At 36.8% G+C, this 114,876-nt stretch overlaps 6 protein-coding genes, 1 long non-coding RNA gene, 1 other non-coding gene and 1 pseudogene across 14 annotated transcripts; 5 read left to right on the top strand and 4 right to left on the bottom strand.

The window, feature by feature from the left end:
* The first annotated feature begins 50,291 nt into the window (after nucleotides 1–50,291).
* LOC149401789 (UDP-galactose/UDP-glucose transporter 2-like) lies at nucleotides 50,292–52,958 on the top strand. Its single transcript, XM_089613616.1, has 6 exons — nucleotides 50,292–50,771; nucleotides 51,210–51,238; nucleotides 51,326–51,527; nucleotides 51,597–51,941; nucleotides 52,020–52,127; nucleotides 52,213–52,958. Exons 1-6 carry the CDS (start codon nucleotides 50,640–50,642, stop codon nucleotides 52,459–52,461), a joined length of 1,065 nt encoding a protein of 354 aa, XP_089469742.1. The 5' UTR covers nucleotides 50,292–50,639; the 3' UTR covers nucleotides 52,462–52,958.
* Nucleotides 52,959–53,655: 697 nt separating this feature from the next.
* On the bottom strand, nucleotides 53,656–58,359 carry LOC149401790 (SET domain-containing protein). 2 transcript variants are annotated; one of them, XM_089613709.1, is made up of 16 exons: nucleotides 58,242–58,359; nucleotides 57,996–58,086; nucleotides 57,507–57,681; nucleotides 57,284–57,389; nucleotides 57,010–57,092; nucleotides 56,797–56,823; nucleotides 56,551–56,717; nucleotides 56,317–56,427; nucleotides 55,769–55,849; nucleotides 55,567–55,631; nucleotides 55,305–55,361; nucleotides 55,052–55,123; nucleotides 54,723–54,959; nucleotides 54,536–54,651; nucleotides 54,379–54,450; nucleotides 53,656–54,303 (listed from the first exon to the last, which is right to left on the bottom strand). In XM_089613709.1, exons 1-16 carry the CDS (start codon nucleotides 58,317–58,319, stop codon nucleotides 54,150–54,152), a joined length of 1,692 nt encoding a protein of 563 aa, XP_089469835.1. In that variant the 5' UTR covers nucleotides 58,320–58,359; the 3' UTR covers nucleotides 53,656–54,149. The 2 variants fall into 2 exon arrangements, with proteins under 2 accessions (XP_089469835.1, XP_089469834.1); XM_089613708.1 differs by having other exon boundaries at nucleotides 53,656–54,450.
* An 8,391-nt stretch (nucleotides 58,360–66,750) lies between these two features.
* Nucleotides 66,751–68,956, top strand: LOC149401791 (ubiquitin carboxyl-terminal hydrolase 25-like). Its single transcript, XM_089613489.1, has 5 exons — nucleotides 66,751–67,276; nucleotides 67,373–67,811; nucleotides 67,896–67,971; nucleotides 68,067–68,246; nucleotides 68,345–68,956. Exons 1-5 carry the CDS (start codon nucleotides 66,952–66,954, stop codon nucleotides 68,849–68,851), a joined length of 1,527 nt encoding a protein of 508 aa, XP_089469615.1. The 5' UTR covers nucleotides 66,751–66,951; the 3' UTR covers nucleotides 68,852–68,956.
* A 42-nt stretch (nucleotides 68,957–68,998) lies between these two features.
* Nucleotides 68,999–71,654, top strand: LOC149401792 (uncharacterized). Of its 3 annotated transcripts, none has more exons than XM_089613490.1 (8): nucleotides 68,999–69,217; nucleotides 69,785–69,836; nucleotides 69,965–70,132; nucleotides 70,219–70,324; nucleotides 70,578–70,779; nucleotides 70,877–71,205; nucleotides 71,305–71,432; nucleotides 71,518–71,654. In XM_089613490.1, exons 1-5 carry the CDS (start codon nucleotides 68,999–69,001, stop codon nucleotides 70,639–70,641), a joined length of 609 nt encoding a protein of 202 aa, XP_089469616.1. In that variant the 3' UTR covers nucleotides 70,642–70,779; nucleotides 70,877–71,205; nucleotides 71,305–71,432; nucleotides 71,518–71,654. The 3 variants fall into 3 exon arrangements, with proteins under 3 accessions (XP_089469616.1, XP_089469618.1, XP_089469619.1); XM_089613492.1 differs by having other exon boundaries at nucleotides 70,877–70,933; XM_089613493.1 differs by having other exon boundaries at nucleotides 69,084–69,217; nucleotides 70,092–70,132; nucleotides 70,578–70,655; nucleotides 70,780–71,205.
* A 3,970-nt stretch (nucleotides 71,655–75,624) lies between these two features.
* Nucleotides 75,625–80,690, bottom strand: LOC149401793 (ribonucleoside-diphosphate reductase large subunit-like; annotated as a pseudogene). Its single transcript, XR_016296331.1, has 17 exons — nucleotides 80,366–80,690; nucleotides 79,800–79,862; nucleotides 79,623–79,710; nucleotides 79,209–79,472; nucleotides 78,919–79,132; nucleotides 78,772–78,848; nucleotides 78,509–78,670; nucleotides 78,325–78,417; nucleotides 78,060–78,209; nucleotides 77,880–77,966; nucleotides 77,622–77,786; nucleotides 77,408–77,527; nucleotides 76,985–77,187; nucleotides 76,746–76,895; nucleotides 76,538–76,685; nucleotides 76,350–76,422; nucleotides 75,625–76,237 (listed from the first exon to the last, which is right to left on the bottom strand). The product of XR_016296331.1 is annotated as a ribonucleoside-diphosphate reductase large subunit-like (transcript).
* A 12,539-nt stretch (nucleotides 80,691–93,229) lies between these two features.
* Nucleotides 93,230–96,657, top strand: LOC149401794 (P-loop containing nucleoside triphosphate hydrolases superfamily protein). Its single transcript, XM_089613767.1, has 7 exons — nucleotides 93,230–93,580; nucleotides 94,394–94,518; nucleotides 94,994–95,144; nucleotides 95,245–95,355; nucleotides 95,710–95,848; nucleotides 95,925–96,040; nucleotides 96,244–96,657. The coding sequence occupies exons 1-7, from the start codon at nucleotides 93,320–93,322 to the stop codon at nucleotides 96,418–96,420; spliced, it is 1,080 nt and encodes a 359-aa protein (XP_089469893.1). The 5' UTR covers nucleotides 93,230–93,319; the 3' UTR covers nucleotides 96,421–96,657.
* Nucleotides 96,658–97,098: 441 nt separating this feature from the next.
* TRNAL-AAG (transfer RNA leucine (anticodon AAG)) lies at nucleotides 97,099–97,179 on the top strand. The gene has a single exon. It is a non-coding gene; the product is annotated as a tRNA-Leu (tRNA).
* A 324-nt stretch (nucleotides 97,180–97,503) lies between these two features.
* On the bottom strand, nucleotides 97,504–100,489 carry LOC149401796 (Ubiquitin related modifier 1). Of its 2 annotated transcripts, XM_089612809.1 has the most exons (7): nucleotides 100,355–100,489; nucleotides 100,210–100,280; nucleotides 99,991–100,034; nucleotides 98,832–99,038; nucleotides 98,279–98,354; nucleotides 98,098–98,180; nucleotides 97,504–97,855 (listed from the first exon to the last, which is right to left on the bottom strand). In XM_089612809.1, exons 4-7 carry the CDS (start codon nucleotides 98,852–98,854, stop codon nucleotides 97,738–97,740), a joined length of 300 nt encoding a protein of 99 aa, XP_089468935.1. In that variant the 5' UTR covers nucleotides 98,855–99,038; nucleotides 99,991–100,034; nucleotides 100,210–100,280; nucleotides 100,355–100,489; the 3' UTR covers nucleotides 97,504–97,737. The 2 variants fall into 2 exon arrangements, with proteins under 2 accessions (XP_089468935.1, XP_089468936.1); XM_089612810.1 differs by lacking the exon at nucleotides 99,991–100,034.
* Nucleotides 100,490–107,400: 6,911 nt separating this feature from the next.
* LOC149401797 (uncharacterized) lies at nucleotides 107,401–108,890 on the bottom strand. Of its 2 annotated transcripts, XR_016296405.1 has the most exons (3): nucleotides 108,532–108,890; nucleotides 107,722–107,830; nucleotides 107,401–107,652 (listed from the first exon to the last, which is right to left on the bottom strand). It is a non-coding gene; the product is annotated as an uncharacterized LOC149401797 (long non-coding RNA). The 2 variants fall into 2 exon arrangements; XR_016296404.1 differs by lacking the exon at nucleotides 108,532–108,890 and having other exon boundaries at nucleotides 107,722–108,525.
* Between the last annotated feature and the right edge of the window lie 5,986 nt (nucleotides 108,891–114,876).

Below are 114,876 nucleotides of genomic sequence, written 5' to 3' on the forward strand. Positions count from 1 at the left end.
GGTGAATGGATCTGCCAGGTTGTCCACTGTTGAGATCTTATTCACTTCCACGTCTCCGCGCTGCACGATCGCTCGAATCAAATGGTATTTTCTCTCAATATATTTAGAGCACTTATGGCTTCGAGGTTCCTTTGAGTTAGCGACAGCCCCACTATTATCACAATAAAGGGTCATGGGCTCATCGACGTTTGGAACAACTTCCAAATACTTAAGGAATTTTCTAAGCCATACAGCCTCTTTGGATGCTTCACAAGCAGCCACATATTTTGCTTCCATTGTGGAGTCAGTAATGCAAGATTGCTTAATACTCCTCCACACAACAGCTCCACCATTAAGGATGAACACAGATCCCGAAGTGGATTTCCTGGAATCCTTATCCGCTTGAAAATCGGAGTCGGTATATCCCATCATAGTCAGGTCAGTACCTGAATATGTAAGCATCAAGTTCCTAGTTCTTCGAAGATACTTGAGAACATGCTTAACAGCAATCTAGTGTTCGGGTCCAGGGTTGGATTGATAACGGCTAACTACGCCAACTGCGAAGCAGATATCGGGTCTAGTGCAAAGCATAGCATACATGTGACTTCCTACGGCTGAGGCGCAAGGAATTTTTCTCATGTCCTCAATCTCTTGTGCAATCTTGGGAGACTGGTCCGCTCCTTAGAGAGTGAGACTCCATGCCTAAAGGGTGTTTGGCCCTTCTTGGAGTCTTGCATCGAGAAGCGATCCATCGCCTTATCAATATAAGATGCTTGAGAGAGCGACAGAGTCCGGTTCTTCCTATCTCGAAAGATTTGGATCCCCAGAATGTACGCGGCTTCTCCTAGATCCTTCATATCGAATTGCTTTGCCATCTAGACCTTAACCTCGGATAACTTACCCACATCATTACCTATGAGTAATATACCATCGACATATAGTACCAGAAACACAACTTTACATTCGTGCATTAACTTGTAAACACACGGTTCATCTATTGACTGCTCTTTACAGTTTCATCAAATCTAATATTCCATGACCTAGATGCTTGCTTTAATCCATAAATGGACTTAAGCAACTCACAAACCTTGGTCTCTTGACCTTCTTCCACGAAACCGTCTGGTTGAGCCATAGAAATGCGCTCGTCAAGATTGCCATTCAGGAAGGCCATCTTGACATCCATTTTCCAGATCTCATAGTCGAGAGCTGCAGCTATGGATAGAAGTATGCGGATGGATTTAAGCATCGCGATTGGCGAGAAGGTTTCTTCATAGTAAATCCCTTCTTGTTGGGTATAACCATTAGCCACAAGTCGTGCTTTGAACGTCTCGACGTTCCCATTCGGACCCATTTTCTTCTTGTATATCCACTTACACCCTACGGGTTTAATCCCTTCATGAAGGTCTACGAGTTTCCAGACTTTGTTGACATACATCGAGTGCATTTCAACTTTCATGGCGTCAAGCCAAAGGTTTGATTCAGAACAAGCCATCATTTGGCTATAGGAAACAGGGTCATCCATGTCAGAGACGGCTACGAGAGTGTCTCCATAGGACATGTACCTGTCAGGCTTTAGAGTAGCCCTCTCATTACGTCGAAGTACTACTTGACGAGATTCTGATGAGTTAGGTTGTGTTTCAGTTGGGGTAAGAACAGTTCTTACAGATGAGGTAGAAGCTTCCTCACCCAACTTTTCTTCAAGCACAATTTTGCTTCTAGGTTTTACATCTTTCATGAAGTCATCCTCAAGGAAACGAGCATTCGTGCTAACGAAAGTCTTATCATCCTCGGGACTATAGAATGTGAAACCTTTGGTTTCCTTTGGATATCCAACGAATAGACACAATTCTGACCTACTAGCCAACTTGCTAGTCTTTTGCCTCAGCACGTGTGCAGGGCAACCCCAAATTTTGATGCGGCCAAGATTTACTTTACAGCCAGTCCATCGTTCATAAGGAGTACCAGGAACCATTTTAGACGGAACTTGGTTCAAAATGTAAGCGGCTGTTTCGAGGGCATATCCCTAAAAGGAAAGAGGGAGTGATGAGTAGCTCATCATTGATCTAACCATCTCCATAAGAGTTCAGTTTCTTGTCTCTGACACTCCGTTTTGTTGAGGTGTACCAGGTGCGGTAAGCTGAGAAGCGATACCTTCTTCTTTAAGAAAGTCATCGAACTCTCCAGACATATACTCACCACCTCGATCAGATCGAAGGGTTTTGATCACTTTGCCAGTTTGCTTTTCCACTAAAGCCCTAAAGACCTTAAATACATTAAAGGTCTCGGATTTGTGTTTGAGCAAATAGACAAAACCGTATCTTGAGTAATCATCAGTGAAGGTAATGAAGTATTCGTATCCTCCACGTGCTTGTTGACTGAGCGGACCACATAATCAGAATGTACTAGTTCCAGCAGCTCAGTGGCTCTTCGACCCTTATCAGAGAAAGGTCGCTTGGTCATTTTTCCTTCTATGCAAGATTCACAAGTAGGTAGTGAACTTATTGCAGAGGCTTGGAGTGGACCGTCCCTCACAAGTCTCTTAATCTTGTCTAGACTGATATGACCAAGTCTTAAGTGCCAGAGATATGTTGATTATTAGATCAGAGGATTCAGAAAGTTTGATCTTCTTTGGCTCCCTAACTAGATCATTATTTATTTAGGTGTCTAATAGAGAAGGTCGAGTGGGATAGATGTAGAAAAGAGCATTCTTCATACATGCATCAGTGACAAAAGAATTATCAGGAAACGAAATACGAATTCCATTCTTAATCAACTTTAAACAATAATCTTGCTCAAGAAGACGAGCAACAGATATTAAGTTCTTTCCAAAGGAAGGAACGAAATAAACATTATTCAAGTTTAAAGTGCGGTCTTCAAAAGACAGCGTCACGGATCCCACAGCCTTCGCAGACACCAGGCTCCCATCACCCCATTTAAAACAGAAGTCGTCTTTCTCTAAGCTTTTGGTTTTCTTGAAACCATTCAAGGAACAACAAATATGATTAGTAGCAGCGGAGTCAAGAATCCACGTTGATACATTATCAGCTACTAAGCATGCTTCGGTAATTAGTACAATACTATGTTCCTTTGCTTTGAGATAGGCATGACAGTTCTTCTTATCGGCCATGTGAGGTCTCTTTTTAGATCCAGAGGTGGAGGCTTTGTGCTCAGTAGCATGTGCCTCTCCTTGATTCCTTTTTCTCTTAGTGAGACCTTCAGCAGTGTGAAGCTCCTTCATGAGCTCGGTAACAGTGTACTCTAGCTTGTTCATGGAGTAGTTCAGCTTGAAGGTACCAAAAGATTCGGGGAGAGATTCTAAGATCATATCTATTTTGGTCTCCTCGTCAATCTCAAATCCTAGGATTTCCATCTTATTTAGGTAACTAATGATCAGCATCATATGGTCCTTGATAGGAGTCTCATCCTTCATGCGACAGTTCATAAACTGTTTGACTGCTTGTTGTCTGGCCTGACGCCCTTGCCCTCCAAACATCTCATGGAGATTGTAGAGGATGTCGGCGGCAGTCTCGATGTCACAATGTTGTTGTTGCAACATATTGTTCATTGATGCTAAGATACAACATCTCGCAATCTCATCGGATCGAAGCCAGGTCGCTAAGGCGTCTTTGTCCTCTTTAGTCGAATCATCATTCGTCAGAGGAGGACACGGGGTGGTGAGTACCCATTTGTACTTGTTAACGGTAAGTATTATGTCGATGTTATGTTTCCAATCTACGTAGTTCTTGGTTTCGAGTTTGTTCGAGGAAATGATGGTTGAGAGAATGTGGAGAGACAAATTGCCTAATTAAGTTGAAACAAGTTAATGATTAGTCTTTTGGTTTAGGGTTTAAGTTTGTTTAAGACTTGATAAAATCCAAAGGTGTTATAAACCAAACAATCATTTACTCCCTCAAGAGAAGGCCGCAAAAAACTCCATTTATAAGTAAATGACGCATCATTAATGCTTAGCCAAGATGTCAATACACCAATTTTGACTAGCCACCTTTTAAATTGGTTTGATCACTCATATCTTTTCGCAGAGCCTCAAGGGAGGATTACTAGGGATTAAGCTTAAGTGTGCAACCAACCACTTAGTCCAAAAGGTCAACTTTGATAAAACAATCCCCCAAGAGTAGGCCTTGTCTTCATCGTCTCACTCTTGAATGTAGCTCATTGAGCAATGATCGAAGCAAAAACGCCATAGAGTACTCCCATTGAATAGAGGGCCACAAGAGTGACTCTTAGTCTCATGTTAATTGCTTCTTTCATTATTGTTGGGGATCGTGGGTTACAAACAACAAGTATAACTCTCCCACTTAGTTTTTGGACAACGCACATCGTCTTTATAAGTTCGGAAACAAATTTCCTAGTTATATAGCAATAGAGTGGACTACTAGAAACGAATCCTAGATCTTCATGTTCAAGGAAGAGCAGTGTTAGTGCATAAAGGCACAAGGTACATACTCGGCCATTTTCCTATTTTCTATTCGGGAAAGTGCATGAGGGACGTGTGAACTTCAACTCACTCGAACACTTGAAAGTTTGAGATTACACATATTTATTTTCCGGCTCGTCTACAAGGAGACCTCCCACTCAAATTTTCAAGAGCATATAGATTTTGAACATATGTGATATAGATATAGTTTTGAAAACATTTTGAAAACTTATTTGATTAGGATGACAAAATATTTTCAAGTTTGAAAACGAAAATGGTTTTTCAAAATTCAAACTAGTTTTGTAAAAAAAATTCAATTTCAATTAAACTTTCAAAAATCAAAACATTTTAATCTTTCACATTATGTTTATAATCTTATAAAAAAAATTGGCTCAAGAAAATTTTCTCATTAGAGTTCTATAACTCATGATAGTGGGGCTAAAAATCCGGAATTCTAAAAAACTTGACTTTCGGAACAGCCGCGCACCGCGGAGTAAAATTACCATAACTGGCGGTTTCGATGTCTTTTTGACCTAAAACCAATTTCATTGGAAAGAGGACAAACAGACCTTTAATTTGATTCAAGAATCATTAAATTTTGAATTCTGAGCTGAGAGTTATGCTACTTTTACTGCGGGTTTTCTCATTAAATTTCGAATTCTATTTATGCATTTGGAGTCTGATGGTTATTTACAATTATTAACGATTATTTATAACTATTAACATCTTTTTGGCTTTGTTAATAAAATCTTGTGACTATTTATTAAAAATTTACCAAAGGGACTATATAGAAAAACTTGAGTTTTAATATGGCTATATATTTAGAGAGTCTGGCCCTTAATAAAGTTAACCGTATAATTAATAGTATTAGCTTGAAAATTAACCAACACAAATATGAATATGTGAAGAAAAGTGGGTTTGAGAGAAGATGTATGAAAAGAGATTTGTGTAGAGTTTTTGTAGGGAAAACTGGGGTTCTTGATCATGTATGGTGTAGAAGGGTGAAATATGTGATGGAGAAAATGTGTGTAAGAGGGAATGTTGGGAATGGTGTTTCTTGGGAATGGATTTTTTCATGGATCTTTCTTGGAAATGGTGTTTGAGGTTGAGAGAGAAGGGTGAGGAATGAACTCTCTAGAATTTTTGCGCAGAGAATTTGGGGCCTCCTTCATGTGATAGAATGAAAGGTATTTATAGGAGTTTCAAGGTGTTGCATTGTGGAAAATGTTTGGAGTCTTGAAGGGTTAGGATAAGTTTTGGATTGGGTTGATGAGGTGGTCATGTCTTGGACGTGTGATAGAGAGGCAAGGGAGGGGTCATTGTGTTTTGTTGTGGTTGTGGGGGTGTAGGAGGGTGGTGTAGCATGATGAGGTGGTGTAGGGGTGTAGGACGGTGGTGTGACATGGTGAGGTGATGCGGGAGTGTAGGATGGTGGTGTGGGAGTGTTGTACGACCATGTTGGACGTCGGGGGTGTTGTACGACAAGAGTGAGTGTCATACGACACATTTTGGTGCCGTACAACAAGATTTGAATGTTGGGGGTGTCGTACAGCACGTAGGGGGTGTTGTACGGCCATTTTGGACGTGGTAGGGTGCTGTATGGCAAGGAATGATGTTAGAAGTGTTGTACGGCAATTTTTTTTAGTGGAAATGGCCTAATAAACAATACTACAAAAAAATTGAGGTCTCACGATATAAGACAAATTTTGTCATTTTGTGCCTCATATTAGAAATTCTATTTTTCCTGTACGGCTTTGTCAAGGAAGTGCCCGTACGGCACCGTTATTTTGTCGTACGGCTATTTTGGACCCGGTAGAGTGTCGTACGGCGTGTTATGTGTTGTACGACACATAAAATGACGTCATAATAGCATTTTTTTTATTGGAAACGGCCAAATAAATAGGATAAGCCAAATTTCATCGTTTAAGGCCTTAAATTGGCAGTTTATGTTTTCAAAACTGTCTTTGCGGAGCATTGAGTCGTTGCAAGGTGAGCCAAGGCTGGGCAAGTTACACGGGGAGGCATACAACAAGGATGAGGTGCGTCAAGGTGAGGCGTGTCAAGGGCAAAGCGTGTCGAGGCGTGTCAAGGGCGAGGGCAAGGTGAGTCAAAGCGCGGCATGGCGAGGGCAAAACATGTCGAGGCGTGTCAAGGGTGTTGGCGAGGGCAAGGTGAGTCAAGGGGCGGTATGGCAAGGGCAAGGCAAGTCAAGGCGTGGCACGACAAGGAACATCAAAGGTGTTGGAATTGATCTAGGGTTAAGAAAAAGTTTAACGCTTCGAGCAAGCGGCGAAATTTAAAAAATTTCTTTAAAAGAAGTAAAACGTTTTTACTAACCTAGACAAAGAGCAAGTACATATAATTTAAAACATTAATAATCATTATAAATTTACTAACCTTTGAGAAGCTTGAACGTTGAGAAGCCTTCGGAAGGTTGAAACGTTCGTCTCTCATTGCAGCACGTCTCTCTTCTTTCCTCGGGAACTCGAGCAACCACAAAAGTTTCTATCACTAAAATCACTCGAGAAAGAAAGGAATTAGTGTGTGGGCACTTTTAAACGCGACGACTCGAGAATAAGTCTCAAAGTCGAATAGCTAAAAGTACTAGGTCAAATGTGTACCTAGGTGCCAAAACAAAAACGAAAGAAAACTAGAGAGAGAGAGAGAGAGAGAGAGGGAAGGGGGCGGCCAAGCTAGAGAGAGAAGCTCTCAATCTCTAAAACTTGGGATGAATGAAATGTGAAGAATGATGGCTCTATTTATAGGAGAGGTTTTACCTTCAATAAGGTAGTTTCCTCTTCTATAGAATATCACATATGCATGAGCAAAATTTGCTCTCCTTCCCTTTATTCCACACGGCCAAATAAGGCTTCTAGAAGCCTTGGATTTGTTTCCCCTTTTGCTTCCCCTTTAGCCTTGGCCGAATTCCCTCTTGCCTTGTAGAGGAAATTTGTTTTCTCTTCTTCTTTTGGCAAGCATGTTCATGCATTAATGCACAAAAAACTCTCTCTTTTTTCTCCTTGGGTTGGGCGGCCAAAAAGGCCTTCTAGAAGGTGTTTCTAGATTTTCTTCACCTGTCCATGACAACATAAGAAAAGCCCATTAAGAATTTTCAAGTAAAATTCTATGAAATGAAATTAATCCACAAGGGCCAATGAACTTATCATGGCCGAGTATCAATATTATCAAAAAATTTATCGACATTCATTTCATCTTATGTCAAAAAAGACAAAATTACCCTTTTGACAATTTTCGTAAAACTTGTCTCGTTCTTGTTTTGACTTAGCTTCTAGTTTAACTATTCCTACTCGATGTGATTTGTGATAGTGACCTCATGGATCCAAATAAACAAAGCTTGAGCTAAAATACTTGGACTCAAAAATTCACAAACATTTTCCATGTTTAGCTTAATGTCAACTGACTCCACTAAAGAGTTGACACTGAGAATCTCTCGGTTCAAATGAATTTATTTTCTACTCAAGAATTCAACTAAATTGTTATGAGTGGATCCACCTAATATTATCTATGTTTACCCTTCATGAATATCATCAGCTAGTCAGGATTTACAAAATTACCATTTTACCCTTCTAGCTGTTATTTCCTCAACTCCTTTGTCGCTTGTGAATAAGTTATAAACAATATATTGACGAGGAGCTAACAAGTCACATTCTTTCATCCAAAAGAGTCAAGACTCAATTTGGACAATGGCCAGTTCATTTATTCACATTCCAAGGAACAAAGAATGAGGTGATATACATTGCATTTCAGCAATCTGGTACATGAATTCCATATCTATTAGAACTTCACAAAGTTGCTCATGAAATCTTCACAACTTAGTACTTCACCAATAGGTCATGTTCAGAATCACATAGTGAGTCCGAACTCTGAGTTTCTCAAATGAGAATATGCAAGTTGTGAAATGGCATGTCTCATTTCAGGATTAAGGTAAGCATGATGCAATTCATACGTAGTGACTTCGAGACATAAGAGGTTAAATGGTTTGTTCTTATCTTGTCTCTAGAAGTGCACTGGTCAATTCAGTATCTTCGGAAGATATCTAGAAGAACTATAGAGTCTCCAACTCTCAATGTCCCATAACTAGACATCATTGATTCTCCTAACAATCGTACTGAGATCAATAGTCCTTTGATCCTTAGATTGTGAATATATCGTTTTAAGCAAACCATGAAGAGTTTGTTCATGCAAATCTACATTTGTCTCTTTATGTGTTGTTAGGTTTGTTTATGGACTAAAAGACTAAGGTTTTATCATAAAGCTTCACACAAGGAATAATGAATGAACGTTTCAACTTTTTATTAATAAATAAGCAATTAAAAGCAAGAGTCTTCGTGAGACTTTATTACATCAAATGTACAAAAGTAAAGACTACAACTCTTCTTATGGGCATCATTGACAACAAAAGGCTCATGACAATGCACGACCCACGGCGGTGCACAACAAGGCTCACAGCGATGCATGGCCCATGGCGGTGCATTACAAGGCTCACGGCGATGCACAAGAAGGCTCACGGCGGTGCGTGGTGCATGTCGAGGTGAGTCAAGTGCACGGTGAGGTGAGGGCAAGGCAAGTCAAGACGGGGCATGACGAAGAACATCAAAGACGCATGGCAATGCACGGCCCGCAGCGGTGCACGACAAGACTCGCGGTGATGCACGGCCCATGGCGGTGCACGACAAGGCTCACGGCAATGTACATGAAGGCTCACGACGGGGCGTGGTAAGACTCACGGCATGGCTCATGGTGAGGCATGATTCTGCATGTTGAGACTGGGGTATGAAAAGCTTGAATGAGTCATCTTTCTATCGCTCCTTGATTCTAGCTTTGCCTCGGACTCGTGACTTGAGTCATTTTTTCTTTTCGATGAATCATTTTCTGGTGGCAAAAATGACGCATCAACACCCTCTTTTTTTTTCTTCACTTTTTTTCTAATTTAATATTCTATGAGTCTCGTATATATCAACAAATATGAGTTTGTTTTGACGATTTGTTGACATATTTTTTCTAATTTTTTCTTTACTTTTTTCTAAATTTGTTTTCTTCTCTTAGTCTTGTATAAATCAACAAATATGGGTTTGTTTGACGATTTGTTAATATATATATATATATATATATATATATATATATATATGTCAACAAATGACATATTTGTTGATACATATGTCAACAAATGATATGTCAATAAATAACAACACTGAAAAGATTGTGGATTTATTGGCACATATGTCAATAAATGACACAATTTGTAGACATACATGTTTGTATGTCAACAAATTAATGACACGATTTATTGGCATAATTATCAGCAAGGATAGAAATACTGTTACCGTTACCGTCACTGTTTCAGGGCTCATATTTTGCTGGTATCTGCAAAATACAATTTGAAAGAAAGGGTAAACTGTGCCGTTGAAGTTACTGTTACCGTTGAGGAATACCGTCAAATACCGTACTTACTGAGAAGAATGTAGTGAATAAATATTTCTTAAAAATTCATACATAACATAGGATAAAAATGCAAAAAGTCTATAATAATAGTTCAACAAAAACCCAACACAAACCTAATTAAATAGTTCAATACAAAGTCCAAAATCAAAATAATGATAATATTCATGTTAAAAATCAACTGATTACACATAAATTTTTATATTCTACAACTAGTTTAACAAAAAAACCAAAAAAAACACATTCAAATCTAAACTCTATATTCGAATATAACCAAAAAATTGAAAACAATTGGATACAAACTCCGATTAAGCACAATAATGAAGTTGAAAACTAAGGATTTGAACTAAATCATCAAAAACTAACAATAAATTTCATGAAAAACACTAAATATTATCATATTTTAAGAATTGACGAGATCTGACCACTTACCGGTAAATTTCCGTCGGAATGCAGTGAAAATTTGCCTAAAGACAGCCGAAACGTAGAAGAATTCTCCGAAAAACAACACGAATCGGAAAGTGGAAGGATTTATGTCCGGGTTTTCTCGAAATCCAAGAAAAAAATTTGATTTTGTACATACCGATCGGAATTTCAATCCTTGATTAGAACAAATATATATCCGCAATTGTAATTAAAACACTTGACATATTAGAACAAAAAAAAAAGCAACTTCATTGCAAAACACTATCAGTTCCAATCGATTAAGGCAGATAGGAAAAAAATCAATCAGAGGTAATAACATTAAAATAAAGATGCTAAAACCATGGATAGACAAAGAAAAAGTATAGAGTTTTATTACCATTTATAAAGGAACATAAAGATCCTCACAAGTTCCAAAAATAGAGACAAACATAATCAAATCACCAAACACAAAAACAAAGTACTTAAAAACCCAAACTTGATCTAATTAAGTGCATATTAGAGAAGTCTATGACCATATCTGGTAGCCATGTTTCAAGCAATTCCAGGTATATGTAAACTAAGAGAGCTTGGCTTACAAGAGCAATGAAATGTTATCCGGCGCATGTAAAGTCTTGTCTACGTGAGACGTTGAAGCTGAAATAGAGAATATACCGCATTTCAAACCCGGAACTCGAATTTATAACCGAGCTGGTATTATTAGGAAAATTTCAAGGTAACGAAAATTACCATCCTCAAACCTAGGGATGGCAATTTCGTGTTCGTGTCGTAATCGTGTCGTGTTAATCGTGTTTGCATAAATAATTGCTAGAACCAAATCTGACCATTTATTAATCGTGTTTGAAATCTAGATCCAAATCCGACCGTTTATTTTTTTTACAGATCCATAACCGTTTAAATTAAACCGTTTAATAGTCGTGTTAAATGGGTATTTAATCGTGTTTTAACCGTGTTTAGACATTCGGACTCAATTAAATGCGATATAATAATAAAAAACATATTATTCATAAGATTAGAATTGTCCTTTTTTCTTTTTACACTAACTTCCGATACATCGACACTGAGTCACGTGGCTAACTAATACTTTTGTTTTTCCTTTATTCTTTTCATATTTTTTCACACAAAAAATTTGGCAAAATATCAAAAAAAAAAAAGGGAAAATAATGAAGAGTAAAAGTAAACAAAATAGGTAGTTGAAATTTTAAGGAGAATATGGAGGGAATGTTATGGAGGGATATCAAATCTAAATATTAGTCTAATTATTTATAGTTTCATGGAGAATATGGAGGGAATTTTATGGAGGGATATCAAATCTAAATATTAGTCTAATGTTATGGAGAATATGGAGGAAATATTATGGAGGGAATGTTTTATTTGGATAAAAATTAGATATTGAATTTGAAAGCAAATGGAGGTAATAAGTCATTTTACTATAATTGAAATCAAATAAAATTGAATACGATATGTTATTATGAGACTATAGTTATTGTGATAGTTAAATTTAAATTGTGATTTCTCGATATGAAATGAATTAAATTGAAATCAAATAAAATTGAATATGATACGTTATTATGAGACTATAGTTATTGAGATTGTGAATTGAAATCAAATAAATTGAATATGATACGTTATTGTGAGATGATAGTTATTGTGATTGTGTATTGAATTGAATTAAAATAAAATAAAATAACATTGAATATGATACGTTATTATGAGATGATAGTTATTATGATTGTGAATTGAATTGAATTAAAATCAAATAAAATTGAATATGATATGTTATTATGAGATGATAGTTATTGTGATTGTGAATTGTAATGGTTCGGTATGAATTGAATTGAATTGAAATAAAACAAAATTAAATATGATACGTTATTATGAGACTATAGTTATTGTGACTGTCAATTTTAAATTGTGATTTTTCAATATGAATTGAATTGAAATCCAATCAAATTGAATAAGATAAATTATTATGAGATGATAGTTATTATGATTGTGAATTGAAATTGTTCGATATAAATTGAATTGAGATAAAATAAAATTGAATATGGTACGTTGTTATGAGATAATTGTTATTGTGATGGTCAATTTTAAATTGTTATTTTTCAATATGACTCTAATTGAATTGAAATTCAATAAAATTGAATATGATACATTATTATGAAACTATAGTCATTGTGATTGTGAATTGTGATTGTTCGATATGAATTGAATTAAAACTGAAATAAAATAAAATTGAATTTAATACGTTATTATGATATTATAGTAATTTTGATTGCTCGATATGAATTTTGATTCTTATTGCTCGGGTTAAGTCAATTGGTATACTATAGACTATATATTATCATATGTGAATTGATATTTATACGAATATACTTTATTTTATTATATCATTTTTTCTAATATCAATTTTATGTTTATAATTATAATTTTATGTTTATAGTTATAAATTTATAATTTTACATATATAATATTAATCGTGTTTAAATGGATCGTAATCGTGTTATTACTCGTAATCGTGTTAGTTGGATCATATTCGTGCGGGTCGTAATCGTGTTTCGTGTCGACCATTTAATAATCATGTTAATCGGTTTTTTATCGTGTTACCGTAATCGTGTCGTTTTAAACCATTATTTAATCGTGTTAGCGTGTTCGATCCAATTAAGAACCGACCCATTTATTAAGATCCAAATCCGCTTTAAATCGTGTCGTAACCGTTTCGTGTTTCGTGTCCGGACCAAATTGCCACCCCTACTCAAACCTCGTGTTCATGTGGCTGAGAGTGAACAGCACCGCCACCGCATTCTATCGGGTCAACTCCGATCCTGAATTCGCCCTCCTCCCGACCATGCCGACGATGATCAAGATCGCGTTGGCGTTGAGAACATCTCGATATCATCTTGGTATTGCTTATCTAATTTCAACACCAAAAACTCATTGTTTGTTAACTTCCTTAGCTGATCAAGTAAAAAAAAAATAAATAAATAAATAAGAACGGTTGCATATTCCTTTGAACCTTAATACCTTGAGCTTCCATGGCCAAGATAGTTGAATTTTAAAAATTAAAATAAAAATGAATCGGCTAAGCTATTTTATAGCTTCGATTGTCATACGTCATCTTCCGAGTCAGCTCTTCCTCTTCCTCTGAGGCCGCCAGGGCTAAGGTTTCGAGGTCCACGACCATGTCGGAGGAGAAAGAAGACGGGTTGTGAACGGCTAAGGAGTGTCGGAATTCTCCGCGGAGATCACCACAGACTCTTCCGACGAGGTCGAGTAGAATCTCCGATGGTGGTGATTGTTCGCCCTCCATCCGAGCTCCGTCCCGGTGTGAGAATCACAACAAATTTCACATAGAGAGTGGGAAAATAGACTAGGCCACTTCAAATGTTAACATTGTTATTTAGCCAACGTTTCAAATATAGCCACAAATATGACATGAAAAATGAATTTCTGTTAATTTTTGTTATATTTTAGATATTTGTATACTGCTAATTTTACAAAATTAACAAAACATTGACTATTTATCAAAATTTGAGTTTGTTCATGGCTAATTAGTTACATAACCCTTCTATTATGATGGGAACCATGGTAAGAAGTGGAGAGAAAAAGGGGAAATTAGAGAGAAATAAAAAATTAAAAAAGAGGGTAAAAACGTAATTGCGCCGGTCAAATTAGCATTTTGTTCGAGGATGAGAAATGGTTGATCAAGGGCTATTACATTTGTCCAATTCCCTTTGATTAAAGCTTTTTTATTGGGTTTGTGCTATTCAGGCCCACGTTTAAAGATAATGAACATTATGTTGATCCGGTCCACTATCAATCCTCATGAACTTTGCCTGCTTTTATAGAGCAAATTTGATATGATAGTTGTACATTTGAGACATTCCTTCCTTCTCTGAATTCCATTAATTATAACAGCGTGTTTATGAAATTCAGGACCATTGAATATAAAAGTTGAGTATCCAAAAGTAGATCAGAAGGACTAGCCATATCATATGCGCTGCTGAACTCTTTATTAAAATGTGAAAGTTACTTATTTGTATTGTATCATATATTACGTCAAGGGGCAAGCTAAATACTTGCAGATTTACATTTTTCTTTTTTTTTTTAAATGAGATTTACATTTTTCTTGGTACTATATATATATAGTAAAATGCTGTGTAGGTCTCACATGGCGGGTCAACTAATTTGATGGGACCTCAAACAAAAGTGATACGAGAATCGACTCTCTCCAGTATTAAAAGCTCTCACGAAAGCACGGAAAAGTACAATTAGGGAAATTTTTCTATATTTACAATTTTCTAGAACTAAAACTGCCTGTTCAGTAAATAACAGCAAAGTCTCTTAAGAAAAATTAACAGAAGAAGTTTTATTTTACGTTACTGTTTTATGAGACAATAATTTGTCGGAAACACTAGCAAAACAAAAATCAATTGCAATTGGACGAGTGCCGTACAATTTTCATTGAAAAGTGAAGTAACAATAATTTAAGAAGAAGAAAAAAACTGAAGCGGTTTATACGGTATGAGCAGGAAATATCATTTTCTTGCGTATGAAGTTTGGTCACGTTAAGTTGCCTTGAAAAACACCTAAAGTGATCCATGATTTTATTCCACCATAAATTTCATGAATTGTCAAACTGCATCGAGATAATGATCTCTTTTTACAGTATAAATACAACAAGGCGAAAAAGATTCATTCATTAACAATTTTTTTTTTTTTTTAAATCTCTAAATGTTAGCAGTGATTTTTTGATACATATATTAAAAAAAAAAAAAGTTTATTTTGATTGCAGTTCTCTTATGCCCAGCTTGACACAAATTGGCATTATTGTTGATTGCTCGTTTGTTAATGATAATGATCCAGCTTGAGCCATAGGAAAAAAAAAAATCAGAATACTAATAGTTTCATTATATCATAATAATTTTCCGTGTACTCATACAGTCTATCAGGAGACACTCCTAATAATTAGCTATCTTTGTTTATGCCGAGTGCCCAATATTTTCCAACTGCTAAAAATTTACTAATTATACTTAGTAACATATAGTGTGGCTTTAGAAATTAAACTTCGCTAGTGCTAGTTAGAAAATAGATGAGTAGAAGAAAAAAAATAGTGTTACTTTTATTCAAGAACTTGCTTGCAGATGAAGCGTATGTTTACATAGGTAAAATACATGTGTTGCAATTTATTACAATCGTTGTACTTTTCATGTGATGAAGATCATATCAAGGACCACGTGAGCATTTTAAGGCGGCTCTTTTTCTTTTAGCTATGATTAGAGAGCAAACGTTGCCCAAAACTCTGATTTTTATTTTTATTTTTTTATCTATCTATATTTTAATAATCCTAACAATTTTTGGTATAGTACATTTTAACTCATATATGCTTAATTTACATAATTATATCTAATCATCTCTTTATTTATTTCTATTCCTTTTACATGGTTTTAAAATAATTTTGTAAACTCTCAAATAAATGTGGATATTTTGTAGACTCTCAAATAAATGGGAACTCTCATAAAAATAAAAAATAGATAAACATACATTATATATAACATTTAAACATTATGTATACAAATGATAAAATGAAATATAGATTTGAGAACCAAAATCGGATATACATGAATACCAGATGTTGTTTATCCATATTATATTTTTCATTTTAATCTATCTGAATTATATTATCCTTGACAAATTTTTTTCAAGTTTTATTTATATATTCATATCATATAATTTATTATAAAGAGTTTTTTTTTATAAGAACTAAATTTATATTTTCATTTATTTTGTGTTATTATTGTCTATGACATTGAAAATCATTTTTAGAAATTTAAATTAAATTGATATAATATAATTTTAAGAGTCTGATCATTATTTTTTTCTATAACATAATATAATTATAGATAAATTATAATAATTTAAAATGATATATAAATTATAATAATTATGGGGTTGTTGTGATATTAATGAAGGAATAAGTACTGGAACTTCAAACGTAGAGTTTCATCATTCATAAGTTTTATAATAGAGTGAGAGACAGAGTTGAATATTTAAACTTTCTTCTCTCCTCTTGCTATCGAGATTGTTTTTTCTCCGACCTAAATGACGGAACATTCGACGACCTCGACAGAGAGAACGGATATCGGAATCGCAGGAGCTCCAAGACCTAGGGCATCCATGGAAGATCATTTCTCTCCCTACTACCTTCACCACTCGGATTCATCTGGTGGAAGCCTAGTCTCTCATGTCCTCAATGGAGCGAATTACATGCCGTGGAGCAAGTCAATGTTGATTATTCTTGAGGCCAAGAATAAGCTAGGGTTCATCGACGGAACCATCACGAAGCCATCACCGGACGATCCAGATCTTCTACGACTCTGGAACCGGAACAACAGCACAATCGTCGCTTGGATCATGTATTCCGTGAGCAAAGAGATCGCCACAAGCATTCTCTATGGAGGAACGGCAAGAGAGATATGGAACGATCTCAAAGATCGATTCCAATTGTCCAACGGGCCAAGAATCTTCAATCTTCGCAGGGAATTCGTGAATCTTGCACAAGAAAATCAATCCATCGGCATCTACTTCACAAGGCTCAAGTCTGTGCACGAAGAACTCAGCAACTTCAAGCTGAATGTGTTTGTCCTTGCAACTGCGGAGGAAAGGCGAAATTGTCTGATTATGCTCAATCGGAATACGTGATGCAGTTTCTCATGGGGCTAAAGGACTTACACTCACGCTAGAGGTTAAGTCTTACTCATGGAGCCGATTCCACCTATCACCAAGGTCTATGCGATGTTGTCTCAAGAAGAAACACAAAGATTGGTGAGATTGGACTCGACTCCTTCCAATGATCAAGCGAATTCTCTGGCCATGGCTATTCGTGATGATCCAAAGAAATTCAAAGGCAAAGATCGACCTCTGTGCACGCACTGCAAAATGCTGGGACACATCGTCGACAAATGCTACAAAATTCATGGATATCCTCCGGGCTACAAGAGTTCAAGTCCAAGACTCAAGCGAACACTGTTGAAGGCTCGAGAAACGGAGGAGGTTTCGATAATTCAGCATCCACAGCCTTTTCTTCCAACCTCTCATCGCAACAAATTCACCAGATCATCAATCACCTGCCAAATCAACTCCCATCCTCGAACGTGACCATTCCAACCATCTCCGGTGAAGTCAACATGACTTCATTCCAAACAGGTTTATACGGTTTGGTTAACTCTACTCAGACATCTAATTTTGTTTGTGATTCCTGGATTCTTGACTCGGGTGCTACGCGCCATATTTGCGCTAAGAAATCTTTGTTCATTGAATTGAAATCCTTACACAATTCGACTGTCACTCTTCCTAATCGAACTATTATCCCTGTCAATTATATAGGAGACATAAGACTGAGCATTGATCTTGTTTTGTATAATGTTCTTTACGTTCCTTGTTTCAAATTCAATCTGATCTCTGTTAAGGCTTTGACCAAAGAATCTAATGTAACTGTTTCTTTTTCAAACAATTATTTTTTTATTCAGGATGTCACTCTTTCGAGGACGATTGGCAGGGGTAGAAGTGTGAATGATCTCTACATCCTAAGCAAGAGTGATATCATCAGCAATACCACCTATGTGAATAAAGTTTCTTCTCAGATTTGGCATCAACGACTAGGACATTTATCCTATAAGAGATTAGATTCTCTAATAGATCGGTTAGAATTTACTTCTTCTGATTTAGATAATGATCCGTGTTGTATCTGTCCGCTTGCCAAACAGCATCGTTTACCTTTTACTTCTTCAAATAATTTTTCAAATTCATATTTCGATCTTGTAAATTGTGATGTTTGGGAACCATATAAAACTCCTTCACGTAATGGTCATCGTTTCTTCTTAACGCTTGTTGATGATAAATCTCGCTTTTGTTGGATTTTCCTTATGAAAAATAAATCAGATGTCCATGGCATTATTCCAAGGTTTTGTGCCTTTGTTTCAAAAAAAAATTCTACTACTGTTAAAATGTTTCGTTCAGATAATGCATGTGAATTAACCTTTGCAGATTATTTTGCTAAACAGGGTATTGTTCATCAATATATTCCTGTGTGGAAACTCCACAGCAGAACTCGGTAGTTGAGAGAAAACATCAACATTTACTTAACGTTGCTAGATCTCTTCTCTTTCAATCTAATATTCCTATTTCTTTCTGGACTGATTGTATTCTTACTGCAACCTATTTGATAAATCGTACACCATCTCCTTTGTTATCTCATAAGAGTCCTTATGAGCTCTTATTTGACAAGAAAGTTGATTATGATCACTTGAGGGTGTTTGGCTGTCTTTGCTTTGCCTCCACTCTCAAGGCACACATAACAAAATTCGAGCCACGAGCGAGAAAATGTGTTCTCTTGGGTTACCCAGCAGGGGTAAAGGGCTATAAGTTACTGGGTTTGAAATCAAAAGAAATTTTTTTGTCAAGAGATGTTATTTTTTATGAAAAAGTTTTTCCTTTTCATAACACTAATCTCATTGACATTAAAATCGATCTGTTTGAGACTATCCCTATACCTAGTGTTACCCTTCATGATATTCCTACCCCGGAAACAATTCATGTTGTTGTTTCTGGTACTGAGAAGGATTGTCCTACTACTTCAGCAGCACCTTCTCATGATTCATTGCATCATTTCACTAAAAAAGTCGTTCCTGAGATTTCATCAGCTTTCGATTCAGAACAGCGATCACAAGATGTTACTGTACGAAGGTCAACTAGACGTCATGTAGCTCCTTCCTACCTACAAGATTTCCACTGTAATCTTCTGGAATCAGGTCCACGTTATACTTCTAAACATACACTTGATTCAGTCCTTAATTATGACAGATTATCTGTGTCTTTTAAAGAGTTTGCCTTGTCTGTTTCAGTGAACTCTCCACCTCAATTCTTTCATCATGCTGTCAAGAACCCAGAATGGAGAGCAGCAATGAATGAAGAAATTGAAGCTATGCATCATAATAATACTTGGACAGTGGTTCAGTTACCAGAAAATAAAACGTCTATTGGTTGTCGGTGGGTCTACACCAACAAACTACATTCAGATGGGACGCTAGCACGGCGAAAAGCACGATTGGTAGCCAAGGGCTACACACAAAAAGAGGGAATTGACTTCCTTGACACTTTTTCACCAGTTGCTAAGTTAGTTTCTGTTAAAGTTTTGCTTAGCTTAGCTGCTTCACAAAACTGGTTTTTGTCCCAGCTCGACATAAGTAATGATTTTCTTAATAGTGACCTTTATGAAGAGGTTTATATGGACCTTCCTCTAGGATATAAACCTACGGGGGTGCACAAGGATGCCTCTACACTTGTCTGTAACTTACATAAATCCATATATGGTCTAAAGCAAGCTTCTAGACAATGGAATATGAAATTTACAGAATCAGTCAAGCTAGCAGGTTTTAGTCAATCAAAGTGTGATTACTCCTTGTATACTCGTGGTTCTGGTCCTTGTTTTGTAGTTATTTTGTTATATGTTGATTATATTATCGTAGCAAGTCCAAATGCTGGAATTATTACTGAAGTAAAATCTTTTTTGAGCAGTGTTTTCAAGTTAAAAGACATTGGCGAGCTGAGATATTTCCTTGGATTTGAGATTGCTCGGTCAAAGTCTGGTATTGTTGTCAATCAACGACAATATGCTCTGCAACTTTTAGATGATGTTGATTTTCTTCAATCTAAACTCGTTAGGACTCCCATGAACCCACGCATTTCTTTGTCTATTGAGGATGGGGAGTTATTGGGTGACTCTACTGTTTATAGACGTTTGATTGGAAAATTGTTATACCTAACAATCACTCGTCCTGATATTACTTATGCTGTTAACTCTACGAGTCAATTTGTACAGGCTCCGAGGACTGCACATCTTCAGGCAGTGCATCATCTGCTCCGTTATATCAAATCCAATCCTGGATATGGACTTTTCTATCCATCTATTTCTTCCACACAGATTCGATCATTTTCATATGCTGATTGGGCTACTTGCGATGATACTCGGCGCTCAATAACTGGTTATTGTGTTTTTGTAGGGTAATCATTGGTGGCCTGGAAATCTAAAACACAGTCTACGGTTTCGAGGAGCTCGGCGGAAGCGGAGTATCGATCGTTGGCAGCTGCTATGAGCGAGGTCATTTGGATGAAGCAACTTTTGCAGGATTTTCATATCAGTTCAGGATCAACGTCAGTGATTTACTGTGACAATCAGGCAGCTCTACATATTGCCTCGAATCCGATATTTCACGAGCGTACTAAGCATATTGAAGTTGATCTACATTTTGTACGTGATCATCTTCAAAATGGTTTAGTCAAGCTCTTGCCAATCCGGACGCAGCATCAAATCGCAGATATCTTCACGAAGCCTTTGGCTTCTCCAGCTCTGACTCGTTTGACATCCAAGATGAACTTGAAAAACATCTACAGTTCATCTTGAGGGGGTGTATTAGAGTTTAGACTCTGTTTTATTGAGTCGGTACAAGTTCATTGTGTCGTTTTTTAATTGATACTTGTATATCGGTCGTTTAAGTGTATAAACGACTTGTCTTTGTATGAAGGATTTGAAATCCTCATTCGTTTCAAAAAGAACATTTTTCATTTTCCCTCTGAACTCGATATTGAGTCAGGGATTTCTCTTCATTTTCTCTCAAAGCTCTCCCTTCTCAGATTCAACAATTATTGTTATGCAGTCATTTTTATGTTATAAAAATGACACTTCAAGGGCAAAAACCGACACATCGAAAAGAATCTTCAACAATGATAAACAAATAAAAAAAAACACCACCAAAAAAATCTTCAGCAAGCGTGGTCTTCGGCATGAGTCCATGGAGACTATCGGTTGCTTATCTTGAGCAACCATCGGCGCAGTCCGTAATCAACCTGTCAGCCACAACAAAACCATTGTCGAGAAGAACCTTCGCCGTCATCTTCGGCGACATTGCGCCATTGGCGAGATGAACCTTCGGGGACATATGTTTACACGAGCTTCGACATGCACAACTATCGGCTCCGCGGACCCATCAGCGAACCTCCAAGTTGGAATACCATCGGCTTGCTTATGCCTTCGAAAATTCCAAACTATCGGCAACAAAACACGTGATCATGATCATCGTACATTGACAATATATAAATAAACATATATATAGTACATATAGTCATAGAGATACCAAATATATAATATGTGCATGGATATTTACATATACACATATAAATAAATAAATAAACATATATATATATATATACGTACAGAAAAAAAAACAAAATAAACAAAATAAAAACAAAACTATCGTCCACTCTTTCCTTGGCATTAGCTAAACTATCGGCTAACTAAGAAAAGTCATCGGCCAAAGATTTTATTGGCGGAAATGCCCCCAAGGCACATTCAAACCTCAAAATAAAAAAACTATAAATAGTACCCCTACACTACTCACTCACAAAGTAAATCTTTTTCGACTTAGAAAATCACTACACTTCACTCTCGACTGAAGCTGGTCATATGCGATCCCGCAGTACCCCATTTCCCGTATTATTGGTACTATATGAGAAATGGGAAAAAATCGTACTACGAAATGTGGTACCGAGACTTTTTTCCCAGAACCATCCGGGAAATGAGACAGAATTGGGATCCCTGTTTAGCACTATTTAATACCATATTTTTAAGTTGTATTTTTTAATTGAAAATAGAGGGTTTTTTTTTTTAAATGCATTCATGATTAAAATAAAATGAAAAAATAAATACATAAATAGGGGAATATGAAATCCTAGAACCACGAAATATGATACCGGGAATTTCCGGTACCGTGAAAAATGGTTTCGAGATTTCTCGGTATCATTTTTTACAGTTCCGGGAGTCCCATTTTCCGCAAAATATGGGACGGGACCAGGTGATCCCATTTTCCGAATTCCATATGGTCAACTTTACTCCCGACCCACTATATTGAGATGAGATATTAGTCCCCCTCCACCTTGACTAATGTTGAGTATCGCAGCGCGCGCCAGATGAAACCCCTCCGCGTCCCTCTAGTTCACGTTTCTTGTCTTTTTAGGCGAAGAACACGAAAACCCAAAGATTGTGAAGAACCCAAAGAACACGACGAACTCAGATGACTTGACGAACATGAAGAACGCGAAGAACCCAACGAACACGAAGAACACGACTGACGCGAGGGACTCGTCGAACACGAAGAATGCGAAGAACTCGGCGAACCCGAAGATCGCAAAGAACCTGAAGAACACGACGAGCACGAAGACGAACTAATCAGAGTGACGAGAAATCAGAAACTTCTTCCCTGCGAGGCAAAGACGACAATAAGAGAAGATTTAACCACACTTAACCTACGTGTGGTCATAGGGTCGGGCCCTAGACCGAAGCACAGACGGTTCTAAGTGTTGACCTAAAACCGACGTTAACAATTATATGTATACAAATGATAAAATGAAATATAGATTTGAGAACCAAAATCGGACTTACATGAATACCAGATGTTGTTTGTCCATATTATATTTTTCATTTTAATTTATATGCATTATATTATCCTTGACAATTTTTTTAAAGTTTTATTTATATATTCATGTCATATAATTTATTTTAAAGTGTTTTTTTAAGAGAATAAATTTAGATTTGTTAGCAATAATAGAATAATATTGACGGAAAAATAAAGAAAATTTGCTTGGAATAAAATAAACGTAAATTAATTAATTAAAATACACGAAACCCGCTAAACCTTAAAACCGGAAAAACAAAGAGGAGAAGATGGAAATGAAAGTCGAGGCCCGTTGGACGGTTTCCTTGAAGTTTTTTATCGCCCTCACACGGGTGCTGGAATTCGTGAGCGAAAGCCTCCCATGATATAATGACAACAAAGGCAAGCGTAGCACCACTCGGCTTGACTCTCGGCGAACTGGAACCCAAGCGAAACTATCACCAGACTACAACAAAGGGCAAGACAATTTCGGAGAGGGAGAGAGTTAGATCCTTTCAGTGTGTTTCGAATGAGAACTCAAGCCTCCTTTTATAGAGAAGGAAGACTTCGGTAATAGCTCTAGGCATTGATACTCGACCATTCAACAAGTGTGATTTGATGGCTGTGGTTACAACCATTCAAACCAGCCCCTTCGATTACAAACCGTTTTCACACTCTCATAAGTGCTTGGTAACAAACGTTGCAAAACGTTTCCTTCATTGCATAGTTAATTGCTCGGTTACAACATAAACCGTAGCTTTAATCGTAATCATTAGTGCTCGGTTACAACATAACCGTAGCAAAACCATAAGAAAAAGGAATTTTAGCATTAAAAAAAAGCCCGAGCCCAGCCCGACGGACGGCGACGGCGGCGCGCGTGTGTGGTGGGCTTGTATCCTTGGTCCTCTACTATTATTGAACCCATGTCCAATGTTTGGCTATATAAACTACTTACATAGTAGTTTCTTACACAATGTGGGACTCTCCCATCATATGACATTTTCCATTTCCTATACACATATTAAGTGTATCTTTTGGCACACTTTGAGCATCAATTTCTCATTCAATATTATATTGATTTTGGCGAATAAATATTCTATCATATACCCGTCGCAACGAGTAATAAGAAAATGCTGGAATTAATCAATTCCGATGAGTGGGCCCCACTCAAATCTTAGCCACAAATCAACCATTCAGTTGTAACTAATTACAATATTTCCAATAAGATTTTCATTTATTTTGTGTTATTATTGTCTATGCAGTGAAAATAATTTTTACAAATTTAAATTAAATTGTTATGATAAATATAATTTTAAGGGTGTGGTCATTATTTTTTTCTATAACATAATATAATTATAGATAAATTATAAATATTTAAAATGATATATAAATTATAATAGTTATGGGGCTGTTGTGATATTAATGAAGTGATTTAATATTAAAATATGCTCACTCTATTATTGAATGAATAAGTATTGGAACTTCAAATGTAGAGTTTCATCATTCATAAGTTTTATAAGAGCATCTCCACTGGAGCCGCCAAATCCCAGCTATATAGCGTGGGATGCTCCAGTGGATCTTGATATCTCACGCTATTATAGCGTGGGATGAAAATTTTGAACAGTGCAGCGTTATTTGTAGCGCTGCACTGTTCATTGCTTTATAAGTTTTAAAATTTACCCAAATGCCCAGATTTTATATAATTATTTAATATTTATCCCTAAAATTATTTTTTTAATATAAAATTTATTATTTTGCATAATTTAAAAGACAACAATATTTTGAAATACAACAATGATTTTGCACATTGCAAGAAAATTATAATATTAAAACGATCATAATAAACTAATACCAAACACAATTACATTAGCAATTTGGAAGAAAATCAACAAGAAAACTCAAAAAGACATTAAAAAACACAATACAACAAAATAAAATTACAATAGATAAACTAATATTATGGAAGATTGGTGCCGGATCCCCCGAGACCGGTAAAATATTTAGAATATGAATCAGATTTCGGAGGTGGTGCATGGGATTGTTGTTGTTCAAGCCTCTTTTGCATAATTTTCGCTTGTTCGGCTTGAACATATGCACGAAACTGTGGATCTGGTATTGAACTTAAATCCTGTAACAATATATTATTTTCTTCCTTGATTTCTTTCAATTCCAAGTGGCGTTGCCTGATTGTACTTGTCTTCTTCAATTGCTCAAGAAGTTCTTTATTTCCTTCATCAATACCACTAATTCTAGACATTATTCCATCATCCATTTTTTTTTAATTTGGCTTTCTTCACCCCAATCGCCCGCTCAGGAGGAAATGGATGTCTAGCAGATTCAGGAGTTGGATTTTCTGACTCTTGCGGGCAAGATGATCCTCGAGATGTTTGTCTTGCACTTGAGACTCCATCTTGGAATTTTTCAAAATTCTTAATAATGTTCCACACATGATCAAACTTCTAACGTTTCTTGAATTTTTCATCTTGTGAAAGCAATACTTTAGCTTGATCCATCTGAAAGTTGATAAAACAATGGTTAAGTAAAAATTTAATCGTGAGACAACAATAAACTATAATACTCACAATATCTTCAGTTGAAGCACCGCTTGTGTGTGTATTCTCAATTTGTCGAACATCTAACTTGTAGGTTTCTCAATCACTTGAATACCACTACAAGAAATACCATATTTAGCGACGAAACTATTAGCGACGACTTAATCGTCGCTAATAAATCGTCGCTAATAACCCTTTTAGCGACGATAAAATCGTTGCTAATTCTTTGGTGCGAAAAATATTGAAGTTTGGCGGCAAAGATAATTAGCGACGACTTAATCGTCGCTAATTCTTTTTTGTCGTCGCTAAGTTCGCGGGAAAATAATTAGCGACGATAAATTCGTCGCTAATTATTTCTGAATTCATTTAGCGACGACAATTTCGTCGCTAAAAATGTTGAATTAATTTCGAATTTTAAAGAGGGAAAAATCCCTCCAATTTAATTAAGACGAAAACATTTAGCGACGATAAAATCGTCGCTAAAGATTGTTTTATCGTCGCTATACAATTAGCGACGAAATAATCGTCGCTAAAGGTCATCCAGTTTATGACGAATTTTAAAGAGGGAAAAATCCCTCCCATTAAATTAAAACGAAATGATTTAGCGACGATAAAATCGTCGCTAAACGTATGAAATTTACTAATAGCGACGATTTCATCGTCGCTAAATGTCTGGTTAACGTAAGTTCATTTAGCGACGAACCGAAATCATTTAGCGACGAAAAAATCGTCGGTAAAGTTCTTTAAATACCAGAAACGCGACCCAGCTCCCCATTCGCTCAGAAACCCTAAATTCTACTTTCTCTCTCTACTTTCTCCCTCCTCCGCTGTGAGAAACGACCGCCGTGTGTCGCCGACGCTCCTCCGCCGTGTGCCTCGCCGGTAAGTCTCTCTCCTCACTACTTCTCTCTCTCTCCTCACATCTCTCTCCTAAAGTCCCTCTCTCTCCCATTACAGCTCATCCTCCGCCGCTCCGCCGCCGACGCCGACGCCGCTCCACCACCGACGCCGACGCCGCTCCCCTTCTCTGGCCGCGCGCGCTCTCCCTCTTGATCTTGATCGGTAAGTTTTTTTTTAAAAAAACTATATATATATATATATATATATATATATATATATATTAGTTAGTTAGTTATAGGATTAATATATATTAGTTATAAATTTATGTATATATTAGTTATATAGTTGTATATGATTAATATATATAGGATTATAAACTTTAGTTATAAATTTATTTTAATTAGTTATAGGATTATAAACTTTAGTTATATATTTGTTATAAATTAGTTATAAATGAATTATATAATTTTAGTTATAAATGTTTGTTATATATTTTTTAGTTATAATTTTAGTTATAAATGTATTATATAAGTATAAATTAGTTATAAACTTTAGTTATATATTTGTTATAAATTAGTTACATTTATTTTTCTTATTTTTCGATTAATATATACTAACTAGTTAATTATATCAGTATCGACTGGTCGCTAGGTTCAACACGTTGCGAGCGGAGGCTGAGCACCAAGGAGCGGACGTTGATATTTCCGTTCTAGAGCAGCAGGCGATCCGCGATATTATGGGTTCGCGGACTGATCACTTGACCGGCGTCGGACGTTTGGTGCCACAGGGAGCACGGATGGCGGCTGAAGTCGCCGAAGTCTACGGTTCGGAGGCTGGGACGTCGCAACCAGGATATGTCTCGCAGGAGGTGTTGGCATCGACCCTCGCCGCGTTCGCCGAGACAATACAGAGTCAGGTGCCCGGCCTCAACCTTAGCTCGTTCATGTCCCAATTTATGCAGAGTTCGCAGCAGGCTCCGTCATCCCACAGCCAGCAGACTCCGACGGCCGACGTCCACACTTCGACGCCCGACGTCCGCACTCCGACGGACGGCCAGCAAAGGACTCCCGACGCCAGCCAGCAGACGACGCCCGGCGGACCAAGTCAGTCTACTCCGACGCCGCAGCCTGCAGAACTTCAGCGCCAGCAGAAGAGCGTTTCTCGTCGAGGAGGGGGAAAACGAGTGGCGGGACGACAAAGCAAACGTCGCGACTAGTGGTTTATTAGTTGTTTTGTGTATTTATTATTTACATATTTCTTGATAACCGAAAACGTACGTAACCGGATTTTATATAGTTGTTGATTTGGATAATATAATTTAGTTTTTATATGATTTTTCATTTTAGAATTTCACAACCAAAAAACCGTAAAAAATAAATAATTAACGACGAAAAAAAAAATTTATAATAATAATAATTAGCGACGATAAAATCGTCGCTAAATATCATTCACACAACGTTTTAGCGACGACTTTGTCATCGCTAATTGGCGCGGGAAAAATTCCCGCGTGAATTAGCGACGACAAAATCATCGCTAAAACTCTGTTTCACAACGAAAAAAACTTCTCGTCACAACATCGTCGCTAATTGACGCGGGATTTTTTCCCGCGGTAATTAGCGACGACAAATTCGTCGCTAATTGTCTGTTTCAAAATGAAAAAAAACTTCTGGTCACAACATTTACGGACGATTTTATCGTCGCTAATATCGTCGCTAAATATTTACCGACGATTAAATCGTCGCTAAATATATTTAGGCACGGCGAATTAGCGACGATTTTTATCGTCGCTAATATCGTCGCTAAATACATTTAGCGACGATTTTAGGGTTATTACCGACGAATAAAATCGTCGGTAAATGTTGTAAATGTTGTAGTGTACGACACTGGATTGATCGCGTTGAACGCATCTCTGAATCCGGACTTTTGCCGTTGTTGTAAGCTTCCGCAACACGAGTCCAAAACTGATTAGATGATTGGTATATACCGATGATTGGGTCTTGTGAAATCTCCATGTAAACCCGACAAAGGAGTTTGTCTTCATCTCGAGAGTAATTAGAAGCTTTAGACATTTTTTTTAGTAAAATGAGTGATGTGGTGAAATTACAACTTGTGAAGGCAATATTTATAGCAAGATTCTCACGTTTCTCAACTCGTTCTGAAGCGATTTGACAATTCTCTTACAAGATTCTCACGTTTCTCAACTCGTTCTGAAGCGATTTGACAATTCGCTTACAAGATTCTCACGTTTCTCAACTCGTTCTGACGCGATTTGACAATTCACTTACAAGATTCTCACGTTTCTCAACTCGTTCTGACGCGATTTGACAATTCACTTACTAGATTTCCTCTATCACTAACTGTTTCTCTATAAAAATACCAATTCTATCATGAGTTTTAATCACACACTCATTCTATTCTGAATATAATACACATTCTCTCATTTTATCCCCCCAAATGAATACTAATTCGTCATCATCGTCTTCAAGCTCGGATGACGATTTCATTAATAGTTTGGATGAAGAGAAAGAGGCCATAACTCGTGCTATCATCAATAACAATATCCTGATCACAGAGCTTATCCGTCAACATTCCAACCAAGTAGACGTGGGAGCGGGAGGCTCAGTTCCAGGACGTGCTTTCATCAACCGTGATCGAGTGAGTGCAGACCCTCGACTATTCAATGATTATGTATGATGAAGCCATGTTCCGTCGGAGATATCGGATGTCTCACTCATTATTCCTCCGCATAAAAGATGTTGTTCAAGGTCATGACAACTACTTCGAGCAACGGGTGGATAGTGCCGGCAAACTTGGTTTGTCACCCCTTCAAAAGATAACAGATGCATTTCAGATGTTGGCATACGGTGTTCCAGCAGATGCCACAGACGAGTACGTCAAAATAGGAGAGTCAACGGCGATTGAAAGCATGAAGAAGTTTTGTCGGGCAATCGTTGAGGTATTTTCTGAGCAATATTTAAGATCACCAACAACTAATGATATTGTTAGACTTCTGCATGTTGGTCAACAACGTGGTTTTCCAGGAATGTCACTACAACAAATCTCTGTTGGAATCGATCTAGGGTTTGAGAAAAAGTTTAACGCTTCGTTAAGCGGCGGAAATTTAAAAATTTTCTTTTAAAGTAAAACTAGTTTTTACTAACCTAGACAAGAGCATGTACATGTAAATAAAAACTAATATGAGCTATTAAAGTTACTAACCTTTCTTGAAGCTTGAACCTTGTAGAAGCTTTTGGAAAGTTGCAACGCTCGTCTCCCCTCGCAGCACGTCTCTCTTTCTTTCCTCGGCACCTCGAGCAACCACGAAAGTTTCTATCACTAAATCACTCGAAAAGAAGGAATCAGTGAGTGGGCACTTTTAAACACTACGACTTAAGAACGAGTCTCAAAGTCGCAGAGCTAAAGACTAGGTCGAGTGAGGACCTAGGTGCCAAGACAAGAAAAATCGAAAATAGAAACTAGAAAGAGAGAGAAGAGGGGCGGCCAACAATGTCTAGAGAGAGAGTCTCTCAATCTCTAACTTATGTTGAATGAATAGAATGAGAGGAATGAGGGTCCTATTTATAGGAGAAGGGTTGGCCTTGGAAAGAAGTAGTTTCCTCTTATTTTCCAAGCCTTTATGAGGAAATCTTATTTCCTCTTTTTCCCTTGCTTTGCACGTCCAACATGTGCTTCAATAAGCCTTGGATTTGTTTCCTCATTTAGTTTGTCTCTCTCTTTCCCTTGTGTTGGCCGAACTTATGCTTTCCTCATAGAGGAAATTTGTTTCCTCTTTTTCTTTTGGCAAGTATCTTGATACGTTTATGCACAAAATAATTTCTCTTTCCCTTGGGTATTTGGGCGCCCATTTCACATCTAGAAGGAGCTTCTAGAAGCTTCTTCATTTGTTCATGACAACATGAGAAAGGCCCATTAAGAATTTTCAATAAAATTCTCATGAAATGAAATTAATTCACAAGGCCCAGTTAATCATATTATGGCCGAGTGACATTAAGTCATCAAATGAACTTGTCAAAATTTATTGACATCCATTTCATCCTTATGTCTCAAAAGACAAAAATACCCTTTTAACTATTTTCGTTCTTGTTTTGACTTAGCTTCCAGTTTAACTATTCATATCGATGTGATTCGTGACAGTGACCTCATGGACCCAAATGAACAAAGCTTGAGCTAAACACTTGGACTCAAAAGTTCACAAACCTTTTCCAAGTTTAGCTTAATGCCAACTGACTCCACTAAAGAGCTGACACTCAAAATCTCTCGGTTCAAATGAATTTATTTTCTACTCAAGAATTCGACCTAATTATGATGAGCGGATCCACTGAATATTATCTATGTTTACCCTTCATGAATGTCATCAGCTAGTCGGGATTTACTAAATTACCATTTTACCCTTCTAGCTGTTATTTCCTCAACTCCTTTGTCGCTTGTGAATAAGTTAGAAACAATGTATTGACGAGGAGCTAACAAGTCACATTGTTTCATCCAAAAGAGTCAGGACTCAATTTGGACACTGGCCAGTTCATTTATTCACACTCCAAGGAACAAAGCATGAGGTGACATACATTGCATTTCAGCAATCTTGTACATGAATTCCATATCTATGAGAACTTCACAAAGTTACTCATGACATACTCACAACTTAGTATTTCACCAATAGGCCCTGTTCGGAATGACATAGTGTGTCCGAACTCTGACTTTCTCAAATGAGAATACTAAGGTGTGAAATGGCATGTCTCATTTCAGGATTAAGGTAAGCATGATGCAATTCATACATAGTGACTTCGAGACATAAGAGGTTAAATGGTTTGTTCTTATATTGTCTCTAGAAGTGCACTGGTCAATTCAGTACCTTCGGAAGATACCTAGAAGAACTATAGAGTTCCCAACTCTCAATGCCTCATAACCAGACATCATAGATTCTTCTAACAATCATACTGAGGTCAATAGTCCTTTGACCCTAAGATTGCGAATGTATCGTTTTAAGCAAACTACGAAGAGTTTGTTCATGCAAATCTACATTTGTCTCTTCGTAAGTTGTTTAGTTTGATTATGGACTAAAAGACTATGGTTTTATCATAAAGCTTCAGACAAGGAAGATTGAATGAACGTTTCAACTTTATTAATGAATGAATAGGCAATTACAAGCAAGAGTCTTCGTAAGACTATATGACATCAAATGTACATAGATAGACACTACTACTCTTCTTGTGGGCACCATTGACAACAAACTCCCACTTGACTCAAAGAAGATGTGAGTAGTTCTACATGCCTAATCCCTCTCGAAGTTGGTCGAAGACCAGGTTCGCTAGGGCCTTGGTGAATAGATCTACAAGAGATCTACTTCACCTCCACGTCTCCGCGTTGCGCGATCTCTCGAATCAAATGGTATTTCCTCTCAATATGCTTAGAGCGCTTATGGCTTCTAGGTTCCTTTAAGTTAGCGACAGCCCCACTATTATCACAATAAAGGGTCATGGGCTCGTCGACGTTTGGAACAACTTCCAAGTACTTAAGGAACTTTCTAAGCCATACAGCCTCTTTGGATGCTTCACAAGCAGCCACATATTCTGCTTCAACTGTGGAGTCAGCAATGCAAGATTGCTTAATACTCCTCCACACGACAGCTCCACCATTAAGGATGAACACAGATCCCGAAGTGGATTTCCTGGAATCCTTATCCGCTTGAAAATCGGAGTCGGTATATCCCGTCATAGTCAGGTCAGTACCTGAGTATGTAAGCATCAAGTTCCTAGTTCTTCGAAGATACTTAAGAACATGCTTAACAGCAATCCAGTGCTCGGGTCCAGGGTTGTATTGGAAACGGCTAACTACGCCAACGGCGAAACAGATGTCAGGTCTAGTGCAAAGCATAGCATACATAAGGCTTCCTACGGCAGAGGCGTAAGGAATCTTCCTCATGTCTTCAATCTCTTGTGCAGTCTTGGGAGACTGGTCCTTAGAGAGTGAAACTCCATGCCTAAAGGGTGTTTGACCCCTCTTGCAGTCTTGCATCGAGAAGCGATCCATCACCTTATCAATATAAGATGCTTGAGAGAGCGACAGGGTCCGGTTTTTCCTATCTCGAAAGATTTGGATTCCCAGAATGTACGCGGCTTCTCCTAGATCCTTCATATCGAATTGCTTTGCTAGCCAGACCTTAACCTCAGATAACTTACCCACGTCATTACCAATGAGTAGTATATCATCGACATATAGTACCAGAAACACAACTTTGCCTTCGTGTATTAACTTGTAAACACAAGGCTCATCTATTGACTGTTCAAACCGAAGCTCTTTACAGTTTCATCGAATCTAATATTCCATGACCTAGATGCTTGCTTTAGTCCATAAATGGATTTAAGCAACTCACAAACCTTGGTCTCTTGACCTTTATCCACGAAACCGTCTGGTTGAGCCATGTAAATGCGCTCGTCAAGATTGCCATTCAGAAAGGCTGTCTTGACATCCATTTGCCAGATCTCATAGTCGAGAGCTGCAGCTATGGATAGGAGTATGCAGATGGATTTAAGCATCGCGACTGGCGAGAAGGTTTCTTCATAGTCAATCCCTTCTTGTTGGGTATAACCCTTTGCCACAAGTCGCGCTTTGAACGTCTCGACGTTCCCATCAGGACCCATTTTCTTCTTGTATATCCACTTACACCCTACGGGTTTAATCCCTTCAGGAAGGTCTACAAGTTTCCAGACTTTGTTGACATACATCGAGTGCATTTCAACTTTCATGGCGTCAAGCCAAAGGTTTGATTCAGAACAAGCCATCGCTTGGCTATAGGAAACAGGGTCATCCATGTCGGAGACGGCTACAAGAGAGTCTCCATAAGACATGTACCTGTCAGGCTTTTGAGTAGCCCTCCCACTACGTCTAAGTACTATTTGACGAGATTCTGATGAGTTAGGTTGTGTTTCAGTTGGGGTAAGAACAGTTCTTACAGATGAGGTAGAAGCTTCCTCACCCAACTTTTCTTCAAGCACAATTTTGCTTCTAGGTTTCACATCCTTCATAAAGTCCTCCTCAAGGAAACGAGCATTCGTGCTAACGAAAGTCTTATCGTCCTCGGGACTATAGAAAGTAAAACCTTTGGTTTCCTTCGGATATCCTACAAACAGGCACAATTCTGACCTACTAGCGAACTTGTTAGTCTTTTGCCTCAGCACGTGTGCAGGGCAACCCCAAATTCGGATGCGGCCAAGATTCACTTTACGGCCAGTCCATCGTTCATAAGGAGTACCAGGAACCGTCTTGGACGGAACTTGGTTCAGAATGTAGGCGGCTGTTTCGAGGGCATATCCCCAAAAGGAAAGCGGGAGTGATGAGTAACTCATCATTGATCTAACCATCTCCATAAGAGTTCGGTTTCTTCTCTCTGACACTCCGTTTTGTTGAGGTGTGCCAGGTGCGGTAAGCTGAGAAGCGATACCTTCTTCTTTAAGAAAGTCATCGAACTCTCCAGACATATACTCACCACCTCGATCAGATCGAAGGGTTTTGATCACTTTGCCAGTTTGCTTTTCCACTAAAGCCCTAAAGACCTTAAATACGTTAAAGGTCTCGGATTTGTGTTTAAGCAAATAGACAAACCCATATCTTGAGTAATCATCAGTGAAGGTAACGAAGTATTCGTATCCTCCACGTGCATGTTGGTTGAGCGGACCACATACATCAGAATGTATTAGTTCCAGCAACTCAGTGGCTCTTCGACCCTTATCGGAGAAAGGTCGCTTAGTCATTTTTCCTTCTATACAGGATTCACAAGTAGGCAGTGAGCCTATTGCAGAGGCTTGGAGTGGACCATCCCTCACAAGTCTCTTAATCCTATCTAGACTGATATGACCAAGTCTTAAGTGCCAGAGGTATGTTGATTTTGTTAGATCGGAGGATTCAGAAAGTTTGATCCTCTTTGGCTCCCTAATTAGATCGTTATCTGTTTCGGTGTCTAAAAGAGAAGGTTGAGTGGGATAGATGTAAAAAAGACCATTATTCATACATGCATCAGTGACGAAAGAATTAGAAAAAGAAATACGAATTCCATTCTTTATAAACTTTAAATAATAATCTTGCTCGAAAAGTTGAGCAACAGATACTAGGTTTTTCCCAAAGGAAGGAACATAATACACATTATTCAAATTTAAAGTTCGATCTTCAAAAGATAGCGTCACGGATCCCACAGCCTTCGCAGACACCACGCTCTCATCACCCCTCTTGAAGCAGAAGTCGCCATCCTCTAAGCTTTTGCTTTTCCTAAAACCAGTCAAGGAGCAGCAAATGTGGTTAGTAGCAGCGGAGTCAATAATCCACGATGATACATTATCAGCTACTAAACAGGCTTCAGTAACAAGTACAATACCTTTTGCTTTGGTTTTGAGGTAGGCAAGACAGTTCCTACGCTAGTGACCAGGCTCGTTGCAGTGGTGGCACTTGTCTTTAGACTTGTCCACCTTCGGAGCCTTTGGCGCCTTCTTCTTCGTTTGAACCTTAGGTTGGTTCTTCTTCTCGGCGTTGCGAGGTCTCTTCTTAGATCCAGAGGTGGAGGCAGTAGCATGTACTTCTCCTTGAGCCCTCTTTTTCTTAGTGAGTACCTCAGCGGTTTGAAGTTCCTTCATGAGCTCGGTAACAGTGTACTCTAGCTTGTTCATGGAATAATTCAATTTGAAGGTATCAAAGGTTTCGGGGAGAGTTTCCAAGATCATATCTATTTTAGTCTCCCCATCAATCTCAGATCCAAGAATCTCCATCTCGTTGAGATAGCTAATGATCAGCATCATATGATCTCTAACGGGAGTTCCAGCCTTCATACGACAGTTCATGAATTGTCGGACCGCTTGTTGCCTAGCTTGACGTCCTTGCCCTCCAAACATCTCATGGAGATTGTAGAGCATATCGGTGGCAGTTTCATAATCACGATGTTGTTGTTGCAACACATTGTTCATCGATGCCAAAATGTAGCATCTCGCAATCTCATCGGATCGAAGCCAGGCCGCCAGGACGTCTTTCTCCTCTTGCGTCGAATCATCATTCGTTTGAGGACAGGGGATGGTGAGAACCCATTTGTGCTTGTCGACAGTAAGGACTATGTCGAGGTTACGTTTCCAGTCGACGTAATTGTCGCCTTCGAGTTTATTCGAGGAAAGAATTGTAGAGAGAGGGTTGAGAGACATATTGCCTATAAAAGTTGAAACAAGTTTATGATTAGTCTTTGGTTTAGGATTTAAGTTTCATTAAGACTTTTGTAAAACCCAAAGGTGTTATAAACCAAACGATAATTTACTCCCTCAAGAGAAGGCCGCAAAAAATCTCCATTTATAAGTAAATGACACATCATTAATGCTAAGCCAAGATGTCAATACATCTATTTTGACTAGCCACCTTGTAAATTGGTTTGATCACTCACATCCTTTCGCAGAGCCTCAAGGGAGGATACTAGGGATTGAGCCTAAGCGTGCAACCAACCACTTAGTCCAAAAGATCAGCTTTGAAAAACAATCCCCCAAGGGGAGGCCTTGCCATCATTGCATCACTTTCGGACGTAGCTCATTGAGCAATGATCGAAGCAATAACGCCTTGGAGTACTCACATTTAAGTGAGGGTCGCAAGAGCGGCTCTTAGTCCCACGTTATTGCATCTTTCACTAGTGTTGGGGATCGCGGGTTACAAACAACGAATATAACCCTCCCACTAAGTTTTTGGAGTTGGTTCATCGACTCTTATAAGTTCGGAAACAAATTTCCTAATTAGAGAGCGACAGAGCGGACAACTAGAAGAGAATCCTAGATCGACATGTTCAGAGCAGTATTAGTGCATAAAGGCACAAGGTACATACTCGATCTTTTCCTATTTTCTATTTCGGGAAAGTGCGTGAGGGAAGTGTGAACTTCAACTCACTCGAACACTTGAAAGTTTGAGATTACACATCTTTTTATTTTTCGGCTTGTCTACAAGGAGACCTCCCACTCAAATTTTCAAGAGCATATAGATTTTGAACATATGTGATATAGATATAGTTTTGAAAACATTTTGAAAACTTATTTGATATGGGTGACAAAATATTTTTCAAGTTTGAAAGTGAAAACGGTTTTTCAAAATTCAAACTAGTTTTGTAAAAACTCAATTTCAATTAATCTTTCAAAAATCAAAACTTTTAATCTTTACACATCATGTTTATAATCATATGAAAAACATTTTTTCTCAAGAAAATTTTCTCATTTGAGTTCTATAACTCATGGTAGTGGGGTTTGAAAATCCGGATTTCTAAAAAACTGGAGTTTCAGACAGCCGCGCACCTCGGAGTAAAATCGCCATATCTGGAGGCTCCGATGTCCTTTTGAGCCGAAACCGGTGGCATTGGACAGAGGACAGACAGAGCTTTAATTTGATTCAAGAATCATTAAATTTCGATTTCTGAGCAGAGAGTTATGCCACTTTTAATTCGGGTTTACTCCAGCTCGAAGAAAAAGAAATAAATTAAAACTTGGTCCTACTTAGGTGCGAAAAAGAATCAAGTGTAACGGAACGTTTTAAGATGTTGTTTAAAGCTTTTATTTGTGTTTTATTAGCAAGGTAATAACAAGGCATAAAAGAAATAACAACAAGCATAAAACGATTCAAGTAAAAATAAGAAACTAGCAAGGTAACAAAACTAGTCACAAAATTTTACTCGAAAATTCTCAAACCTTTAAAACACGTTTTTCAATATAAAAAATTAAAAACTTTTAGAACTGATTCTAATGTGTTTTAACATCATCCCAAACTCATAGAAAATCAACATGGTTTTTAATTTAAAGGCATGAGCAATAAATTAAAAAAAAACTAAGATTACAATTCTAACTTGTCACAAAATTAGTAAACTTTCGAAAACGATTTTCAAGCTCATAATTTAAAAACATGTACATGCTAATCTTTGACCATAGCTCTGATACCATTTGTTGGAATCGATCTAGGGTTTGAGAAAAAGTTTAACGCTTCGTTAAGCGGCGGAAATTTAAAAATTTTCTTTTAAAGTAAAACTAGTTTTTACTAACCTAGACAAGAGCATGTACATGTAAATAAAAACTAATATGAGCTATTAAAGTTACTAACCTTTCTTGAAGCTTGAACCTTGTAGAAGCTTTTGGAAAGTTGCAACGCTCGTCTCCCCTCGCAGCACGTCTCTCTTTCTTTCCTCGGCACCTCGAGCAACCACGAAAGTTTCTATCACTAAATCACTCGAAAAGAAGGAATCAGTGAGTGGGCACTTTTAAACACTACGACTTAAGAACGAGTCTCAAAGTCGCAGAGCTAAAGACTAGGTCGAGTGAGGACCTAGGTGCCAAGACAAGAAAAATCGAAAATAGAAACTAGAAAGAGAGAGAAGAGGGGCGGCCAACAATGTCTAGAGAGAGAGTCTCTCAATCTCTAACTTATGTTGAATGAATAGAATGAGAGGAATGAGGGTCCTATTTATAGGAGAAGGGTTGGCCTTGGAAAGAAGTAGTTTCCTCTTATTTTCCAAGCCTTTATGAGGAAATCTTATTTCCTCTTTTTCCCTTGCTTTGCACGTCCAACATGTGCTTCAATAAGCCTTGGATTTGTTTCCTCATTTAGTTTGTCTCTCTCTTTCCCTTGTGTTGGCCGAACTTATGCTTTCCTCATAAAGGAAATTTGTTTCCTCTTTTTCTTTTGGCAAGTATCTTGATACATTTATGCACAAAATAATTTCTCTTTCCCTTGGGTATTTGGGCGCCCATTTCACATCTAGAAGGAGCTTCTAGAAGCTTCTTCATTTGTTCATGACAACATGAGAAAGGCCCATTAAGAATTTTCAATAAAATTTTCATGAAATGAAATTAATTCACAAGGCCCAGTTAATCATATTATGGCCGAGTGACATTAAGTCATCAAATGAACTTGTCAAAATTTATTGACATCCATTTCATCCTTATGTCTCAAAAGACAAAAATACCCTTTTAACTATTTTCGTTCTTGTTTTGACTTAGCTTCCAGTTTAACTATTCCTATCGATGTGATTCGTGACAGTGACCTCATGGACCCAAATGAACAAAGCTTGAGCTAAACACTTGGACTCAAAAGTTCACAAACCTTTTCCAAGTTTAGCTTAATGCCAACTGACTCCACTAAAGAGCTGACACTCAAAATCTCTCGGTTCAAATGAATTTATTTTCTACTCAAGAATTCGACCTAATTATGATGAGCGGATCCACTGAATATTATCTATGTTTACCCTTCATGAATGTCATCAGCTAGTCGGGATTTACTAAATTACCATTTTACCCTTCTAGCTGTTATTTCCTCAACTCCTTTGTCGCTTGTGAATAAGTTAGAAACAATGTATTGACGAGGAGCTAACAAGTCACATTGTTTCATCCAAAAGAGTCAGGACTCAATTTGGACACTAGCCAGTTCATTTATTCACACTCCAAGGAACAAAGCATGAGGTGACATACATTGCATTTCAACAATCTTGTACATGAATTCCATATCTATGAGAACTTCACAAAGTTACTCATGATATACTCACAACTTAGTATTTCACCAATAGGCCCTGTTCGGAATGACATAGTGAGTCCGAACTCTGACTTTCTCAAATGAGAATACTAAGGTGTGAAATGGCATGTCTCATTTCAGGATTAAGGTAAGCATGATGCAATTCATACATAGTGACTTCGAGACATAAGAGGTTAAATGGTTTGTTCTTATATTGTCTCTAGAAGTGCACTGGTCAATTCAGTACCTTCGGAAGATACCTAGAAGAACTATAGAGTTCCCAACTCTCAATGCCTCATAACCAGACATCATAGATTCTTCTAACAATCATACTGAGGTCAATAGTCCTTTGACCCTAAGATTGCGAATGTATCGTTTTAAGCAAACTACGAAGAGTTTGTTCATGCAAATCTACATTTGTCTCTTCGTAAGTTGTTTAGTTTGTTTATGGACTAAAAGACTATGGTTTTATCATAAAGCTTCAGACAAGGAAGATTGAATGAACGTTTCAACTTTATTAATGAATGAATAGGCAATTACAAGCAAGAGTCTTCGTAAGACTATATGACATCAAATGTACATAGATAGACACTACTACTCTTCTTGTGGGCACCATTGACAACAATCTCACCATTACCGACGATTTTTTTCATCGCTAATAACCCCATAATCGTCGTTAAATCTATTTAGCGACGATTTTAGCGACGATTTTTATCGTCGCTAAATGTCCGTGCCTAAATATATTTAGCGACGAAATAATCGTCGCTAAATATTTACCGACGACATTAGCGACGATAAAGTCGTCCCTAAATGTATAAACGAATTTTTTATTTTTATTTAGTGAAATATATTTAGCGACGATTTTATCGTCGCTAATTATTAAATTGTTTTTTTTTTTTGTTTTTGAAATTATTAATTTTTTCATCATTAATTATTAATTTTTTTAATTTTTTTTTCGTTTTTGAGAAACCTAGAAAACACTAAAACCGAGAATTTAAACGTTAAATTAAAGCTGAGGTTTAAATCCCAAAACTCATAAACGAGTCTAAATCACAAAACCATAGTCATGCCAGCTTACAACGAGCGAAGTAATTTTCATCAAACAACTCAAATCCATTATCAGATCATACTATCCCAAATCAAATTTTCCAATTCTGAAACTCGAACAAAAGAAAACGGAATCAAAGATTCCTTGCCTTAACGTGGTCTCCGACGTTCTTCTTTACAATCCTCTGGTCGCTTTTCTTCTTCTCTTCCTCTAAGTCACGCCGCCGAGGCCTTGACGAACAACCATTACCAAAACTGAAATAAGATTCAGTACATAACAAAATATTCTGAATCCTCAGTTCAATTAAGGAAATACCAAATTAACATCATCTCAAGCTAACCACCACGGAAACATCAACGTTCACAAACTCACAGCCAAACGCCAAAAATTTTAAGGGCAGTGTAGCGAAATAGTCAAAATGAAACTATGAAATTTGTTTTTAGCCTATGTTTCACAACTTTTAGGGAAATAGTCAACAGACTTATGTGGCAATAATTAAGGTCTGATTTACCTTTATTTATTAATAAATTCGTCACTTTCTCTCTCTTATTTTTTTCCTACATTTTTTTTACATAAAAACTTCAAAAAACCATATCTATCTCATATGAACTCGAAATTGAGTGATTCCAAATCCTACGGATTCGTGACGCCGAGATCTTCAAAAATAGATCCATTGTGTTTGATGAAAAATCATGTTTAATACCATAGATGTAGAAAAATCACGTTACTACCTTAAATATGGAAATAACTGGAAATTTTTGAAATTATCAAAAAAAATAAATGGAAACGTAACTATGATGCATTGAACATAATTTTTCATCAAACACAATGGGTCTATTTTTGAAGATCTCGACGCCACGAATTTGTAGGATCTGAAATCACTCAATTTTGAGTTCGTATGAGAAAGATACGTATTTTTGAAGTTTTGATGCCAAAAAAATTATTTGAAAAAAATAGGAAAGATAAAGTGACGAATTTGTTAATAAATAAGGGCAAATCAGACCTTAATTATTGTCACATAAGCCATTTGGCTATATCCCTAAAAATTGTCAAACATAGGCTAGATCTAAAATCGCATGTTTAAAGTGGCCTAGTTACTTACAAATCTCAATTTTTAAACCAAACCCGTCAAAAATATGAAAAACCATACCAAACTCGTCCAAAAATCCATAACAATTACAAATTTAATCATAAACCAACCCAAGAATCACTAATACACGTCCGGGACTAAAACCCCCAAATAAAAAATCCACATAAACCCTAACTTGTTGTAAATTCGGCCAAAATCTCAAGAAAAACTCCAAACAATGTTCTTAATCCATGAATCCGAGGAACAACATCACAATCCATAAATATTTATACTAAATCATGTAAATATAACTAATTCCTTTATATTTATAACTAATATATATATATATATATAAACTTACCGTGCAGGCGGAGGAAGAGCCGGACCAAGAGGACGAGGACGAGGACGGCGTCGGCGGCGGAGCGGCGGAGGAACGGCGGAGACGCTGCAGGCAGGAGAGAGAGAAAAGTGACGAGAGAGAGATGTGAAGAGAGAGAGAAGTGAGGAGAGAGAGACTAACCGGGGAGGACGATGACAGCGTCGGCGGCACACGGCGGAGGACGGCACACGGCGGACGGCGAGAGAGGAAGAAATGGGCGAGAATTCGGCGGAGGAGAGAGGGAAAATCAGATTTAGGTCGCGAAATGAAATGGGGGAAACTAATACGCGACCTGGTATTTAAACACATTTACCGACGATAAAATCCTCACTAAATGGTTAACTTTCGTAGCTAAATGAACTTACATTTTCAGTTCATAACCAGGCATTTAGCGACGATTAAATCGTCCCTAATAGTTTTCCTACATATTTAGCGACGATTTAATCGTCGCTAAATCATTTCATTTTAATTAAATTGGAAGGATTTTTCCCTCTTCAAAATTCGTCAAAATTTAAAATGATTTAGCGACGATAATATCGTCGCTAAATATGTAGGAAAACTATTAGGGACGATTTAATCGTCGCTAATATCATCGCTAAATCATTTTGTTTTAATTAAATTGGAGGGATTTTTCCCTCTTTAAAATTCGTAAAAATTCTAAATTAATTCGAAATTATTAGCGACGATAATATCGTCGCTAAATGAATTCAAAACAATTTAGCGACGATATTATCGTCGCTAAATCATTTCCCGCGAACTTAGCGACGACAAAAAATAATTAGCGACGAAATTATCGTCGCTAATTATCTTTGCCGCCAAACTTTAAAAGTTTTGGCACCAAATAATTAGCGACGATAATTTCGTCGCTAAAAGCATGATTAGCGACGATATATTAGCGACGAATAAGTCGTCGCTAATAGTTTCGTAGCTAAATGTCATATTTCTTGTAGTGTGTTAGGAAGTTTAGATTGTATGCATTGGAAGTGGAAAAATTGTCCCACTAGATGGGCCGGACAATACACGGGTCGCAGTGGAAAGCCTACTATTATACTTGAAGTTGTAGCAGATTATGATATTTGGATATGGCATGCTTATTTTGGCATGCCAGGGAGCAACAACGATATCAATGTGCTAGATTCTTCCCATTTATTTTCCAATCTCACTCAAGGTATCGCTCCTCCTGCTCATTATGTCATACAAGGAACAGAGTATCATATGGGTTACTATTTGGCTGATAGTATATATCCAAAATGGTCATCCATCGTGCAAACTATCCGAGAGCCGCGTGGCCACACAAAAAAAATTATTTTGCTATGAAGCAAGAAGCGTGCAGAAAAGACGTAGAACGTGCCTTCGGGGTTCTCCAACAACGATTTGAAATTGTTGCGGGACCGACAAGATTTTGGAGAAAAGACGTCTTACAATATATCATGACTGCATGTATAATTATGAATAACATGATAATTGAATATGAACGAGATCTTAGTGCTCCAATAGGAGTTGCGAGAGAAACACCACCAGCGAATGTTGAAATGGTGGTGGATGATGGCACACGATTTGAGCAATTTGTTACTCGTTATAGACAAATAAAAGATAAAGATGCACACATCGCACTTCGGAATGCATTGATTGAGCACTTGTGGGAAGAGTATTCTAATTCCGAATCATAACTGTTTGTGTTAAAATTACTTTTATTTGTTGTCTTCTAGTTTGTTTTACTTTATTTTAATTGAGTTGTGTTGTATTTATTTTATTTTAATTATGTTGTGTTGTATTTTATTTTTCAAAAAATTGGCTACTTAAACCACCTAAACTATAAGAATTGTAAATTAGTCAACGTTTAGTAAATACTTTGTAAATAGCCAACTTGCATACGTGGCAGCCTATTAACTACCTTTTTTATATGTTTGGCTGGATTAAATAAGTCTTTTATTAATCTGTTAATAAGTTAACTTGACTATTTACAATAAATTAACGAAATGTGTGTTATATCTCAATTCACTATAACCGTGTGACTATATAACTTAATAACCCTTTATTTTTTGTATTGTAATTTTTATTAAATAAAATTTTATTTTATTTAATGTGTATTTATATTTATAATTATAATTAATTTATAGAGTAATATTTTACTCATTATCATAATGCTTCCAAGTTATCTAATTAGTAATAATAATAATAAAAATATAGGGGTAGAAGTATAAATAAGAGATAAAAGGGGATAAAAATAGAGTGAAAAATAGAGTGAGAAATAGAGTTCGGTTGGAGAGAAATCACTGTTTACTGAAAAATAGAGTGAGAAATAGAGTGATCGGTTGGAGATGGCCTAATAGAGTAAGTGATAGAGTTGCATATTTGTCCACTCTTATTCTATTATAGAATGGATAGGTAGTATGTTGATTTATGATTATTGCAATGCGGTGTTGAAGATATCATTGACTTATCCTAATAATGTATAACTCACATCGAGATTTTTGGTTTCTTATCCCTCATCCCACTAACCGTAGTTGTTTGCGTGGATGATCATTGTTTTTAATACTTGATTTATATACGAAAAATAGGGTATATATCTCAAGTATTTTAATGAAATGTTGTAACGGCTATATGTTAATTATAACTCATAATTTTATCATTTATTAGTCATTTTTCCATTTTCCTAATTATTAAGAAATAATTAAACTCGTGCAGAGATAATTGTGCAAACATGATATACATAAACATGAAAATGTAAAAGCAACATGTTGGACAAGTTATCATGGTTGTCAAAATATGGTAAAAATATATAAATTAGTGAAGGAACAATGTAATCAACACACAAGAGTTTATAAATTAGAACAATGATAAACATATATTTGCGTCTCGAGGACAATGTGTCAAGTGGTGAAAAACACTAATAATAAATGAAAGAGTATATACACTTCGAACTATATCTAAATATGCCAGAAAAATAAGCCAGTGAAAGATTGATTATATGACACAAGTTAGGAAAATAAATCAATACACAAGAGTTGATAACTCAGATCAGTGATTCTCTTGCATTTAGAAGGTAGTTAGTTTGCTCGGGATGAATAGTGATTCACTAATAATAACAAAATAATATCCTTCGAACTTCAGAACTCTTCATAAGTGGTTCTTTTCCTCAATCTTATAGCGTGAGATATAACCAAATTTCCTTTTTGATATGAGATCCTCACTTAAGTCCACACATTCTATATGCCAATACGGTCGTCATACAAAATAGTCTTTATGGCGGTACTGCACATGCTGATTAGTTGATGTATGTGTGCGGAGCCTAATTTTAAAGTTATTGAGGTGTTATGAGAACATCGTCTATGAGCCATCAAAATAGAGTTTGGAGTTCAAAATATGAAGATATCATTGTTTTGTAACATCACAACGATATCTAGTCTGTGTCATGACGCTAGAGGTTTTTCATGCCTCTCTAAGCATCAATGCAAACAACAAAATTTGAAGATTTTCAGTAGTATCATTGCTCTACTTCATGAGAACTTTTGATAAACAAACTGTGTCGTTGTTCAGATCAGATAAAAAAACTAAATCCGAACATATCACCACTAAACTCAAAAACCACTAGTAAGATAAACCGTAATGGTTTTAAACAAGAAAATATTCTAAACTTTCACAAGACAATAATAAATAATATGCTAAAAAAAATCATCTTGCACAATACACTATTTTTAAAACACAAAAGATGCCACAACCACATTATTTATTATTTAAGTTGTTTAAAATCTAATATACTCTCATTATTATTTAAAAACATCTAGTAAAAAAATAACTATTATTATTTTATATATGTGTGAAAAATAATTTTTTTTTAGTATGACATGTCTAAGATAAACGGAATTAAATTGGATTTAGTCTTGCTACGAAGACTTACTATAATGATTACAATACAAAAAACAGTAAAAAGATTTAATTCAATAATGTATTATAAACATAAAATCTAAGCGGATTTGGAGGGTTTTTTTATGACTAATTTTAGAGGATTTTGAGGTTTCATGTTTAAATTCTTCTGAAAAAAAAAATACCAAGTAAATAAATTTATGAACAATGCTTGAAATTGCATTGATGGCAAACAAGAGTTCGTTAAGTCATTGATGTAAGCTTCGGCCTAACAAATAGCCAAGCGGTAGGTGTGATAAATTTGAACTATAGCAGCTGATCAATTTAGACTACTAGAGTATATAATTAAACTTCAAGTCCAAAATTGAAAATATCAACTATTGCCAAACCCCCCCTTTAATGCATTGACACTGCATGAAAAATAAATACACGAGCGTGCGCGTTTTATATAGCAATGTTTTGCCAAATGATTTTGAACGTGATTCTCATATCATAAAGTTCAATATCCGAACTATATAAACTAGTCATTTGATTTCCTGGTCATTAATATTAGCTTTGGGAAGTGCTAGTTCGATGAGTATGGTTTATGCTAGTTGATAATAACAAAGTAGACGAAATTGCAAAAATAAATAAATAAATAAATAGATCTTCACTGTGTATATTAATATTATATCATCATTTTCCAGGTCTTCAATGTGTAATCGTAAACGATCTTTGTTCACAAACAGATGTTCCTTTATTTTTTTAATTGCATCATCGCAACTCATAACATGTTTTCAATAAAAATGATTGCTACTCATCGCATTTCATAAATTTCGCAAAGCATATGACATTAAAGCATAAATTTATTAGAAAAAATACAATTAGAAAAAAAAAATTATTTAATTATATATATATACGTTTAGGATCCATTCAAAATACTAATAAAAAGGACTACCAAACAAACTTCCTCTCGTTAATTATATGACTTAACGAAAGCAAAAGAAAACTTCACATATCATATGCCGCAGTGAGATTTTGAACGTAATTAATTTTCACTTATTAGATGGAAAACAATATTGTATACTCTTTTGGACTTTAGATATGTGAAAGACACGATGGATCAGATCAAACCTTAGAGAGAGTAACACAAGAAGATAAATTATGTATTGGTGTAGTATTTTATCTGATTTTTTTTTTTATAAAAGAAGTATATAAATTTTCAATTTTAAATTACGAATTTTTTTTAAAAATATTACTGTGTATGAAAAAACTAGATAATACAGTTAATTTGACAATTACGTGGATTATTTATTTTTTATTATTTAAGTAAAATGTGGGCAGTATCACGGAGAAAATCATCGGAAGATTGTGAACATTGTTCCATCAAAATCTGCACATATCGGCTTTGGTTGGCCAGGACCAAATTGGGAACAAAAAAATTAGAAGCAATTGAACTCAGGAAAGGGATATTATAATTTCTTTAGCAAGCACGCCAAAAGTTTGAAAATATCATTGAAGAATGAAGACCAAGTAAAGGATATATTCCCAAATTATCCTTTTTCTATAAGGTAATAATAATGCAAATAAAAATAATGATAAACTAATAAAACAATTACATAAATAAAATCAAAGATGTATACATCACATAATGGCCCACCGCTTTACGAAGAAGGAATTATGTATATAAAATAATAATAATAATAATAAAACAGCATGATAAAATTATAAAAATATCTTTGGCTAGAAAAAGTTAAAGAAGAAAAGTTGAATTTGACTTTGAACCTCCAAATTATTTCTCATATCTCAATTCACCGTAGTAGCCATAGGAATGCAACTTATGGAAAAGTTCAAAAATAGGCCGATTAATGAAATTTATCACCTATTTATTGTCTTGCTAGCAATAGCTTAAATAATACCAGCACATCATTGCCAACAATTTATAAATACATATATATATATATATATATATATAAGATATTGCTTACATATCCATAATTAAATTTGACCCTTGCCAACACTGATTTGAAATGGATTTTATCGTCAAGAACTTCTAAATTTATTGAAAATATTGATTTGATATATAATTTTAAGTTTTCATACTACTTGAGTTAGGAAGAAAAAGAAAACATATAGCTAAGTAAAAGATAGAAAATAAATAAGAAAGGACTTTGAGGACGATCGTTCTTGATCGGTTGTTGCGTAACAAACATGCCGCCTTTTTAAAATTAAAGGAGAGATCGGAGTTCAAGAGCCTTGTGGATAGGAACAATGCCCTCTTTATCAAGTAGTTATGGAGGCACAAAGTTATTCACGCGATCTATGGCCTTCACACCAACGGATGAGATTCGAGAGACTCTTTTGATTGCATTTATCACAGCTTGTAGCGATTTGTATCATTCGTTGTGAATTTTTATAGTCGGTGCACTTGGAAACTAATGGATGGGTTTGTTGTGAAATGTTGGGAGGACTTATGACAATGTATAAATTATTATCGTGAAGATTATTTTCTTGAGATGGTCAAATTGTGTCCAGCTCAGAGCGTACCTATTAATAGGTTTGCCTCCTTTCTTTTATAACTCCAAGCTGGTTGATTGGAATTTTTGTTTCCCTATAATCCTGACATGGATGGATTCCTTCAAACTATGGGATGGTCTTGTAGATCGTCGAGTTTGGTTTAATGATGAAGATGTATTCTTTGTTAGATTAATGGTCAATGACCTCCCTCCTATTGACCTCCTGCCTCCTGTCCCCAATTTCGAGGTGATCTGGAAATCTCTAGCGCCGAGTAAAGTTCAAAAGTTGAACCTCATCTCTCGCTTTTGCCGAATATATACTCTATGTGGAGTAGAGCGAGCTTCGTTTGTGTCGTGCGACTTTAAGAATCTAGCGTTGGCTCTTCTTGAAACTAGGTCTATTTTTTGCCCTGTCTCCATTGAGAGGCTAATGTAGACCCACTCTTCTCCCAGTCGAAGCTCAAAATGGATCACGGCTACAAGATCGGTGTTAGGTCTATAGTGTTTATTGAATACATGAAAGAAGTTGATCTTCAACAATGAGTCTTGTAATCTGCTCGATTTGATCGATATTATTAATCATTGTTTCACCTTATGACTCTTTTGTTATTGTGCCGATTTTAAATTGTACTATCTAGCGGACTTGGTTAGAGACTTGTCTAACGGTTTGTAATTTTTTTCATAGACGATTCTTCTCTTAATTTTAAGGTTGGCTTTGGTTAACTTTGGATATCGGGTTGGCATGTAATTTTAGCATTCACTCTAGCATGCTTTAGCATTTCTTGTCATCTCATTTGTTTAATCTTTCCGTCTAAACCGTTATTAATTAATTTTTTATTTTTGAAAAAAAAAACTTTTAGCGTACAAGTAAAGATTTTGTAGTTAACTAGTCACTAAATATTAACTTTTATAAATTAGTCAAAATTTCAAAAAATTGAACAAAACCAGCCATAACTTTTGCAAGTATATTATATGTGAAAACTATAATATCTTATGTACATACATACACGCTTCACCAAACATAAATCACAAAAGTTGGAATACAAATTTTTAAAGGAATAATTGTAAACTCGACATCAGATCATTATGAAAGTGTCTAAAGATCAAGGTTTGAAATTCCGGGGAAACCAGACGGAAACCGGTCCAGAAACCGTTTTTTTCAAAGTTCCGGTACCGGAATGTACAAAACCGTTCACTTTCCGTTTTTTTCTTGGATTCCGGGGAAACCGTCCACTTACCGACAGTCTTTAGGCAATTTTTACGCATTCCGACGGAAACTTACCGGTAAGTGGTCAAATACCGACAATTCTTAAAATCTGATGATATTTAGTGTTCTTCACGAAATTTATCGTTAGTTTTTGATGATTTAGTTCAAATTATTTATTTTATGTTGAATTTGAACTATAGTATTTAGTGGATTGTGTTGAACTTTATCATTTTGGTTTGTACTATTGAACTTTGTCATTTTGGTTTGTACTATTGAACTTTGTGTTTGTAATTTGGTAATGTATTGAAATATTGTACACTATTTTTAATTTTACGAATTTTATCATACGTACTATGTATGTTTTTTGTATATTTTTTCTGGATTCCTCTCGGTAAATACGGTATTTGACGGTATTCCTCAACAATAACGGTAAGTTCAATGGTACCGGTTTCCTTTTTTTTTTCCTGCTTCCCCCGGTATTCCTTTACGGTACCAGCGGTTACCAGTAAATTTTAAACCTCGGAACGGTAACGGTATTTAAATCCTTGCTAAAGATATCAAAGAGTTTTAAAATGTTTGGTATAAAGATAAGATGTATTGAAAACTAATTCATAGCTAGTTAGAGATTTGGCTAGACTATTTAACCAATATAGAAGAATTTATTACAATTTGTCAATTCTTTAGTTTTTTTTTTTTTTTAATTCTAACCAACGTTTTATTTTATTAAGAAAATCGCTCATCACGTCAGAAGTAAATTAAATTAATTAAAATAATTTATTTAATTTATTTATACCAGATCTAAGTAAACTGAATTAACTAAAACAGTTAATTTAATTTATGTTGATTTAATAGGCTAAAATAAAACATTTTTTTTAAAATATATGAGCTATTGGCTTCTAACCTAATTGTCCCAAAAATATATATCAAATATGACTCTTTCTTCATAATTTTATAACAAACCAACTTAAGCCTGTCATTTAATTATTAGTTATTAATTATTTTTAACTTCTTACTGTTTTACTAAATTATAAGCTGTATTATGCTAGGAAAATAAAATAAAAATTGAATGGAAAAAGCTGAACGATAATGATATGCATAAAGTAAAAAAAAATTCGCTACACGAATTTTATCAATTATTTATTCATTTCCAAAATGTAAAGTAAAACATGTTCTTAGTGTAATAACTAGATCATCTTTTTCCCTAAAAAAAACAAAAACAAAAAACTTGAGCATCTTTTAAACACATATCCAACACAGTTAATGACGAGTTTTTGGGTCTTAAATAACTCGAAATTCTTTTCTATTTAGCGAAAAACCATAATAATGAACGAATAAATACACTGCATAGGAATAGTAAAAAAAAAAAATTACACTGCGTAGGATAAAAACACAAGAATTAAACATACAAGTACCTAATTGAAAGAATATCTGGAATTAAGAGTAAGAAACTAAAAACTAACGCAACTACTACGAGTCGTGAATTTGTGATATATTTGCGTTTTTGTCCGGAAAAAGTAAAAACAGAGGAAATATAGGATCCGAAAACTGAGAGCGCTCAGAGTCAGATACGTACATGTATAAAGTTTAGACTCCATGAAAGACTCTCTCTCTCTCTCTCTCTCCACTCTATTCTTTAATAGTTTCACAGTTTGAGTCACCGTAATCAAACCGATATCGTTTTCCCATATAAAGACTATTCTCTCTCTCTCTCTCTCTCTCATTTCTTGGAAAAGGTCAACATGCAAAAACTCTGATACAGATGAATAATACTTTTCTTCGTCGTTGGTATTGAATCATTGACCGAAGTGGGTCGGAATTTTTTTTTGTTCATTAGTAGTTCTGTTTTTTTTCGTTGGTGGGTTAATTTGGTTGTGAATAATGATGATGAGGAACGAAGAGCGAAGTCGTTCTCTGTTTGGGATTTGTCTGTCAGACAAACCCAGATGGAAGCAATTTCTCTTGTGCTCTTCTGGCTTCTTCTTTGGTTACCTAGTCAACGGTATTTGCGAGGTATTTTCGTTTTCCTTCTTTCTTTTTCGTTTGATCTTGAGATGTTCTGTTTCATGGAAGAACATCACTTCTTTCTCTTGCATTTCTTTATGTTTGGTTGATTAGAGAATAATTAGTTTACCTCAATTTATTTATCCAGTTCACAATGATTAGTTTAAGAATTTATCCTCTTAGTAATGAATTCTTTATTTTGTCGAACAAAATAGAAAGAAATAAAAAAATGCATTTGATGGATTATTCACTGTTCAATTGTAAAGAATACGTTTTCAAAAAAAAAAATTGTAAAGAATACTAGTTAAAGCATTCATTGATCTTTCTTGATGATTCGGATTTACAATAAATATTAATAAATAACAATAAACCCCCAATATAATAGTCGGTGCTTCAAATTATCCAAAGATTCTAACTTTTTTTATTTTGTGGGTTTAATTTTTCCAGGAATATGTATACAACAAGCTTCAATTCAGGTAAAAAAAAAATAATAAGACATGACCCTTTTACTTTTATTATTATTATTGTGATTAATAATAAAAAAAAAAGTGTTGTTGTTTCAGCTATGGTTGGTATTTCACATTTGTTCAAGGGTTTGTGTATCTGGCCCTGATTTCCCTGCAAGGCTTCACAACAAAGCAGATGGTGAATCCATGGAAGACATACGTGAAGCTCTCTGCGGTTCTAATGGGCTCTCACGGCCTCACCAAAGGCTCGCTCGCGTACCTCAACTACCCCGCTCAACTCATGTTCAAGTCAACCAAGGTAATAAATCACCATTGCCCTTTTGGAAATTCAAGTCTAGTAATTTTGATATGTATGTTTTTGTTTTAGGTTTTGCCTGTGATGGTAATGGGGGCTTTCATACCGGGATTGAGAAGGAAATACCCGCCTCACGAGTACTTTGCGGCGCTCCTTTTGGTGGTGGGTTTGATCCTTTTCACACTGGCCGACGCAAACTCGTCCCCGAATTTCAGCGTCATCGGAGTCGTGATGGTCTCGGGTGCCTTGATCATGGACGCCTTCCTCGGAAATTTGCAAGAAGCGATCTTCACACTCAATCCCAACACGACGCAGACCGAAATGCTCTTCTGCTCGACCGTCGTTGGTTTGCCCTTCTTGATCCCACCCATGCTTATAACCGGAGAGTTGTTCCGAGCATGGAATTCGTGCTATCAGGTAAAAAAAAAAATAATAATAATAAATTCTAATAAATTTAAAAAAAAAAAATTTTAAAATGTGTGTTGGTTTTTGTAGCACCCTTATGTGTACGCGGTGTTGGTTTTCGAAGCCATGGCAACGTTCGTCGGCCAAGTCTCGGTCCTTTCTCTCATTGCCCTTTTCGGCGCAGCCACAACAGCCATGGTATATCACTCGCTCGCACAATGCCCGATTTCATGTCATGAAATTTTTAATTTTTAATTTTATTTATTTTTTATTTTTTGCGAAGATAACGACGGCGAGGAAAGCGGTGACATTACTGCTGTCGTACATGATATTCACAAAGCCTTTGACAGAGGAACACGCGACGGGTCTGATTCTGATTGGAATGGGAATCACTCTTAAGCTTTTGCCGGAGAACAACAACAAACCTAAGCCTAACGACCACCAAAGTCCGGCGGCGACTCACCTGCAGAGTGTAAGAGACGAAGAACGTAATCGTGACGGTGATGAAGAAGAAACCAGGGCTTTGGTCTGAGTCCGAGACCACTGTAAAAAACTCTTTACAAACTCACTGTTATTCACTCGGCATTTGTTCAACTGTAAGGATTACTTGACATAATAGAAAGAGAGAAAAAAAAAACACAGCTGAAATGAGGCTTTATAGAATCCCCTTTTTTTTCTTACTTTAGGTGTTGATTTTAAGCAATTCTTTTTGTACTGTGGTGGCGGGGGATATAATTACATTTTGTTGGCTTTTGGAAGTCAAGTTCAAGATGAAAGCTTTGTGATATTCATTGCTACTTTCAAACTAGAGTCCATTCGGTTTTCTATGCCATGTCAAGATTGACACAGCAGATATTAGTTTCTTTTATGAATCGTATGAACGCGAATTTGAAGAAACTAGCTAGCACAATCGACATTTTCAACCTTATTTTCTATAAATTCCTACTACAATTTTGTATACTCATAAAATAGGGAAGCCCAATTGTAGACATCTATTATTTTTCTATGTTTATAGTTTTTTATACTGTTTCATTTAGCTTTATTAATTACAATATTTAATTCAGAAATGGATATTTTTAAAATGAGCATAACAAAAATGGGCATTCCTGTGATTTCTCCAATAAATTTGGTCTCAGTAATGGAGTAGAGCCTATTTAAGAGAAAGGAGCAGAGGATTGTTGACAACGTGTGTTAAAGCGTTCATGCATATTGACACCTAAACACTACACAACCACTTTCCAGTTTTGGAGTCAAAGGTTTTGGATCATATGAGCAGTAAAATTGAACAATGTAGAGATAATAAGGAGGTAAGAGAGAGTTATAGAAACTGTTGAGAAGAGGAAAGAGAAGGGAGTGAGAGAGGAAATGCAGAACAAAGAGGGCATGGAAAAGAGATTATGTGTCAAAGGAGGGCTTTGTCACTTGTTTCTATCTCATTTTCTTCTATTTCTGCCGCTAAACTTACAACTGGACAACCTAAAAAACGTGATGAATATTGATGGACCAAAGAGTATATCCATAAACGAGGTATCATGTGACAACTCATAACTTATTACCTGGGAAATTACATGTAATGTGGAGGAAAACGACGATTACTTTTGTCGTTTTCTTTTACTTTTGAACAATGTGGATGTAGCTTCATTTCGTTTTTTTTTAAAGAAATGTTTCTTAAAAAAAATGTTATTATATTGAATAAAATTTAGCCTAAAGTTTGACCGGCCGTTGATAAAATTAAAAATATTTTATTCAAAACCGAAATAAAGTTACCGCCACCTCCACGTTCTTCTAAAAATAAAATTTTCTAAAATAGTTTCTTCCACTAACATATAAATTAAAATAAACTAAATAACGTCACCAAACTAAAAACTGCGTCTTTCTATTTTGGACAAAAATTACCATGGCCTTACCTTGGAATACTTGACATGTTTCTTTTTCCCCACCTCTAATTTTACTTTCAATTTTTCTCCGTCTGTGAAATATACGGTAGATGAGAGAGAAGAACATTAGTAACCGGAAAAGCTTCTCGGGGCAACTACGGCTATGCTCTACGCTTTCCTCGGTCACTATGTCTCTCTTCTATGGAGCCCTTGCCTCGGCCACTTACTTTACATTAATTGAGATGGACACTGTTGGCCTATTACTCCAAAAATGCATTACAAAAGAAAAAAGTTGCCTCTCTGTGTCAAGGATTCATGAATAGATTCTCTGTCTTCATCTGTTTCAGTTCCCTTCAGCAAGAGCTAATTCCAACGCTTGCTCGGCTTCCCGGAGAAAGAGGCGGGTCAACTGCTTTTGTCCGCGCCGGTAAACTATGCTTGCCCACTTGTTTCTGGTGATCAGATAACGTCCTTTAGATTCGCTTACCATGTTTTCACTGCAACCAACAAAAGAGTTGAGGCTTGAAAATTGTGGCAAACCCTCCACGATCAATGACTTCAAAATCTCGTACCAAATGTCTGCCTTGCTGAGCAAGTCGGTATCGGAGTCTTCTGTTCCAGAATATTCTTCGAGCTCAGTCATCCTTGCGTGCAGAAAAAAAAAAAAAACCATGTCACGCAACGAACAAGAAACAGAAAAAGAAGTTGTAGTTAAATTAATAGAAGCACCTCATATTAAGGAGATCAACAAGAAGTTGAAAGGCACCGGAATCGCCACAAGCCTCCCACACGGCCGATCGAACTTCGGTATCCGTTGGCTCTCTCTTCCCTCCAGACCCCACAAGCTTAAACCCCAGTTCAGAGGACTTCATTCTTAGATTTCTTGGACAACAAGTTTCAAGCCGGAGAAACGTACCTCTTCGAGAAGAGACGAAACCTTGAAGATCTCGTCCTCGTTCATGGAGATGGTCCTCAAGGCGCTTAGAAAGTTATCCGGGAAAACCAGTTTGTTCAGGTACGAGGGCATTTTGCGCAGCCCGCTCCAGCTATAGCTGCATGATTGTTCGTGCTTGCGTTTATCATCTTCTCCGCCGTTTCGGAAAAACCCACCGTCGAGAAAAATTCTTGGTAAAAGACACCTTAATTCTGCTTTCTGAAGAACAAATCCAAATTTCCATTAAGGTTTCTGAGCCTTCCGCCGGAAAATATTTTCTGATAAGAGCAAAAGAGAGCCAACAAGCGTACCTGTGCTTCAAGAAGTTGTGCTTTTGAATCGGAAAATGGAACACTTGGAATCGCTTCTACTGGATAATGGACCTGCAAACACCATTGATTATTACATGATTAACTTCAGAGACTGACATTGGCTCTTATTAATAGAGTGCTAGTACACAAAATTCCAGAGAAAGGGGGATAAGATGCGTGTAAAGCACAAGTTAATAAGCTACAGACGTTATGTATATAATTACATATATAATGGCATTATATATAGCATTACCATAAGATAATCATCTGGATTATTTTCAATAACGAATCCATACAGATAAAGGAGTTCCTGCATAATTCACCACAAATTGGTTTAATTCCAAAAACAGCTGCAAAACACAAACTGAAACACCACATAACCAAAGTTCTACTTAAAAAATTGTTCATATTAATTGCTTTCACAAATCTGAAAGATTATAAATGTTTCTAGGAAGAAAGTTTATTTTTTTAGTGTTATTATCAGTTCTCCTGCAGATGAAAATGGCTCAGAGTACCTCATTTCCCTTGTTACCATAGCTAATAGTGATTTCTTTGTCGTTCTGTAAGAAATTCGGTCCGGCTTTAATCAATCAAAGGATCCAGAAAGGAAAAGAAAAAAGTAATGAAACTAGTTAGTATCTCCAACTACTCGTGCACCAAAAACAGATGTTGACACTTAATGAATTAATAAATGTACCGAAGAAAAAGAAGACAGACCAGAAAGGAGATACATAGAGAATGGGACTCCTGTTGGTGACCCAGTTCCGTCAACTTCCCATGTCGCCGCCGCCTTCAAGTCTGAACATTGGATTTGAAAGGTAGTCAAATACAATAGTTGGAATCCAGAGAAAGACCTTGATCGAGAAAGTTACCAGACACTTCACCCAATAATGAAGATACATAAGAACAAAACAATATAAAGAATGTTAGGGATGGAAAGCCAGCCACAACAAATACATGTACGTGGCCGAACAGAAGAGAATTTTTCACCGCCCCTAATACGCTTTAGATGGAAAAGATTACTTGCTATGCCAAGAAAAACATAATAACAGAAATGTACAAAAAAAATCCTACGATACCCATGAAATTTAGAAGAGTGATGACATATGGGCAATAAATACATTCGTATCCCATAGTAATACTCCATTAAGAAGAAGGATTATCTGGAGTGTAAACTAATAGAGAGAGAGAGAGAGAGAGAGAGAGAAGGTGCAGTGGAAATGACTTGATTAAGACCAAATAGTCAATGCCTTGGAATCCAGTACCATGGTTGCAAAAGTCAATTCCAGGAATAAGACCCTCAACCCAGACAGTCCCTTGTCCCGTTGAATTAGGCGTCTCTGTGTCTACTTGAGTGCCAGCTCTGTCAATCTCCCCTTCATTTTGACAAATACAGTAATAATTTTAGTTATTTTTTCATCCGAGAAACGAACACAGGGCATATACTTTACATTTCAAACAAAATACTGCTAGCTGAAGAACTGGGTAGAGGGGCTTACTTTTTTCATCAATGGATTCAGCTAATTGTCCATGAGAAACATTAGTTGATAACTCAGTACTTTCTTCAATAGAAGAGCGACTATCTTCTATCCCCGAAATTTTTGGAAACACGAAAGCGTACGGGAGAGGAATATTTAATGCTCGTGCCCAGAATACGGAGTTTGCCCTAGCAGGATTGTAATTGTTAAAGGAAGACTTAGGTTTTAGGCATCAGAAATTAAAGAATTTGATACGTAATCACCCACCATAGGAAATCTTCAAAGCAAACCTCTCTGCACAGAAGCAAAGCGTTATTAACTTTTAGATATGAAACTCAGCATAACGGAAAAAATGCTGGTTCTACAAATTTAAAGAACTATTGCACACTCATTTTCTGCACATATATTTTTTTTTTCCATGTCAGATGAAGAGAAGAAGAAACGTATCCGAAAATATACAACTCCAAACTTCTTACACACCTGTCTGAGCCTCCATCAAGAGTCAATATTTTCTTCGCTAAACTCTTCACTTTACTATCATATAATGACGTCAAACTTCTCTTCTGTAAGATTAAAAGAAATCTTTGGTGACAAACTAAGACACACAATAACCAAAACGAACTACGGATTTATATCATAACAAGAGATATAGTTTTTTTTTTTTTTTTTCATTTGTTGTCATTTACCCTCTAAATTTTCTCACTTTATAGCTGCATAAATAATTAACTCACAGAATGCTCATCAGACCCAATACCTGTAACTCGGTAGCTCGATACAATGCAGTCCCCTTTAGCTCCGCAAACTCGTCATCGCTGAACCAAAGTGTATTACCAAAAGTTTTTGGTAGCATATCCAGGTACCTAAATGGGTATTTCACCAAATGTATAAGATAAAATAATAATAATAAAAAAACTGATAAGGAGATAATTTAATTAATCACACACTCAGCGTTAAACTAAAGATAATGATATACATACGGCTTCCATGTAGAATTCTTACGGAGACGCTCAACCATCAGAAACAAAATAATCAAGAATCTGTCATCCACATCACCTTCTTCAAACATCGATCTACACTCGGGCCCGACAAGAGGATCTTGCAACACTCTCATCGGAGAAATCATTAGATCCAACGGAACCACCAATAGAACCCCTTATGTATTTTCAACAACAAAAATCAATGGAATGGTGATAAAAAGAACGAAGGATTATCTGAAATCACCTAAATGTTGCTAAACTGAAGATGAAAAATAACATGGTTGTGATCTTTACCCAATGTCAACTTGCAAAATGAAAATGAAGAATACTACTCGCTAATCGTTGATGATATTACTTTCACCTATGATATTAGACTTGAAAATCAACTATCAAATTCAATTGGATAATATTTTCTCTACTCATTTACTAATCCAAAATCAAATCACATTCGTTATATTCATCCCCAGGAAAATTTGGAAGTAGCTTTACCATCAGAAACATCATTAGAGGAAAAAACACCGAATCCTTTATTAGAATCGCAGCACTTGATCTCGCAACCTCGAAGTTCAACTTTATTAGCCTGAGATGAACATGCAAAAACACACACACACAAAAATCAGAACACAACGCAGGTGAGACATAACCCATAGATTGTGTGGGCGTTATAGTGATTGGTTGTTTCGTACGTCTAAGAAGATTAAAGAGAAAATGGTGTTATTCGAAGCCATTGCAGACCTGTAACCATAGAAGAAAGCCTTGGAGTCTAGATTCTTGTTGTTCTTCTTCGAATTTCGGAATCGCCGTTGCCGCCATTGCTCACCCCTGTGTTAGTTCGTACGGTCACACTGAGGTATTTGTTTTAAAAAAAAAATTAATTCCGGTGTCGTCAGAGTTGACTGTATTTAGTTGGACAAACCCGAATCTGACCCATTTTATTTTGGCATGAGACTAGATTTCTAAAATAATATTGTTTTGAGGAAATGGCAGCAAAAATCTTTAAATTTTTTATAAACAGTTAAGTTAGTCCTTATATTTTTTTTACGGTAAAAGTCTTTAGTGTTTAGTTTTCCTAATTTCATGAGTCTCTAACCCTATTTTGACGTTAATATGTAACGTCAGGGCTACAAGCAAGCTCAGTCCGATCACACTCTTTTTCATAAACGACAAGGTGACAAAATTGCAATTATAACCGTCTACGTTGATGATATAATAGTTACAGGGAATGACAAAAGACGAGATGGATCGTGTGAAACTAAAATTAGCCCAGGAATTCGAAATGAAAGACCTCGGCCACCTACGCTGCTTTCTTGGAATGGAAATTGCACGAAATAGCTCAGCTATCTCCGTGACGCAGAGAAAATATGTGCTGGACCTCCTCAAAGAAACCGGTATGATGGGCTGCAAACCGGTGGACACTCCAATGAATGGAAAACTGGTAACTATTGATGGGGACAAGCCGGTGGACAAGGAGAGATATCAACGAATAGTTGGAAAGCTCATCTATCTTGCTTACACTCGACCAGACATAGTCTTCTCAGTTAGCCGAGTGAGTCAATTCATGCATGCGCCAACAGCCACACATATGACCGCAGTTTACAGAATACTTCATTATCTGAAAAAGCACCCCAGGGAAAGGCTTATTTTTCAAGAAAAACGAGAACATGGGAATTGATGTATTTATAGATGCTGATTATATGCTGGCTCCCTTGATGATCGAAGATCTACATCAGGGTATCCTTAAAGAGTGGTGAGGCAAGTATTTTCGTCACTCATATTAACGTGCCACGTGGACAGGTCTTACAATTTTTTTTAATGTCTCAATCTCTTTTTAATCTGTCAACACGTAATTATAGATGTTTAGAGCATCTTTAATGGTTTAGGTGAGAGACTTACTAGTAATTTAAATAAAATTGGAGTTAGTAGCTCTACCATTGTTTCATGTTTTGGTTATTTGCTTGGTAGAGCAAATTAGCTCCAATAAAATCAATGGGTCACACTATTTTCTTAACAAATGAGAATTGAATAATATATATATATATATATATATATATATATATATATATATATATTTCATTTTATAGACCTACGAGTTAACAAAATATCGAGATTAGACCTCACACTTTAAAAATATCTAAAATTGGACTTTTGTCCCAATTTCGGACATAAATACCATTTTGAACAAATACACTCATTTCACTGGAGATATCTTCTCAATCATTCATTCGATCTTTCACGCTCGATTCCGACGAGATATAACTAAATTCAATGAGATATGAAGGAATCCGACAAGCTATGATAACATAGAATGACAAAATTTCACGTGAATTTGACTTTTTCCGCTTAAATTTTATCATAAAGCATCGTACATTATAGTATGGCATCGTACGTTATAATTATAATGTACATTATAATTTGTATGAATTTTAATGTACGATAAAATTCATACAAATTATGATGTACATTATAATTATAACGTACGATGTCGTACGATGAGATACGATACATTATAATTATAATGTACGATAAAATTCATACACACTATAATGTACATTATAATTATAACGTATGATGCCGTACGATGTCGTACGATGAGATACGATACATTATAATTATAATGTACGATAAAATTCATACAAATTATAATGTACATTATAATTATAACGTACGATGTCGTACGACAATGTACGATGCTATACGATAAAATTCATACTTTTTGGACATTTTACGCGGAAAAAGTCAAATTCACGTAAAATTTTGTCATTTTATGTTATCATAGCTCGTCGGATTCCCTCGTATCTCATTGAATTTAGTTATATCTCGTCGGAGTCGAGCATTAAAGACCGAAATAGGGATTGAAAAGATAGAAAGTGAAAGTGAAATGAGTGTATTTATTCAAAAGGGTATTTGTGTCCGAAATTGGGACAAAAGTCCATTATTTTTAAAGTGTGAGGTCTAATCCCGATATTTTATTAACTTGTAGGTCTATAAAATAAAATTTCTATATATATATGAGATCATTTCAAGCTAGAGGAGTGATTAGCTTATCTTAATGGTATTTTATCAACTTTCCTTCTTGGATTTCACAATTATGGACTTCTTTTTAAATGAATAATGAGATATCTCTCTTTCTTTCTCCCTCTCTATTTCTTCTTCTTTTTATCTATTATACCAGGTCACAAGTGCTACGAAAAGGCTATAGAGGGTTCTTTAAAATTGGTTACTAAAACAAAACCAGTCTCTTGTAAAAAAAATATGATTCAGATATAATAAAGTAAACTCAAATACAAAGATACAATTGTCTTTTTTTTTCCTCTTCCATTTTTTCGTTCTCTAACTAACAAATAGAGCTACAAAGCTTTTTAGGCTTTGTTGTAATTTCCCTATTCTATTATTTTATGGAAACATTTTACAAAATAGCCATTTAAAACTTATTGATTAGCTAATTAGCCAAAGTTTCAGCTTTTCGGCAAAGTAGCCAAATTTACGTTTTCAATTTTTTTTTACAGCCACGATTAAAAAAAATTTGACAGCCAAAATTAAAGTTTTTTCAAAACTTCGGACCCCAAATCTTGAACTTCGATCCCCAAATCTATAATTATAAACTCTAAATCTAGAATATTGAACCCCAAATCTAGAAGTCTGGGCCCCAAATCTGGTACTATGGACCCTCAAACTATAACTCGAACCCCAAGTCTAGAACTTTGGACACAAAATCTAAAACTCTGGACCCTAAATCTAGAACTCTAGATCGTAAATCTAGAACTCTCAACCCCAAATCTAGTATATTGGACCCAAATTTATAACTTTGAACCGCAAATGCATAACTCTAGACCCCAATCTAGTACATTGGACCCCAAATGTAGAACTTTGAACTCTAAAACCAAAACTCAAAATTGTAGTCTAATGACAATGGTCGTGAAAAAAAAAGCACAAACAAAAAATACTTTTATAGCAATAAGAGAAAATAAAACTTATTTATTAAATAAATTTCTTCATTCCCTCCCCTGAAATTGAGACAAGGTGTCCAAAAGCAACTCCAATGGACTTGCTCATGCTTAGATGAATAATAGGTGGAACTCCAAGTTGCTATTGTATTGTGAGAAATTTAGAGTATCATAATCATTATGGCAATTTGTTAAACCGATAACCGCACCGATCCAAAACCTAAATTTGGTGTCACGTCATCAAACCAAAAATTCGGTTCGGTTAACCAATCCTCATTATGAAACTAGATCGACTATCGATTTTGAATACCCAAAAATTCAGTTTTCGTTTATTGAACCGATTTTTTTTTCGTAAAACAGATAATCAGTTTTGAAATCGGATAATCGATTTGAATCGGATAACAGTTATGAACTCGGATAACCGATTTCAATCGGATAATCAATTTTGAAACTTATTAAGCAGTTTTTTACTTTTTTAGTTTTTATTTTTACTTCTAAATTAGCACTGTTGTCGGTCGTTTTCGGAAAACCCGAGACACCGAGAAGGCACGTCGCTCAAAGGGCCGATGGTCAGGCCGGAGGTCCTGAAGAGCAGTAAGCCTCCAAACCCTCGTCCAAACTCTTGACTCCTTGAGTCGAGCTTAGCCTCTCGAGTTGAGACTTGAGTCGGTTCCTCGGATCGAGCCTCGCTCTTCGAGTTGAGCCTTGAGTCGGTCTCCTCGGATCGAGCTTCGCTCCTTGAGTTGAGCCTCGAGTCGGTCTCCTCGAGTCGAGCTTCGCTCCTTGAGTTGAGCCTCGAGTCGGTCTCCTCGAGTCGAGCTTCGCCCTTGAGTTGAGCCTCGAGTCGGTCTCCTCGAGTCGAGCTTCGCTCCTTGAGTTGAGCCTCGAGTCGGTCTCCTCGAGTCGAGCATCGCTCCTCGAGTCGTATCCGTCAAACAAACATTGGTGTCATAACCCAAAATACCATGCCCACAATAGCTCAACGGGCCCGGAAGTGAGACGATCGCGAAAAGCCCGCAGAAAAGAAGCCCAGCGCGCGCCGCGCCCGGCCAAGGCATCCCCAAGATGCAGGCTAAAGCCGTCCCTCGCGACGCACCAAAGACGCCTACATGGCGCACCTAAGACGCCTACATGGCGCACCAAAGCCGTCCCTCGCGACGCACCTAAGACGCCTACATGGCGCACCAAAGCCGTCCCTCGCGACGCACCAAAGACGCCTACATGGCGCACGTAAGACGCCTACATGGCGCACCAAAGATGCCTACATGGCGCACGTAAGACGCCTACATGGCGCAACCAAGTCGTCCCTCGAGACGCACCTAAGACGCCTACATGGCGCACGTAAGACGCCTACATGGCGCAACCAAGTCGTCCCTCGAGATGCACCTAAGACGCCTACATGGCGCACCTAAGACGCCTACATGGCACAATCTAAGACGCCTACATGGCGCACGTAAGACGCCTACATGGCGCAACCTAAGACGCCTACATGGCGCACATAAGACGCCTACATGGCGCAACCTAAGACGCCTACATGGCGCACCTAAGACGCCTACGTGGTGCAACGTAAGACGCCTACATGGCGCAACCTAAGACGCCTACATGGCGCAACTAAGACGCCTACATGGCGCAACTCAAGAAGCCTACATGGCACATCTAGGCCATCCCTCGCAATGTGCCTAAGGCGCCTAAACGACGCACAAAACCGCCTCTCACGACGCACTGTGAGTCGCCACAAAGCGTTGCATGTGATGACTAATCGCAATGCACTCGAAGTCGCCACAAGGTGCACCTAAACCGCCATACAAGGCGTAGGTCCTGCCATCTTCGCCACCGCCAACTGGGTACGATCACGCTCGCCTTGGGGGACTCCTCATTCCATGCGAGTTAATTGAAGCTGCTCGCAAAGACTCGCGAACCCCACCTCTGAGCAAGAACCTCGCTCGGCCTGAGCTAGCTGAGACTTCACTCGAGCAAGCTCCTCCTGGAGAGTCCCATGCGACAAATGAGGTCGTGTAGAACCTCCTCGAGTCGAGTCATTCTCCTCGAGTCGAATCTCGCTCCTTGAAACGAGTCAGTCTCCTCGAGTCGAGACGCGCTCCTCGAGTCGAGTCATTCTCCTCGAGTCAAGCTCCGCTCCTCGAGTCGAGGCACGCTCTCCTTGAGTCGAGCACTGCTCCTCGAGTCAAGTCATTCTCCTCGAGTCGAGCCTTGCCCCTCGAGTCGAGTCATTCTCCTCGAGTCGAGCATCGCTCCTTAAAGTCGAGTCGCTCTCCTTGAGTTGAGCCTTGCTCCTCGAGTTAAGACATCCTCCTCAAGTCGAGTCACACCCTCCTCGAGTCGAGCCATGCTCCTCGAGTCGAGTCATCCCCCTCGAGTCGAGCATCATCCCTCTCATCAAGTCATTCTCCCCGAATTGAGTCTTGCTCCTCGAATCGAGTCATACTCCTCGAGTCAAGCATCGCTCCTCGAGTAGAGTCATATTCCTTAATGTCCAGCCAGTCTCCTTGAGTCGAGTCTAGCCCCTCGAGCTGAGACTTGAGTCGGCTCCCCGAGTCGAGCCTAGCCCCTCAAGTTGAGACTTGAGTCGGCTCCCCGAGTTGAGCTTCGCTCCTTGAGTTGAGACTTGATTCAGTCTCCTCGAGTCGAGCTTCGCTCCTCGAGTCGAGCCTTGAGTCAGTCTCCTCGAGTCGAGCTTCGCTCCTCGAATCAAGCCTTGAGTCAGTCTCCTCGAGTCGAGTCCCGCTCCTCGAGCAAGCACCTGTAACAACCTGAAGAACAGGTTAGCCAAAGCAGAGACACGCACTCACGTCTGGGGAATAAGGGCCGATCTCCCGAACGCAGACGGAGAAGCGTCGCCAGGGCTGGGATGGCGGATGCCCCGTGAGACCGACTTATGCTTGGTGCGCGGTCAAACTTTGAGTGTTGACCCCCGAGCAGTCGAAGCCCTCCGGTGCGACAGAGCCTTCCGCCAGGTACCACTCCGTCTCCTCGGAGCATCGGCCCACGGCATCAGCCTCCGTCTCCGGGACCTCGGAACGAGCACGCCTTTGCGAAATGCAAAAGTGCAGTCGCCTTCCAAGCTGGCCGAGGTGGGCGCCATGATCTTCCCCTAATTGGTCACGATTACACGATCGTCGCCCTGCTATTCACCATCGAGTCCCACGGATTCCGCTTGAAAATATCCTTAAAGAAAACGTGACTTCACCAAAAACCAACTGACCGCGACACGCTGGTACGCCTCTGCACAAATGCACGCCCTACTTGCGCGTGCATACCCCCTTTGCTCCGGGGCTAGAGCGACGGACGCAAGCGCGTTCGCCTCGCCCACGTTGAGCTACGCCTACTATCCGCTTGGATCCTCCTCCACGTGTCGATCACACACTCGTGTCGAGAAAGACGGAAAAGCGAGAAAGCACTTACAATTGTGAGAGTATTCTTTATAATCACAAAGGCTTCGCAACAGTGAAGCTCTGGGAAGTCTATTTTCCTCAAACACCCAACTAGAAGGACAAAAAGTTCATCGCTGGGAACCTCCCGAGCGACGAACTTGGGGGGCTAATGTTGTCGGTCGTTTTCGGAAAACCCGAGACACCGAGAAGGCACGTCGCTCAAAGGGCCGATGGTCAGGCCGGAGGTCCTGAAGAGCAGCAAGCCTCCAAACCCTCGTCCAAACTCTTGACTCCTTGAGTCGAGCTTAGCCCCTCGAGTTGAGACTTGAGTCGGTTCCTCGGATCGAGCGTCGCTCTTCGAGTTGAGCCTTGAGTCGGTCTCCTCGGGTCGAGCTTCGCTCCTTGAGTTGAGCCTCGAGTCGGTCTCCTCGAGTCGAGCTTCGCTCCTTGAGTTGAGCCTCGAGTCGGTCTCCTCGAGTCGAGCATCAACTCGAGTCCTATCCGTCAAACAAACATTGGTGTCATAACCCAAAATACCATGCCCACAATAGCTCAACGGGCCCGGAAGCGAGACGATCGCGAAAAGCCCGCAGAAAAGAAGCCCAGCGCGCGCCGCGCCGGCAGGGCCGCGCGCCGCGCCCGACCAAGGCCGCACGCCGCGCATTGAGCGACGCAGATCGAGCGCCGCGGGTCGCGCGCCGCGGGTTGTGCGCCTCCTCTTGGAAATGGGCGCGTTCCTAGTCCCACATGGACGCCAAAGGACCCCCTTAGGGTCCTCAAACACCTATATAAACCTCCTCTCATTGAGGGAAAATAAATCCCTTCATCTCTTATCGACACGCTCGATTTCCTACTCTTCTCTGCTTCTCTGGATGCCATATTTGGCCTGAAGCAGTCTCTCTTCTCTCTCCCCCGTTCTCAGAGGTTCCGAAGCACTCACGGGGACTTCCCGGACGTCGCTCCCTCTGACCGAACGTTCTCCGGTGCTCAAGCACGCCCCTAGGGTTCTCGACTAGAGTTCCCCTCGCGCGTCTAACACGCTAGACGCGTACGCGATCTCCGAGGTTCTGAGACGCTGCCGAGGACTCCTCGCGCCCCGTCTCCTTCGTCGAGTACGCTTCTCCACCAAGGCTCCGCGCCTCATACAGCGTCCTACACGCTTGAACTACGTTCTGACCTGATCCCACGCACGGGTACGCAGGCAGCCGACAACCAAGGCACGGTCACTCCTCCTCCTCACCCCCTACCTCTCCCGAGAGGCGGGTTGATCGGAGAAAACCCTAGCTCGAGACTATCGAGTTCACACTCTTGGCCCGGGTGCGATCACTTGGTCCGGCCTTGGATCGAACCGCCCGATGTTTTAAATAGTTGTTCATTTTCGTGCGACAACAAGCACAACATTGTAGGAAAAGTAAATTGGGTTGAACCAGATAACTGGTTATAAAACCGGATAATTGTTTTTTTTTTGGATAATCAGTTTCAGAGCTGAATAACCGCTTTTCAAATTCGGTTTTCAAAATGGATAACGATTTTCATGATTCGGTTCATTGAAAATTCGGATAACCGAATTTAGATTTTGGATCAATTTGATTCGATTATTTGTTCAAAATTAATTGAATATTCGGTTTTGATTTGTATAATGGGCCAAAATCGAACCGAACCCAACTAATTTCAGTCCGGGCTCTAAAGGGAGAGAATGCTTTTAAATTAAAAAAAATAGAGTTTGGTTAAAAGAAAATGGTAGAGAAATTTCATTAATTGGACCCAAAGATTGATTAAATATTAAGATTATACCTCAATTTTTAAAAATATCCAAATATGAATTTTTGGACAAAAAATAGACAAAAATGTCGCTCTACCAATATTTGAATTTTGTCGACTCTCCCTCTCATTCAGTCTCTCACTCCCAAATGGAATTAGGGTAGAGAATAGAAAAAGAAACTACTGTTAAATAGCGCATTGTAAAACCGCGGCAACGACGAACCTTCTCCGAAGAACTTATATAAAGGAAACACTTCAGTTTCCTTTATATAAGTTCTTCGGAGAAGGTTATATTTCTTGTTCGGGAAACAAAATTCCAGACACGCATTTTTTTTTTTCTGAGCGAGAATGAAGAGAGTTCGATGTGAGAAATATCGAACCGCCGCGACTGAGCAGAAGCGGTATATGAAGAAATTGACGGCGGCGGTGAAATCGGCGTCTCCCTATGCGTGGTGGCGATGCGGACTAACGAGGTCTAGGGTTAGGGATTTGCCTTTGGAATTGGAGATGAATTGGGACGGAGCGAGTTTAGTGAGTCAGAAGCGGAAGAAAACTGGTCCTTTAGGGCTCAGAAACATCGGAAACTCTTGCTACCTCAATTCCGTCCTCCAATGCCTCACCTACACGCCTCCTCTCGCCAATTTCTGCCTCAAAAAACTCCATTCCTCTCTCTGTAAGTCCTGTTTGTTTCCCCTCCCTTCAAAGCTCACTCGATTTCGTCGCCGGTGCAATTTGTTCAGCGTTTCTGTGTTGCTGTTTTTCTTCTCAGGCGACTCGTCGGAGGCGGAGCGAAAGTGCGACTGTCCGTTCTGCATCCTGGAGAAGTGGATATTCGAGTCTCTGAGCGCTGATCCGACTGTGGACGCGGCGGTGCAGATTGAGAGGTGGCTGAGAGTGTTCTCGGAGAAGTTGCGGGTGGGGCGGCAAGAGGATGCGCACGAGTTTCTGCGGTATGTGATCGATGCGTGCAACAACGCGTGCTTGCGCCTGCGGCCGTCTTCTCAGGCGACGTCGGTGGTCAGAGACATCTTTGGGGGTGCGCTTCTGAGCCAGATCAAGTGTCTTTCCTGTGGCCACGAGTCCAATAAGGTTGATGAGATAATGGATATTAGTCTTGATGTTTTACATAGCGATTCGCTCAAAGACGCTTTGCGAAGGTTCTTCCAGCCCGAGGTTTTGGATGGAACCAATAAATACGGATGTCGCAGGTACTGCACGCATATATGCTTTTGATTTTACCTGCTTAAGTTGATGTTTTTGCTGAATTTTCTGATGTCCGCTGTCTCAAACAGTTGTAAAAAACTCGTGCCCGCGACGAAACAGATGTCTGTTCATCAGGCACCAAATATCCTTGTCGTCCAACTCAAGGTAACCTTTTATCTAAATTTTTCATTGAGAACCACAGTCTTGCCAATTTTGTTTTCTTTGTCTTAACAATGGTGTTTGTGGGTTTTTCTTCTCAGAGATTTGAGGGTGAGTTTGGTGGAAAGATTGACAAGCCCATTGCACTTGAAGAGTTTTTGGAGCTCTCGAGCTACATGTGTGAAAAAAGCAAGGATCCACGACCTGAGTATAAGCTTTTCGGTACCGTTGTACATGCAGGATTCTCAACTGAGTCTGGACATTATTATGCGTATATTAAGGTTTGTTCATGCATTGTTAAGACAGTGGCGAGGATAATAATGTTGTTTTTTTTATTATTATTTGTATATCAATCCTATTAACATGCTTCTCATTTTAGGATCCAATGGGGCAGTGGTATTGCTGCAATGATTCTTTCATCTCTCCTTCAACTGTGCAAGAGGTGTTGTCAGAGAAGGCTTATATTCTTTTCTTTTCTCGGACCAACCAAAGACCCGGATCTGATATTTCTTCTGGTCCCTTCGTTTCCAACGGGCTAAAATCCCGAGTTTCCAATGGCAATGGAGCATCCAAAACCTTGAAGCCATATCCTGGGCCGGGAATGACAACCGGTTCTAAGCCCGACAAAGTACCTTACAGTGCGCCTCTCAAGTTTAGCATTGCCGGTACCTCCAGTCCCAAAGGACCTTCAATTAGTATTGGCAAAAGCTCGAAAAAGCCTCCCGTGACAGTGAATGGAGATGCAAAAGAGACTTCTTTGGAGAAAATAGAGAAATCGAAGTTAATTCATACAAATGGGTCCGTGGAACAGTATCTTCTTCTGATTTTGTTTTGGTTTTTGGTTTTTTTTTCATTCCTTTTTTTTATTTTTCTTATTCTTCTTTAAGTCTCTCGTTTTATAGGGCGGGAGTTTCCCCTGTATTCCCGTCTCATTTTTCTGTGTATATTGGCTCTTGCCTTATTCAACATAAATAACAAGCTTTTTTATTTTTATTTTTTTTATATACAAATGTTATTATAAACAAGAGCCAGAATGGATGGTGTTTCCACAAATGGATTTGCTAATCATCGATCAGGAAATATGAACGGTAGTGAAGTTGGGTGTACAACAAACTGGGAATCGATAGGAGGAGGGGTTGATGATGATCACCCGGATACGGTTAATGGCACTGACTCTCATGCTAAGATGTTGTCTGGGTCAAAACGAAAACCTTGTGAAAATTCTTGCGTTTTGTTGGCACATGAAGGAAGAGTAAGTACACCATACCCTCTTATTCATTGTTTTAACTTTTCATTGATCGATTCCTTGAGATGCCCTTCTCTTCGGGTTTTTTTTTTTTTTTTTTGCTTATCATATTCTTTTTAAACTACCACCTCTCTTGTTTGGCTGAAATTACTAATATCAGTTTCATAGGTAAAAGCTGATTTAAATGTGAATATCTTGAATCTACTCTAATTTAGATTATATATATGATTCGTATTTAGAATTTCTAATGCATATTGTATAATGTATAATTTCGATTCCAATATTTATACCCCATGAATTTTGAAAAAATAAAAAATTTGTTCTCATTTCTTTCTCTGTATCTGTCTTGGGAACCCTCGAGAGTAAGCATGGATCCTCTCTTTTGGTATATCGATAGAAGGCTTTAACTTCTACGATGTAAATTTAACGCTGTTTGTCGTGGGCATGGAATGATTGCTTTTTTGTTCTGTAATTTAGATTATACATGTTTGAGATTAGTGTTGTAATTGGTTAATTAGGTTGCGTATAAAAGCTTGTCTTACTTGCACTGTTTCTCCTCTTTTTGGCGTATAGTCTTGCAAAGGGAGCTGCTTCAGTTTTGAAATCGTGTGGTTGGTCAGACAAGGTAAAATATCCAAAGCTTAAAACACACCAAAGAAGAAAAACTATCTCTTTCATGCTCTTAGTATATACTATATACAGTACACACTTCATTCAATTCTCTTAAAAAACCCAATTTTTGTTGCCATTCAGGATCAAACCTTTTTTTTAACGCTCGCTCACTCTCTAGTCTCTCACTTGTTGTGTCTTCAATGGCTTCTTCCATTTCTGGAGTCGCCACGAGAAACCTCAAGCTAAGCACGTCTCGTAATTCGTACAGGTCTGGCTTATCTTCCAGGACCAGCCTTCAATCTCATCTAGGTGCGCTCTATTTTCTCATTTTTTACATTATGATTAGTTTCGCTTGTTTTCAGTCTCGATGTAATGTTTATATCGCTCGTATTTAGATCTACGAGTGCGATTTTGTGGAGCCGAGAATGGACGGTATTTCGCAATCCAAAACAAGACTCGGAGTCCGATTGTTGCTCTTCCCTCAGTCACCAAATCTTCAAGGTAGTGATCACTGCAAACATTTTGGTTTTGATTATGCCTAGTTATGTGAAGAAGAAGGAGGAGGAGGAGGAGGAGAAGAAGATAAAAACATGATTGTTTATCCTAAAATGCCAATGTTAATGACTGGTCATTCAGATGACTTGTTTGTATTTTTTTCGGCTTTTGGTTTCTGGTGTCTGGTTTTGTTTTACAAGAACATGTTAGTGAACCAATAAGTTTGGGTAATGAACTTTAATATTTCTTGTATGTGTAGAGAATGCCAAGTTATTTGCAAAGCCGCGGAGAATGTATTGGGGGACATTTCAAAAAGCCCTTAGACCGAATTGAGCAAGTACGAGAAAATAATTGAAGCGCTGACCACTCTTTTTCCTCTTTGGGCATGCGTTCGAATTTCACCCTTTTGGAAGGCTATTTCTTCGTTCTTGAGTCTAAATGAATCTATTTGGATTTGACAGGTTATTTTGGGAACGATTATGGGCATCTGTGTCGTCTACATTCTGAAGTGAAAGTAGCAAGTTCCTTTATTTATGGTTTTTGAAACTTGTCTTGCAGGTTGGTGTAGGATTTCTTGCTCAATACTTGATCAAACCCATGTTAGGCTTCACAATGGTAATTTCTTTTCTTTGATATTTTTTAAGAGTAAGCTATGTTGCTGTATCCAATTTTCTGTACTGTGATCGATGTGTTGTTTGCTAATGTTTTAAAAAATTCCAAGAACTTTGAGAACCATTCAAGGCATTCTAAAACGAAATACACCCAAGTTTGATTACACGAGTTATCTACCTCTATAGCACAGAAGAAGAGTTCATGGTTGTAGAAAGGAATGCAATATCGGTTACGATCGTAGTTGATTCCTACATTGTCAAGTATGGGATTGGCATGTACGTCACTAAAGTATGGACGTAGTATGTGGGTTTATAACCTCGTGGGCACCCTCTCTTAACAATCATTTAACAATCAATTTCTATGAACGATTTCAGACGATGAAGCTTTCTGCGCCGCTTGCGACGGATCTTATACTGGTGTCATGTTGCCCTGGAGGTCGGGGATCGAACGTTGCAACATATATTTCAAAGTGAAATGTGGCACTATCTGTTCTCATGACAAGGTAACCTAGCTAACCCTTTCTCACTCTCTCTTTTAAAGCAAAGCTAGACTCGCTTTTAATTATATTTCTGTTGAAAACTCTGTAGGTGTTCGACTATAGGAGCTAATATTATGACTCCGCTTCTCACCGAGCTGCTTGCTGGTCAGCTTTGTCCCTGTTGATGCCGCTGTAAGTTGTTCAAATACGGCTACACGATTTTGCCTCTTCAAAGTACAAACAAGCAAAACCTGTTCTGTTGGTGTTCGACCATAGGAGTTATCATTTCCCTGTTCCTCCATTTTCAATTATACTCTAATTAGTTAGAAGTATTCAAGCTATGTGTGTAACACCTTTCTCTCGATATAGAACTACTTTCCAGGTTTTTCTGGTACCAACAATTAGTTTTCGAGTAGGGATCGATATAATTAGTACTTTCCAGGTTGTTCTGGTACCAACAATTGTCGGAGGTAACATTTTAGCTCTTTCTTTGTACTTCCAGGGGGATAGAAATGTGGTTAGCTAGAATAATGTGTATTGATTCCCAAGACCCGCGCCGATTAGAATCTAATCCTCGTTTTTATCTGACAGTATTGGCAAATGAGTTCTTCCTGCAATTCACTTCAAAAATCATCTCGGTGACGCTTTAATTGGAGTTATCCTCACGACTCTACTGTGCGCAAGTCCGGTAAGTCTGTACTGTAGTTCACATCAGTGAAATTCATCCCAATGATTTGTAGTTTTCTGCGGAATGAACTAACTAATGTACCGTAATCGCAATGAATCCCTTGGATTGGGCAAGTTGCAGATATTCTGAAAACCCAAGCTCAGTTGATATTGCCACTGGCTGCACTTCACGCTGCTGCATTTTCTCTCGGTTATTGGCTTTCCAAATTCTCCTTCGGTGAATCCACTTCTCATACAATATCCATCGAGTGCGGGATGCAGCTAAGCAAACCGAGTTTTTATAAATAAAAAAAAAAATTAAAATTAATCCCAGAATTTCAGTTACCAGTTAACCCGGATCACAGGAATTTTCATTTTCTACTGGCATATAATTATTACCCGCTCGAGTATTTTATATGAGCTCTGTTATGTAACTGTTAGGACCGTAAGGGTATTACTGTAATTACGTGAGGGAAAGAGATTGGGGGATCGGAAAAGTATTGTAAAGAATCGGTTAGGAAGTTAGTTCAATTTGGAGAGCACGGACCTCTTGAAAGTCCGATATCTCATTGTAATAGTTTCATTCCTATTCGAAACAATAAAAGAAATATCTCGGGGCGTAACAGTAACTATATAATTCCATTTGCATTCAGTGCTCATAACTTTCCATATCTTGGTACAGAAACCTCACTGTATAATGTGGAGTAATTGAATATATTGCCCATTATTTTTTTCTTTCTTGATGAAGTTTGTGTATCATTGATGATTTGGTGAATAGTTGTCATTGCATTAAATCAGAATATCTCTTGCCAATATCTATTACTTCTTATACTTGCCTTAAAAGAGTAAAGGGCAAGGGCTTAAAAAAAAACGTTTCGTCACTTCTCGTGGCCTGCCACGTTTTGCACGTGTGCCCATTTCAGAGCAAAATTATTGAATTGCCCTTTGATATCGTCCATTGTTATATCCTATTCCTAATTCAAGAACCAAAAACCCAAAATTTTTACAATTGGGATTTAGGGTTCGGTTCATCCCCAAATCAGCTTGGGCTCGTAAGCTTCACCAAACTAGTCGCGAATCTAGTTCACCAAAACGCCATGGAAACTTATAGCTCGAGTAGTTCTTGGAATCGTCGAGTCTCAGCCGAAAACGACGAAGCCCATACCAAGAATCGTGGAACACCGAGATGCACTTGTGGCTTGGTTTGCTCTAAGAATACATCGTGGACATCGTTAAATCCGGCTAGAAGGTTTTTTGGTTGTCCCCAATATAAGGTACGCATTAATTTCCTTTGATTTTCTATTTAACTGACAACAATATTTGTTGGGTTTTTGGTATAAGGTTTTTAAATATTCCCGAAGGTTAGATTTTCAGGTTTTTTTTATTTCAGTGGGAATAAAATTGCTGTTTTTTTTTTTTGTAGTAGTAGTTTGGTATTTCCGAGGGCTAGATGTTGAGGTTTTTTATTTAACTGAAAATAAATTTTGTTGATTTTTAATTTTCAATCAAGTTTGAAATTTTGCAGAAAAACAAAGATACAGGTTGTGGATTTTTACAATGGATCGACCCTGAAATGTGTAGTAGGTCCGTTGGAATTATTCCAGGCTTGCTGAGAAAGATTAATGGAGGCAGCTACAATTATGGAACTCATGAAGACGATGAACAGAATGGCCGTGATGTCATTCTCGATGAATTGAAGAACCTCGGTCAACAGATTCAACGTGAAGGAAAGTTTTTGAAGTTTATGCTATTTGTGATTGTAATTTTTCTCTGTGTTATAGGTCATTTATAAGTAGGATGTCAATCAAATTCTGTTGTTATTGACCTTCAAAATACTACTGTTTGGTCACATAATAAACAATATAAACAGATTCCAAAATGTGGGCAACATGTTTCAATTCTGTTGTTAAACCAAAAGATGCACATACACGCGTAGAAAATGACCTACGAAATATTGTTTGGTCACATAATAAACCACATAAACAGATTAAAAAATTGTGGGCAACATGCTTCAATTCTTTCTGAATAATTTTCTTGGCTGAAGAGTCTGTAGCCTGTTTGGATCATCAACAGTCTTGAATCTCGGATTGGGCTGTAAATAGAACAAGTCCAGATGTATTAGAAATATTGAGTGTGTAACTAATAACTTAGAAATTCACAAAGCCTTGTTTGTAATCGCTCACTCTAAGTTGTAGTTGAGGTTGGCGTTGACTTGCAATTTGAGTTGCAGCTTGACTCGCACTTTGAGTTGCAGCTTGACTTGCAATTTGAGGTACAACTTGACTTGCAATTTGAGGTACAGCTTGAAGAGAACGTTTTGCTTCTCGGCACTGAGCACAGAGACGGGGTATACAAGGGCAAAGCAGAACGAGAGCTCAGATCTCTGAGGAGTATCGGAGAGACGAGGGCAAAACAACTGGAGTCGGGAGAATCGGAAAAAAAAAGCCCCGGAGGGTGGCGCGTGAGACACGCGCGCGGCGGAAGTGGCGGGCGGTGGGGCGCGTGTGGAGGCGCGTTGGTGATTCTCCGAGGCAGGTTTTGAGACAGATTGGACCGGAATTGTGTTTCCGGAAGATCTATGGGGGTGGTGAGATGTAAAAACCATCATCTCCAACCATTTTGAGAGAGTTTTGTAAAAACAAGAGAAAAAAAAAAAAAGAAACGGTTACAGGAGAGAGAAGAGAGAAAATAGAGCCGTTACTGGATTAGTTTACTGTCAGATCCAGAGTAAATAATATTAACGGTAACAAAAAAATAGTAAATCTCATTAATGATAACACGAACAACAGTAAATCTTATTAATGGTAATACGAACAACAGTAAATATTATTAACGGTAACAAAAACAACATTAAATATTATTAACTGTAATAAGAATAATAGTAAATCTTATTAACCTTAACAAGAACAACAATAGATCTTATTAACCGTAAAAAGAACAAAAGTAAATATTATCAACCGTAATAAGAACAACAGTAAATCTAATTAACTGTAATAAGAACAATAGTAAATCTAATTAACCGTAACAAGAAAAACAGTAAATTTTATTAACTTAACACGAAACATCATAAGTAATCTTATTAATCGTACAAAAAACAAAAGTAAATCTTACTGACCATAACAAGAACAAAATTCAATTTTATTAATCGTAATTAACAAAAGCAACAATAAATCTTATTAACCATAATAAGAACAATAAATTTTATTAACTGTGACGAAAAAATGAGATAGTTTATATATGAAATTAATGGCTTAAATTTCAAGATTAAAAGATATAATACTACTAATAATAGGTACTTTTACTTTTCCTACACATAACTAAAATGCTTTGTACCTTTCTTCACCTGCAAAGCAAACCAATGAGACTTTTTTTATTTAGAAGAAACAAGAGATAATTGTGAAAAGTCTTCTGAATAATCGTGACAAAAACTTCAAAAATGTTATGAAAAAAGAAAACAAAAAAAAACTCTACCAATTATCAATCAAAGTAGAAACTATAAGCACTAATTAAGAACATCATTAATTTCAATTGTAAATCAATCAAGGCAATTTATATCCATATATACACAACATTTACATATATTAATAAAGCTATTTCGAGGTTCAGATTACCGAATCCGAGTTCTAATGTATATGCGAATCAACAGACAGAAGTTTCGGCGCTGGAGGACCGACCCGTTATAGGACATAAATATACATTACAAAACCATTTTTTGTTGCACTGCATTTTATAAGGTGCCTCTACATTTATTGTCTAACTTGGATAACTTAAGCAGAAGATTGAATAAGAAAAAGAAGGAAAATATAATGCAAATTGGTAACAGTGAATAATTCATGGCTTCTTTTCTTTGGTTGGTTAGAATAAGCCTTGAGACAATCTGATGACCAAAACTTGATACAATCACGATATAACTGGAACTTGGAACAGTTTCATACTAGAGTTTAGAATCAAGAGCAGAGGTCCCTAATTTAGAATCAACTCAAGGCAAAAAGATTTTGCCCTCTTCGAATGAAGATATAATTCAGAGAAATACTTGACATAATTATTTATAGAGCATCCAGAATAAGTTTTCATCGGAGCTTTAACTTTCACAAGCCATGCAATCGTCACGGTTGGCCAGAGAGCAAACCGTCTGAGCCGTCAGCTTCAACCTTTGGCTTGTCCTAAATTGCACATATATATAAAAAAAAATAAAAAAAATAAAAAATCAACAGATCTGTACACAATAAAATGAAAAGTGACATCAAGTAGTTGCTCAATAAAACAAATACTTACTTTGATGGCGGCTTCATCCACGGTCATCAGCCGCAGCACGAGACCTCAGATGGGACATTCCAGTTTTAAGACCCTATTATTGTTAGGACAAAAGGATCCAAAAGTGGTTCAGGTCCCTTTTTCAAGTTCAAATTCGTATCACATCAAAGTTAAAGAGCCAACTATTATTGCAGAACTGTATTCTTTACCTTCATCCATGTACAGAAGTGCAAAGAAGTGAGGTTCCCAAAGTTTGGTTGGTCAAAATGTATGTTCAGACTTTGACTCCGATCAATGTAACAGCCGCGATCAACCGCCATATCAACCAACGTCTTTTGTTTAATCTCCCACACAGTCCTGATAACACATGATTGTTTTAGCACATACCAGAACAAAAACAAGTAATAGTTTTCTTACTTGTAAATATCTTTGAGGTCATCTGGGATTTCCGAGATGTTCAGAACGGACCCGTTTTCATGAATCATCTTGTTCTTGATAGCGGGGGACCAAAGGTCCATCTCAATCAAGTCATGAAGCAGATGTTTGTTCACCGCAACAAATTCACCACTGACACATAGTAGTGAACATACAAATTCAGAACCAAGGACATCGGCTTTTAAAAAATATAGACTACATAGCATGCATATAATTCAAACCTCGACACTCTGAAGCTGTAGATGTTGGAAGTATATGGCTCAAAGCATTCAGTGTTTCCCAGAATTTGGCTGGTTGAAGCAGTGGGCATCGGAGCCACAAGAAGTGAATTTCTAACTCCATTTGCACTGATCATTTCCCTAAGAGCCTTCCAATCCCATAGAACAGAAGGTACTACATCCCACATGTCTGGCTGAAGAACTCCCTAATGGCCATTACAATTAAGGCAAAGTATGACTAAGAATTTTGGAGTTATGAGCACTACAAGTAATAAATCCAAGACAAAGCATAAAGTCCATGGCACTATTTTTTGCCATACATATATATACCAATGTGGTAAACCTGAACTCTAGTGATATCTAAGTATTATCGTAAGTATATTATTTCATAAATACTCGTAATCGCCAACTTGGAAACTAGTCTACCTTGCTCACAGGACTGCCAGGATAAGTTTCATAAGTGCCTTCTTTAGCAGCTAATTCAGAAGAAGTCTTCAAAGCATGGTAGTATATAGTCTCAAAAATGTCTTTGTTTAGCTGTCGGGCCTGTAACAGGAATATTAGCACTGTTATAATTGGCAAGTATAAGAAACAGGTAATTATAAATCTATCGTCCCATCAGATACAATTTTTTTTTTACCTTGGACGAATCAAATGGCATGCCAAGCAATATAAAAGTATCAGCAAGACCCTGAACTCCTATTCCAATTGGTCTGTGTCGCATGTTTGACCTTCCTGCAGTTTCAAAAGGATAGTAGTTAACATCGATAATCTTGTTCAGATTTGTTGTGACAATGGCAGTGATCTGTCCACAGCAAATAATGTAAGGGCAATGGATTGCAGTGCACAAACTGAATTAAAAAAACACTATCAAAAAGTTAGAAATATGAACGCAAACCTCTGCTAGTTTATCAAAGTCAAAGAATCGGTTTTTGGAGCCCTTGCTTCCAACAATCTTCGATGGATGTGACTCTAATGGAACTCCCTGTAGAAGTGGAGAAAGCTCATGTCACACAACTAAAGAAAAAATCAAAGCAAGGGCATGAAAATTTTACTTTATAGTACAGAAGATCCTTACCTTCTCTCTAACAAATCTTGGTAAAGCAATTGAAGCCAGATTGCAAACGGCAGTTTCATCTGGACTTGTGTACTCAATGATCTCAGTCCACAAGTTTGATGACTTTATGGCACCGAGATTTTGCTGGTTGTTTTTCTTATTGCAAGTATCCTAAAAAGGAGGGGAAATAAATAATTATCAAAAGGAGTTATAAAAACATTGTCGATAGAGTGGGCAAATAAACAATTTCCACAATAATAAAATTAGACATTGAAAAGACAAGCACCTTAAAAAGAATAGAGGGAGTTCCCGTTTCAATTTGAGCTTTCAAAATTTCAAACCAAAGATTCTGAGCCTGGACAACCTTCTTGGCCTTTCCCTGGAAGTATATACAGCCAATATCAACTAAGTGGCTACTAATTATAATAACCAGTAGACACAAGTATATGCATCGAGAGAAAATGAACCACCTGTGCTTCATATTCCATGTAGAGCTTTTCGAATTCTGCACCCCAACAATCTGCCAAACCCGGTGCCTCACTGGGGCAAAACAAAGACCACTCTCCGTCGCTTTGGACCCGTTCCATGAACAAGTCGGGTACCCAGAGTGCACAAAACGGATCGTGTTCCTCCTAGAATAATTAAATGCAATTACATACATTTACAAATATGCACAAAAAGGCTTAAATAAGTAAGCATCAGTCAAGGGCTACAAAACATGAAGAACATGTACCTTCCCATGATTTTTCCAAAGGTCAAGAAATTCAAATATATCAACATGCCATGGCTCCAGGTAAACAGCAAAATCACCTAAAGTAATCAAAACGCGAGATTCAGAACAAAAAACATTTAAATTCAACAAAACAATGACTTTGTATACCTTTCCTCTTCCCGCCACTTTGGTCGACAGTATCATCGAAAACCCTCAGCATTGGAATAATTTCATTACATGTCCCATTCGTTCCACTAATATGACTTCCAGTGGCATGGATATCGTGAACAGAGACACCGATGCCTCCAGCACATTCCTTTAAAGTGTCATATATTCCTTCGACACTATCATCTTTCATGCACAACAAGAAGCAGCTACTCAACTGCAACAACGTTATGTCGTGTCAAACATCAATAACATACAAAAAATATAAAGTATATAAGAAATTTTCGACGTACACAAGGCCTTGGTGTTCCAGCGTTCAAAAGGGTGGGAGACGCATGGGTGAACCAGCGTTGAGACATTGTGTGATAAGTCTTGATAGCAGAATCAATATCCTGCTTGTGAATTCCAACAGAAACCCTCATTAACATGTGTTGAGGCCTCTCAACAACCGTACCATCAACCTTCTTGAGGTACGACCTCTCAAGGGTCTTGAATTCAAAGTAATCATAGTCAAAGTCCCGGTCGTAAATTATTTCGCTATCGAGGCGAACAGCATTCTGGTCAATCAAGAAAATATCAAAAACAAACAAATGGAGTCAGTCATTTTAGTCAACAGACTAGAAAGAAAAGAGATGCCTAGTCGGTACATATAAGCAAACATACTGTAAATGAAAAAAGGAAGATCGTCAGATGAAAAATGACTTTACATTCATGATGATTTCATAGACATCGTCTGCAATAAGAGGGGCCTTCAAACCAGATTTCTCACTGACGTGATGATACATGATTTTGATCCTGTTTTAAAATGTAACGGTTAAAAAGAATAATTTTATAAACATAGCCTCTACAAGGAAATAATAACAAAAAAAAATGATGAGATTTACGTCTCTGAAAATGACTTCTTTGTGCTCTTGTGCAGATTTGAGACAACAATTTTTTGCAGCCAACTGCAGAAAGAAAACGAAACCCAAAATGAATTACCAGTGTTCAGTGTATAAATGATTAAATTAAATCAATAGTGACCCACCCACTCACATAACCGCTATAGACAAACACTTAATCAGAATAAACTGAGTCGCAAAATCTTGTACTTGATGCTAGTATGGACGCACATAGCCCATCAAACAAAACAAACGGGAAAAAAAATGCAATGAACATCACTCAAGAGAATATACAAGCAAAAAAACAAGTTTAATGAAAAACTTAATCAACTATTAACCATCCTTCCCATGAAAACAAAATTAATCCAAGAAATGAAGGAAATAATTATAATAATAACAATGCATATAAAACGCAGAATTACAAACTGCATAGAACAACAAGTCTCTAGAGACAATAAACAAAAAAGAAATCCCCACAATCACAACCCTAATAAATGGTTGAAACCAACGAAAGCATAAACTTGAATAAAATCAATTCGAATCAAATCTACAACCACGCGAAGAGAAACGAAAAGAAGAATACCGAAGCATAATCAGGGTGATTCGCGGTCATGGCAGCGGCGAGCTCGTCAAGCTGGGTGGTGGTGACACCCTTGCAGATGCCGGCGCAGACCTTCTGCGAGACCAACACGGATCGCAGTGCTCTAAGCTTAGGCCATAGCTCAGTTTCTTCAGCCTCGCCGTGATCTTGTTGAAATGGAGACTCTCTTGGCGACCGTCTCTCTTCACCACATACACCGCTCTCCGACTGGTTATCTTCGGCGAGGACTTTCGTCGAACAGTTTGCGCGCACGGGATTTGAGAAATTAGTGAGCAGATTGTCAGAGACGGTTTTGTATATATATAATATATAAGGGAGGAGAGAAAATAAATGTGAAGCGATTTTGAATTTGTTAGGATTTTCGATTTTTGGGAAATGCACGGGGTAATTTCCCGCCGAATTTGGGAGACGGATCATTAAAGCGTGTTTCTTTTTCTCTTTATAATTGCAGTGTTTCCCTTTTTGTTTTGGTAAACTGGAAAGCGTGCTTCGCAAGTCGCTCATGTATACTATACAAGCCGAATGTTCGCGGGAAGCTTTGATGATAATTGATTAAATATATACAATTTGATACTCGATATATTATATATATATATATATATATATATATATATATATATATATATATATATATATATATATAACAAACAATTATAATTAATTGTATTTATGTAAGAGATGGAAAAGAATAATTTGTTTCCTTTCGATAGTTCACTCGAAAATATTTAAAATAATTGATAGAAATATATCATTTTTAACTAATTAAAAGGAAAATTATCAATATTATTTCATGTGTTTAATTGAAATGCGCGTTTTATCTCCTTAATTTCTAAAAATGTCATACATTTTCATTTAAGTTTGATAAATGACATGTTGGAAATTGAGTAAAATTAAATAGGTGTTTTAATTAGCTCAATTTAATTTGTTCACTAAAAGACAAAATAGTGTGTTGTTGATTGAGAAAGTGAGTTTGTATGTGGGAAAAAGTCCCACATGGAACAAAATACTAATGTAAATGAGTAAGTGACGAAATCATTTCAGCTCGACTGGGCGAGGTCGACTGGACGAAGTGACAAAGTCATTTCTGCTCGACTGGACGAGCTCGACCTCCAGGTGAGCTCGACCCCAGGTGAGCTCGACCTCTAGGCGAAACGGTACGATCCGCGGGTTTCTCGCGATAATTCTCGCCAACGGTCGCGTCTCCTCATTTAGTAGTTATTTTTGTTACCGTTCGAACTAACGGTCACGGCTCTTCGAAACGAACTATGGTTTGGCCAACGGTCGTGTCGTTTGAGACTACAACCGTAGTTCGACCGAAACAGTGCGTCTGTTCGCGAAGACCGTTAGTTCGACCGGAACAGTGCGTCTGTTCGTCGAACCTCTTCGCGAACAGGTACGATTGATTATATAATCCGACTTCGGATTCAGTAATCTACACAGGTTTTCGAACCAACTTTCTCAATTCCCGAAACACTAATCCAGAAACACAGTTCTTGCTTATTTTCGGATTTTCACTCTGTCTTGGTGCAGTCCGAACTAGGCTTATCGTATCCTGCGGTATTCTTGTACAATAAACCTTAAGACACTTTGGGGTACTCGAAATACTATAAGAAAAGCGTTCTTATGCGTGATTCAAGCCTCGAAGTCTTCAATTTCGAAGAATTATCTAACATGACATACATCTGACCTAAAAATATGTTATATTATAAGTTTAAAAAATTATAAAAAATAAACGAAAAAAGAGTGATATTTACCACATAACATATTTTTAGGGAAATTTGTGTTATTTATATCAACCTTAAGTGAGATATTTGATATTTTTGGAAACTAATTAAAACGCGCATTTCGATTATTATTGATATTTTCCCTAACTAAGATCATGGACATAATTATTTTTCTATTATATCCATCTCTCTCTACTCAAGTTCTCCTCTTTATCAATATCATTTTCATAGTATAAAAACTGATGATCTTAACGGCCTATAGTCTCAACATAATTCAATAGTGTGTGCTAGAATGTGAACATAATATTAGGCAGTTACTATAGAATGTGAACGTAATATTAGGCAGTTATTAGAATAGAATATTATATCTGTATTGTAATTATTTCTTTTTTTTACGTTTCTTGTCTATACGTGTATAAATACCCATTATGTGAATGAGAACAACACAACATTTTCTCTCTAAATCTCTCTGATTACATGGTATCAGAGCCATCTGAAAATTCCCAAAATTCGAAATCACACATCCCAGGTTCAAGATTAACCTGCCCTAAACCATCAGATTGGGGTTCCAAAATTTGCTTTTAAGAAATCATCTAAGCCTAAAAAATATGTTCATCATTATCATCTAAATCCATTGATCCCTTACACTCACCACCTACTCAGACTATTCAGAAACTCAATTTTGATCAAATCTGTGCCGAAACCTGTCCATTCTGCCGACCCACGCGCCCCTATGCGCCGTCGCCCAAAAAAAAATCGTGCCTCTTTTTCTCGTTTCATCTGCATCTTCTGGGTGTGTTCAACCTATTTCCCTCAGGTTCTTCTCTTCGGGGTGTCCTTGAGTCATTGGTTTTTCACTCCTCGTATCTCCTCAACGTTCTATCTAGCTACTCACTCTTTTCAGAGAGACATGGCTGAGAAAAAGGCTGTTGGTGTGCTGGAGATCATGCCCATCCTCTCGAAGATCATCGACCACAAGCTGAACGGCTCAAACTACCTTAATTCGAGCAAGACGATTCATTTGTTCTTCCAAAGTATCGACAAAGACCATCACTTAACCGACTCTGTCCCAAGTGACGAGTCACTACAAACATGGTCAACATCACAGTCGAACTCAACAGTTGACCTCTGGTTAGACCTTTTGATCTCAGCTCCATATTCCCAAAGGACAACATACTGCTTCTCATAAGTCCCTTGAATAACAAGGTATGCAACTTGCTTTGCTCTATATGCGTTCATCCTAGAACATTCCAAAATATCGTCTCTTTGTACCTTGCTCATAAAATTTGATGCTGACTATGACTCATTGTCTTGGAAATCCTGCAGATACGTCTTCGAGAGCCAGGCAAATGTTGCAAATATGTTTTTGTTCGACCTTGCACATGTATGTTCACCTCTGAACATTTCGATCATCCAAGTTGATGTCTTGCCAACACATGATGCAAAGCATACCCAATTACAGTTAGGGCCTCTGCACTCGGCACGTACTCTACTAACATCATTCTTCTTAAAGTATATTTCTTTACCAGCCTTTATTGAATATTCTTTGATTGCGTCCTTAAACACTTTACCACTCGGGAACACTAGTCCATGCTTGAACTCCTGATTGTGCATATCACTGTCTGGTCTAAACTCCGGGAACTTGGGTAATTTCTTCTTTATCATCGTGACAGCTTATATGTACTACTGTCTCCTTCTTCTTCTTCACTCTCTGACTCATCACGTAACCTCACATCGAACACATCTTCGTAGTCACTGTCTTCATTCGGCTCTTCATTGACTTGGCCTTTCCCTTTCTTATTCAACCTAATGAGTACGACATCTATCCCTTGTCCGTCAATACCAACTTCATCTTCACTGTTTTCATATCCACTATCTTCTTCTACCGGACCTTGCTCTTTCTACATTATCTTCTTCTTGCTCTTTGTCATCATCTTCTTCCTGCTCTTCTTTATCTACTTGGTCTTGCTCTTCTTCTGTTGTCAATGGTGCCCACAAGAAGAGTTGTAATCTTTGTATTATGCATTTGATGTAATAAAGTCTCATGAAGACTCTTGCTTGTAATTGCTTATTCATTAATAATAAAGTTGAAACGTTCATTCATTCTTTCTTTGTTTGAAGCTTTATGATAAAACCTTAGTCTTTTAGTCCATAAACAAACTTAACAACTTACGAAGAGACAAATGTAGATTTGCATGAACAAACTCTTCGTAGTTTGCTTAAAACGATATATTCGCAATCTTAGGGTCAAAGGACTATTGACCTCAGTATGATTGTTAGAAGAATCTATGATGTCTGGTTATGAGGCATTGAGAGTTGGAGACTCTATGGTTCTTCTAGGTATCTTCCGAAGGTACTGAATTGACCAGTGCACTTCTAGAGACAAGATAAGAACAAACCATTTAACCTCTTATGTCTCGAAGTCACTATGTATGAATTGCATCATGCTTACCTTAATCCTGAAATGAGACATGCCATTTCACAGCTTACGTATTCTCATTTGAGAAAGTCATAGTTCGGACTCACTATGTGATTCCGAACAGGGCCTATTGGTGAAGTACTAAGTTGTGAGAATGTCATGAGTAACTTTGTGAAGTTCTCATATATATGGAATTCATGTACAAGATTGCTGAAATGCAATGTATGTCACCTCATGCTTTGTTCCTTGGAGTGTGAATAAATGAACTGGCCAGTGTCCAAATTGAGTCCTGACTCTTTTGGATGAAACAATGTGACTTGTTAGCTCCTCGTCAATACATTGTTTCTAACTTATTCACAAGCGACAAAGGAGTTGAGGAAATAACAGCTAGAAGGGTAAAATGGTAATTTAGTAAATCCCGACTAGCTGATGACATTCATGAAGGGTAAACATAGATAACATTCAGTGGATCCGCTCATCATAATTAGGTTGAATTCTTGAGTAGAAAATAAATTCATTTGAACCGAGAGATTTTCAGTGCCAACTCTTTAGTGGAGTCAGTTGGCATTAAGCTAAACTTGGAAAAAGTTTATGAACTTTTGAGTCCAAGTGTTTAGCTCAAGCTTTGTTCATTTGGGTCCATGAGGTCACTGTCACGAATCACATCGAGTAGGAATAGTTAAACTGGAAGCTAAGTCAAAACAAGAACGAAAATTGTCAAAAGGGTATTTTTGTCTTTTGAGACATAGGATGAAATGGATGTCAATAAATTTTGACAAGGTCATTTGATGACATGCATCACTTGGCCAATACTAGTCTTATTGGGCCTTGTGAATTAATTTCATTTCATAAGAATTTTATTGAAAATTCTTAATGGGCATTTTTCATGTTGTCATGAACAAATGGAAAATCTTCTAGAAGCCTTTTCTAGAAGGCCTTGGGCGCCCAACCCTAAGAAAGAAAGGGAGATTATTTTGTGTATAAATGTATCAAGATACTTGCCAAAAGAAAAAGAGGAAACAAATTTCCTCTATGAGGAAACAAGTATTTCGGCCAAGACAAGTCTAAGGGGAAGCAAGAATATTAATTTCGGCCTTCTTTTTTACACACTTTTTTTCACACACAATTGTCACTATGTTTATTCATTTAGATTGGTCAAAAAATATTAATTTAGATTACTTCTATTTCCATTTCAATTTCTTCTTTTTCTTTTGAGAAATTGCCCTAATTGCCACTCTTTTGATAAGTGATGAAGATTTTCTCAACTAGAGAAATCTCACACGACGCAAGCGAACGTGTCGTCAAGTAATAGAGTGCAAAAGCACGGATATCGATCCCACAAGGACTCTAGACTATTTTCGAAGCGAACTCACTAGCTTTCTTTTTCGAGTTATGGAAAATGAAAAATGGGGGTTTTTTGATTGTTTTGTGAACAAGATGAAATGTAAATAAAAGTGAAAGCACTATTTAAACACAAGTTAAAAGGAAGGGGTACGATTTTGTTATTTCATCGAGTCGGTCGGTCAAGATACGATTCTAAGCTCGGGTTTAGAGTGTTAAAACTTAGTCTCAATCCCTCCTATAACATTCACTAATCTCTCTCGAGTCTTTAGGAATCTAGCTATGTGTCGAACTTACACCTCTCGGTTTGGGTTCTATTAAAGCACAAAACCGCATTTAGCCCGGGATTTCAAACAACTACATCTACCCCCTAGTCTTTCTATAGCTCTAGGAAAGTCAATGATGGGACGGGTAGAGCTCACTCGTTTATTACCTCTCGGTGTCTAAACTCGTCTAAGATTCACTAACTAGGTAGCTACTCTAATTAGCGCTAACACACGCCCCATACCCATAGAATTCCACTCTCAACCCAACCATGAAGCACCAATCTAATCCAAATGTTTGACCAACCAACTCAACTACTCAACTACATCGCACCCCAAATCTACTTAGCTACTCATGATTAAGAATAAACAAAGTAAAATTGAAATAAGTAAAAGAAGCAAAACAATAAAGAAACAAGACATTGAATGCTAATCTCGACAACCAAATAAATATATCATAAAACTCAAGCACTACTTCAATATTCCACTTATATAAAACAATAAACTTATCACAATGCTCAAATGACAAAGGTAATCAACAAAACCCAAATAGAATACTTGAAAGCTTAAAATATGTTCAACAAGCAAAAAGTGGAGTAAATAAGTAAAAAACAATAAATAAAAGAGATAGAGTTTAGAGTGAACAAATGGAGGTGATGAGGATGATGGAGGTTGTCACTTCTCCCTTTTCTTCTTCACTCCCAAGCTCAAGAGCAAAATGGGTGTCAAACCCTAGCTTTCTCTCTCTCACTTTCTCTCTCTAAAGTTTCAAAAACCAAAACAAAAGTGTTCTATTCTAAAGCTTCCTCCTTTCCCACTTGAACAAGTGTATATGAGGGTTCAAGAGATGTTTTCGGAGCAAATAAGGACCCTTGGATGAGATCCAAGGGCCAAAAATGAGCTAAAAGACGAGCTCCAAAAAGTGCTGAAAAGGCAACTGGCGCGGTGCGCCACATAACGGCGCGGTGCGTCACTCGTGAATTTTCTGAAGGCGCGGTGCGCCACATAACGGCGCGGCGCGCCACCCGAGAATTTATGAAGGCGCGCCGCGCCTCTCTTGCGCGTTGCCCGCTCGAGCTCTCGGTGTAAATTTTGGCACCAGGGCGCGGCGCGCCATGTTTTAGGCGCGGTGCGCCTCTCGAGAAACGTTGACTCCATTGACCGTCGTTGACCGTCGTTGACTTTTGTTGACTTTTGTTGACTTGACTTCAAATGACCATAACTTGCTCGATTTAGCTCCGATTCAGCCCGTTTTCGCACCACAACCTTCTCATACTCTCTCAAACCTGAAAATGCAATTAAAAGTACAAAATAATATCAAAAACATTAAGAACAAGCTTCGATTCTTATCTAAGAGTCATAGATAAGTGTGAATGAATCTCACTTATCAATAAGTTTTTCCCATATTCCACTAAAACCTTAATTTGTCCCAAAATGCCACCATGACAATAGTAAAAAGTCAAGTTTGCCATTCACTATCTATTTTCTTTACAAATTGTCTCTACAGTAACTCTCATTTGTCAACCTACTCAAACCCATCACTTCTCACTCGAACCCTTAACATCGAGAAGAAAAATGGCAGACTCAAACCCATCACCCCCGCGTCGGAGTCCTCGTACAATCATAACTAAAGTCCCGGAGGAGTCGGCAAGTCCAATGCCGGCTCGGAAACGAAAAACAACAACTTCGCCCAAAACCAAACCCCGGACGAAAATCGCGGCGGCGAAGCCCCCAAAGAGGAAGAACATCACGGCGAGTTCGTCCGACACGGAAGAGGAAGAACTGGTTCTCAAAAAACCCCGTACAAAAATGGGAACTTTATAAAGGTTAGTCTTTGATCCAAAATCCCTAACAGTTATTCTCTTGATTTATTTCGATTTTATTGATTTATTTTGGTTAGTGTTGTTGATGAAATTATGGGTTAGTGTTGTTGATGAAATTTTCTTGATATTTCGGAATATTAGTCTCTGAACATGGGAATCGGTTCGTCTCTGAATATTTGTTGGTGATTTTGTCTCTGAATACTTGTTGGAATATTTGTCTCTGAACATGGGAATCGATCTTGTATTTATCTCTGAATAGATATCAACAATGTAGACATATATGTCAACATTGTTGAAATTTATATCAACAGTGGACAATGATGTCTACAATGTTGACATATATGTCTACATTGTTGACATCTCATGTCAACATTGTAGACATCAGATGTCTTCAATGTTGACATATATGTCTACAATGTTGACATCGGATGTCTACAATGTTGACATAGATGTCAACAATTTATTGTTTTATTTCTTGATTCTCATATCATTTCCTTATCTGTTAATCTTTATTTTCAGGGTTGGTCGAGATTTGTTCCCGAATGGAACATTGTAGACCATAATTTCAGTTTCTTTGGATCCCTCGAGAAATTCGAGGAAGTTGCGGATATGACCTAAGAAGAGAGGTAATTACTCTCTGTCTTTATTGAGAGTTGTTGAAAGAGATGTTGACAATGTATGTCAACAATGTTGACATCTATTGTCAACATTGTTGACATACATTGTCAACATTGTTGACGTGTCGACAATCAAACAAGAGGACATCACCATGTACCGACAAAAGTACACCATCGACCTTTACCGACACAGGGCGGTGAAAATTGCAAGAGAGGCCCAATCGGACAACGACAAGGATGAATGAGCTAAATTGATTCATAAACTCTTATTTATTTAATATCAGTTTTTGTTAAAATTATGGTACTTTAATGATTATGGTATGTAAAAATTTAACTTAATCTTAGTTTTTTGTAAAAATTATGGTACTTTAATGATTATGGTATGTAACTTTTCCATTCACTCATCGTGTATGCCTTTGCGGCACCGTAAAATTTCCACTTCACATCCTTCGAAATCCCCTTAAAAACAGTCTTCAAATTACCGGCGAGATGGAACATGCAAAAACCATGATAACATGCAAAAACCACTTCACATCTAGTGGATGAATTTAAATTTAGTTCTTCACTTAGGCATGCAATTCACAATATTACACATATATAAAACATAGTGTAAATAGACATATTAAGCAGTTTCAAGCATTCAAGTCATACAAAAACCCATACAAAATTATAAATATTACAAAGTTTAGACCAATGATGTGGGGAATTCATCGTCAGAGTCATTTCTTGTTGATCCTCATCCTCCTATAATAGAGAAGTTCCTCTCTCTGGGTTTTCTGCATAAACAGTCGTGTCCCCTTGAGCATGACTTCCATAAAATCTCCTTTTTTTTCTTCAACTGAGTCTCCCAGTTGTCTCCGATGATTTCTTTCATAACACTTTCGAGACACATGATCGGACCCGATTCAGTTTCACTACAAAAAGTATCCAAGTACCATATGTGCTCAACCTGGCTCATTTGAAACTCCGTGAGTTGTGCATCACCGAGTTCCGATCCGCTTGCCTTATTAACATCAATTGACTACAATTTTAGTAATTGTCTACAATTATAGGTATGAATGTCTACAATGATAAAAAATAATAACAAAAAATCAGCTTTGTTTGGCATCAAAATGTACCTCATTTTTAGAACATTTTCTCTTTCGGGGCTCGAAGTCGTCACAGCTTGTCACCGGAGATTCAATGGAGTGTTTTTCTGACATTTCTGCATATTTTTAACAATATTAGAGTCAACAACGTTCATTAGTTGTTGACATCAGATGTCAACAGTTGACGTCCATTATTGACATATAATGTCAACAAGACTTCCAAAGGCTTTCCATCTCACAAGTTCACACCAACATTAAGCAAAACCTCACACTCTGATTCACAGTCACAAAAACATGCAATGTAGAACAAAAACTCACCATCATGTAATGCAAGCAAAGGAACAAAATCTGATTCAAGTATTAATCACAATGCATTAACATAACAGTCACATGTCAGTTCAAGCGGGTTCTTCATTGCCTACTCGACAATAATTCATTTTTTTTTTCTCATTTCATGAGGGTTTCTTAATGTCATCCTTTCCTACTGTTATCTCTTACTTTACCATATACTAGTGTATGATAAATAAATAACTAGAAAACCTACCAGGAAGAAAAGAAAAATAACAAAGATAAACTTAGTCAGCAAGAAAGGGTTAATAAGTTCTATTTCAAGGTCCTATCTTTTTAGCAATTCCTAATTAAGAAATTCAATAAACTTCAGGCCACAAAAAAAAGCATTCAAATGTCACCATACATGCTAATAATCCAAAGGATGATTTGAGATATTACTGAAATGAATGCATATCCAAGGGGTTTTCAAATTGAGGTGAACTTGTCAGAGAAAATGAAATAAAAGAGCTAACCATATAGATTAACAAACTTGTCTACTAGCTCTAATAATTCAAAAGTTCCCAAATCGATTGCTAGATAAAATGATTAACATTGTTGGCATTTATGTCAACATTGTTGAGATCTAAAGTCAACATTGTTGACATATATGTCAACAAATAATGAACGTCATCTTCAAATATCACATAACATACCCATAACAAACCCGTGCTTTTAAACAACAAAAACTTCATTATTTCAAGATGAAAAGCTTTTTTTATACCCAAAAAATGAAAAAAAAAAAAAAAAAAAAAACGAATCTAGGGTTTTATTTCGTGGATTGCAACTTCTCTTTTTTTTTTATCGGAATGCTCCTCCGACAATAAATGAGCTCCTCCGACGAATATTTTGAGCTGTGTTCACGAGTTTTCTCAGCTTGGACGAGATGCGGGAGAGTGAGGGAGAGAGAGAGAGAGAGAAGATCTGGACAAGAGAGCTTGGACGAGATGGGGGAGAGAGAGAGAGAGAGAGAGAGAGAGAGAGAGAGAGAGAGAGAGAGAGAAAAGATCTGGACGACAGACAGAAGAGATGGACGGGAGAAATGGGTTTTGACTGAGTCTTCATTTAGGCCGAGTAAACATAGATGCCAATTTGTAAAGAAAATAGATAGTAAATGGCAAACTTGACTTTTTACTCTTGTCATGGTGGCATTTTGGGACAAATTAAGGTTTTAGTGGAATGTGGGAAAAAATTATCAAAAGAGTGGCAAATAGGGCAATTAATCTTTTCTTTTAGGATTTCTTCATCTTTTTCTACCTCACTCTCACTTCCTAAATTACGAAGAAAAAAATTCTAGATGTTTTTTTTTTTTTTTTAAATAATGACATATTTCTTTGTGAGAAATTTTTCAAGTGTTCCTCGTTAAGATTGAATCAAGTTTTTTTTTTAATTAATATATCATGATTGATATTTTTACTCGACATAATTAGACCAAAAAGCTAAGAAATATTCACAACACACTACGATTCCTAAAAAAAGAGAGAAAGAAACACACGCACCAACTTATTTAAATATAGAAAGCAAGGAAAAATATATATATATATATATATATATAAGAAAATAGAAAGAAAAAAAAAGTTAGATAAAACTTGATTTTTTTTAGTTGTATCTTCTTCAATGTAGTAAAAAAAAAATAGTCTTCCTATTGGGATAAAAACTTCATATTTGGTGTGATGGTCTAAATGCTGGAGAGAAGTTTTTCACAGTTGTTTCTTGTTTTTGCTATGGTACACCGTACACTACACTTAGGTTGATGTTTTGTTTTTCTTTTATAACCCATTGAATGACATAGGCCTGGTCAGATTTTGGAGGCTTAAATTGAACCAGGTTGTACGTTACATTGATTATAGACTCTGAGCACATTTCAATTTTATTTTAATAATAAAAAGGGTAGTTTTTTTTGGGCCTTTTTCAAAATGGGGCCTAAAGCAAAGGCTTTAGTAGCCTATAAAGTGGGTCGGGTTTGACCACAACCACCACCAAAAACTCGGGATAGCAATTAAACAGACAAAACCCTAATTTTGGGACCACCTAAACGAATAATCACTACAACACAGCCAGACAAAAGCCTAAGTTTGGGACCACCACAACGAACATTTACCAACAAAAAACCAGACAAAAACCACTCGATTGCAATAACCATTTTCATATAAATACGTATCATATTCAGGCATTTTTTTTCTCTTCCGGCGGCTTTGCAGAAGCTTCTCGAACTGGACTCTTCTTCTTTGCAGGCGATTTCGCTTTGGATTCAAACTTAGGTCTTCTTCTTCACAGTCGACTTCATATTCGCCAAATCGAGTTTACGTTTTTTTTCTTCTTAATTTCGAAATGTCGATACAAATTCATTCATATTTTATTTACCTTTCATTATTATTTAATTACATTATTACTGATATTTATCCAATTACATTTTTACCCTTGTCACGTGCTAATAACGTGCTCACACACCCAATGTACGTCAAGAATATGTGACAGAAGGCCTAAGTTTGCTTCGATGCAGGATTTTAAGATTGGTTGTGTACGATTTTCAAATTGAGGAGGTATAGTGTTACACGTGCAGGAGTTCAAGGGCTATTTATGTAAATAATCCAAAATAAAAATAAAAGAAGGGTAATAACGTATTTGCACATTAGACCCATTAATAAAAGGAAAAATTGTACAAAATAGCTATTTGAAACTTATTGATTAGCAAAATAGCAAAAGTTTCAAAAAAATTTGACAGCCAAGAATAAAATTTTTGACGATTATTATAAGTAATTTATTACTTTCAAAAAAATTAATTTTGATGACTGCACATTTTTTACTATTTCACTAAATTAAGATAAACTTTGGCTATTTTGCAAATTCATAACTTTAAATTGGTTATTCAACTACTCCACCCTTTAATAAAATTGTAATGGAAAATGGGTTATCAAATCATAATAAATCCATCTATTTAATATAAATTATTTACTTCTAAATCAAATTAAATTGTAAATAGTAAATAGTAAATAGTAAATAGTAAATAGTAAATAGTAAATAGGGTTTACAACTTAAAAAAATTATTTTTGTAATAAAACCTAAAAATATGCTTAAAAAAAAAAAAAAAAAAAAAAAAAAAAAAAAAAAAAAAACCCGGCTTGAGACCAGATTTGTCTCCTTTTTCATCATAGTTTGGGCTGGATAGCAAATGAAGAAGGCCCAATTACTTTTTATGCGCCTTGGTTCGTGCTTCGTACCCCAACTGTCCTAACGCCAAGGAAACGAATCACTCCAATTTTTTTATTCCTTTCCTTCGAAGTTCAATTGTCCTCTCTGATCTCTGAGCTCCGATTCCGATGTCATCGTCGCCGGAGATGCCGGAGGGGACGGTGAGGAACGTCCTTGAGCAGGAGACTCTGAAGTGGGTCTTCGTCGGAGGAAAAGGCGGCGTCGGAAAAACGACGTGTAGTTCGATACTGTCGATCCTTCTGTCCCAAGTCCGATCCTCTGTTCTCATCATCTCCACCGACCCCGCTCACAATCTCAGCGACGCCTTTCAGCAGAGATTCACCAAGACTCCCACTCTCGTCAATGGCTTCACCAATCTCTACGCCATGGTATTGCCATTTCTCTTTTTTAATCCATGTTCAGTTCTTCGCTGTCAATTTCGTTTCTAAACCCTAGTTTTTTGGATCGAGCTTGAAAATTGGCGTAGTTAGGAAGCTAAGAGCATGCTCAATGGATGAGTGTGAGCATTGGGACTATTATTTGTTGGAAATTTTTTATTTTTTAGGATTTGTGATGAACTTTGTGGGTTGTTCGATGAACAATTTTTCTCCCATCCCTACGCCATGGTATCACCGTTTCTCTGCTATCGATTTCGTTACAATTTTCTTGTTGTTGTATGACTTTGGGGGTCGTTTTGTCAATTTTGTGTCGGTTCTAATGAGAAATGATTATCGAGTTCGGAAACGGGTATATATGAGAGCTCTCCATATCGTCTTCTTTTTTCTGTTATCTTTTTAAAGCTCTTGACTATCAATTTCGTTTTTATAGTCTAGTTTCTGGATGTGTGAGTTCTAACAACTAACGAGGATCATTATTGATTGATGAATGTGAATATATGGATCATTATTAATCGGATATCTTTATTAGTCGTTGGTCACGTATTCGTAATAACCTTTGGTGTTGTTGGATGAAGAATTTTTCTCATGTTTATTCTGGGTCTATAATATATTTAGAAAGCTAAGAGGAATATTTTTATAGTCCCTGTCTCTATGATGAACTTTGTTTTTGTTGGACAAACAATTTCTCTCATGTTTGATTTTGGGCTGTATAAAGAAATACCGGACCTGGTCTTGAATCTTTTTTTTTTCTTTCATAATCATGGTTGTGTGTGCTCAATTGAATCTTGTCACGATCTTCTACAGGAAGTAGACCCAACTGTGGAGCATGATGACGTGGGTGGTCCTGAAGGAATGGATAGCTTGTTTTCCGAGCTAGCAAATGCCATTCCGGGGATCGATGAAGCCATGAGCTTCGCAGAGATGCTTAAGTAAGAGAAAAGAAAATACTTCCTTTCTGTTTCCCTGTATTATAAAGTTTTAAAAGCTTGTATCTTGCAAAGTTCAAAGCCAGATAACTATATGTGAATCTGTTCATGCATATTTTTCCGGGAATGATTCGATGCCATATTCAGTGATGAGCGTTTTCCTCTCACAAATACGTGAATTCTATATGAATTTCTCATGGATCACCATGTAGTTTTTTTTTAATTTTTAATTATTTATTTTTTGTTGCTAGCTAGTCAAGATGTTTCTGAATATATGTGTTTCTGGTTGAACGTCCTTTAGCCATAGATGTGAATTTATATACATGCAAGTTTTTGAGCCTTATTCAGAGACGAACTTTTTATGTATAAATTTCTCATGCATCACCACTTCATTTTTTTATTTATTTAATCACTATGTTATTTTTATAGTCGAGATGCTTTTCTCATACAATTTTCTGGGATGATATATAAATTGCAGATTGGTACAAACAATGGATTATTCAGTCATTGTATTTGACACGGCTCCAACTGGTCATACTCTTCGTTTGTTGCAATTCCCATCTACTCTCGAGAAGGGCCTTGCAAAAGTTATGTCTCTGAAAAGTAAATTTGGTGGTTTAATTAGTCAGGTATGATGTTGACCTTTTTCAGAGTATAGCAGTTGTGATTGCATTGGATGCCTGATTTATTATGTTGTTTTTAGTGATTATTTGGAAACTTCCATGACAGATGACTAGGCTATTTGGCGTCGATGATGAATTTGGAGAAGATGCTATTTTGGGAAAGCTCGAGGGCATGAAAGAAGTAATTGAACAAGTCAATAGACAATTCAAAGACCCGGTATGGATACCCTATTTATCCATATTTTCGTGAAGATAATGTCTTTCGTGTTTGATATGACTACATGATTTAGGTTTAACAGCTGCGCAAAAAAAAACTGTCACTCGACTGTTTGTTATGAATTATGAAAATAAGAACATTCAAGATAAGTAAGGAAGTTCAGTTACAAATATAATGCATAAAAATAGATAGTTCTCTATGTAACATTAGAAACTCGAGAGCAAGTGATCTATATTACTAAGTGAAAATTTCTGGACAGTGCAACGCTTTGTCATCTGTTTTTTGTTACTCGGTTGAGCACCATATCATAGCTTCACAAACTTATCTCATGTGTTTTTTCCTTTCTATTTGCAGGACTTGACTACCTTTATCTGCGTGTGCATTCCAGAGTTCCTGTCTCTTTACGAAACCGAGAGGCTGGTTCAAGAGCTCACCAAATTTGAGATCGATACACACAACATCATTATTAACCAAGTCCTTTACGACGAAGAAGGTACAGCTTCATTCTTCATAGCGTTATCTCTATTTCTCTCAGTGTAGATGACAGTTTTGGTGTGTTTTTTGAATAGATGTTGAATCCAAATTACTGCAAGCAAGAATGAGGATGCAAAAGAAATACCTCGAGCAATTTTATGTGCTGTATGATGATTTCAACATTACCAAGCTGCCATTACTGCCAGAAGAGGTACATTACGACTAGCATGGTGCCATAGTTTCTGAGAAACATTATCTCTATTCATTCACTATACATCAATAATCATATGTGTACTTGTTACCGATGGAAGTGGGTCCTAATCTCTTAACATTTTATAATCACTCCATGTAAATTGTGTGTCTTAATCTTTTGGTTCTTTTTCGTGTCATGTTGTGGTTAAAATTATTTTGCAGGTCACCGGAGTTGAGGCTCTGAAATCATTTTCAGGCAATTTTGTGACACCGTATCAACCTTCATGCAGTGCAGACACATTGGAAGGCGTTGAGAGAAGAGTATCAGCACTGAGGCAACAGTTGAACGATGCCGAAACAGAGCTTGAAAGGCTTAGAAGAGGAAAGACAAAGATCTGATCACTCTTTCTTTTCCATTGTTTAAGCAAAGGTTTACTTCTTTGTTTGTTTCATGTTTGTACTAGTATCCCTTTCTTTCTTTCCTTCCCTTCCCATTTTTTTTCTTCTTATTTTTTATAAAAATGTATTAAGTGTAACGATTCTAGATTTTTAATCTTTCAACCAAAGAGTTGCTGTATCGAATTGCCTTTGGAGTTAAAGAAATAGAGCAAAAACGAATATTAAAATAACTTAAAACATATTAGAGATTGAATGTGGTATGATTTTTCTAAGTTTGGCTAATTGTATAGGAAACATTAAAATAAAGTGATTTTTCTAAGTCTGAACGTGATATGATTTTTTAAGTAAAAATAAAAATAAAAATAAATGTGGTATGATTTTGTTTGGCTAACTTGAACCATTTAGTGATTGTATGCTTTGTATTTACATTATGTAGTAAAATAAGCATTAAATCAGGGAAATTCCCACCAAAATTATGACTGGGTATTATATTCACATCGATCTGGTATGCTCATATTTAATAATTACGTTAAAATATAATTTTAATATGATTAAATATCAAAGTATATTTATTTAACTACTGGAAAGAAATTGTAGATTTGTTTCCTGAAATGTTGATTACTGATTGGTAAATGTTTAAATTTATAAATAATTTTGTATTAAGCATTGTAGCACAAAGTTGAGATGGCCGAGTTGGTCTAAGGCGCCAGATTAAGGTTCTGGTCCGAAAGGGCGTGGGTTCAAATCCCACTCTCAACAAAAAGTTTTTGTTTTTTCTTTTCCAAACCAACCAACCTTATAAGAGTAGTCAGTGGAAACTGGAAACACTAATAATGTCAATTTTTTTTCAATCTACTTAGAGAAGCAAGCATAATGACCAAAAAAATGTTTGGCTGAAGCAGATCTATTACTTAACGGTTGGAATATGTAGTTTATAATTTGATTAATGTACTATTCAAGAACTAATTCTTCAAGTAATAATAGCTATTTCTTCAGCACCAAGATTTCAGATGGCGCTCTTCACTCTCTTGAACTCTGAAAATCTGTGGTTCTGCTATCCTCTTGATCAAGCCAAATGATATGTGAAAGGAAATAACTACGTAGCATAGGAAAAACACTATACCGAAATTGGTCTATTATACAACACAATGTATATTAAATTAGAAGCATTTTTCAATCTCTGCCAGAGCAGCTAATAGGTCTTCACTAACACAAGTGAAATGTATAAAAACAAAGTACACTCTTCAACCCAATACTTCAGAACGACACATACTAAAATTAAGATTATTAGCATGAAATTGTTGTCACACTAAAAACCTATCCGCCGTGTAATGTCGAAATAAAAACGACATTGTCCTTCTCTTCAAGTGTTGTGCTTAGCTGACCACTCAATTCCCAGTCACAATCATTCACAAGGACTAGAACACCAGGTCTCCTGCAAATAAATTTATTAATAATTTTGACGAGAAATCTCAAAATATCAAATTCAACTCGAGTGCTTCAAGCCCCAGAAGCTGAAATTGACTGATCTAATCTAAAAAAAGCGCTTGTCAAAGTTTTTGAACAGTGAATTTTTTACTTCAAAGGCAAAAGAAAATACAAGATTTAAACTAGTCCTAGTAAACAAAATCCCTTTAACTATTACGTAATTTATAACAGATCATAATGTATACTTACACAGTATCTCCTTTCATAAACATCTCAGGCCTCTCCTTGATCAGATTGACACGAACCCAGGCCAGCAAATCTTTCATGGTTAGCTGAAAGATAGAACAGTGAAGATATTCGGAATCAGCTCAATTACAAACTTTGATCCGAAAATTAACGGAACAATGAATAGTTAATAATAATGCTTTACCTTCTCTGCCTCTTTCTCTAGCTCAACATCGACATTATGAATCTTTACAGATTCACAAAGGAGATCTAATCCACCACTGCATTAGATAAAAGGGCACATATTTCACGAAAACAATACAAAAAAAAGATCAACAAGTTGCAAAAATTTGGGCGAGATAAGTGAACTTGACAAACACAGTTCATATTCAGTATCAAACCAGCAATAACCAACTTTTTTATTTTATTTTATGTTTTTTTGTGAAAAATATAGATATCCGAAATTGATTAAAATTCAAATCATTTTGTACAAGACAGCGACGATGAAAGCCGTTCTCTAACTTTCACATGATCTGCAAATATGAACAAGTTTCGAATATTGATTCTATTCTGTTTGTCAAGCTTGTATAAAGCCGAATTCGTGTTCGTTACACACGCACGGGCCAATCTCATAAACTTATTATAGTTATTGATGATTATATTACACACAAAAAAACGTAAATCTTAAATAAAAAAAGAAAAAGAAAAGAGGGGATGATATCGGAGAATTAGGTCAACATAAGAGTTGATATATTTACCCGAATTCAACGGTTAATTGCATGCTTCTCTGGAGGAAGGTCGGACGGCGGTGGCTATGTTTGTGGTGGAGAGAGAGAGAGAGAGGAGACTGAATGCTTTCGAGTAAACTGCGTGTAATTCTAACTTTCTCCTTTTCAATTATTTATTTAATCCTGTATGCTTCACTTCTCCCTCGCTCAAAATGCTAAGCTACAGGTTCTGGCATTCTAAAATACAATATTTATCCATTAAATAGGTGTTTAATCTACAACTTAATACTTTCATTTTTAACCCAAAAAACACTATTTACATTATAATCCATATTTATCTGACTTGTATACTTTATACCAATATATAAACATACATTACATATAACATATGTATATGCTTGGTACAAAATTTATAAGCACAAAAAATACTTGTTGATTTTTTTATTTGTATATGTATGTTCAGGGCCGGCCCGAACTCATCCGGGGCCCTAGGCGAATAAACATTTTGGGGCCTTTTGATAACAATAAAAAATCAAATATAAAACAAAAAATTATGAACAAAAATATTTGTTGATATAGTAAGTGTTGAATAGTAAGATTAAATATAACCAGAGAGAAAGATCAGCCAGAGATAAAATAAAAGTACCGGATATGATCAACATTCAACAGTATAAATATTTTCTACATTGTCCTGTTGTAAAACTTGTATGTACAAAAGTACCGTAGAATTGTCTAAGCTTGTATTGTCCTGTTGTAAAACTTGTATGTTTTTTTTTCTTTCTATACTATGTCTTTGAAACAGGGTTTACCTTTCACAGGTTGCACATAGCCATTGTTTATTATTTATGTCTCACAAGTCAATTACTAAGTGCAACTACTCACCTTTTCAACAAAAAAAAAGTACTGCCACTCATGTTTTACGAATCATATCATCTCATATTTTACCCTAAATCAAACTCACTCCAAACCCAATAGTAATATAGTAATCGCCGAGCTTTAGCTGTAGTAACATATAAGAGTGCCAAAACCAATACAGACACCGATCAAGCATTTTATATATTTACATGTATTCATTTATGAAAGCTCATACAATTTATATGTGACAACGACTGATACAACTGAATGGTTTTAAAGTAAAATGATCATATACTGCAAGAAAGGATAGATCAGACCACATATTTATTCTTACCAGTCTGTAGCTATTAAGACAGCGCTACAATCACTGTAATGCACCTAAATTGATTCAAAAGAAAATCAACATGTTATATGTTTACTTCAGTTTTTCGTCAATGAAGTTTACAGCTAATCAAATCCAAGTGACGATACATAAGTCCAACAATTTTAAAGTAAAACTGATTAATCCACCATGACTTGGTGATAGCACTCAGATGATGAGTTTTTTGTTTACCTCTATGACAAAGCTGTTCGAGGACGACCAAAGCTCCTCTCTCAATCTTCACCGCTCTCAGTTTCCCCAACCTATCCAACATCAGCGTCCTGAAATCCCTAATTTTCAAATCCACTCAATATTTCCAATCCCTAATTTTTCTCACCTTGATTTAGTAGGGCTCGGTCGCCGGTCGGAATCGGAGTGAGAGGGTCGTTTGGGTCGCGCCGGGCGGAGTGAGAGACTCGTTCGTTTGCCGTCGCGGAGGAGAGAGGCTCGATTAAATACAGAATTTTTTTTTGGGGGCTTAGGTTGGGCCTAGCCCAAGACCGGCACTGTGTATGTTATGTTATTTATTATCTAGCGTGGATGACGAGAATTCACCTCAAAACAGTTTTGACATTTACAAAAAAAATGTCCGATTAAATTTTTTAATGGGCCTCAAAGTTTCCTTAGTAGATCAAACCCAAATTGAGAAAGGAAATAGATGAAATACAAATAATCGAAACGAACAAAAGAATAATCAAAATATGACGCGGAGTCTTTTTATTGAATTATAATAGCGATGTAAATAATAATTGATAAGAACTTAGAGATAAACAGACTATTAATATCAAGAACGGTGAGCTCGGAATCGCAATATGCACCCAAGGAGAGTAAGCAAAAAGGTCGAGAAGAACAGTGTAAATTTATTTTGCAAGTCACCGGAGGTAAGGCTTAGAAATCATTTTCAGGCAATTTTGAAAGGCTTAGAAGAGGAAAGACAAAAATATGATTACTCTTTCTTTTTCATTGTTTAAGCAAAGGTTCTGCTTCATGTTTGTTGTATCCATTTGTTTTTTACCTTTCCTTCCCATTTTTGTTTTACTAAAATGTATCAAGTGTAACGATTCTAGATTTTCAATGTTTCAGCCAGAGAGTTGCTGAATTAAATTGACCTCGGAGTTAAAGAAATAGAGCAAAAACGAAAATAAAATACCTTAAAACATATTAGAGATTGAGTGTGGCATGCTTTTTCTAAGTTCGGCTAATTGTATTAGTATAGGAATCATTAAACCATTTACAAAGTGATCGGTATGCTTTATATTTACATTATGTAGTAAAATAAACATCAAATCAGTATTTATATTGGGGAAAATTCCACCAAAATCATAACGGGGTATTATATTTACATTAATCTAACATCGAATGCCCTCTCATAAGCAGCGGTACCTCCAACTGTGTCGACGACCTGTTCCCCAAAAAAAAAAATTGAAAAAAATTCAAAACAATTCTTATTCTTCAAAATTGTGTACGAATATTAACATTATACCTGTTCGCACATGGATAACGTGTTTTTCGTCAGCTCTATGAACTCACTGCTATATTTAGCAATGTTCACACCCCTGCGTTAAATGCGAGAATTTTGGACAGTGTAACCTTACAAAAACTTTGTTATCTTTTGTCAAATATAAATCACGCTAGTGATTACCCAAAACTATAGTAAATTTTAATCCAAAGATTTCCTCAGTCGTTCACAGACTAACAAACATATCCATCTTCTCAATCAAAACATATACAAACAATTAGAACACTAAGATGAAATTTTCGTTTCCAATACACATTCAAATAATCTAGCGTTCTAGTCGTGACTCGTGTGTATATATTTTGATCTGGGAAGAGGAATCTATTTGTTCGTCCGTATTGACGACCGTGGAATTTTTGGATCAAAATTTACTATAGCTTTTGGTCAATCACTAACGTCATTCTAATGAGGCCTCAGCTAAAATAGTGGAAATTCCTATAGCTAATTCTATAATAAATAAATAAATAAAAACCATTTTTTTGGAGTGGTTCGACATATTTGTTGTAAGAGAGACAAGAGAGGAGGAAGAAATTGCTGGTGAGTGTGAGAGAGTAGAAAAAAAAGAGTACATATATTTATAGGCAGAGGAAGAAATATGATAACTTGGCTTGCCTTCTTCAAACTAACAGATCGGACAGCGCAGCTACAGATATGGAAAATAATTTTTATATCCATTGTTTAACTTGCCTTCCCTTCTTCAATGTGTGAAGTCTGAGACACGGAAATGGAATTTATGAGAGAGAGAGAGAGAATCTATTCAGAGATCCCAGTGTGTAAAACCACGTTCTCTCTCTGATTTCCTTTCCTTCTTGTTAATTTATCACTTTTCTCTTTTTAATCCCTTTTCATCAGTCTATTTATTCCTTTTTTTTGTCAATCTTTATTCAGTCCCCTGCTCTACGTATGAGTCTATAATCTAGATAAGTACATTATTTTCTTGACAGAGCAAAAATTATAAAGTACATGATTTCAGTGTGTTATTAATTTATGAGAAAATAACACATTTATACCCTGTGTTTTAGTGAAATGTCGAGTTTAACCTTCGGTTTTCAAAAATGTCGAGTTCATACCCTCTGTTTAACTAAAATGACAAAATTATACCCTGAAATGAAAAACAGCGTCACAAATCTCCCTTTCATTGATATTAACTCTTATATAAGAAAAACCAAATCAAATCTAAATCAGTGCCCCAACTTACAAATTCTCAATTTTGAAATAAAAATAGCCTTAAATTGAAATTAAATAATAAAACACATACCTCCTAAGAAATGACTTCATTCCGTGTTCGAATTGAAACTCTAAATCCCGGATTCTTTGTTCGAATATGCGATTTTGATGACTATCAACTATCTATGTTTACCCATTTGCCTCTTTCTGTGTTCTTCACGATTAAGAGACTATTGTTTATTTTTTAATTTTTAAATAAATTACATATATGGCGCGAATAAATAAAGATAATTGGTGTTTATATATAAATATTATAGTCAACGTCAATGAAAAGTCAATAAAAAGAATATTCGTGACACTGTTGTCTATTTCAGGGTATAATTTCATCATTTTAATTAAACAGAGGGTATAATTTCATCATTTTAGTTAAACAGAGGGTATAAACTCGACATTTTTTAAAATCGAGGGTTAAACTCGACATTTCACTAAAACACAGGGTATAAATATATTATTTTCCCTTAATTTATTATCCCAAAACACTCGCCATTTACTTTTGCTTTGCATTGTATTGTCTAATCGGAATAAACGACAAAAGAGACCCATGTGGTCCATAGTCCACCACCATCCTTCCATTTAATTAACCTCGCCTCATTTCTTAAATATAATTATAAAATAATAAAAAGCATAGCTGTCGTCATTTCCAAAACCAGCAACAAATCAAAATTCACAAAATTAAAAAAGTATACCTTTTCTCTATAAACAAATAGGAAAAATATCAAAATTATCCTCGTGTTTAATCGAAATCGAAATGCGAGATTTATTCATTCTATTTCTAAAAATATCAGACATATTCTTTCAGTTTAATATAAATAATGTATACTTCCCTTATAAAAATATTATATTACAAATATCACACTTTTCGTTTATTTTTTACAAAAAAAACAATTTGAACTCTCTAAAATACCCTTAATGAAATAATTTTTTTATTTTCTATTCTATAAACAAAAAAATTAAATTAAAAATTTCTTTATTAAAAGTTAATAATTTTTTTATATAGAGAGATTTTGATTTTTTTTAATAAAATAATAAATAAATATTTATAAAGAATCCTTAACTTTTTATAAAAAAAAACCTTAACTTTTTAGAAAGAATCCTTAACTTTTTATAAAAAAAATCTCTCTTTATAAAAAAATCTTTAATTTTTTATATTAAAAAAAATTAATTTATTTTTGTTTATAGAATATAAAATAAAAAAATTATTTCATTAAGAATATTTTGGGGAGTTCAAATTATTTTTTGGTAAAAAAATAAACGAAAATGGTGATATTGTAATATAACATTTAGTAATTAAGGTGAAGGTGAAGAATTAAGTATTAACACGGTTAACAGGTTAAACCGCGGAATTACAAAAAGCGGATTTGGTCTTGTACTCTTGAGTCTTGTCTCACTCTCTCTACTGTTGTTTATCGATTAGCCCACCGGGCAACTTTTCTTTTAATCACATCACATCACGTGACAAACTTTATTTATCATTTTGTTATACAGCCTGTGTAATAATATTAGATAAAAAAAAATGGGGGGGAGAGAGAGAGAGAAAAAAGTCATTCACTTTTTTTTTTTTTTTTTGAAGGGGAAGTCATTCATTTCATTAATTCAGTATCTCTTATATTTTTAAGTCCACTCCAAATAAACATATATACTATCTAGTAAATAAATGAAAGACTATATAAACACAAAAGAAAATAAAAAAAAAAAAAAAATTATTTCAAAACTTCTTTTTTGTCCCTGCGATAATTTTTTTTTATAAGAACATCAACTAAAAATAAAGTCAACCGGTAAAGGACAATAAAAAGATTCTTAAAGAACATTGTAAAAAAACTTACAATTTATGATGGTTTGTCCCTGCAGTAAGAATAACAGATCATATAATGTCATATATTTGTGTAACAATATTTGATTGAAATAATAAAATATAAAAAAAAGCCCGAAATACTTTAAAAAAAAACATCATGAAAAAGTTCACCTATATGATTTATATACATGCAAATTATTAAGACAAATGCATTGTAATTATATTAACATTTAATTCAAAATCGCTTACAACAAAATGGTATTTGATATTTTTTTTTTAGAAATTTGTAATTAATTAGGCCACTTTAAACATATGATTTTTGATCTAGTTTACGTTTGACAATTTTTAGGAATATAGTCAAATGACTTATGTAACAATAATTAAGGTATGATTTGCTCTTATTTATTAACAAATTCGTCACTTTCTATCTCTTATTTTTTTCAAATAATTTTTTTTGCATCAAAAATTCGTATTTTTCTTATACGAACGCGAAATTAAGTGATTTCAGATCCTACAAATTCGTGACGTCGAGATCTTCAAAAATATACTCATTGTGTTTGATGAAAAATTATGTTTAATGCATCATATTTACGTTTCCATTTATTTTTTATAATTTCAAAAAATTTCAGTTATTTCCATATTTGAGGTACTAACGTGATTTTTCTACATCTATGGTATTAAACATGATTTTTCATCAAACACAATGAATCTATTTTTGAAGATCTCGGCATCGCGAATCCGTAGGATTTAGAATCACTCAATTTCGAGTTTATATGAGATAAATATGGTTTTTTGAAGTTTTTATGTGAAAAAAGTGTAGGAAAAAAGTAGGAGAGAGAAAATTACGAATTTGTAAATAAATAAGGGCAAATCAGACCTTAATTATTGCCACATAAACATGTTGGCTATTTCCCTAAAAGTTGTGAAACGTAAGCTAAAAAAAAATTTCATAGTTTCATTTTGGCTATTTTGCTACACTACCCTTTTTTTATTCCGAAAAAGTCTAGTTCAAGCCTTTAGTGTCGTACTAATTGACATGTATTTTAGTTTTTTTTTTTTAAAAATAACAGGGCCTCAGAAAAAACCTCACTGCCCCCGGATGGGTGCGACGGCGAGGAAAAAGAGACCCTCAAACATCTACTATTCATACCGGCCAGTCAAACTTATCCCGGACAAGGACCGGGATATCCCTAAAATTACAAAAACCGGAAACGCGCTCTTTTGTTGCCCATTGACAGACCGCATGGGCCGCGACATTCACGTTCCTCCGAACTCAAAGAAAAGAAACATACTCAAAATCATCTAACATATTTAAAATAGCATAAAAAAACATGTAAAACTCTCCAATCCGGGCAATTTGACTTCACAAGGATACTACGCATGACCACCTGATGACCTCCTTCAACCACAAGTTTTTTTACATCCCAGAACTTGGCAAGGATACTACGCTTGTCAAAGTTTTTGAACAGTGAATTTTTTACTTCAAAGGCAAAAGAAAATACAAGATTTAAACTAGTCCTAGTAAACAAAATCCCTTTTACTATTGTGTAATTTATAACATATCATAATGTATACTTACACAGTATCTCCTTTCATAAACATCTCAGGCCTCTACATCTATACTTCACAGAATATTCTGGTTTTGCTTTAGCAAAATGCCAATGATGATGGAAGAAAAGCCAATGGGAAGCTTCACAACATAAGACTTGACATGTTTTGCCAAGTGATCAAATACAAATCCTCCAAAATCAAAGCGAGTACCTATCTAGTAATCAGGCAGGCCAGCTCTGCCTTGATGCTAGATCCATGTGAAGAGGGAGCCCAGATAGCGATGCCGATGCGATAGAGCACTGAGTACTTTGCTGAGAGATCAGAAGACGGCAAAGTACCCTTAGAAGGCCAGACTTTTGTCTCATCGCCTGTAATTTCTTTAATAATGATGTCCAGGGAAGGGAGTAAACTACATCTAATTCAAACTTCCTCTTAACTTAATACTTTCATTTTTAACCCAAAAAAAAAAAAAGCAATCTCTATTTATTACATTATAATCCATATTTATCTAACTTGTATACTTTATACCAACATATAAACACACATTACATATGATATATGTATATGCTTGGTACAAAATTTATAAGTACAAAAAATACTACTTGAGACGTGAGAATTAACCTCAAAACAGTTTTGACATTTAAAAAACGTTTGATTAAATTTTTTAATGGGCCTCAGAATTTCTTTATCAAATCCAACTTCATAAAGGAAATAGATGAAATACAAATAATCGACACGAACGAAAGAATAATCAAAATATGACGCGGAGTCTTTTTATTGAATTATAATAGCGATGTAAATAATAATTGATAAGAACTTAGAGATAAACAGACTATTAATATCAAGAACGGTGAGCTCGGAATCGCAATATGCACGCAAGGAGAGTAAGCAAAAAGGTCGAGAAGAGCAGTGAAAGTTTTTGGACAGTGGAAACTGGAAACACTGATCAAATAATTTGTCAAAAAAAAAAATTTCTATTTAGAGAAGCAAGCACAATGACCAAAAATTGTTTGGCTGAAGCAGATCTATTACATAACGGTTGGAATACGTAATTTACAATTTGATTAATGTACTATTCAATAACTAATTCTTCAAGTAATAATAGCTATTTCAAGAACTAATTCTTCAAGTAATAATAGCTATTTCTTCAGCACCAAGATTTCAGATGGCGCTCTTCACTCTCTTGAACGCGTGGTTCTGCTATCCTCTTGATCAAGCCAAATGATATGTGAAAGGAAATAACTACGTAGCATAGGAAAAACATTATACCGAAATTGGTCTATTATACAACACAATATTAAATTAGAATCAGGCTGGTATTTCTCAAACATAGACGGATAGAGTACTCTAATACAAAGACTTAAAAAAGTTAGGTGATTACTAATATCTTCGACTATTTTCTGTTTAAAGCACAACTCCACTGTGAGGTCCAAAGACAGATTCGAATATCCTCTACATAGGCGAAGACGAAGCACTCCTTGACAGCGGCACCTCCGGCGTCTGTGGCAGAACATTCTCTGGTGACGGTGGTTGTGACGCCTTCTTCATCCTAAAAAAAATTGAAAAAATTCAAAACATTCCTTATTCTTCTAAGCTACGTACGTATATAACATTATACCTGTATGAATAAGATGGACAAGGTATAGCAATTAAGAGCACTTGATTTATAACTTTCTCCGTCGTCAACTCTATGAACTCACAAGTATATTTAGCAATGTTCACACCACCTACGATAAACGCGAGAGTTTGGGACGATGTAACCTTACAAAAGGTTTGGTGACCTTTTCCCAAACATAAACTTAATAAAAGAATATAAATCACGCTAGAGATTGCCGAAAAATGATAATATACTTTGACACAAAGATTACACAGCCGACCACGGACGAACAAATATATTCCTCGGCCAAGGTCAAAACAGATGCATATAACTAAAACGCTGTAGTGGAATTTTTTTTTCCAATGAACGTTCAAATCATCTAATAAGGCCCCAGCTAAAATAGTCGAAATTCCTATAGCTACTTCTAAAATAAAAAAAACCCCATGTTTTGAACTTGTTCGACATATTGTAAGAGAGACAAGAGAGGAGGAAGAAATTGCGGGGTGAGTGTGAGAGAGTAGAAAAAAAGAGTACCCAAAGATTACACGGACGAATAAATACATTCCTCTTCCCAGATCAAAACATATACATATAACTAAAACGCTGAAGTGAATTTTTTTTTTCCAATGATCGTTCAAATCATCTAATAAAGCCCCAGCTAAAATAGTCGAAATTCCTATAGCTACTTCTAAAATAAATAAAAAAACCCCCATTTTTTGGAATGGTTCGACATATTTGTTGTACGAGAGACAAGAGAGGAGGAAGAAATTGCGGTGAGTGTGAGCGAGTAGAAGAAAAAGAGTACATATATTTATAGGCAGAGGAGTTTACCTTAATGATTCCTTCAAACCAGCAGACCCAATACGATAACTTTCTCAGGGGATTGAGTGTGTCGACTGTGAAAGTCTTAAGACCCGAAGAACCTTACCTTGCCTTGCCTTCTTCAAACTAACAGACCGGAGAGCGCAGCGACAGATATGGAAAATAATTTTTATATCCATAGTTTAACTTGCCTTCCCTTCTTCAATGTGCGAAAGTCTGAGACCCCAAAATGGAATTTATGAGAGAGAGAGAGAGAGAGAGAGAGAGAGAGAATCTATTCAGAGATCCCAGTGTGTAAAACCACGTTCTCTCTCTGATTTCCTTTCCTTCTTTTTAATTTTATCAATTTTTCTCTTTTTAACCCCTTTTCACAAGTCTTTTTTATTTATTCTCTTTTTTTTTTTTTTGTCAATGTTTATTCGGTCCCCTGGGCCCTGCTACATATGACTATACAAGTAACATTATTATATTGACAGAGCAAAAATTAAAAAGTACCGGGCCGTTTGGTTTAGTTTTCTAAACTCGTTTTCTGTTTTTAAATTCTGTTTTCTGATTCTAATTTTTAAATTTAAAAAATAGATTTAGAATTACGTTTCAGAATATTTTAAATGTTGTTTGGTTATGTTTTCCATTCAATTGTATAGAGATAAAATAAAAAAACAACTTTTCATTGTTTTCTGTTTTCTAAACAAATTTCAAAGAAAACAGAAACATGATTCTAAATCTGTTTTCTAAATTCATAACCAAACAGTTTTTCTAAAACTGTTTTCTAGAATTTAGAATCAGAAAACAGAAAACAGGAACAGAAAACATAACCAAACGGCCCCTACATGATTTCAGTGTGTTTTTAATTTATTATCCCAAAATACTCGCCCTTTACTTTTGCTTTATTGTATAATCTGTATTGTCTAATCGGAATAAACGACAAAAGAGACCCATGTGGTCCACCATCCTTCCATTTAATTAACCTTATTACCTCGTCTCTTAAATATAATTATAAAATAATAAAAACCATAGCTGGCGGGCTCTGTTCTGTTTGATTTTTTGCATCTTTTCCCAAAACTTCCACAAAGCAAGTAAGCAACAAATCAAAATTCAAAACCCACGAAATTTAAAAAACAAACCTTTTCTCCAAAAACAAATTAAAAAAATATATATTATGATTCGAGATTGCAATTTGCAAGTGGAATATCTCCGTAATTAAGAGTAAAATTGAGGGTGAAGTATCAACATGGTTAAACAAGTTAAACTGCGGAATTAGAAAAAGCCGATTTGGTCTTGTTACTCTTGTCTCACTCTCCCATCCCAACTGTTGTTTATGGAATTATTTAGCCCACGGGGCAACTTTCCTTTTAATGCCTCACGTGACCAACTTTATTTAGAGAAATTTCTTTAATCGAGCTTAATAAACCATTAAATATCAAGATTAGACCCTAATGTTTAAAAATTTCTAAATATGGACTTTTGACCCAAAATCGGACAAAAATACCCCTCTGAAACCTATACATCTCTCACTCTTCATTTTTATCATTTCAATCACACTCAAATCCACTCAAATCCTCTCTACTTAAGCGGTTTTCAAAATAATCATGGGTAAGATTATTAACTTAATCATTTTTACAAAGTTTATGATTGTATATGATAGAATGTAGCAAAAAAATCGATCAGATCTGAAAACAAAGTCCAAAATCTGAGTTTTAACTTGTTTGTACGATGGTATACGATATGGTAGGATGTGATTTAACTTTTTGTACGATGAAATTTAGAAAAAAAAAATTGCTCTCTGTACGATGCTGTACGATTCTGTACGATGCTGTACGATGCATCTCTGTACGATGTTGTACGATTCTGTACGATGATGTACGATGCAGTACGATGATGTACGATTATGTTGTTGGAATCGATCTAGGGTTTGAGAAAATAATTAACGCTTCGGTAAGCGGCGGAATTTTAAAAATTTTCTTTTACAAGTAAAACAGTTTTTACTAACCTAGACAAGTGCAAGTACATGTAATTAAAAACCAATATGAGCTAGAAGTTTACTAACCTTTCTTGAAGCTTGAACTTTGAAGAAGCTTGTGGAAAGTTTGCAACGCTCGTCTCCCCTCGCAGCACGTCTCTCTTTCTTTCATCGGCACCTCGAGCAACCACGAAAGTTTCTATCACTAAATCACTCGAAAAGAAGGAATCAGTGAGTGGGCACTTTTAAACACTACGACTTAAGAACGAGTCTCGAAGTCGCAGAGCTAAACACTAGGTCGAGTGAGGACCTAGGTTCCAAAGCAAGAAAAATCGAAAATAAACTAGAGAGAGAGAGAGGATTTTCGGCCACAAGTTCTAGAGAGAGAGTCTCTCAAATCTCTTAAACTTGGATGAATGAAATGTGAGGAAATGAGGCTCCTATTTATAGGAGAGGTCTCACCTTCAATAAGGTAGTTTCCTCTTCTATGGAATATCACATATTCATGAGCCAAATTCCTCTCTTTCCTATTGAGACACTCGGCCAAGCTAGGGCTTCTAGAAGCCTTGATTTGTTTCCTATTTTGTTCAAGGCTTGCCTTTTCTCTCAACATGGCCGATCCTTTATGCATCCCATATGCAAAATTTGTTTCCTCTTTTTCTTTTGGCAAGTATCTAAATACATTTATGCACAAAATAATCTCTCCTATTTCTCTATAGGGTAGGCGCCCAAGTCTCTCTAGAAGGAGCTTCTAGAAGCTTCTTCATTTGTTCATGACAACATGAGAAATGCCCATTAAGAATTTTCAATAAAATTCTTATGAAATGAAATTAATCCACAAGGCCCAATAAGACTAGTATTGGCCGAGTGATGCATGTCATCAAATGACCTTGTCAAAAAATTTATTGACATTCATTTCATCCTTTGTCTCAAAAGAAAAAAATACCCTTTTAACTATTTTCGTTCTTGTTTTGACTTAGCTTCCAGTTTAACTATTCCTATCGATGTGATTCGTGACAGTGACCTCATGGACCCAAATGAACAAAGCTTGAGCTAAACACTTGGACTCAAAAGTTCACAAACCTTTTCCAAGTTTAGCTTAATGCCAACTGACTCCACTAAAGAGCTGACACTGAAAATCTCTCGGTTCAAATGAATTTATTTTCTACTCAAGAATTCGACCTAATTATGATGAGCGGATCCACTGAATATTATCTATGTTTACCCTTCATGAATGTCATCAGCTAGTCGGAATTTACTAAATTACCATTTTACCCTTCTAGCTGTTATTTCCTCAACTCTTTTGTCGCTTGTGAATAAGTTAGAAACAATGTATTGACGAGGAGCTAACAAGTCACATTGTTTCATCCAAAAGAGTCAGGACTCAATTTGGACACTGGCCAGTTCATTTATTCACACTCCAAGGAACAAAGCATGAGGTGACATACATTGCATTTCAGCAATCTTGTACATGAATTCCATATCTATGAGAACTTCACAAAGTTACTCATGACAGACTCACAACTTAGTACTTCACCAATAGGCCTTGTTCGGAATCACATAGTGAGTCCGAACTTTGACTTTCTCAAATGAGAATACTAAGGTGTGAAATGGCATGTCGCATTTCAGGATTAAGGTAAGCATGATGCAATTCATACATAGTGACTTCGAGACACAAGAGGTTAAATGGTTTGTTCTTATATTGTCTCTAGAAGTGCACTGGTCAATTCAGTACCTTCGGAAGATACCTAGAAGAACTATAGAGTCCCAAACTCTCAATGCCTCATAACCAGACATCATAGATTCTTCTAACAATCATACTGAGGTCAATAGTCCTTTGACCCTAAGATTGCGAATATATCGTTTTAAGCAAACTACGAAGAGTTTGTTCATGCAAATCTACATTTGTCTCTTCGTAAGTTGTTAAGTTTGTTTATGGACTAAAAGACTAAGGTTTTATCATAAAGCTTCAAACAAAGAAAGAATGAATGAACGTTTCAACTTTATTAATGAATAGATAGGCAATTACAAGCAAGAGTCTTCATGAGACTTTATTACATCAAATGTACAAAATAAAGACTACAACTCTTCTTGTGGGCACCATTGACAACATATGTACGATGTTGTACGATATAGAAGCTAATTTTGCATAGTTTGATTGTTTTTTTTTGCAGTTTTTGTCATGGTTAACGGCACTTGGAGAAGGAAGGATACCAATGGGTTTTCACCGATGCAGAAATGTGTGCATTCGTAGTTCCGAAAGAGGTAACGTACACGGAGTTAGTAGATTTGTTATACGAGAAGTTCGAGTTGGACAGATTCGCGTTCGACTTAAAACTCGAAGTCTCATACACAGTCGGTAAAATTCCGCTGGGTCCTGCCGTATTGAAGGACAATGGTGATGTTTCACATTTTATGAAGCACAAATATCGTAATAGATTTCCACTCTGTGTAAGTTTGGTACCGAAACAGATCGAAGTCATTGCACCTATTGCGTTTCGAGGAGTATGTAAAGGGAAAGATATGGAAGTTGGAATGGTGTCTCGCAATGAACCGAAGAAGAGACGAAATACTCTTGTTATCGAGGATCGACAAAATGATCCTATAATTGAAAACAAAGACGGTGGCTGTGACAATGACTTGTTTAACGAGTATCAGGGTGCCGGAAACGGTGACGAAGTATACAGGCGTGATAGAGATTGTAATCACAACAGTAACGAATATGATGGACACAATGGTGATGAATACGAAGATGGCGAAGGTGATGAAAACGAAGGTGGCGAAGGTGATGAAAACGAAGGTGGCGATGGTGATGAAGAGAATAGTGACGGATATGATGGAGATAACAATGGTAGTGGTGAAGAATTTGAAGAATTCGCCAATCCCGAAGAATATGAAGAATTTGTGGAAACGTTTACAGTACCAACGGGTCATTGTGAACCATCGGGTCAATGTCAGCGTGAGCCTCCGATGATCGGATCACCTATCATTCCTTATTTATGGAAAGCACCCGAGTTCACCGCCGATGATGTTGTGAAGGAAAACCCGAGTCATTATCCAAGTCATTCTTCTACAGGTAATTTAAGTGGATTCAAATGAGATTCAAGTATAATATGAAACCACCTATTGTTTAACTAACCTTTGAAGCTAACAGGTAGCTCAGAAGAAATATATATTGGGTAGCAATTTGAAAACAAGCATGAACTGAAGAAACATATCCACCTGTACGCATTGAAACATAATTTCGAATTTAGAGTGAAATCTTCTTCGAAAAAGAGATGGTATGTTCTATGCAAAGATGAGAGATGCACATGGAGGTTGAGGGGTGTCGTGCAATGGTCTGAGATGTGGGAGATTACGTCGTACGAGGGTAAACACTCATGTGGGCGTGTTGTTCGAACAGAGGGTCATCGAGGAGCGGCACCATGGGTCATCGGTCACGTATTTAAAGACAAGTACTTAATTAACTCTATGGCGGAGTATTCGGCGCATAACGTCTGGGAAGAAGTGAAGACAAGATGGGGTGTGAACATATCGTATTTGAAAGCTTGGAGATCCAGGGAGAAAACTATTGGGTACGTGCGGGGTACGCCGGAACAATCGTACCAGAAGTTACCGTCTTGGCTGTACATGTTGAAGCAAAAGAATCCTGGGACGTTAACAGACTTTGTGCAAGATGGTGACAAATTCAAGTATGCTTTCTTTTCCATTGGGGCGTGTCGTAGAGGCTTCAAAGCATGTCGGCCGGTCATAGCATTGGACGGTGCATTTCTGAAGACAAAATACGACGGACAGTTGCTTTGTGCAATTGCAATGGATGCGAATTCACAATTATATCCACTTGCATTTGGAGTTGTAGATAGCGAGTGTCATGCTTCTTGGATTTGGTTTTTGAGAAGATTACGAGAAGCTATCGATGAAGACGTACCTAATTTGGCGTTCATATCCGATCGCCACGTTAGCATCATACATGGTGTCGAGGTTGTGTTTCCTGGTATCCCTCACGGAGCATGTTACCATCATTTACAACTGAATGACCAACACAAGTTCAAGACAGACCATTGTCGCTTTGAACTTTATGATGCGGCTTACGCCTTCAGTAAAACAACATTCGAAGCTAATTTTAGACAGTTGAGACATAAGGATGTCGAGATGGCAATGTATCTCGAAGAAGTTGGTGTCGATCGATGGGCCAGAGCTTTCTTTCCTGGAAAACGGTAAAAGTCTAGAACTTCTTTTGTACTGAATTTTTAATGTCGTTGATTATATAAATCAAGTATGTTTTATATAGGTACGATATAATGACGAGCAACAACGCAGAAAGCTTCAATAACAAAACAAGGAATGCTAGGACGTTTCCCATTACGACGTTGCTCGAGTTTATTCGATTCACA

Source organism: Urtica dioica, chromosome 4 (assembly GCF_054948205.1).
Source record: "Urtica dioica subsp. dioica isolate 48M chromosome 4, U.dioica_male_clone48M_v1_H2, whole genome shotgun sequence".
NCBI lineage: Eukaryota > Viridiplantae > Streptophyta > Magnoliopsida > Rosales > Urticaceae > Urtica > Urtica dioica.

Coding starts and splice junctions, on each gene's coding strand:
- LOC149401790 (XM_089613708.1), bottom strand. CDS start 58,319: ATGGCGGCAACGGCGATTCCGAAATTCGAAGAAGAACAACAAGAATCT. Junction 56,428..56,550: donor TGAATCCATTGATGAAAAAA/GTAAGCCCCTCT, acceptor GTCAAAATGAAG/GGGAGATTGACAGAGCTGGC. Junction 54,960..55,051: donor CACAACTTCTTGAAGCACAG/GTACGCTTGTTG, acceptor TTTGTTCTTCAG/AAAGCAGAATTAAGGTGTCT.
- LOC149401796 (XM_089612810.1), bottom strand. CDS start 98,854: ATGCAATTAACCGTTGAATTCGG. Junction 98,355..98,831: donor CAATTAACCGTTGAATTCGG/GTAAATATATCA, acceptor TATCTAATGCAG/TGGTGGATTAGATCTCCTTT. Junction 98,181..98,278: donor TAGAGAAAGAGGCAGAGAAG/GTAAAGCATTAT, acceptor TCTATCTTTCAG/CTAACCATGAAAGATTTGCT.
- LOC149401792 (XM_089613490.1), top strand. CDS start 68,999: ATGGATGGTGTTTCCACAAATGGATTTGCTAATCATCGATCAGGAAAT. Junction 70,133..70,218: donor CAGCCTTCAATCTCATCTAG/GTGCGCTCTATT, acceptor GCTCGTATTTAG/ATCTACGAGTGCGATTTTGT. Junction 70,325..70,577: donor TCAGTCACCAAATCTTCAAG/GTAGTGATCACT, acceptor TTGTATGTGTAG/AGAATGCCAAGTTATTTGCA.
- LOC149401789 (XM_089613616.1), top strand. CDS start 50,640: ATGATGATGAGGAACGAAGAGCGAAGTCGTTCTCTGTTTGGGATTTGT. Junction 50,772..51,209: donor TAGTCAACGGTATTTGCGAG/GTATTTTCGTTT, acceptor TAATTTTTCCAG/GAATATGTATACAACAAGCT. Junction 52,128..52,212: donor GCGCAGCCACAACAGCCATG/GTATATCACTCG, acceptor TTTTTTGCGAAG/ATAACGACGGCGAGGAAAGC.
- LOC149401794 (XM_089613767.1), top strand. CDS start 93,320: ATGTCATCGTCGCCGGAGATGCCGGAGGGGACGGTGAGGAACGTCCTT. Junction 94,519..94,993: donor AGCTTCGCAGAGATGCTTAA/GTAAGAGAAAAG, acceptor TATAAATTGCAG/ATTGGTACAAACAATGGATT. Junction 95,356..95,709: donor ATAGACAATTCAAAGACCCG/GTATGGATACCC, acceptor TTCTATTTGCAG/GACTTGACTACCTTTATCTG.
- LOC149401791 (XM_089613489.1), top strand. CDS start 66,952: ATGAAGAGAGTTCGATGTGAGAAATATCGAACCGCCGCGACTGAGCAG. Junction 67,277..67,372: donor AAAACTCCATTCCTCTCTCT/GTAAGTCCTGTT, acceptor TTTTCTTCTCAG/GCGACTCGTCGGAGGCGGAG. Junction 68,247..68,344: donor ATTATTATGCGTATATTAAG/GTTTGTTCATGC, acceptor TTCTCATTTTAG/GATCCAATGGGGCAGTGGTA.